The following is a 144,179-nucleotide window of genomic DNA, read 5'->3' on the forward strand; positions in this document are numbered from 1 at the left end:
TTCAGTGATTAGTTTATACTGTGTTGTGGTTTTCTTTTTTATTTTCTAAAGTGTAGAAGAATTTCTCATGAAAGGTCTAACCCAAACCACACAATAAAAATTTCATGTAAAATGATTAAGGATAAAATGTTTACCCTATTAAAACCAAGGGCATTTGAATCAAAAGGACCTGGATTCTTTTCCAGGTGCCTAGAATTTGCAAAGCAGAGTGTCAGACAGGGAAAACTGTGCTCCCATGTTGGGTGCTTCACACTTCAAAGGATGAACTGTCTGTGCACCCCCGTTTTTCTCCTCACTGGGAAAAGGCATTGAGCATCCTATCTTCCTGTCTCCTATAAAAAAGTGATTACCAGTAACAAGTTGCATTGCATCTAACTTGCTGTCACTGCTTCTGCATTAATCAGTTGCAAAAATAAAATTTTAACTGACCATCTTTGAGAAGATATTCCTATCCCAGCTTCAACTTGAAAGAAAATGATCTGAGACTAAATGACCTTTAATGTCCATCCCAAGCCATTCTATGATGCCATGAATCTCATCCTACTGCACAGCCTCTCCTGCACCAGTGTACAAATACCCTGCTCAAGTCCCCCCCAGCTCCCAGGAAATTTCAGCCAATGTTTATTAGAGCTACAGCCATTGCATCATTAGTAGTAATTACCAGGTGAAAGTACCTTTCTTTTGCCACCGTTAGGTGGTAACATTACCTAATAGGAAGACAGTATTTATATTCAGAGGAAGGTATGGGGCATTAGAGGCTTGGTATCGCTGAAAAATGAAGCCACTGTCCTTTGGCTAAGAAGGGTATTAGAGATCTGCAGTGCAGGATGTGCAACCAGAAGATATGTTAAAGAACGAAGATGTTTTCTAAGAAATTATTATTGCAGTTTCATGGAAGAGGCAGTTTTCATTAGATGGGGAAAAAAGGAAGTGGAAGGGAACACAAAGGTTTATGGTAGCAGATCTTAAGAAAGAAGGAAGTAAAATATTTTGGTGTTGGATTTGGTAGCTGTAAAGCTATTAAATTGCTCACCCCACCCTGAAGAACTGCAGCTCCAGAACTCTCTTTTCTGAAGCAGATTAGCTTTCTGGTTAAACTGTATTTGATCTGGCCCAAAGTTGAATGATCAAGCCCCAAATGGGTTTGTTTTCTCTTTTGGTCAAGAAGGACCAACACACTGGTGATGGATGGCAGCTCCTCTGTGCCACAGCCATCCCCAAGGGCAATAGTTCCACCACATAAGAGCAATTATGCCCATGCTTAGAGGAGCTAGCAGAGACTTTGGAGGCTTGTCTACATGAACAAACATGGGCAGGTTCTTCTGCCTGTGTAAATGAGAGCCAGCTTTAGTCCGGAAGGTGTGCAGCCCTATTAGCACACATTCATGTACCCGGTGCAACCTCAGGAGAGCAAAGAGCCGGAGATGAAATGCGTGCCTTCACATGGCAGCTACACTTCTGTACAACAGCATTTTGCAAGACCCAGGCATAGCAGCAGCTGACTGGAATTTAATCTTTCTGAGGTGAATGGGATGCCACACTGCTCTTATGATTCAAATTGAGTATCTGCGTGGCTATTTGCAGGACAAGCACTTAAATGATCACAACAGGCAAAAATGCCCCCTCAAATGCTCATAGTCGGTGGCGGTGCAGCATTGCGCTGCCAGCTTGGTAAAGATTGCCTTTGAAGCGGCTGGCATCCAAGCGTGGCTTGCTGCAGAGGGATTTCATGCTGGAAGATTAAAGATGCCATGATCTCTTACTCAGCAGCAGCACGCAAGAACTACAAAAGGTGCACTCTCCTGGAAAAAAACTGAACTGTAAATCAGAAATGTAATCCAGCATCAAACGGGCAGAGGCACAGCCTCCATCACAGGAAGGGCTTAGGCAGGGTTCTGGTGAAACTGGAAAGCACAGACACAAAGCAGAGGTGGTGAAAGTGGCTGCACAGCAAATCAAGGGGGGCATAAGGTCACACTTGATAACGTCAGAAAGATGAGAGCAGCTTCTGCTCTGATAACCTTGGAGTCATACTCAGAGCCGAGATGCTCCAGCTGCTGTTAAGGCTCCCAAAGCCTCGTGCTCAAACCCAGGGGACAGAAACCGCCTGTTTTCAGCAGCAGGTGACTTTGCCTTATTTCTGCTGTTTAGGCAGATATTTTCCATGCCAGGCACCTGCCTCAGGCAGGCCTCTCCACACTGTCTGGCTGCTGGGCTGCTGCTGTCTGACTATGATGGAGGCCTGACCCTTGACTGTTCCTCAGGGTGGGGTGGACATCATACACTTCCCCAGCAAAATGGAGAAGTTCGGTTTGACCAGTTTCACCCCATTCCCAGTTCTGGACATACTCTCCCTCAGCCTTCTTGCTCAGCCCCAGCTCTGGCTCACTGCCTAGCCGACCCATCACAGCTTGCTAGGCCTGAAGACGGGCCTAGCAAAAGTAAACCTGAACACAGCTCTGCTGGTTTAGAGAATGCCAAATTGGATCCAAAAAGCAGCAGAGTCAGTGCTAGTAAGAGAGGGGAGAGCCAAATAACATGGGAGGAGAAAGGGGGAAAAATATCTTGGTGGTAGCAAGCCACCACATGGACTTCAGCTCTTAAGGATAGGACAGCTGCCTGGAGAAGAACAACCCAGCCTCCATCCGTCCTCCAGTTTGTGTCAGCTTCATCATAACATGCTTAACTGTGTGCTGGAAAGGCTGACTCTCATGGTTATAGTCTTTGGAGAGGGAAGGACACACATGTGCTGCTCTGCAAAGGGTTGTAGGGGGGCCAGTGGCAAGTGGAGGGAGGTGCCTTCAGCCTGAGAAACCTGCCCCAGGGCCTGAAGGTGTCTGAAGCACATTCTGCTGCTTCCCCTGGTCTAGCTGTTGCTGGTGTGATGGTGCTGTGCCCCCAGACCAGCTTTCTGGTGAAGCATGAGGAGGAAATCATGATCTTGTGACGAGAATTTGGCTGGGGGCCTGGGACGACAGGGAGACCATGGCAGGTGGGACAGAGCAGCTATGTGGGGAAGGGTTTGGTCACCATGAACAGTCAACTGGCAGCACAGCACAACGTCAAATATCTGTTTTATTTTATATATATATATTATTATTATATGAGCACCACCCACCCCATGAGTAAGTCCAGTTTTGGGGAAAGAGCAGAAGGGTGTACAAACCATTAAGACAGCAATATTGTGTAGGAAGGGGATGCTAAAGGCAAACTGCTAAAATTAAGACATCTAATACTTTGCATTTACTAATCTCTGAGGATTTGCAGTGTCTCTTTTTTTAACAGTGTACGTGCATTCTGGATGGGTATAATAAAAGAAGGGAACGAATATAAGTCAAAAATAGCTCAGAAATATGAGTTCAGAAAAAAACATTCTAAAGCATTAAAAGAAGAGCCCTTAGAGACAGCAGCAAAAGAAAGAATGATTTGAAAGAGATCAGTCTGTGGTAAAAAGACACGTTTAAATGTGCTACAGTCCCTCTCCTTTCCTGATAGACCCAACTTGCAGACTTGCTATATGCTTGCAAAAATGTACTGGAGGCAGTGGAAGAGAAAAAGGAGAAGGACTTCTTAGGGAGAGCATTTTTTGTATCCCTCTATTGTATGTCACCTAACAAAAGGAGGCAGTTGTGGCCAGATAACATTGCTGGACTAACCTGCTTCTCACTGTGCTCATCATGAGAGCAATAAGGTTAATTTTATAGTGAGGGCAGGAAATTACTGTCAGTAATGGGAGAAAGACAAACAGACTGACAGCCCCAACCTCATATCTGACAGTGTCAGCCAGAAGCTGCAGAAAATACCAGTAGTAGCCAAGACTATGGGGGGAAAAATGAAATACTGTATTTTAAGCTATTTTCTATGGAAAATATAAAGGTTAATGTTTATTAGTAGCATTGATCAAAGTACTGCTGCTACCAAGCAAGTTGCAATGGATGAAATGCTCTTGTTCCTATCAGTCACAGACCGCGCATCAAGGCCAGCAAAACTTGTAGTCAGTGACAAATAAAATTTCCCTAAAGCAAAAGGGTTTGTCCTGAGACTTGGGGCTGGTTCTGTCACTATTGGGAAGACCCTGGAGCAGGAGCAAGTGTAGTGTGAAACTCAACATGTTTTGGGAGTAACTGGATGATGACTTAAATGTTCTTCCTTCTGTTTGGCAGAAAAACACGACTCCTGTGGTTTTCTTGGAACAGGCTGCAGAAACAATTCGGAGTGCCAAGTGCCTCCATCCTAAGGCTAGCTACCAGGGCAAGATGGTTGGGATGTTTTGTAAAAACTCATTAACAGGAAACAACAATTTTCTCAGTGTTGGAAAACCAGCTCTGCCCTGTTCTCAATACAACAGGTCTTGTCAGTGGACCATCAAAATCTTCGTGGTGCTTCTCTGCTTGAGAAGGAGTGTTGCCTCCTGCAGTCCTTGGCCAGTGTCCACCCTGTCTATTTACCTACTTAGTTATGCTGAAGCCAGGTCTCACCATTTTATCATGTCTCATTATATTTGTTGGTTTTCTTCCTTGAAAATCCAGCCTTAGGAGTCCTTTGATTATAAAAGAATACACTATATTTAAAAACATAACTGTGTTGAAAATCTGGAAAGCATGAAGCCTAATAAAGGAAAAAGGAAAGAAACCAAGATCAACCTTTTCACATGTTTTTTGTGCGTTGAATTTCTGGATATCCTTGAATGGCAATACTGATGACCTCTCTTACATTTTAATGAACATAAGAAGTTCTCTCAACAGCTGCTGTGATGAGATACAAAAGCTAGGGCGACTCTCTGCTATTCACGAATCTGTCTGAATTTTAGTCCAAATGTACAATAATTATAATAATAAAGGAATGTAGATGCTTTAAAACCCAGTGATGTTTCACAACAGAGATATGTCCATGTCACTTTAGGTAGAAGCCACTGGGTTTAAAAACTGTAAGCGTAAATGCAGAGGTCACAGAGATGAAACAAGGCCACTCAGACTGTTGGCAGACTTGTAGTGAGTTGCAGAACCATTAAAAAATAAAAACAAAAAATCAGATGGGATCTTATTTGCTTACCTCCCAAAAAGGTACACGGTGTGCCACAGGCTCTGAAGAGAAAGCAAGCTAGCAGGAGGCAATTGGCAGGAGTTCCTTAGACTCCAAACCATAAGCTGGGCTGAAGAAAAGGGTAATTTAAAGAGAGCAGTGCTATTGTTAATGAAGAGAACCCTAAAAAACACTGCACTGTCAAGGTAGCATGCACGGTGATTGTGTTTTTATATGGCAAATACCAGAAAGGGGCACCACAGGTGTATCAATAAACATGAGTACTCATCTGAAGGTACACACTTCCAGTAATGATGCAGTAGTCACAAGCTCAGCAGAAAAGTGTGTCTTACTGCAACACCAGGGCAACAATGTGCTAGTCCTTAAAACAACCTGGGATAGAAATAAAGATTGCTACTGGAAAAAATAGTGGTCACCTTTCAGCACTGGCTTTGAAAAGAAATTGTGTTATATTTTTAACAACTTTTTTTTTTTTTTTTATGTTCAAAACTTGTGTCCCCTGAACTGAGAAAGTGACTCTTTCTGGAAAGATGCAGCATTCAGTTTAACCTTGAGCATTATATTCTCCTGTCAATCATTTCTTCCACCTGTGGAGCAATGAGTTTCTACAATAACCTTGTACTCAAGTCAATACATTCTCTGAGTTTCACAAGACAGCATTTCATCTGGGCAGTTTCTTGAGCCACGGTGATATATCCAGTGCACTGATGAGATTCACTGCGTTGTATTCCCTTGCTCCAGATGCACCAAGTACCTGAAATTCTGCAGAGAATCAGCTTACACGCAAGACTTGTTGTGAACTGACCAGCTGGACAAAATAGTGGTTTGCCATTATCAAAAATAGCAGCGGGATGTAAATGTTTGTGAGTTATTGCCCAGTTTTTATAAATTATCTACTTCATGTGTATTTCATGCAACCTTGCATATGTACTCTGCTTGTTGTGCTCCTAGTTAAGAAAAGCCAAATGGTTTTAGTAAAGAGACCATCAAAGTTAAGCTAATGAAAGAGCACATTGATGCTGAAGAACAGGCGCTTGCTGCAACACGGCCTTACACACTGAGAGCACTGAAGCTCAAAACATGCAGCAACAGGGAAGAAACACTCAAAGGCAGTGATAAAATGGACAATAATTTTGGTTCTCAGCTGCATGGGAGGTGGCCCAGGGGACCTGGCTCCTGTGTCAGCCCCTCGGTCACTGGGATCGCTGCTCGGAGGAAATGGGATGAGCAGGGGGCCTGAGCTTTAGCCCTGCTCTTCTCACTCACCCTCTCCTCTAAAACCTCCCCCATTCTTCCCCGTACCCTGGCACTGCTTCAGCTGGCAGCGAGAAAACCGTGACCGTCTCCTAAGAGCTGTGGGTCTCTGCTGCAAGTCAAGAGAGAGGTTTCTGTCCAGGGCAGACAAGGATTTCTCCACGGTTAATCTGGGGTGTTTTGGATGTTTGCAGAGGAAGGCGCTGAGAGAAGCTGAATTCACTGAGGGGAACTTAAGCCTGAAATGGGAAAATGCACAGTAAGCTTAGGAGGCATTACAGATCTGGTCCTGCTGAGCAGGGACTTCTGGTTAGTGAGTTTGGATTTTGGACCTCCAGTTCTTATTACATGCTAAACCTGTCTATCTGAAGAAAAATAAATCCTAATGGTTTTTAAAGCAGCTCAGTTTAAATGCACTGCAGTCTTCCATGGACCTGGGAGGAAGGAGGGAGGGAGGGAGGGAGGACAGGAGAGGAGAGGAGGGGAGGCAGAAAAAACCTTAACCTTTGGTTAATTCTGATTCATTCTCCCACCAAGACAAGCTCTCAGTTTCATCCATATTACAGGCAACTGACAAACTGACTTAATACGTAGAGAAATGTTAAATGACATGTTACGGCCATATTTTTTTTTTCATTTCCGCTGTAACAAAAAACCTGTATGAATAGCTGAGAAGTCTTTGTCTGCTAATACTGGATTACATGTAACCACAAAAATTAATGCGGCTGGAAACTGGCAAGCTGTGCAAAGCTAAACAGAAGAGTGCATGCCTTGTGCTACCGAAACACAGTTAATGACATGTTCAAGCACAAAGGACACAAAAAAATCACGTAAGCCCTCAATTACGGCTAGCAGCTGCTCGCACAGGCTGGAACAGAGCCTGCTGCACACAGAGCAGGCAGCTCGGTATGGTCTGAGGGGGAACTTGGAGTACGGCGGGGGGAGGATGTGCTAAATGTTGCAGCGAGAGTACCTTTGGTTAACAATTCTTTTTTTTTTTTTTTAATTAACCTTCCCTTCCTTTCCCTTCCTCTCCCCTTCCCCTTTCCCTTTCCCCTTCTCTTTTCTTTTTACTTTTTTCTTTTTTTCTTTTCTTTCTTTCTTTCTTTCTTTCTCTTTTTCTTCTCTTTTTCCTTTTTCCTTTTTTTCTTTTCTTTTTCTTTCTTTTTCTTTTTCTTTTTCTTTTTCTTTTTCTTTTTCTTTTTCTTTTTCTTTTTCTTTTTTCTTTTTCTTTTTTTCTTTTTCTTTCCTTTTCCTTTTTTTCTTTTTTTTTGCTTTTTGCTTTTTTCTCTCTTCTCTTTTTTCTTTTTTCTTAATTTTTTCTTGTTTCTTTTTTTTCATTTTTTTCTTTTTCTTTTTCTTTTTCTTTTTCTTTTTCTTTTTCTTTTTCTTTTTCTTTCTTTACTTTTTTCTCTTTTTCCTTTTTCCTTTCTTTTCCTTTTTCTTTTTCTTTTTCTTTTTCTTTTCCTTTTTCTTTTTCTTTTTCTTTTCCTTTTTCTTTTTCTTTCTTTACTTTTTTCTCTTTTTCCTTTTTCCTTTCTTTTTCTTTTTCTTTTTTTTTCTTTTTCTTTTCTTTCTTTACTTTTTTCTCTTTTTCCTTTTTCCTTTCTTTTTCTTTTTCTTTTTCTTTTTCCTTTTCTTTTTCTTTTCTTTCTTTACTTTTTTCTCTTTTTCCTTTTTCCTTTTTCCTTTTTTCTTTTTCCTTTTTTTCTTTTTTTTTTTTCCTTTCCTTCTTCTTTTCCTTCTCAGCCAGCGGCGGGGCCCCGTGCTGGGGCGTGGGCGTAGGCGCGGCGTGGGCCGGGCGCTGCTTCCCCTCGCTGCCTCTCCCCCTCTCCCCCCGCTCCCCTCCGCTCCGCTCCGTCTCGGCCCGGCCCGGCGGGGACGCCGCTCTCCGCTATGCCTCCTCCGTGCCCCCGCGGGGCCCTGCCCGGGGCCTTCCTCCTCTTCCTCCTCCTCCTCCTCCTCCCGCTGCTCTGCGCGGCCCCCGGTGAGTGAGCGCTCGGGGGGCATCCCCCTGCCGCAGCCCCCCCAGCTTTGTGCGGGACGAGCATCTCCCACCAGCGCCTTGTTTTTGGGGCGCATTAAGGGTTTGGGGGCTGGCCATGAGGACACCCGCTCGGTGACAGTTCCCCAGGCTGACCGTCCCAGCCCGGGTGCTCTGTCGCCGCACGGAGACCTTCTGCTGGAAAAGGCAAACTTCGCGGCAGGTGAACGAGGTAGTGGGGCTCCCTCCCCAAAACTGCTGGGCAAAAGGTGTCGGAGGGTTGGAGGCTTCCCTGTAGCTCGTGTTGCACCAAGGCGGGTAAACGGGAGCACTGGTGGAAACTTTCTCCAGCCTTTCCCTCGGTAGAGGGGAGCTACGGCATCTCTCTGTGTGCTCTTTGAGATACGGCTGTTTTGTTGTTGTTATTTCTTGCTAAATAGAGTGGGTAGCTGAAGTATGTTTTATTTTTGCTTCTCTAGACGTTTCGAGAGGAAATAAGCTTAAACTGATGCTTCAAAAACGAGAAGGTAAAGAGACAGCAAATTGCTTTCCCTCTTTTTTTTTTTTTTTTTTTTCCCCTGTGTGATTCAGCTGCCATCAATCACAGCTCTAAAAGTGTCCTCATGGCTCTAAGAGAGCGGCCAGAGGAGCGCTGTATGAGCACCTAGACCAAAGCTGGCCATGCACAAGTATGTGTGACGTGACTCCTGCGAGCACAGCGCCAGCTCCGTGGTGCCCGTGCCCACATGTCAGTGTGGGTCCTGCTGCTGTCCCCATGGGATCCCTTCCCTTTGCTCTGCGTGCCTGGCCGTGGTGCAGCAGGACGCAGCACCTGGCTTTCCCAGCGTGTGCTTTTCCCAGCCCTGCACGCCGGGGATGCTTTCCTTGCATGCAGGCTCCCTGCATCGTGTAGGTCCTTGTGCAATACCTGCGAATAGGTGTGCAGCAGCCGTTCCTGCACCCCAGCAACTTTTGGCTTTTGTTCTGGCTCTCAGTGAGGGGGACAGACCAGGGGGAAGATCCTTGTGCGGGAGATGTTCTTCCTACCCCTATGCATGCTCTTGGTTTCTCAGGAAGCCCAAACAGCCATCACGGGGCACTGCGCTGCTTTGATGGGAAGATCACCACTGTGCTTAGCAGGGGCTGGCTGGCTCTCACTGCTGTACATTTCAGACGTACCCATGTTCCTCCAGCAGCAACAAACCCCTTATTTGCAGGCCTGGCATGTTGAGAACATTCGCCCATGTCCCCTGAGCTATGCGTTTCTCCAGCTGCTTCAGGCTTTGTAACTTCACCTCCTGTCTTCCTTCCTTCTCCTGTGGCTGCAGCACACAGACTCCATTCTCCTTTTCTCTGTTTGGGTTATTGAGTTAAATTCCACCCTTTGCATGTCTTCAAGCTCAGAATAGCTGTTACAAAATCCAAGAGAATAGGAATAGCTGCGAAACTGTACTGTATTGCCAGTCCCTGTTTTTATTACTGCTACATACACTGCACTGCCAAGGACAGAGGTAATGAACACAACGAAAGAAATGTTTACAGTGGGGTACATTTCAGGCTGATTAAAAAATTTCCTGGCGTGTCTTTTGGGGGGGGAATTAATTCCAGCCCCTGCCGCCGTGAAGCCTGAGGTGTCGGTGAAAGAGAAGGCGGCCAAGGAGTTCCTGAGCAGCCTGAGACGCCACAAGCGGCAGCTGTGGGACCGCAGCCAGCCCGACGTGCAGCAGTGGTACCAGCAGTTCCTGTACCTGGGCTTCGACGAGGCGGTGAGTGAGGCACCCCAGAACTGTCAGGGCTCAGGGTGAGCCGTTGGGAGTGGTGCTGCCCTGTTCCTGGTCACAGGTCGGATGCTGCGATTTTGTTCGTCTGGTTTAAATAGCAAATGTTCCACAGAAATATAAGCTTGGTATTTGTTCCACGTACTTTTATTAATAGACAAAACAGCGTTAAAATCCTGGCAGGAATTCTTGCCTTCTACTGAATTTAAGCTTAACAGGTTACAGGCTTACAGACAAAGTTTGCCTTGAGAAATAGACGGCCAGACGGGGTAATCAATTGTGTTTCAGGAAATGAATTTGGCAGGCTCGACTCAATCAATTTGCTTCTAAACACGCTGAGAAAGGCACACCAGGCTGGTCCTGGGTGGCGTTCTTCAATGGAATTGCACCACTGTCACCTGCCTCTTGCACGGCTCCCGGCCCCCGCCAGCAGTGGCAGCTGTGCCTTGACTCTAAATGTGAAAGAAAACCTGCCTGGCAATGTGCTCCCTTCAAATGATAAGGATATATTTCCCTACAACAGTTAATTCGTATAAACGCTGGAGTGGAAGCAAGAGTTCCCTGATATGCACGCTGCACAAAGCCCTGCTCAACAGACACTGAAAGAGAGCGGAAAACGTGCATTTACTTGCAGTCCCACGTGTGGAATAATTTGTACATAAATAAGATGTAAAAATAGATACAGACATTGAATTCCTGGCTTCTGTCAGCTGCATTAATGTGTTTAATGAGACTGCACGGGCACAGGCAAACTGGAGTACATTTTAGACCTTCATGTTACATGGATTGCTTAGAAGATGAATGCACTCATTTTCAAAGCTGGAACAATTAAAAACAATCCTTTGCTTGGACTGCAGTAATGAAGGCTACGTTTCTTTGTTGCTCCTGGACGTTATGTAGATACAAGTTACTTTTTAACAGCATGGCTATACCCCCCTACACAGTAGGAAAAATAACAAACGCAGCATTGTGGCTCCCAAACTGGAGACTGGGTGCAAATCCCAAGAGGTTAAGTAGCAAGGACAAGCCATGCAGATAAGATGTATTCCTCACTGCACGTTGCTGTGTGCATTGATGAAAATGAAACAAGGCCTGTTGTGGGACACAATGAATCCACTTAGGAGGTTTTCTGGAGTATTAAGACACAGTTTTAACAATGAAATAACTGTTTGTTCCAGCCATGCTTTAGCAAGGACTTAGGCCATACTTACCCATTGTGTATTTTGCAAAACTTTTTTTTCAAATCTCGGCCAAAAATATTTCCAAAGAGTCATTCATATGGAAAGGCTTTGGCTTGGCAAGTATTTGATATCCGTGCATACTGTTTTTCCACTGCTGCCGTGTACAGAATTGAATTGCCTACTGCCTATAGCTGCATATTCGATTAAACACGAAAAAATAAAATAAGTGAGACATCAGAGCCAAAAAGTGAAGGGTTCTTTCACCCATTTTGCACTTGGGGACCTTTTGACTGAAGACGTAGGGCAACAGAACAAATTTTCAATTTTTAATGCAAAACACTGAGATGTTTCTATAGGCTGCTGTTGAAAAGGTAGCAGAAATATTAATGGTGTTCAGCATGTGTTCCAGTGGAAGATGCTCTCAGTTTAAGCACTGCATAGAGAGCAGGGCTGTGGGATGGTGGGTCCCAGGTGGGGCTGGTCAGGACATCAGGACCAGATCAGGGTCCGGATATGTCCCATAGAGAAAGTTGGTACAGTCACAAAACCTCTTGGATGTAGGGATTTAGTTTTGTCAATTATGTGAAGGATCTGAATTTCTGGAGGAAAAAAGAAAAATTGCATTTTTTTTTTCTTTCATTCTCTTCATTGTAAAGTTTCATTCTTGGACAGCAAGGATTTATTTACTTTTTTTTTTTTTTTTTTTTTTTTTTTTTGTCTGGCAGAAATTTGAAGATGACATGTCCTACTGGACGAGTTTAGGGCGCGGTGGCAATGAGTACTACGGTGGATACTACCAGCACCACTATGATGAGGATTCACCAATTGGCCCACGGAACCCCCACACCTTCAGGCATGGGGCAGGCGTCAACTACGATGATTACTAATGCCATTTCTCCTCCTTCAGCTGGTACCTATAGGGCAGTGATGGGCAAGGTTGAGTCACAGTGGCCCTGCTTCCCTGCTGTTCGTGTAGAAAAGCAAGTGTAAAGGAGCTGCCAGATTTTGAAACGAGAAATATGACTTTTTTAAACTATTGTTACTTAGTAGTACACTATATAGAAAGTGTTATAGAAATAAAGCTTTTTTTTTTTTTTGATAAAATAAACAATTTTCCATTATTTAGTAGAGCTGAGTAGAGTGAGTTTCATTGAGCTGTATTACTAGAGATTACTTTTTAAAAGGCTTTTTCATTTGCTTTCCTACATCCAATTGTAAAATTACATTATGTCATCTAGCTTGGCATATAGAGCATATAATATATGCCAATACATATCAGATGTGCTTGCTGATTCACATTTGTGTGAACAAATAAATCCAGTTATTCCTAGGGGAAAAGAAAAAAGAAATCCTCTCAAATGAAAGCTGCCATGTTGCCTCCTCTGATATTTCCATACCTACTGCCCACAGCCTTACAAACTTGTGTGATATGGCACCCTTACAGTTCCTGTTGGGGCAAGGAGAAAGACGTTCACGAAAGCTAAATACAGCGCAGAGAAGCTTGCTTGCCTCCAAAGCTTGTGAAAGGATTCTTCAGGACCAGGGCTCCAAGGAAGAACCCAACTTCAGCAATAATAGTTGAGATGCAGAGGCCCTATACCATCTCAGGCAAAAGATATCTTTGATGAATGCTCCCCATTGTGTCTTTTCCCTTTAGCTGCAAGCTTTCAGTCCAGCTTGAAATGGGAACAAAATAGCTAGATAAGCTATTCCAAATGATGGTAGCCTCAGATAGCATCCAACACGGTCCCCAGAACTAATTGCCTGCCATGTTGCTGCCAGCCTCCATTCAGACTGGACTCCATGCAAAGTAGGCTGAGCATCAAAGTCCATCAGAGAGAGCATTTCAGAAATAAGACCTTTTTTTTTTTTTTTTTTTTTTTCTGCCACCGCATCCCCAGCTATGTTGCTTTTTCTCTCTTCTAACAGTAGAGAACGACCTTATGCAGACCTGGCTGAGCCTAAGAAGGAGACTTCAGCTGTCACGGTCTTCCAGAGGAGTTCGGTGGGTAATGCTGTCTGTGATGCCTTGCAAGAAGTTTCCAAAGCCCCTTGTGGGGGATGGCCCAGCAACCAGGAGGAGCACTGCTAGGCAGACAGCTTTTTGCCGAGGGATCCCCATTGAACAAACACGTTGGTCAACTTTCCACTGCACACACACACGCACACGCCCTAGCCTAACGTGCTCCAGAAATTGCATTCCCCTAGCTCTTGGAAGACTTAGCAGACTCCTTGCCAGTTTAATTGGTTTAAACTGGTTCATTTCCTAGGGCAGAAGACCCTTTACTCCCAATAGGGAACAATCCTGTTCTGAACCAAGCACTCCTTCGCCCAGCTGGAAAACACCTATTCCTGGAAGAACGCTTCCAGTTTGTGTCCTATCAAAAAAGTGCAAAGGACTTGGCAAAGTTTGAACCCTGCTGATGATTTCCATCATTTCCCAGAATTTAAAACAACTGGGAATTCAGACCTGCCGAGTAAGAAGAATTAAAAAAAAAAAAAAAAAGTGCTATAAATAAATACCATCCCTCCCTAGGCCTTTGCAAGCCGTGTCCATTCCTGCAGGCTGACTCAGTCCAGCAGCTATCCATGTCTTGCATGCTCCCAATACGGTCAGCAAGACCTGCATTCTCTAAGACAAAACAAAAAATAAAATAATCTTTTCCATTACATTGTGCCCATACTGGGCGGGCTGGGTCAGGCTAAACCATGTCCCTAAGCGCCACGTCCAACCTTTCCTTGAACACCCCCAGGGACGGTGACTCCACCACCTCCCTGGAAGAGGCAGGAGTGTTTTTTTTTTTTTTGTCTTCCAGGGTAGCCAGGCATCAGTTGGCTTCTTAGAAATGCTGCATGCTCTTTGCATCACATTTTACTTTTATTTTTCCCAAGCAACAGGTCTGAGGGGAGGACGCTGTCCTTCTTGCAGAGGAGTCCACCTGATGTGAAGTCCCAATGATGCAAAACAGCATGCAATAAGCTGCAAAGCAAGCAAGCAGGCATAAACCATCAGGTTTAGGCAAAAGGAGGAAAAATAATAACAATTTGTCAACAATGCACGGAGTGCTTCAAAGTACATTAATAAAGTTGTTTCCTTTGAATATTTCTGTCCCTAAACCCAGACAAAAGTCTCCACCCTCTCCCAGCTTTTCTATTCTGCTGCTCAGACAGCGCAGGGCGCTTCACAGCATTATCCCCAGCCATCCCAGCACTGACATCGCGTCACTTCACCGGGACAGAAGAGAGGGCATTGTTCATTGTGGCTTCCTACAGAACAGCCCCAGGCTGGCCGTGGTCCAGCTCTCCATGTTTCAAGACCCCGTGGTGCCACATCCCCCCGTTTGCGGGTGTCCGCTGGGGAAGTCAGTCACTCAGAACTGGGCACTGCTGTCCCAGGACTGTTCCCTGGATGGAAGACAACACTTATGGCCACCCCAAAAGTTTCCCCGTGGCTTCATGTTTGGACCTTCCAACATGCATGGCATGGACCAAGACAATCAGAAGATTCCCTCCTTGCCAAGAGCATGCCAAAACCTTGGGAGCGCACAGCAAGAATGAACCAGCTGCTGCTTGTTCCAAGCTGTAAAACGGCATCATCAACAACAAAAAAGTGGGAAAAAAAAATGCTATTGTGGGTAGGTAAGTAAGAGAAGGAAAGGGACTGGGAAAAGGAGCAGGGAACCAGAGTTTGATTTTTGCAAGACATATGAATTATTATTTCAGAAAAACCTCCCTGTTGATACAGCATCACATTCGGGAGCCCCCTGCCATACAGAAGGAGTTCTGCTTGGGTCCAGAGCTTTTGCTGCCGTTCGTTGTAAGGAGTCAGAGCAGCAAATAAGAACTTTAACACGTGAGATTTTTTCACAAACATGGCATAAAAACAGGGTCTCAATGCCACTAAAGGGATTCAGGTGGAGACAGGGAAATCTTGGTCACCCCAGCACACGTGAATAGTGTCTGCGTGCCAACAGTCCTATCGCAGTCCCGACCTTTTCCATGCCATACTCTTCTCCCACCACTCGTGATCCCAGCACTGGGAAATGTTTAGAACAAAGCCACTATGGATTTGTGCTGGCTACATTTCCACTGATTTCAGGGGCAGGATGTATGGATGTTAGGAACTAGCAGTGCGGAGTACACGCTTCCCTTACTAGTAACAAAGCATCCTTTTTCTGTGGACAAGTCTTCTCTGATCAGCCTCTAACAACCTACAGGGACTTCTTGGCCTCAAGTAGCATTAAACTCAATACTAATAAAGGCCTGGGGAGCAGCTCGATCCATCAGACTAATCAAAGCCCTGTTTTGCCCTCTTTAGCCCGTTCTCTAAGGCTAACAAATTTATGCAATTGCATTTGTGTCTTCCCTCCTCCCCTGCTTAAACTCTGAAAGATAATTCCAAACATATTCAACAAAAGTGAACTTTTAAAAATATATGTATATTTCTAAAAAATTCTGGGAAAAAATAGATGGCAGAGACATACATAAATGCCCAGAGGGAGGTAAGCTCAATGGTTGCTAAACCAGAATCTTAGAGAAGCTGCAAGCGTCCCAGACACAAGAAGAGACGGTTAGATGACTCTCCCCAGAGCAGAAAATCTAACCCAAAGACACGAAGCTTCTCTGGACTGTATGTTCACAGGACTACTCACTTAAAACAACCATCTGCAAGGCTCTCTGTAGCTGGTTGTGGACCAATAATGTGGTTTACAGAGCTTCTGAGCAGCCTTGTGTGTAGAAATAGGAGTAGTCGGTGCGAAAAAAAAAAAGTCCAACCGTGGACCTCACACTGTGACAACTTCCAGGCAGCAAGGGTGGTCCTCCTTGTGAGATTCAAGGAACCCAGGACCCTTACACACCTCTCCTTCTGTAAAACTGACCTCACTTGCCAGCACCGAGCTATCCAGTTCACCACACACCTCTGCTAGCGCTGCATGTTCCCTGCTGAGCCAGGAGAACTTGCACCTAACATGGGCCAAACTGCCCTCTTCTGCAGCTCACTACGACTAAATAGGGACCACATAGCATAGGTCACGTTAGTTTAACTCTGCCTGCTTGCCTAGGTGAGAGCAGGAAATCCCAAGTTTCCTGAAAAAAAAAATGCAACACGTTGTGTTTGGGCATTGAGATGAGAACATGGCTTGGCTTACCACTGTACTCTGTCAAAAGTGGCTCTGCTCAAGTGGCAGCAGCTGTTTCTTACCTGTGGTCCCCTGCAAAACTGATGCATTCCTCCTCCTTGGATGTGTAGCACCAGGTAGGAACAGAGAGCACCAACATGCAAACCTACACGGCTTTCTTGAAGGCTCAGACCAAACGAAACGTGAAATTATCTTAGATTTTCAGTGTTCAGAACCAGCAGACTCTGTTTTAACACCCACAGTTCATGCTTTTCAAATTGTCTAGAAAGCCAGCCACTGGCTTTGTTTGAAGGGCAACAGCCCTCAGCTGCTGTTTCTAGAAGACAGCATATAGAAAGGATATGGGAACTGAACAAGGAACCACTGAAACAAAAGCTAGAAATAGCACAAGAAAAGTGACAGATCAATACGGTCTGTCACTCAGTCCCAGCGGGAGGCATGCCACATACTGACAAATGGGTTGTATCAGTACCAGGCATTTGCCCTCTGACCAATTTGCCCCTTCTGTGAAGGAGGTCAGGCTGTGAAGTAAAGTAAAAAGCTTTTAAATTCAGATCTGTAAGATCTGTACCATCCAAACATTCAGACTTCCTGACGGATTTTTTTTTTTTTTTTGAAAATGCGCATTTTATGCCAGTCTCCAGAAGCATGTTTGTTCCAGTGCAGTTTACGTATTTCACACTAAAGTAATTGAATAAAATGAAAAGCAGTCCTGGAAATAGCAGCTGGTACCCAACAACTCCTGTTACTTGTTCAGTGGCTGCTCTAAATGCTGGATGCAGGGTTGCAACTCTTGTGCACCACCTCTTCATAGATTCTTTGGCGTCCAACAGCACAATTTGAATGAGAAGTAAATATGAAGAGAAAGAATACCTTTGCCCCAAATTGTTTCTGGAGCTTTTTCAGACAGCCTGGGTGAGCCTCCAAGCCTTGCAAACACCAGGAGGTTCGGCCAGCTTTGATGGATGGCATGCTCAGACACGGGGGCCTCAATACCACACTGCCCCCAGAGCCCTCCCTGAGTCCGCGTGCCAGGTCAGCTCAGCAGGTAGCTCCCACTTCGATCATCAGTCTGCAGACATCAAAAACATAAAGGAGCTGTTCCTCAAAAGCTAACGAAACATCAAGTTTTAACGAGATAAAGTCAAGCCACTTTGCTTGATGAGATTTAGGATTTTCGATTTTAAGTTTAAGTGGCGCTAAGCCAAAATACCTTTTAAAAGCCCTCTGCCAATTCTTCCTTCTAGGTATTCAGTCTTTGGTATGTTGCGCTGCGGAACTGCACAATTTAATTATAGTTTATTTCTTTAGGATGACAGGCATAGTTATTGAAGTTGTAAGCATTTACTGGCAATTCAATAAATGCTTAAAATAGAAACATTTCCTCAATTAGGGAGGGTGAAGTTAGCATCCACGGCTTAAAGAAAATCTTATACTACTGCATCACTATCAACTGCCTGAACTGAAATAAATCAGGATGTTTCTTTTCCTGTCTATTCCAACATCCTGCATCCCCTCCTATGTAGCTATTAAGAGATGAGCAATGCAAGACAAAATGCTATTAACCTTGAGCCAATTATTTACAGTGTTACTTCCTAATTAATTACACATCTGTGTATATATTGTGTATGCCAGAGATGTGCCCGCAGTGAAACACAAACTAGTAAATAGAAGTTTCAATATTTTATTAAAATAGCATATTCAACCACTGTAACCAATAATACATTAACTTTATTCCCAGAGTACGCACAACACAGTAGTGATTCAAAATATCCTTATCCATGGTAATCAATGAAAATATCTCAAATTCAAGTGTACAACTAAAACTAAACCTTTGAAAAAATCTCTTTTAAAGAATACATAAAGCTCTCATACAGAATTCTCTTAAACTCCTCTATACTAGGTGTCAGTGTCTTTCATCTGACAATACCACTAGCTTTTTTCTTATGCATAGTAACATCTCATATTTTATAGTACCCATTTTATAAATAAATTGGCATTTTCCATCCCGTTTGTGTTTATCTTCAGCTTCACAAAGAAACCAGTAAATAAAACTGTCAAGGACAGTCACAACAAAATGATCTCACAGCAAGATATAAAACTTGAAGATACTAAAAGATGTTTCTACTCTATTTTACATAAAAAGACAGATTTAAAAAGTGCAAGGCAAGATTTGCAGGGGAAGGGGAATATTTGTTTGTTATTTTTAGGCACATCCACTTCTTTAAAGCAAGCTTCAGAATGAAATTCCAGTTTGTTCTTCATGATACCTGTTTCAAAGTCTCTTTCAAAAAAAAACAGAAAAGAAAATTACATCCGTCAAATGTCAAGCAGGGCATTTCCTGTCCAACCAACAGTCTTCAATTATGTCTTGTTCTTCCTTTTTTCATCCTTGCAGGTTTTGGTTTGGGAATATACTGATTGTTCGCCTGATATTCAAGTTCTTTACGGAAATAATGAATTGCTTTATTCAACCCTTCTTCCAATGGGACCTGTTCCCAAAAATGAGAGAATCATTATTACTCTGAGTTCACAACAGCACCTTCTTTAATACAGCTATTCAAGACTGCTAGAAAGTCCTTTAATTCTTTGCCAATGTAAGTATTAACAGCACCACATACTGGTTACATCTCTGCACTGCTAATGCATCTGTCAGCTTTCAACCATTGGATGTATTTTCTGATGTTATAAGTGAAAAAAACTAACAAACTTAAACCATATCAGACAGTTATGTTTGTCCTGTTTAGTGTTAAAACAGATTTACAGAATTGGACCATTATACATTAAAAGAGAGAAGTACACAGAAATTTAAGCCCCTTCTGTTTTTAATAATTAAGGATCACCTTTTGCAGAATCTCACAGACTGGTATATACCCTAGAAAGGTATAAAGGTGGTAGGATTTGTTGTTTGCATCAATACAAAGAAAGAAGGGATACAGATTATCATCCAGTATCCCATTTGATATCCTTAAATCCTATTAAAGTAATTATGATTTTTCATATTCTATACCTATATTTAAGCACTATGATTTGTAGAGCAGAACAACAGAAATATTATCCACTTTTCTCAGGTGTCATATGCTCTGACATGCTTGCTGACACCATCTTCAATACAGGAGGATAAAAACAGCACAAAAACTACGTGCCTGAAACTTGATGTACCAATACTGTGCTGCTACTTCAGAGTCAATGTTGGTACTGACTGCACCGAAAACAGGTCAGAGGTATAAAAGTCAACTGCTTTAAGCCTTTTATGATCTTAACACCTTCCACCCTCCTTGTGCTTTGAGGCACAGTCTGTTAATATCTGGTGTCTCTGCATAATTTCAGAAGTGTCCAGAGCTTTTTCTATTAATAGCCTTGTATTTACTAGATGGGTTCACAGGTTTCCCGTAAAAACTTTTGTCTGCAAAAAAATCCAAAAAAGCCTACAAACCATTATGCTAGCTAGAGTGGGGACCTGGCTAAGAAAGTCGTGCTCTTTCTAGGGATTGAATAGACCTTACCTCACCACCAAAACAGTTGTTATCAACTCTACCTGGTTATAGATTTGCACAGTTAACTTCACCAGAAAGTGTGAGAAAAAGTAACAGTGATCATGGGCATTTTTCAATTCTTTCTGATCAGCTGTGAAGAATAACCACCATCTTGACCATCTCAGATGGCTAATTACCAAATTTCAGGTGGACAGACAAGCTTTATTGTGGATGGTAAGACAAGTTCGACTAACCCTGAGCATGTTCCAAGCTTGTCTACACAGAGGACAAGCCTTGAACATCTCTACATATACCTGTAGCCCAAAATAAGAGCTGCTTATTCTGGTTTAAGTTCTGTCCGCCAGAACTTAAAACAATAAGAAAGAAAAAAGAGCGTCATCTCTCTCTGATTAGGTTCATATTTTGTTTTGCCCAAGTTTCACATAGTTCCCTTTAAATGAACTCTAACAGAACAGAACATCCGATTCTCATATTTCTCCCCACTAACCCAAACAAATGTTTTGGTTGCAATGTTGTTATCAACCATCTTAAAAAGAGTTTTACTCCACAGATTTTCTAAAAATATTCTAATGAAGTTAAAAGCAATCTTTTCCTTCCATAATACACGTTACTACAGGAAAACAGGAACGAGGGCAGCAAAAGCAAACTCATTAGGCTCTCATAACTATGTACAACGCATTTCAAAGAATATGTCAGGCTTACAGGAGGCAGCCACTTTAGAATATGCATGTGAAAAAGTTAAAATGCCTATGATATTTTTTTTCCTAGTTAAGTTTGTTTAAAAATGCCAGTACTAATATGCTCTTCTGCATGGCACAGGGCATGCAATCTTACCCAGCAGTTCATTAATCACGAGCAAGGGCAGCTTATGATAGACTGTAGGCACTGTACAGCCTTTTAAGAACTGTCCTGGAGATTGTATTAAGCAAATATTCTGAAAACTTAAAGATATCCTTATCACACGGTACGCCTCCTTGTGATTTCGCGCACACAAACAGTAATACAGCTGTACATACCACAGGTTCCCAGCCAAGCAGTAACTTTGCTTTTCTGATGTCAGGTTTTCGTTTCTGAGGGTCATCCTGTGCTTCTGAGAGAAACTGGATTTCACTCCCACTGCCTATCAAACAAGAGACTGTGCATTATCATGTGCAATTCACTATGCTTTGCATTTGTGTCTTTTCTACCTACTGAAGCATTAGGTCTTTCTGCTGTTTTCTGCTTTGTAATTGTACCACTGAAACGCCTTCCACAGACACAGCTGCATTGTATGCAACAGCTGGGTGAACCAGCCGCCCTACAACAGCACGGATTCACAAAAACATTTCACAAAGATTTCAGCATGGATTCACAAAAGGGAAGTCATGCTCGATCACTTGAATAACCTTCTTTGATGAAATAACTGCCTCTGTAGATAAGGGGAGAGCATCCACTTTGACCTCGGTGAGGCTTTTGCCATTGTATCCTATAAGATCCTTCTAGACAGGCTGCTGACATACAGATAAGAGGCCAGATCCAGAGGGTGCTGGTGAGTGACACAAAGTCTAGTTGGAGGCCCGTAACCACTGGTGTACCCCAGGGGTCAATACCAAGTGGCTGGTACACCAATACCAGGACTGTGCTGTTGTCCAGCATTCTTGACACATTAGAAACAAGCTGACAGAAACCTCACAAAGCTCATCAAAGGGACTTGTAGAGTCCTGTATGGGGGAGGATCTGATCAATGTGGTTAAGTATCTGAATGGAGGCTGTCAAGAGGATGGGGCCAGACCCTTCTCAGCAGTGCTCCAAGACAGGATGAGAGGCAACAGGCACCAACTGAAACAGGTGGTTCCTTCTGAGGATAAAGAAAGATGTTTTTACTGTGAGGGTAACTGATGAATGGAACAGGTTTCCCCAAGAGGTTGTGGAGTCTTACTCCTTGGAGGACTTCAAAACCACCTGGACATGGTCCTGAGCAGCCTGCTCTAGGTGGCTCTGCTTGAGCTGGGGGGTTGGACCAGACGGCCTCCAGAGGTCCCCTCCCACACCTCAACTGTTCTGTGATGCTGTGAGCGCTTTTGCCTTGGGAAAAGACTTCACTTGTTCTTTGCCCATACTTCTCAGTCTGATTGTTAAATACCCACAGTACTTGTCTTTCCTCATGACAAGACGCATATAGGACAATTTATATAACGAAATCTAGCAAACAGTTTACGTGTCATTTTACTGTGAGATTTTATGGATGTAGAACTAAATTGCCTCTCCAGGCAGATTGAAACAAGTCAAGCTGTTTGTGAACAGACAAGGTAAAGATTATTTCATCTGCCAGGTGGGTTTGGTGCTGTGATTTTCAATTTCCCTCCCTGATCTGTAGACTCAAACGTTTTCCCGTGGGGATAGTCCTCTATTAGAAACATCACATACATCAGTTTCTGTACTGCGTGTGTGAACCTGTCTTTTTCAGGCACCTTTTATAGATCCCTCAGAAGCACTGGTGGGGTCTACAGATTAAAAACCCTTGGCTAACGGCACCAGCATGCTTCATCTCACGAGGAAGCCACATTAGAGGACTGCGCACAGCCATTTGCTTCCATTCTTGAGAGTTCTGATTTGCTACAGATATCAGAGCAAGTATGAAGGGAAAGCCACAGTATTTTCTTCCAAGCCACAAACAAGGGAGGAGCTGGCATTGCTTGCACAAGTCACTGGTAGATCAAAGAAAAGTAGAGGAAGACTGTCACCACAGCATGAAGCTTTTTAATGGTAATTGAAGGAGAACAGCCTGCATGATTGTGAAGAACCACCTTGCTGAAGTATCCATAATTCAGCTAGGATGTAAGATGTTTTCACAGCACGCAGTGAGGAAGACTCTTCACTTTCAGGTAATTATCTAGTAACTTGCATAAACATTATGTAAAATTACTGGTATAGATCACACAGACACAGAAAGAATGTATTCATTCAACTATTCATGCAGTCTTTTACATACAGTCGAGAGGATTTGGATTATCTAGTTAGTATTTAATTATATGGTCAGGATACAATTGACTTTGATAAGGTTATTAAGAAATCCAAAGACCAGTTAAATTATCCATATATTACATATACTAATCAAGAAATAATAATCTTAAAGAGTGCTTCATGAGCTTCTTTGAAGAATTACTCATACTCACCAACAAGTTTTTTAATTAACTGGGCAAACTCTAGGATAGTGTGCTCTTCTGGGTTTCCCTAGAAATGGAAGGAATATTCATTACAACAGCAAGTGAACACCTTAAGACATCTTAGCTTTCTGATATTAGATAGTTCTAAAAGGGTCATGTTAAACTGAAAAAGCTCAACATTATACCTCATTTCTATTCTAACTGACAAGCTGAACATTCATTAGAAAAGCTGCCCTTCATCACATTTGCCTTGGTAATTCAATGTGTGAATGGAGGTACCCAAAAATCAATATGTAATGAATGGGCAAACGCACCTCAATCACAGTAAAGCTACGTGCTCCAATTCAGGAGCCCACACAACCACATCATCGGTTCAAAGTATGGACTCAAGAACTTTCCTGAGTTGAGGACAGACAATATAACGAAGACTTCATTTAAAGAAGAATGCCAAGTTCTCAGTTCACCCAGATCGGAAAAAGCAACCAATTTCACTGCAAACAATTGCTTCTGAATTTACTGCATCTTGCATAAAAATAAGTATATGGGCTACCTGCTTTCCTATACAATATTGCTCTTAATGCTCACATAATTTTTCAGCCAACCTGCACATAAGAAACATCTCAACATTTCAGAATAAAACGCTGAAAGCTTCCTGTTAGCATTAGTTCATCTTCATCAGACTCAACTCCTTCCATCTTTAGAATTCCTTGTTTTAACACACTTCTTAATACATCTTGTTTGATCTACAGCTGAACATTTAGCTATATACAGATCTAAAAGCTGAGTTTTCTGGAGGCAAAACGTGATGGGGCTAAAAAATATCAACATTTGGACAAAAACACAGAAATGAACTTACAGCCACACTTAAAAAAATAAGAAAAAAAAATCAAGTGAACAACTGCCCTGCAGAGTTGAGTACTTGATTTGGCAAAAGTTGACATACATAGAAGTGATCTGGCATATGCATCCTTTTTCTACTGTTATATCCACTGCTGAGGATAAGTGATAACAAATGGGACAAAGTAAACATCCTATTTAAAAAAAATCATTTCTATGCGACCTTAATCAATATTAGAAAATTACACAATCAAATACTATCCCATTTTCCTCCAATCAAAGCTAGTATGAAGTGATTTCCATTTGTTCAGAGATAAGAGCTTCAGTGCTTTTAGAGTTCAATTATTTTCTTGGTTGTATTTGGCATCCTGCTCTATTTTTTTCTTCCATATTCTAATTACGTGAATTTTCTCGCTAAACCAGAAAACAATATAGCAAATTTCTCATCTTCTTGAAACTATCACATCTCAACACCTAGGTGCTCATTCTTCATATTTATAAAGAGAACACAGGGTTTATTCATAATGGAAAGAGATTTTTTGCTTTATTTCTTCTAGAAATCAGCATCAGTAACAAGGAGGAAAACAGAGGATGTTGGCTCCCGTACAGTAAACACAGTAGAGTGGAGCTCTCATACTCACCAAGTTGACAGGACTGCTGACATTGCTGTTCATCAAGGCCACCAACCCATTCACAAGATCACTATAAAAAGGGAAGAACAGATTGAGGCAATTTCCACTTCCTTATAAATAATATTCTTGTCTAAAAAGAGAGCTGCCTCCACAGAGCTCCAGTAAAGCAGATCAGTCAGCTGAGAAATGCTGAAAAATCAGATTTACAACATATATTTCAAGGGGTGCATGTTTCCTTAGTTATTTATTCCACAGTCCCTGTTGTAAGATACACTGAATTACAGGTTATTTTTAAAGGGTGATTATGTCTGGGATATAATGGCTACAATTCCTCTGAGTACATGAAAGAAAATCAAGAAAAACTACATTATTCAGAAACAATTAATACCTTCTCTTTGCTCCAGTACCCAAACTTAATAGAAGCCCATTTCAAACAGAGTAAGTTGTTAGACAGGGGCACATGACACCACCACTACCTGCTTTGCAGTTTGTTTTTTGAAGTGTCTTCTCACTTTCAGAAAATTTTAAGACAATTTTATTATAAGGAGTATTTTGGTGTTACCTTCCCCCAGAAAAATAACCCAAAGTTATTTTGGATTATCAGCAAATTTATCAGCTTGTTCCTGGACACACAAATCCAGGTATCTTTCATTACAGCTTAAAATCACGAAAGGAGTGGATGCTTTGTACTGATATGGGTTTCCATAGCTTCTATCAACACTGTTATTACTTTCAGCAGAGGGGAAGACCAACATTTCCACCAAGTGCAGCATGATGAAAGCAACCCAGAAGCCTGGCCCTGAAATTTAGCAAGTGAGATAGAAGACTCTAACGCCTAGATTCACTTTTCATTAGTTCAAGTACATTCTGGCCTTGCTTATGCTACAAATGTTATCTACAGCAATACCTCCTCAGCATGTTCCTTCCCGCAGAAGGGAATAATACAAGCAATACAATAATGAAATATGGAATACACATATAGCACCCCGAAAAACACAAGGTGGCAGTATTGCATTAAAACTCAAGGACTTGCAAACTGCTCAGACAAAGTAGCATCAAAAACCTACCTACCAAGTATTTGCTGTCCCTCTAAGGGAAGAGCACATTAATATTTTAGTTCAAAGCTCTGAACCAACTAATGTGTTATTTCCTGATATTTTAGAAAACTTCAGTGTCTCCATTCTAAAAGTAAAGCTTGCCTAAAAATGAAAATAATTTCTTTTATTGATTAAAATGAAGTACAAACTATGTAGCCAAGCTCAAAGAATCATCAAGTGAAGCAAATAAATATCAGACAGCATGAACAAGGCTTACCTGACGTACTGGAAAGCCCTTGTCTGAGTTCCAGGTCCATAGACCTAAAACCAGATGAAAATTAGAGAAGTTACAGAAGTATAAAAGTCCTCTCTAGCACAATTATCTTTTCCTAGTAAGAAGTCCGAAGGAAAAGCACCTGAGACACAAGCTTTGTGTTACAGAAATGGAAAAAGATGTGTTTGCAAAGTCTTTTGGCAAAGGATCAATTCTTTGAAGGTCTTTTTGTTCTTGGAAGTGTCTCCGGTAAATACAACCTTCTGCACCTCATTAATGCAGACTTCTGCATGTAGGCAACATTCTTAGCAGTTTAGGACAGAGTGATGCTTTGTCCTCTCCTGGAACGCTGAAAAAGGCTGTAGCATGCACTCAACCAGAAAAGAGCACCAAATATTTAGAGCAAACCTCAGAATACTAAGATGTGGTTATGACAAGCAATTTTTATTTGCTCTTTAACAACAACGAACTTCAAAGAGACCACCAAACATTCATGGTCTTTAAAAAAAATAGTAAAGAAAAAAATAGCAATAAGTGTTTCAAGGAATCAGTACACCACCAAAAAAATCATGCAACTCTCTAAATATTACTACCTGAGGAAATGGGAGGTAGAATAATTTCTAGTTGAATATGACTCCCAGAATCATCTGTACGGATTTTTTTTTTCTCCAAAATCATGGTGTGTGTATGTGTTCTCTGGTTATGTGTTAACACTTTGGAGCAAGAAAGTTGTTTAAGTCCAAAACAGACATTAAAGCATACTTAAAAAGCACATAACAGTATCAGACTTTTTTTTGTTTACAGTTTAATTGTGTGCAGTACTAAACATAAATAACTAACAAATACTTAAATTCTGAAAATTATGGGCAGGCTTATTTAAATGGGGAAAACACTTAAATTTGAGTGAGGACACATACATCTTACCACTAAACTGCTACAGCAGAAAAGCTTTTTGGAATGACAAAATTGAAAGCATGTTTGCTCTCTTAGGCGACAGGAAAGACAGCAGAATTGGCATACAAGCCATCATTTGTTGCTTGTTAAGCCTGCTGTCTGAGGCAGATTTAAAGTCCAAAGAATTCACATTTCAGTAGGCACTGGGTAAGATCCTGAGGATTTGGGGGTTTAAGCATTTACCTAATAATCCACTGAGAGAAATAGAGTAAGAGAACACATCAACAGCTTGGTGGCCTCTCAAAGCAAACAGGAATTGCATTTTATGTACATATAAAGCTTCCTGTTTGCCTTGTTTTGGCTCATGGAATAAGTTTTATACAACTAAGTAATTTGTGAATGATTTGTGCAAAGTCACCCAACATGGCTACCTCTCCTACATGCAGGTAGTGGCTGGAAAATACAATGCAGTTTTCCCCTTTTAGTTTCTCTTAATAAATCCTTCCTTTACAACAATAAAATGCAATGATGGTCATGTCTGCATAGGCTGTAATTTCTTAAAGGCAGGTAGTTAAAAAGACTGTTTGCACTTTGTGAGATCAATTTACTCCACTTGAACAACTACTTTGAACCAAGAGATTGAGTACATGTGGTTTCTAAAAAGGTCAATACTAGATATTCCTGTCAGCCAAATTCTGTGATAATACAAGAGTACAAATTTTTTTGGTCTCAACTACTGCTCCTTGATAATTCATTTTATTTGACCTGGTTAGCTAAACAACTCTCCCCTTAGCTCTCTTCTCATGTACAGCCATTTTTAATGGCAGAGTGTTACTCCCTATGGAACAGTGGTGCTAGGCAAAATCCTTTATTTTATCCTCTATTACCTTCTTGATAAAGTCTAGACAGCTTTGCAGTTACAACAGAAAAAAAAATGCCTCCCAAAGAACAGCACTGACTCTAGACTTATTGCTGGTCTGAGATATCCCAAGGATTGCATGTTTTAAAACATGATAACTACTCTATATTTAGTAATGGAGTAAATTTCCAGAAAACTTCCAGGTAGTGTTTTCACTCAGTTCTAGTTATAAAAGATTACAGGACTACTTTCAATAAAACTTGAGCAGCTCGGATAAAAAAGTGTTTTAGAGGCCAAATACAGTAAAATCTCACTACATCCATGCACTAGGGGAGCAAACATAACAGACGGAAGAACCTTCTGATCTTTTATAGGCTAGATAAGCTTTATAAATATCATTTATTAGCTCAAACTTTATGCCCCAGGACACTATCCTGGAAGCATACAGTACTGACAAATAAGTATATGGTTACACATACGTATTTTGATACAGCCAAGTCCTTCAAGAATCAGAAGTCTCAAAGCATAAAGCTCCATCTTCTTGTCTGCTTCCATTTGCTTACTGTCTTGCAACAAACAGAACCAGCCTCAACCTGGAGCTTTTGGGAGATGCCTGAGTGGGTAAGAAAAGGAAACTCTCTACAGGAAGTTTTTCGATGTTTTGAGAGGAAAAATAATCCCATGTGGATTTTTGTACTGTGCAGTTGCTTTGTTTTAAGTTACTATGATAGATGTGGGCAGTCTGACGGACTGCCTGCTGCACTGTAACCTCAGAAGGATCACATCAAGAAAGGACTGGTTCAGGGACTTGCCTTTTACATACATTTCTTCTATCCCACAAAGCATTACAGATCAGTCCCAAATCTAGGGCACCATCAAACAGATGGAAAGAACAAAGCAGTTTTCAGGCAACTAATTACCCTGGCTGTATGGTGGCGGGCACAACATTCACGTTTGAAAAGTGCGTATTTCTGTCAAAGCTTTACATTTTTCATCAATAACTAGTTGTTTCTGAGACACAAGGAATGAAATTTTGAATGCTGCAAGCAAAAACAAAAAGGAAGCATCCTTACAATTTCTTCCAGACAGACAGCCTTGCTAACGGATCCTCCGATCCTGAAGCTTACTAATTAATACACACCCTCAGTCTAGGCAAATTTACTGCCTGGAAAAACGTTTATTCCCAAATAAATTACAGTAGCTGTGCTAATATACAGACAGGAAATGGAGTCTCACTATATCATAATTCACTTCATTCTTGCCATGGTCTGAGGTGTGTGTGTGGGAATCAGAATTTACTGTTGATGTACAACACTCAAACATTTCAGATCATATTTTAGTGCAGTTTTGCCACAAAAAGAACCCATGGGGTTGCTCTCTTGAGATGAGCTTTCAGTAGTACAAAATGTAAAATTCCAGCCAAACAAAAAAATAAATAAGAGTTGACTACTTATTTTTAATGACTATTAGCAAATAACGTCTCCTTCTCCTCTGATTGCTTAAGATCCCTGTCCCAGCACATAAACAGCAGAAATTATGTTGGCAAATGCTTATTTCTAAGTAGGTAGGGCATAAATTTATGTGGCAGACTCATTTCCCCAACACCCATGCTAAACACGTTGTTGTGCAATTAGCCTATTCAGTGCTGAAAAGACTCCTGTCCGTACAGACTAGGCACGCTGGCTCACAGGTTTGTCACCTACCCCAGACTGAGCCCTGGCATCCACAGTCTCAGTGCTGGCTCAAATGATGGTTTCTGGTTTTGCTCTACAAGAATCAAAGTAGCAGGAGTTGCCACAGAATTTTCATCTTTTCCCTCCTTGATCGTCTTCAACTTCCTAGAGGAAGTCCTGGTTGAACTGTGGATTTTATAGACTCCAACAGAAAGAATGCTATCTCTGCCTCAAGACAGTTGTCCTGTGGAGGGGCAACCTTTTAGAATCAGCTATTTAACAGTTAGCAGGTATTTTTTAGTGATTAATCAGAACAAGAGTCCAGAAGCCTTTGAGTGGTGTCCTGGCACTTCACTCTTCTAATCTAGGCAGCATTAAGAAATGAGTATGAAATTCTGTTGTGTGTCTCACACACTGCAAATGTTTCCCTGAGTTCACAGCCCATCTCAGATTCCAAATTATTTCTCCCTATTTCAGGTTGTCCTCACATTTATTTTACACATGCTTATTACTTTATAATAATAAACTAAACAGGATTAGGACATAGAATCATTTAGGTGGGAAAAGTCCTCTAAAATCATCAAGTCCAACTGTTAACCTAGCACTGATAAGTCTACCACTGAACCATGTCCTGACATAGGTCAGGCACTGTCCGTATTGCTAAACTACCAGCAGCACCTTTGGCAGAATTCTGGCCCATGCCAGCTCTTGCTCTCCCAAACAATGCTGTGACATCGTTTAAGTATTATCAAGAGCCAAGAATCATTCCCAGCAAACAGTCTGGATGTAGCAACTTGTTTTGAAGGCAGGAAAATTATCTCTATAGATGCGGGCCATCTATACCACACCAGTTGTCAATGGTAACAAAACCCAGTTCTGGCCTGCTTTCTTGATGATGCAGCTTGAAGGCCTTTAATGTTATGTTACTCCTAGAAAATTTAGGCTGATAGCCAGGCTTCCAAAAAGACATTTTGATGCCTAACTTCCAGAAACGGTTCGGATACAGTTCTTCAACAGGAAGAAATACAGAACTGTGACTCTTTAAACCTGACCACATGGAAGAGTTGTGACAGACGAGATTCAAGTTCAGGATGACTAAAATACTTTCTCAGATCGCAGCTTGTTTCTTTCTGGGAAAGCAATATCAATACAGAGCACACCCTTAGATGTATAACTCTATATGCTTGAGCTTGATATGTTGAAAAATTGTATCTTTGGGGGTGGGGTAACCTCCATGTTTTCTAAAATGCAGACTCCCTCACAGCACACAAGCTTACGATACACAGACATACGACTCTTGACATCACTGACAGGTCATTACTTACTGTTAGTGGTTCTCCCTGGAGAGCCTGTAGAATAAAATTACTGACAACTCTACCATCATTCATATGCATTCGAGGACCAAAGGTATTGAATATTCTGGCAACCCTCACTTCAACTCCTTCCTGTGGGCAAAGAAAAAAGAAATGTTATTACCTTAGTAAGAGTCTCTTTCTTCCTAAAAGTGCAAATTTACTTTCCCCTATCCAAAAGCTTTCTTAGAATCCTTCCTACAGTTTTAAAACGCATTTTTTTCTCACAGTGAAACACTTCTAACATCTCATCAACACTACTGGAAACTGCAGTGCATACAGCAAGACAATTTATGCTAGTCCTCAGTATTTGTAATGCAAATTCTAAATCAGTGTTAGAACAGCTGATGATTTCAGCACAGGCATTTTCTTCTAACAAGAACTTTACGATTTTCATTAGTACCCATCCAACAACAATTTATTCCACCTGGGGCTTATGTAGATTTTTTTTTTTTTCAGGAAATCTCACAATCATCAGATTATAATACCAGGGTAACATTTCCAAAGATTAGAAAAATTGTGTGTTTCAGGTTAAGTGTCCTTACCAATGCTGTAAAGTGGCTTTGTAACCACAACCATAATGTTGCTTAACTCCCTGCTACTTATTAAGCTGTGTAAATACATGCATTATAATCCAGGTCTCCTCGATACCTTAGTGTTTTTTTTCCTCTGTCATTCCCAGAACACCCTTCTGGAGGATATTTTGCAAAACTTCAAAGCAAAATGCAATAAACGTGAAATTGGAAACCCTCTGGACAAAGCGTTTTAACAATGGGAGACTGCAGGTGAGAAGTAATCTCTCTCCAAGTATTTTCTGTTTATTGACACTTACTCACTTGGACAAGACACAGTTCATGATAAAGCCCACAAGAAGGATGCTTGGCCTTTGTGAGCTAAAGCATGCATTTTGGCTATGGATGAGTTCACAGCAGCACGGTATGCTGTAAGGAGATGCTACCATGATAGATACAAGGCAGGGAGGAAGCTTTTAACTTCAGCCCAGTTTTATGCATCCTCTTCATACTCCCTGGTCCTTCCTCCTTCCAGAAAAATCCATCCTTGCATCAATCACCAGAAACACTTTTTGACTGAAGCAAACTTTCTGCTGCTGATTCAGCTGAACCAGTTGCACTCAAAGGCACAAGCTTCTGGAGCTACAGACACTCAGTTATTCCTTCAGATGATACACGCAACATTTCGTATTATCTTCTGGAGCTCCAAGTGATTCATAAACAAATTAATACTTAAAACAATTTTGTGAAAGCAGTAGCATTAACATTTTACAAATGGGAGAGTCAGAGAGGCAAAGACACGTTTAATGTTTTAGATATTACTTGGTGTTGACAAATGGGAAACACCAAGTAGTAAAGGTAAAGCCCAGCATCCCTGGTATGGAGAACGCCAAGCAACATCAAGCTCTGCTTACCTGCAAGTAAGCTTTCATGAGCAAATGCTACTTATATTTGCAGGCATATTGTAATCTAACACTAACCAAGCAGATAACTTGCGCCATATGAAAAGCTACAGTCTTGCGTCTTGTTACACATCAAGCTTGCATCCACAACAGAGCCAAAAAGTAGCCTCGAGACACCCACTTTACCCTGCTGAGATACCCTGGGAAGAGCAGAGTCCCTTTCCATGCAAAATGCATCCACTGGGAACATGTTCTTCACTTCCAATTAAAAAAAAATACGTCAAAAAATATACCTCCAGCAGCATGTTACAGAGCCATTGCCTTCACTGTATCTGAAAATATACTCTGATGGAGTTTCTTGTTCTTCTGCTTTCCCCAGCACTCAGACTTAAAAGGAGACTGACTCCTCCAGGGAGGGATTGTATTTCACATAGGCTTTCCAGATATTGCCATTACTAACAAGTACTGAAAATGAGACACTTGGAAGCTAGTACTCAAGATAAAAATAACTCATTAAACAATGCTGACCAAAAAGCCTCTCTTGTACAGCACAAGCTACAGAAGCGGCCTTGTTTTCCAGTATTGGCTAGTGAGGGATCTAGAAAACGAAAACAACACATGCTGTATAGGCACTTACTCATAGTCACAGTGAATCCAGTATTTCCTCTCCCTTCTATTTATTTTTTTCCACAAAAATCTGTAATGTTGTCTTTTAAAATGAGTAACTTTTTATTTATAGTGCTGTCTCGCAAAGCTTTTCTCAGCAGCATACGGCTCTGAAAATCTCTTCTATGCAGCAGAATATTAATTTGTGCCTGTAAAACTGATCTGGCTTCTCAAAAAGAAACTCTTCCACAAATAGATTTTGGCATCGATACCTTAATAATTGTCCTAAATTTTCTTTTACCGTTTCATGAGAATCTCCTTTCAGATGATCCTTTATGCACGTTCAGTACTTTTTTACGCCTTTTTGTATTAACTGCCTACAAATACTCGTGGTACTCTTACCTATGTGCTGTTACTTCGAATAGCAACAACATATTAATTACAACTGACTACCTCCCACAGTATTCCCACCACCGAAGTCAATCACTTCCCTGGAGTTCTGGCAGTAAGTCAGGTATAATTTTTTATTACTGCCTAGAGAAAGGAGAAAACTACTTTGTCCTATGTTTACTGCTCAACAAAAGAGAGCTTGAGACTAACCCCTGACACCAAGATCAAATGTGGCCAACTGGCTTCTGTCCTCACTGCTGAAGACTATGTCTTCCTCCAGCAGATTATTCAGAGAGCAAGTTCCTTGAGCAACCTAAAAAGAGCCTGGGAGCAAACTAACCAAACACAGCACTGGGGGCTATCAAGACACTTCAGTTCACTCTATCACCATCACGGACACAATCACAGAGGCCATGCCTCCAAAGAAGGAAAGAGAAGACAGAAAAAACGCAGGAAAGACTGTTTTGGCTCACAGAGATTCCTCCGCTGAATAAATGTAAAAGTGGTGGAATACATAAAACCAGGTGGGTACAAGCCGATCATACTGAAGGAACCACCCCAAAGCAAACCTCAGACTATTTTACAGCCGTCAGTCAAAAAGCAGCATTAGTTATGCAGTTCCCCCCAAACACGAACAAACTTTTCCATAGTCTTCAGCATGAGTCTTTCCCAGTTAGTTCTGGAGAACATTGCCCCAGAAAGTTTCAAGTTATCAAGAACGGTATGATAACAATTTAAAGAGACCTATTTTAGTTTTACAAGCCTTTTAAAAAAAGTTATCTCCCTGTGTTGACTGTCTCAGAAAACAGATCAATACAGAATATAACCGAAATGCCAAGAGGTTTTGTTACTGAAACATATGCTGTGGCCAAGTTCATAACAGTCTCAGGCAAACTTCTTTCACTAAAAATGTCAAACACTTTCTTCTTTGTGAAGTCTGTGGATGTATCTAAACAGAAAGCAAGAATTAGAACTCCCTGCATATAAAACTAGGGGAAGAAAAGCTGAAATTGTTTTTGTCAGTGAATCTCATTGTCTGATGGAGAGAAGACAATCTGCCAGGGAAGCCTGGTAAGTTGCACAAATAACACTGTGACCTGACAGAAGTCTATACCAATATTTCAGCTAAAATTACTAAAATTGCTGCCTACATCCCTTGTTTTATTAGCCACTTTCGTAGCGATTCATATTCTCTCTCATGTGTTTCAGAGATCATTAAATAACCCTGACTTTTTTTTTCCCCAAGACCTGAACTGTAATCACAGCACGGTAACTACCAGAGAGTTCACAACGGTTCATCCAGGATGTGTTTTTTAACTTCTAAGCTACCTTATGTATATATACATATTTATATGTATTGCCTACTGCATAAACAAAATAATTGTTCCTGGGTAACAGCAAGATTTTTGAACTGTTTTGCAAACGCATCCTGATGCTGACATCTGAATTTAATAAATGGTAAGCTCCTAGACGAGCTAGGAAGGGCAATCACAATTGTCTGACTCAAACACAACCAAGGCACACCTTCAGTATGGTTGAATATTGCCATGCTTATAAATCACTTCCCAGACTAGAGAAGCTACTGCATCACTTCAAGGTCTCTTCATATCATTATTTTTTATTTCCCTGATACATTTTAGCATTTGCCTCAGTTTGCATGCCTTTTGTATGTAGTGTATATGGTCAACGTAGACACAGGTCTGTTCTAACAACATTTGGATGGGAGATATTGCCACTGGGAAGAGATGTGTACCCATTTAAGTGCATTTATTTATTTAGCATATTCCCTTCAGACAAGGATTTTAACTTTAGTATTTTACTGAACAGCATGGCTTTGGAATGTAAAGAAACAGTTAACATAAACAGTGAAATAAAATCCAGTGAATGAGAGCTTTAACACAGCTTCCAGTAAGGGTCAGAAATACCTGCAAACAAGTAACAGTACATATTCCAAACAACTTAATTTTAGTTTTCTGCTTCATGGAGAGTTCTGCAAAGCTATGTTCATGAATTAGTATGACAAGGACAGTTACAGGTAAAAGGCAATGCCTTGTCCATGGTTTCAGAGCAATAGTGACTGAATGTGGAAGATGCATCTTATAGAAAAAAAAAGAGGTGTACCAAATTGAAGAAAAACATCAGAAACAACACAGTTCGCACCAAAAGATGAATGCTTCTACTGATCTATTCTTATTCAAACGCTCACTAAACCTATTGATGTGAATAGATCTATGAAAATTAATAATAATAAAAAGCTTAAAGTTTTCCTGACTTCAAAGTTCAGTTTGCACAACAGTGCAACAATAGCAGGAACAAAGGACTAAGTTCTCCAATTACTTGAAGGAAATCAGAAAATGGGACTTCTTATAGCACAGCAGGGAAGGGAAAGGAAAGGAAAAAAACCACAAACTTTGAGCACAGAGACCACAAAAAGCATTCCGACTTTTCTTAGGAAACTGCTTTGTATTTGTTTAGTCCATGGCTTTGACCTTGTCTATGGCACAAAGTTATTTTGTAATTGTTAACAGCAAAGAGCACATACAAACAATAAGGATACTACAGCACTATTGAAGCCATTTTGTGTGAACAGGAGCAAGAAGACCAGACAATTTTTTCCTGCTTTATTTTTGTGTAATCTGGAAAAATGGTGTTGTTGCACTGACAGAAAAAAACTCCTATTGTATATATGCTGTTTGTGTAACAAAGTTCTGACAACTCAGATGGACTAATATGATTTAGAAACATATTCTAACAATGAAACTCTCTGCTTACAGAGGGGTTCCCTACTACTAATGATCCCATGAGAGGCCAGGCTGCATCTTTATGATACTGCTTCAGCCATGACATGGTTCTTCTCCCCTTTTTCACCTCACTTCTCCTCAGTGGATGTTAACAATGGATGACCAGAAGGAATGTAAGATGGTGACATAAACAAACAACAAAATCTTAGCATTATTTAATCTCTAAAGTATTGGTTTGCACTACTTGACTTCACTGGAGCATAGGAAAATTACGATTATCTGTGGTTTCTCTTTTCCAAAGTATAAAAGCATATTTGTGAATCACTCAGTTACAATGGTTGAAAGCAGCACTGTTTCTTCTTTCAAAATGCAGTCAGTTAATAAAGAAGATAAAAGCAACCAACTAACAGTACTTGAAATTTTCAAAGGAACTGCTGTGCTTATTGAGAATATTAATACAACTGTGAGTGTGTGACCTCTCAAACTTTGCAAAGGAAAGGAATTGTGGATTTTTTTTCTTCATGAATTTCATTGACTTGGTATAGAATATCAGGACACTAGCTGTAGTGATGACACCTGCACTTCAGGGGTCTGTCAGCAGTGAGAATAGCTGTAGCATTTCATGTCTTCTTTCCTACATTTCCTTCTTTCCTAGAGGCAGTGCCTGAGGTGGCTGATTGCCTGCATCACCTTATAGACTACTGCTCCAACCTCTGCCTCACTAGTATTCCTGCATGTGAAACTTCTCTGCACGGCTTCTAAAAAGGTAAAGAGATCCATGATATTATTTATCACTACAGTTTAGTTTTGGCCTAGCATACAATCACCAGTAACCATCATCTGTGGTACTAAAGGACTATTCTCTGAGCTTTTAACTGTTGACCTGATGATATGCAATGATTTCTCTTTCTGTGGCTGAGGGGCAGCCTTTCTCTCTGGCAAGCCAAATGGCCCAGGGGAGCCAGCCCCAGAAAAGGGGCCCTCAGCCCCCACAACCCTCCTCCTTCTGCCACATGAGGGCATCTTCCAGGCCACTCCCAACACAGCCACCTGTGGCCACGCGTGCACCACTCCATCACAGAGGCTTGTTGAAGTCACAGTGGCCACCACTGCCCTGCCTTTGCTCTGGGCCCTATAAAACAGGACTCGTGCAGATGGCCCACCATTCGCTGAGCTTCTAGGCACTCTGACAGCCAACTTGTGTGGCAGGAAGAAGAGCTGAAGCAGCAAGGCGAGCGGCAGGCCTCCTCGGTGTGAGAGGACAGCTATGCAGTCCAACGAAGCACTGAGAAGGAGCGCACCTAGCGAGAAGAAGTGTCGTGGGCAGAGGGAAAGCGCCTGCAGCACAACAGACAGCAGTGCTCGAGGGACCTCTCGAGGGACCTCTGGCACCCAGCCCACAGACACTTACAGGCGGTACCAGTGGCACCGCAGCGACGCGGGGAACAGACCGCCCCCTCAGCCACACAGCGACAGGGGGCCTGCGCCTTCCCAATGGCACCACGGTGGCGTGGGGCAAAGACAGGAGTGGCAGGCAGAGAGCTGCGTGGAGCAGTGGTGTGCCTATCGTCCAGAGCACAGTGTGGGACCCAGCCACGGCCGTAAAAGAGACTGCAACGTCGAACCCATGGATGGAAATCAACCACACAGTGGCATGGGACCTCAGTGTGGAACTGGACGACCCCCTGGTTCGGCACCCTGGCCTGAAAACATTCCAAATGGAAGGCATCCCGTGTGGGCAGTCCCGGGCAAGGACTGGCTTGTCCTTCTGCCAAACGCCGTGGAGCCCATGGAGATGGATCCACCAGGAGATGTGGAGGAGGCAATGGAAGTGGATCCACCTCGGCCAGAGCAGACCTGGAACTACCCCGGCACGTCTTTGCTACCTGCCATCCGAGCGCACAAACAGCATCGCAGCAGTGCCTGGCGAGCTCCCTACTTGTCGCCCAGGCTCCACCCCAAGCATTAGCTTGGAGCCGCCAAACACCACGGACATCCTGCAGGCTTACCTGCAAGGTGTCCCGGCAATAAAGAACTCTTGCCAATTTTCAGCGGTTGTGTGAGTGCTTCTTTCCCTTCCCCTCAGCCCTTGGGTGAGAGGTGGCATCCCTTCTGTGTTCACGGAAAGGTTGGACGTGGTGCTTAGGGACACTGTTTAGTGGGTGACATTGGTAGTGGGGTGATGGTTGGACCAGATGATCTTGAAGGTCTTTTCCAACCTTAATGATTCTATGGTTCTATGGTTCTCTTCTCCCCTCATGCTGACAGAACCACAAGTTCCTGTAAATCCAACTCCATTCTTCCACAAAATCATCAATTCTGCATTGTTTTCTTAAGCAAACTGCTAGCAAACTTCATATAGCAACATAAAAAAAGAATGCTGAATGCTTAAAAAAATCTATAATGAGCATCAAGGAAAGAAAATAGCTAGCAATAATTAGAGAATGTAGGATAAACTCCCAGAAGACATTTAGAAGAGAACTGCTTTATTCCAACACAGCTACGTGTTTTCTATCTAATTACTCAATAACTACATGGTTATTCACTATTGATTGCCTTTTCAGTTGCAATTCAATCAACAGTTTTCATTACCCCTGCATTTCACATCAAGGCTTTTTATGATTACTAAAACCAACTCATTTTGTGAATTAAAGATTAGAGAAAAAAGTGCAACTCAATATACTACAGGAAATCACCCTAGGGTTGCAATTGCAATGCACTTCCATAATTAACTGATGTCAACATCAGTTTGTGTGCGTTATCCTCTCACATTACTAAAACAAACTTTACCTCTAGTTTGCCTTTTTCTTCTTGAACCTTCACAGTCCTGATTAGAGTATTCTATAAAGTAGACCATAACCCTTGTCCACTTAAATAAGGTAATACTTAATATTTGGTTATCATGACTCAGTTCACTCTATACTCTGAGGAGGGCATTTGATGGAATTCTTAATTGGAATTCTAAGTTATTCTAAGGCAATTTGGAAACTATCATCATATCTTGTAAGCTAAGTCCACTTGTTGCCACTGAAGCTTGTAAAGTTGCAGTCAATATGCAAAAAAAAAGATGAAACAAGTGGAAGATTATTAAAATTTTTCCTGCACAACTCCACAGTGAGCTGAAGTATAGCTTCAGATCTGGAGAATTTCCTACCATATGAATAATATAAGAAGAGATATTAAATCTAGTTCACAAAACACCCTTAATATGCTAAGCGTTTTAAATGGTACGAGTTTGTATTTACATGTTTAAGCAAATGTACCAGATTACTGCCATGCAGATAGTGTCAGATTCTGACTAGTATTTAAGTCACAGAGTTGGAGCATTCATGAATTTTGGACTTCCAGGCAGATCCATAATTCTAATCGTATTTTTTTAAAAAGTTAAATGCACACTGAATGACAACTCCTGAACGAAGCACAAAATTTACACCGCAATATTATGTGCTTAAACTTCCCCCGGCCTCTCCCCCATCCATATTTTATCCTGAAATCCTGTATATATGATTGTTTTGTGCTAGGACACACCTACCTGACACCCCTCCCCCAAAAAAGCAGAATACTCATTTTCATAGTAGAAGTCAGACCTTTCCACTAGCAAAGGATAATATTTCCACTACTGGTAACAGTGTATTATCTAAAAAAAAGAAAAAACTCAAAAATATTTCAGAATATTCAGCAGGTGTGACAAGTTTGGGCAGACTCCTAATCTATAATAAAGCACATGGTACCTCTCTCAGAGCTACCCACAGGATAGAGAACTTATGTCATGAGTTTTCAATTCATGTGTGTGCGCACCGCAGTTCCACTTTACAAACCTTTATAACTCTTTGTAAATCCTGAATAGAACTTTTGGGATAGTATCATTGCTAATCCTGTGGCTTTAAGATGCAAGGCCCATGGTTTTATAAATGGCCTACAGTCTTGCCCTTCTACAAGAACATGCGTACCACAAACTTGCAGAAAATTCAGTACCCTACTGAACAAGAATTTCTCGTTAAAAACTGTTATATCCATCATTTCCAAGCCCATGAGGAACATTTTTCTACAGTGAAATATAGAAGACATCATTCTGAACACAAGCAGTACAACCACATTGTACTTTGATTTTATATTTTAAAATGTTTAATGATTTAAAACAGAACAAAGTAGACATGAACCTTCAGAATTTCCTTTTGTCTGGCTGAAGAGTTAAGTGAAAATTGCTACATCCTCTGTACTAAAATACCACTCTTAAAGTCTTCGCTTTTAAGTTTAATTCTGTCTTCAAGGTGCGTTTTTGTTTTTTAACAGCACTTAGAATTTTCTTAATTAAAGGTTTAGAATTCTAAAGAATATACTATGTTTGATTGATTTTTACCTTTGTATATTAAAGCTGCAAACACCATGAAACAGGGGTACGGTTTTCTTTAACGTGCCACATTTTCTAATTGAATAGTCTCCCAGAGAGCAGTAGAATAGCAATTAAATAAGATTCACACGCATGGAAAGAATCAATGCTGGGTTAGTTAGTTAGGAGTTTCTACTTGTTGATTATGAAATCTAGGGAAATTGCCATGTGTCATTTCAAAAATATATTTTAAACTTCATTTTAATCCTCGTGTTACTGCATTTGGCTGAAAAAATGTCTTACATAACTGAGTATTCGTATCTTTCATTAGGGGCTATATTAATACCTACCTATTTTTAAGGCATTTCTAAAGCAATTTAGAATATATTGCTCTTATATGTGTACCCAAAGAACTTCCTAATTTTTACCCATATATTCTGATTTCAATTATGCTCACTAAACGTCCCACGTTTATCAGTAACTGCCCTATTCAGCAAAGCATTTCAGCACAAGACCAACTTAGAGCAACTCTTATCTGGCTCTCAAATTAGTAAGGTCATCTTAGTTTAATCTGTCTAAAAACTATTATACTGAGAGACATAAGTCTATCAAGAAGACTAAAGCACATTTTCTTGAAGAACACTGCTCATCTGAAATAACAGAATATGGGAACAATAAAACTTCTGCATTAAAGAAAAAACAGATTTTGTAGCCACAGGATGAACATTCCTACTCAAGACATTTTCTTTTGCTCTCCTACCCCTAAATATATATACTGCAGTTTTGCCATACATGTGGTCTTCATTATTATAGAAAATCCACAAAATGTGATACAAATTTAATACCTGCTTCATGTATGCATAGCACATGGTCTCTGCAACACGCTTTCCTTCATCGTAGCAGGCTCTTGGACCTATTGGATTCACGTGGCCCCAGTAATCCTCATTTTGAGGGTGAACTTCAGGATCTATGGAGGAAAAAACACCTTAAATGATCTTCTATCAAACAGGTGATTATATATAATGAATCTTCTGGTGGATCACTGATGTTAGACAGTAACAGATTCTCTCTGAACTATACATTACAAAAATATTAAGTTTCAACATAACTCATCAAAAGTGTATTCACTAGAACCATGAAAAATGACAATTATAGAACATGCAAGACTCTAGTAAGATAACCAAGCATAAGCAAACAACAGCCCTGTGCTTTCCGATAGAAGAATGAGAACAGAGGGTTAAATTTAACTCTTCTATGCAAAGATTACCCACCTCAAAGGCACAAATAAGACCCTAGAGAATTCCATGAAAACATTATAGGTTGTACAGAGAGAATTTTTTACTGAATTTGCAAATAAATAAAGCAAAGCGACTTCAAGTTTTATAAAATAAGAGAAAACACAAGAAACAAAAAATTGGCAAGACTGAGAAATATTGCATTTCCTAAAGAAAGAGTAGGGTGATATATCACAGTGTACATGCTATGTTTCTTCTGATTTATCCTAAGCACTTTTTTACTAGCCATCACTGGCCACAATCAGGCTAGACAATCCTCTAATTAGATCCAGTGTAGGAGTCAATTACAAAAAAACAAACAACCAAACAAGAGTGCCCTGGGAGGCTCCCAGTGTGTGTCTGCCTGTAGGCTCTACATATTTGAAACAATACACTCACTTTGTTCCATTTCCCCACTTTGCTATCTACACTGACTTACCCTTTTTACTGGGTTTGAAGTTTGCATGCATTACTACTGAACTTTCAAGTGCTGGAGGCCATTTTGTCAAAAAGAAAACTCAAACAATGATGGTCAGTTCTGATTCTCTTCAGTTCTGATCTCTTGCTTGGGTGTATGCTTCGATTCTTCTTGACTGAAGTTATTCCACCATAAGTGTACACCTTGAGGTATGTTCTTTGTCCTTCTGCTCTTTTTCCCCCCAAAATCTGCACTGCATCTTTGCATCTTGTTACAGAGATGAGTACTTTTTGTTTGCTTGGTTATTTTTTAAAGCCACAACTACTAACGTTGAGCAGGTGCCTGTGCTTGTGTATCTCCACTACCCTTGCAACACTGCTATTAGCCATTAAGCAGGAGTTCACAACAGCAGGAAGTTTCTCTGTTAGGCATAGAGTCCGTTGTATGGTGCAAGAAATTATCAAAGATTTTTGTTGAATCCAACTAGCTGTTCTATCAGTAATTCTCTCGCTACTTTACTTCTTAGTGATAGGAAAAGGAAGAAGAAGAGATATGATACCATTGCTGAATATTAAATTTTAAGAAACACTGCAAGAGCATGCATGCACAATCATTGTTTTCTCAGATTGAAGTTTATGCCCTTGTCTTTTGCACTAGGACTACTGCTGAATCATAAGAATACAATTTGTAAGTACACTGGGAAAAGAAATGCAGGTTTGCTACTCAAATGATCTTTCTTCACAAGTTTTTATTATGGCATCTGGATCTTAATTAGGGTTCAACACTAAAAAATTCCCCTACAAGCCCCTTTGAAAAAGAGCCATAAACAAAGACATATGAAAATTGCAAACAGCAGTCCAAGCCTTCCTCCACTGCTCTTACTAGAGATATTTAAAGCAAGTACTCATGCCTACATTTTAAACTGATAACTTAATCTGATAAAGAATTCAAACTAAGACAGTGATAAATATCTATCATTCATCAAAAGATCTGTAAGTACCCTTCAGTATTTGCATCTCAAGAGCTCTAATTTTTTTTTTTTTTAATCTTTCTTACCTCCATACACCTCTGATGTAGAGGCCAGTAGCAGCCGTGCTCCAACACGTTTGGCTAATCCTAGATTTTGGGAAACAAAGAAAGAAGAACATAATTTGAGCAAGTACGGGAATCTTTCAATCATGTTAACTGCTTTATTGTGATCCCAATTTGCATTGTTTTTAAAGAGAATTCAATTTCTCTCACTAGATAAATCTAGCTGTAAATCACATCTGCAGCTTCCAATCTCAAGCTAGGAGACTTGAGAAACAGTAAAACATCCACATGTGATGCGTTCAGTTCTGGTTAACTAAATGTTACACCAAGCTAAGATCCAAGAACTTAGTATATCACACCTAAATAAAGGCCAAGGAAGCATAAACCATTCCAAATATGAAATCAGAATCTAGCAATAACATACTGTACCATGATTAATGAAATTGAAAGTTAGGCTGCATAAAGAATCTTATACAGAATAACATGTTATAGAACAAAAACTATCAGTTTCCCTCTATTTTTATTTTTAATAATTACTGTTCCATTAAAGAGCCTGGGTGATCTTACCCAGCTATTCAGATTACTCTGCCTTCCATTTCAATGCCCTTATGGCCTTCAAGTTGGCATGGCCAAAGATACTTTCATCTATGCTGTACAACTGTCCAATACCACATAGCATCTAAATCATTTAATTATCTTAATTGTACCCACTAGCATATCAAATGTGAGATGGGCTAGGGCCCAGCAGTCTTTTTTGTCTCGCTCTCAGGATCACCGACAGCCAGTTCAAGTTGCAATACATGCCAAATAGACTAAAGATGGGAGGAAAAAGTAGCAAAGGCTTGATGCCTTCTTTTTACAGGCCCATTCCCAGCATCAAAACCAACAGAGAAAGCTGAAAATTTTGCCTTGCAATTATCTAGTATGAAGCTAGATATTAAATGTCCTTTCAGTATTTGCTAGCCAAGGAGTGAGTGCACAAGAGGGAGAAGTGCTCTTAAGTTTGGGGTTTACAGACCAATTGCATTTCCACCTACTTCAACCTTTGCTGTGGTGGAAAGGCCCAGTCACTCATGGCCAATGTGGGATTGTTCTGCAGCCACCAAGGTGAGGAGTGCAGTTACTGGCATAACTTCACTATAAAAATCCCACGCTCTTAACTGCACTTTCTATAATTACGGCACAGGTATTACTCCATAGCCAAGTTACAGGCATGAAGTTCTGTCGCTTTGTTAGCTGAGCTTGCTTGTTGTCAGGGTTTATAGAATCGCAGAATATCCCAAGTTGGAAGGGACCTATAAGGATCATTGAGTCCAACTCCTGGCACCACACAGGTCTACCCAAAAATTCAGACCATGAATTCATTTGTAGATACATTTAAAGGAAAAGCACAAGTCTTCAAAGAGGGAAAAAATATGTTTTCTTAAAGAAGCAAATTTTTACCATGTTTGACTCATGTTTCATCCTCCCCTTAATACCAATGTACAGGTTATATTAATGTAACAATGTTAAGTAAGAAGAAAAAAAGATTTCCACTTACCCAGCATGTTTAATGTCCCAATAGTGTTGGTCTTTAATGTCTTTATAGGATTGTACATGTAATTGGGAGGAGAAGCAGGAGATGCTAGATGATAGATCTGGTCCACTACAGAAAGCCAGAGAGGGGAGAAAAGAAAACATTATTATTTTTCCGTGTGATATATTAAATGAGAAAACATTACAGTTGAGATACAAGTACTTCTTTCTGCCTTTCCTTACATTGGAACTCAGCATTTCATATGTTGCTACCTACATACAATGTGTTTGCAAACCTGTTGTACCACATCAAGACTTAATTTTTAGTAAAACAATAACTAACATATAATGCATATCAACACCGTTGACACAAAAAACAGAAGTCTGTTGAGATTTTTCACTTGTACAAATTTTAGCAATGAGTACTTCAGTAACATTTAAAAGCTGCAAAAGTGAATGCATTATTTTTTTATTCTTAAGTTTTTGAGTGACTACCAACTTCAGAATAATTTTTTTTTTTTCACATGGAATCCCAAACAAAGACAGCAGAAACATTTTTTAATACTATGAGGAAATTCTGGGGAAAAATAAATTTTTTTTTGTAAGCCACTTGTCAGTGAAATATCATTGGAATTAGTATCACATTTGTATTTTAATAGTAACAGTGAGGGACATGCCAAGATATGGGCATTTAATTTTTTCCATTTTCCATTATCCACTGCATTTGTTCCACAAGTGTTCTATGCTGTACTACGGATAACACAGGATTTTAGATTACATTACATTTAGATTACGTTAGTATGTGATTAACATAGATAATGATGGAAGTCTTAGGCAAATCTCCTAAACCTGAGACCAGCTTCACTACACCAGGCTGCAAATTTCACTGCTGAAAATAAGAACACAAGGTTGGAGATATTACAGGGGTGAGAGGTCTATTATAATAAAAACGAAGAAATAAAAACTGGACTTGTTCATACGAACAGTACCCAATATTCAACAAACCTCAGTCAGCAAGCTTTTCATAACACAGTTAATGTAAATATAAAAGCATCTGTGTCTTCTATGTAACATGAATCACAGTTAGTTAGTGCTACTTAAAAGAGAGAGAACATGGATAAGCAAATGCCAACACTATGATCAAGCGAGAGATAGTGATGCTTAAGAAAGAAAAATAAGTCCTCTACCAAGGTCATCCAAGAAAAGTAGTCAAGAAGTGAAGTAAGAATTAGAACGGAGGATGGAAAAAAGGTAAATAATTCCTTTTGTGTTACAAAAGGAAAGGTTTGTTTTTTTTGTTTAAAGAGGAGCCAGCAGTAAAGCACTCATTTTTTTCAAGCTGGTACCACAAAATATAATCAGTTCTCACAGAATTGTAGAATGGTTCGGGTTGGAAGGGACCTTAAAGATCATCTAACTCCAACCCCCAAATATGTTTATGTTGCCATGTTTTTTTGGTCTACAGACTTTAATATCTACAGGTGATCAGCTGCCTACAAGACTGCAAAACAGACCAGAGAACTAGAAGGATGGTATTTTGGCAAATGTAGTCACAATGGTGAGGACTTATTCTCACATTAAGAAGCGGAGAAAAATACAACTTCATGTAGTAGAGCTATTTGTTCTCCTGTCAATAAAAAATATTTCCATTCACTAGCAAATCCAGTGCAGTACCAAAAGAGAACTTTCCACAGCATGCAGCTTCCAGCAGCAACAAGAATAATAACCAAAGGTGGCCTGACACAGCAAGTGCTGGGGGGCAGCGAGCTCCCACTTCAGGCTTGATTCAAAGTCCTACCCGCACTGCTAATGCTACTGATGTTTTTAGGATGCTGTCTGCCACATGCAGTGCTCCCTGAATACAAACAAAATCCATGAATGTCTCGAGTCATGTCTCAGAATGTAAGCATCCCTTCCTTGCAGCACAGTACCATCACAATACCAAAGAAGTGTAGACTGAAAGCTTATGAAAGAAACACCCAGAGAAGCTGTTCACTGCTGCTCTCTCAGCAGCACGCACATTGCTTCCAACGAGGTGGCTCAGAGAAACAAAACCAAGTGACAACTAAAGCCACCACAAGACTTGACCTCTCACCTGAGTTTGATGCTATTTCTCTCCACCTTATTCCTTCACAACCCTTTCTAAATCTTTTCAGCAGGTTTTGGTGAAATTGTTGTGGAGGGAAAACGTCACTTCAAAAGCATGGAAGTCCCATAACTTACTGCCCAGCCCTATTCTGTCAAAGGAGAATCAAATACTTTCCTGCCTCCATACCTGTAAATGCTTTACAACATCCAACTGTGTGGCTACAAAGCCTTGAGATGGCTTTGCAATTAAACCGCAGTGCGATTAATCGAAAATGACTGGGTAAAAGAATATGCAAAGCTTTAAGTAAATGGGTATGGACCAAAAAAGAATAAAAACAAACAAACAAAAAACCACAACCAAACAACAACAAAAAAACAGTTAAGTTCTGCAAGATTTTTGTAACTCACATCTGGTGCTAGAACTCTGTCAGCAACTGTGAACGCAGCAGCAAGAAGTATTTTGGCAAGCACTTTACCAGACCAGTGATAAAATAAAGAAACATTGACCAGGAAAGGCTTAAACTGGAGAAGGTGTGTTTACAAGGTCTGAGTTAGCTTGAGTTACTTTGTGACACCTGAAGTTTAAAGGGCAAGTTTCGAATTTCTAAAGACCAGATTCTTTTCAAGCAAAGCAAGACATTGCAAAATAGAAATGCCTTAGTTACAAGTGTGTCAACTGAATAAAAGCTTTACAAAACAGAAATCTATTGTGAACAGGAACTGCACTTACTCCAATTAAAGCCTTTAGAAACTTAATCTGTTTCGGTTCAACTATATGCTTGAATTTGTGACAATTTTTAATTTTCATTGATTTTAATATTTATATAACATACATTTGGGAAGACAGTGTTGGATTTAGCCTCAAAGTGTCATTTTTTTGCCTTGCCTCTTCAGGGTGAGGCAGAATATGTTGGCGGTCACTAAACAGACGACAGCGCCGGAGACAGTGCAGGAATGACAACCCCAGCCAGTACAAAATATTCTGTAGCAAAAGTATGTTGGTGGCACTGGTTTAATAATGTGGTCTAAGATCAGAGCCCCACAGAATCATTTTGCATCTGATGCTTGTACAGTAAATACATGGCTCTAACCAGACGCGTCTGATTCATTGTTAACATTAAGAAAACAAGTTTGTATTTCCAGCCATTTATAGTTAGCTGTAGGAAGTTGTTTGTATGCTTGTTTTAAGGCTTCCAAAGGCTGTCGAGGAAGCAGGAAGAAGAAAAGCCAGTGGGAGAAGGATATGGGCTATGCATTTCTGTCTGATGTTTTCTTGTTCAACTCCTATAGCTACTGTGTACGCACCTAAAGGCAGCTGATAATCAGACCTCAATCATGAGGATGGAAATACCAATTGCTTTTAGATGCCCAGTTTGTGGTAGGACTTAGTATCGTTTAACTTCACATTGAAATCAGCTGCCTCTGCCCCATTTATGCAAGTAAAATGATATTTTCACAGCAGAAATATATACTTCAGAGGATGAGTGAAATCATTTAAAAATTTAAATCTTTTTTTTTTCTGCAGACATACAGTCAACCCTAGTGCAAAGATGAGTATAAACAAGACAGCACTAATGCTCAAATCCCTGTGTAAACTAATTAAGTACATTATTTCTGTCCTATATACATTTAATCTAAAATTTCATTGGGTAGTTTTTAATGCAATTCTGTTACCAAGAAGTGTATAGATCACAGTAATACCAGCTCATACATTCATTCTCTTCTGTTCTCCAACTAACAGCTATGTCTCTTTACACTAAAGTTTACAGGAACATGATCCACAGTGCTTTCAAGTAAACATCTTGTAAAATCTGTAATATTAAGGAATATAAAGAATAAGAGGTAAAAGATTAAACAAAGGTGGATTTCTATACTTTTTTTTTTCAATATAACAGAAAAGACTCCTTTCTTTATATGTAACCCTTTAGAAAAGACAGTTGTCATCTTGGACTAAAAAAAAACACAACACATTTATTAGTGGATTAAACCTTTTAAACCTTGATGTAACAGGCTGAAAAGAAAATCTCTCTAAAAATCCCAGGTACTTCATGAACGCACAACTCAAGTACAATAAAAGTGTTCACATAACTACTATGCAAAGCTTTACAAATTTTCTTTCCACATTTTGTTTTTGATTATTTCCTGCCTTTCAAGATTCTTAAACTACTTTCATTACAGAATTCAGCACCTTTGCTTTTCTTCTTGAAAAGGTCAAGTGAAAACTACATGGTCCTTGTGAGTTCTCTGCTGACACCTTCCCCAAGCACTACAGCAACAAAAATTCTACTGGAGGAAGACAAAGTCATTCAGCACTACAGTTAACAATAGTTATCACAGGGCTAAGAAATGAAGCATGTATCTTGGTGGTTTACCACTCTGTCTGGCCAGCCCAGATCAAGATCCAAGAATGCCGAGTGCTGCCTCATGTGTCATGGATCAAAGATAATTACTTACAGATACTACGTAAGCATCACTATGCAGCTAAATAATTCATCAAGATATTTAATGAAAGCTACACATTTTGAAACTAAATTCACTTTCCATATCAACAGCACAGACATTATTCTTTCTAGATGAGAAATGAGGTCACCTTCCAAAATAAAGTACCGATTACTTTCTCTGGAATTCAAGTGCTAAACATCCGTATATGAACTTGTTCATACAGGACAGTGTATAAATAGGAATTCTTCAGCTGAAAACCTTCAAGACTTCCCACTCATTCCAATTTCTATTTCCAAGTGAAAAAGACTACCAGGGACTAAAATAAGAGGTATTTATCCATATGTCAGAATAAAAAGAGATGACTTTTTAATCTGTTACAATAACTATTCCTCACTGCCTCAACTTGTTTTTTTTCCCCTCCTTTCCTATGCTTGACACCAAACCCTGCACTGTTTTTAAACTTGAACAACAATTTATCAAGTTGCTATACTGATATATTGAAGTTAATTTTATCTTATTTTTTAGCCAATTCTATTTTAATATTTAGCCACATTAGGTTTAATTTATGTTGTTGGAGGATGAGAAGAAATTCAATAAACTGCCTACTGAATAATGTTATAACATGTTATCACTGTAACATGAAGAATTAATGCGTCTTTATTACACAAAGAATGGGACATGTAGCAAAAGGATCTCAGAATTCACATTCATTAGTGCCCAGTAACTGAGCATCTGATAACTGATAACTATCTGAAAAGTTCTTGAGTGTAATCAGTTAGAAAGAAGGTAACATAGGTGAATTAGGAAAGCCCATCTGGCTGAGGTTTGAACTACAGCGCCTGGAGCCAATAATATCCTAGTTCTATTATCCCACCAGTGGAAACAAAAGTTTGAAATAAAGTAACAGACAGTAACTGAAGCAATGCATTGTCAGAACAGAGAAGGAACACCTTTGCAGAATTGTTTCAGTAGTGTTGTCAGGAATTCATCTCTAGCAACAGTACAAGAGATGCAATTACTAGAGGTTTCTCCTGTGAAATCTGACCCATTAGACTACAGCATAAGTAATAAATGGGGAAAAAAACAGCCCCAGATCCATTGTTTTAACAAATGGAACAATTACATTGCTACAGAAGTCTAAAGGAAGGGAGAAAAAAATCACCAGAACTCCAGCAGAGTTACAATAACTTTTTCCATTGACTCACTATACACTGATATATTCCCAAAGAAAAGACTACAAATGCATATATTTTAAATACAGCTGTGTTAAAGTCATCTTACAGTTTGGCATAATAGTTTGAGGCTTGTAGTAAGTTTAGATGTTGAGTTACTTCTACATCTTTGTTTCTTCATTTTTTGTTGAAAACTGCAGGAATTAATGCTGTCATTTTCCTATTCCACAAGCTGTGGAATGCTCATACCTAAACTAGGAGCACTATTTTCCATAGAAGAAACGTAAGGCAACTAATAAAAGCAAGTCGACTTGCTCTGTGAAAGAGCTTATGTTCCTCTCAACTGACCATTCACAGTTGCAGATGTATGCAGTCTGCAGTAACTACACACTCCTGAATTAAGTTTCTCAGCTCAGGAGACACAGAACCCAGATTCTGCGTAAGCATGTGCATGCACACAGGGACATGGGGCAATGGATGGGACGGACAGACAGACTAACCTTTTGGCATCCTGTCTTCTCACAAAATCAGTCACATGAAGGAAATATTGAAAACTTCCTCCTCCCATCTAATCAGAAAGGAAGAACTGATTTCACAGGCAAGTGTTCTTAACCTCTCACCCCACACTAGTCACAGAAATCAGGCTAATAATAAAGTATACAGGTAACAGATCAATTCAGAAGTCAGTGCCCAAAGTTAATTTCTTTACAGACACGCTTACCAGCGTAAAGCACATCCAAGAGCAAATACCAAGGTAGAAACTACTCACCTTCAATGTACAGGGGCTCAACGACATCATGATTTATCAGTTCGAAGTTCTCATGACCAATCCAGTGCTCCACATTTCTTTTCCTGCCCGTAAAGAAGTTGTCCACAACTGTAACCTCATGGCCATCCATCATTAGTTTGTCAGTAAGATGAGAACCCACAAACCCTGCTCCTCCAGTTATCTGCGTTAGGACAGTTGGTATAAATTTCTTTTTCTTTTTACAGAAACACCAGACAAAGTCTACAGCATGAAAACAAAAGAACAGTAGCTTTCAGATCCTTACTTACTCCAGGGGAAACATCTCCATTTCCATGTTCAATTTTTTTTTACCCAATATTTAGGGCATCTAGAATTTCAAGAGATGCTTGACATGCTTCATCACTGTCAGCCAACAAGTTCAGCTAATTATTCATATCAACAACATCACTTTTTTTTCAGATTAGAATCTTTCCTTTTTCTTCCCTCAAAATGGATTGTGCCCTTTTTATGTGAGAGAGAGATCTAAAAAGACCCAAAAAGGTAAGAGAATTCTTTACTATTCCCATTTCTGAGAAAAAAAAAAAGTCCATGCTATTTTTGTGAAAGATTTATAACATTAGAAACATAAAATCCAGCTTCTGTCTGCTTTAAATGGAAGGCATGTTGGGTGTTCTAAGTACTACAAATTCTTTCACCTCTCAGAGGCGGAAAAAAAAACCAACAAACTATTCCTTTTCTGTTTTAATGCATCCACAACCCTATTATGACAGGACGTGTATGCACATCCTATCATTCTGTTTGCAGCCTCTTGTACCATTTACTCGGACATACAGCACTTGCCTGTCTTGGAACTTTATGATGCTTTACTGTAAAGAAATAAGCAGAAATAAAATATTTTAAATATAGTGCTCTTGTTCCATATTAGAGTTCAAGTTCTTTATTTTTCCCCCTTTCTGTATGTCATTAAGGGTAAACAACAACAAAAATCACTAACAGAGTATTCAAGCAGTAAACACTGCAAGTAGTAGGACTCCACGTTGCGTGACACATCCATACAGACACATCTATGGAAGCAATCACCTTCTCTGCACTTCATAAACTATTTTAAGAATACACAAAGATGACAGACAAACACTTTTAAAGAATGAAGGTAAAAGCCCAATGTAGCATCAGCTCTATTATGTGACTACATGATCAAATTTACATTTTGAAAAGGTGATTCAGCTGTTCATTTCCATTCTTCAGTTGCAGCGACAACTAGCCAAACAAAAGGGCATAGTGATACTGTCAAAGAGGAATCTAATGCATGGATAGAGTGTTATAACGACCAAGCACTGTGCACAGAATGATATAAATGCCTGAAGTTCTTAAGCTTTGACTAGCACAAAGTGAAGATATTTATCTCGCCCTCTCCCCCCATCCACTGCTGCAAACACCAGATGAGCAGATTTTTTTTTTAATTTCATAATCAGGAAAGAAACAAAGGCAGATAGAAAGCTAACAAAAACTGAAAAGGAAAAAAAAAAAAAAAAAGACCGACATCTGTTTTCTTCTCTGAACCCCAGCCTTCTACTTCTTGTTTTCCCACACTTGTTTTTTCATATTAAAAACTCAGGGCTATTGGTGTTAAAGACATTGTACCAGTTAATAAAAGAACCACTTAGTTGGCCTGTTTGGCATTCTTTTGGATTAGTCAGTGCTTCCAGACTCAGTATGTAATTCAGTTCCTTGACAAACCTGAAGGAGAAAGAAGATTCAGGAGAAACCCTCTAAAACAAAGCAATGATGTCAGAGCTCCCACAATCCCATAACAGACGGGAGGGAGGAACAGGTTTCTGGCATAATGCTATGAGCACAGAGAGGGCAGTAACTGAGCAAGAACAGTCCTTTGCCAGGTAATACCTTACTAAGGGAAAAAAAAATGCACAGAAACCTACTGTCATAAGCTTATCCTGACTTGGGAGTGAACAGCAGCCTTATTGAACATTCCAAAGGGTTTGTCTTTTTGTGGTGACCAGGACCAAAGTTTCCTGTAGAGCTTATGAACCTATTCCTTCAATCGAGATCCAACAAAATTCCCTGCTGCTATTTCTATTTCCAGCATTGCAGAGAAGACAAATTCAATGTTTGCTATATGCCTTCAGTGTAGCAAAACACGAAGAAGGTGTCTTCTTCCCCATCTCCTAACCCAACCAGACACTGCATGTAGCAGCACTCTTCTGTTATATGCAAGAAAAAAAAAAAAAAAAGGAAAAAAGCACAAACCAATTTTGTTCGGAAAGAAGTTTACAATTATTTTAAATCTGTAAGTCGTTTTTATGATAATCCTGTATTAGCTTTATTAACATGCCAATTCCATAGGTATTGATAACGAACTACCTGGAAAAGGAGCTGAATTTCCCCTGGAAAAGTAAACAGCTACATAAATTAATTTTTATCGTTACTTGAGGCTACATTAAAAAGATCATTTTTCACTGAAGTTCTCAACATAACCTTCCTGTAATTGCTTATAAAAGCAAGGTTAATGTACTTCATTTCTAAATATGACTTCCTGCAAATTACAATGACATTCATCTCCAAAATCATATACTGTACATGAATCATTTCCATAACAGAATTGAAATAGCAGCGCCTGGGGCTTAAATAAACATTCTTTAACAAAACTTTATATAAAAATATAATTTAATAGTGCCAATATGCTTTTTAACTTCAGCATCTATGGAAAGGCACAAACATTACTAATAATTTCCTGCAGTGGATGTGTTTAAATACTAGTCTGTTTCCTAGACAGGTTTATTTTTGCTCTCTGCAATCAGATTTAAAACATCTAGTGTCCCACATGGAAATTGCATTAATTTTGTTGTTGTTTTGTGTTTCTACTGGTCTACCATATTCAATTCAGGAAAAAAAACAACACAACACACTGAGCCTACGCCAACGCTTTCATCCATAAAATCACCAGAAATCCTTCTCTTGCATAGAAAAGCCCTTTGCCTAGTCACTTCAGAGAAGTGAACAAGCAGACAAATCATACACCCCAGGACGAAGTTCGATGAACTTAAGCTCTTTTGAAAGAAAGTACTGGAGTATCCAGTCTTAGCTGAGATACCGCTGCTACTAGCAATCATCTGCAAATAGATACAGAATAAGCAAAGAACTGCTAGAACTGCTGTCTGCTCACATCAGTGTTGTGGATATCTGCAGGTTTGCAGCTGGAGACTGCATTCAGGGAAAATAAGAACTTAGAATGGTTTAGGGAAAAAAAAACACATAGAATCAACAAAATATGAAACAAATCACCTACCAAACTTCACTTGGCTCACCAGTTCTTTCTATTTACTCCTGACAAATTTTGAAGTGCCATGCAAGGTCTACACAAGTCTTCTATGTGCTGAAGTCAACTATTCAAAATTTTTCCTACACGATGACACGAACATTATAAATGAGTGAAACTGCCCAGTTGAGCAGCAGGTTTGTGAATGCCAATGAGTGCGCATTGAACTAGTTCCCAACTGCAATACAGAAGAAATGACTATGCAACTCACTCATCCTTTTGGGCAGCTCTCTCTTTAATAATTTAATCTCTACGGAATGCAGACATTAAAAAGCTATTCACCTCCAGGTCTGCAGAAAACACTCCCATTCCAACTATTTGTCATCTCCGTTGAAGCAATGAACTTCAGCAAGATATCCAATATCTTCAAGTGGCAAAGTTAAAATAGTAAAGAGCTTCATAATCCATTAACAGCTTGCACTGATAATTTTCTTGTAAACACTTTATCATACCAAAAAAAGGACGTTGAGGTAACATTGTTACAGTTGCATGCATAAGCACACTATTTAGGACTTTCCAGAATTAAGGCTGTTACTTTCCTCATTACACCTTCCAATTTCAACAAGGAATCAGGGAGCCTACAAACCTGTCCCCTTCAGGCAGCCATAAACAAATGAACTTAAACTAAACTAGTAAAATGTAGTAACACATTCTTTATGAAGTTTTGCAATAGCAATAAAGTCATTTGTTTTTACTTATATCTTTTCAGTGTTTTGTCAAAATTTTGAAGTGTCAAGGCAAAACCACGAAAGTTCAGCACTTTTTGGGGATTTGTCGTAGATTCTGCTCTCTACTACAGAGGCAGAAGCTCTTAATACATATCTTAAGTAGCTATACTTCCACTACCTCTCAGAAACAAGGACATTCTTTTTTTGCCCAGGACAGACAAAAACAAGAAAAATTTTAAGACACTGCTAACTTCAAAAGTGTTTGTAGACAAAACTGTAAAACTGACATCACAGCAGTTTGCTGAATTTAAAGACGCCTTGGACTATTACTTGTCCTGACTAAACCTGTCCTCCTCTCCCATCCTAAAATGTCTGTGATGCTTCAAAATACCAGAAACAGAGAAGATAAGAGATACACACTGTCTCAGTCTAACTGCTCCTTCTTAACAGTACTGCAGAGCAGCTACCCTTTTAGCCTTACGACTTGTTCAGTTCAACCATACAAACTTTCTGCCAAGACGTGCCTAAAGTTTCCCAGTCTGCAAGTTTAAGCCACCTGGGAACGCGGGTCTAGCGATGCAGGTCTAAGCTGTTACAAGCAGAGAACAGCAGCTTAATCAGCAAGTCAAACCTCTAAACCAGAGCCCAAGTCTAAAATCCATATGCTGTGTTTGAGAACATCAACACAGGGTAGGCGAAGCACTAGCCTATACCCTGTGCAGCACATACAACATCCAAAGTATTTTACTTTAACCCTGCTCGTGGTTTTTAATTAATCCTGTAAAACAGATTACATTCCACCAAGCTCTTATTTCCCAAGCACAACCCTTGAGTAAGTTCAAACTTACCAGGATTCTTTTACGATCTTTTTCTGATAAAAATTTCACTGGTGGGTATTTCTGGGTGAAACTAAAAAACAAATCAAAACAAAGAAGAAAAATCATATAAGTTTCAGCTTTGCTTCTTTGAATTATGAAACATTATTCTGACAACGCCCAATACTCAAAGTAAGGCCATGCTTACTCCTCTTATCTAAAGAAGAATCTAGACCAACATGAGAAATTACCTGTTTTGTTGAAGCACCATGAAAAATATAAAAACTGAACAGCAAGAAATGCTTTTAACCTTCTGCTTAAGTGATTTTCGAGTATGAATCACTTGGCTTCTTCTATCTGTTGAGAACAGGCCTAGAGCCAGGCATGACATCACAAGAGAATACAATCATAAAACGTGAGCAACTAGTTTTTATTTTTTGAAGTTTTAAAAAGCAAGCAACCTTCTATAAAAATCTGGAAAGGAAATTCTATTAACTTACCACATTGACTTCAAACAACTCTCCTTAAAGTTTCAGTGTAATCAATGTAATGTTTACAAGCAGAATGCTGAGGACACCCTCTAAGATGCCTCAACCTTTTTTTTTTTTTCCTCCAAACAAGAGACCTTACTCAGTCTGAAAGCTAATCTTAATTTTCTTCTCAAAAACGAATAGACTGATGTTGTCTTAATGGTCTACAATCTACTTTCACTTTATTTATTTTTTTCACATTCTTTAGAATAATTCAATCAAAACTAAAATATTCTAAAATAAAATTATGTGACCTATGAACCTCTGGTGCTCTCTTAAATTCAAAATGGATACTCAGAGCCTTAAATGCTTTTATGGACACAGTAACAGAATTATGTTACTTTTTTCTCCCCCTCACTGGCATGCACTCTGCATATGACAACAAACACCTCCAAATGAAGGTGTGAAAAAGGTGTGATTTTTTTTTTTTTAAAGTTAAGTAGCGTTTTATTCCCAGCAATATTTCAATAGCTCATGTTATTCTTACTAAATACCAGTGTGACACCTGACAGAAATCAAACTGCAGTTACTCTTCTCCAGGAAGCCCACATGCTAGAGATACAATCGGATGTAGCAAGCAGGAGACATTTACATCAGAAGTTCACACTGAGATTATGTTTAGGTGTACTCACAGGCTCTGATTGAACTGACTCGACACTTTCTGATTCTGAAGCATCTCCTCTGGTTCTAGCTTGCAGTATTGGCCCAATGGAAATTAAGAGAAATCACAGTGCTTCTGTATTTGTGACAACTTGTCATCCCAGAGTTAAAGCCATTTTCAGTTTTGTGGATAGGTGAAATATGCAGCAGAATCTTTCAACATTACCCATACAGGAAAACTGAAAGAAGGAACTACCTACACTTGCCTTGCATCACATCACTACAGGGATCACTAACGGCAACCTTATTTCCTTGATTTAAGGTGAAACAATGAGAAACAGCAGTGCGTAAGCATAATACATACATGTAAAACAGCCTTCCAGTGAGAGAAGGGCAAATCCACCAATAACGAGAGTTGAAAACACGTTGAATGTTTATCAAGTTTTTAAAAAAGGTAAGTGTCAAGTAACTGGATGTGAGGTAAAAGTCAGTCCCCTCCATTTTTAAGGCCAAGGTTACATTAGCCCATAACGAAGTCACACTGCTGCCAAAGGAATGTCCCAACCATTCTTGCACCTTCCGTTACACCAGGAATGGCTCAGGGGCAGCATGCAGGAGTCTGGAACTGATCCAGCAGAATGCTCATCTTTTGGCAACAGCTTAAGTGTAAGTTTTGCTTTGATGAATACACTAGGCCTAGCAATGCTTTTTGCTGTGCAAATCATTAATAAAGGCTTTCCAACTTTAGCTTGTTAAACAACCTTTTGTCATGAGACTAGCATTAAGGAATTCTTGACTTTCCTGCTTCCCAAATGCATGAAGATGGCTTGCTTTCAGATTCTAATCAGCTTATGAGGTAAAAAAACATTGACACTAGAGAATAAGTTTTGCAAGCAGGATCAGCCTTTGGGCATCTATTAGTGAATAGTTGCATACCACCTCTTTATGTAGATACAAAATTCAAAAATTAGTACCAGCAACATCTTACATGCAGTTGAACCAGCAGATAATATAATTATATATAAATAATAATTATTTATTATTATAAATATGATTCCCAGATCAGTTTCTGCAGAGGTAAAATACATTTTCATTCTTTCTGCTCATTGCTAGTGACTTGCTAGACATTTGAAACAAGAACCATTAATGCACTGCACACACTACTCAAAGTGAAATGAGCATTTAGACAGCTCCTGACAAAAGCTTTAACTTAATGGTTTTACCCATAGCTCATTTGGAAAAATGCAACAATTACAAAAGCAAAAAAAAGCCAACCAGGATACCCCTATCACAACAGCAGAAGGAAATACCTGAATTACTAACAACTGAAATTGAAGATATACTGGGCTGTCAGTAAAGATGAACCAAGTCAATTGAACAGAGACAGTGCATCAAAAATTTAATCTGAACATAAAATCATTTCTCTATAATTTCACCACTGCATCACTTGTTTAGTTCGACCCATGAAATCCATACTTATATTAAGAGATCAATGATCAGATCAGCGTTCTTACTGAAATGAAACAGCAGATAACCACCAGTATGCCATATGTAACCATCCCGGCTTACTGGCACTGGCTTAAATAAGGCCAGACCTGGCCCTTTGTAATGCAGCATTCTCAGCCTGCTGGTTGTTTGGGACATGGACTCTGTCACCCGTGAAACAGTATCACTGTCAAAAACAGCAGTGTCCTGCTGCCAACAACTGCCAGTCTCCCCAGACTGGAGAATGCATCTGGCTGAAAGGCAAACAGGTTGGAGTGTGAGGGACCTACTTGTGAAGAGACGCTGAAATGTCTAGTTTCCCCATCCAGTTTACTAACAGCATTTGAATGGCTCTGGTGCCACATGAGGGAGGAAATGATATTGCAGAGTGGACTCAAACAGCACAAGAAGTGGTGGAACTAGAGCAAGCGTAGAAATCTACCACATTTACCACCTGTGGTTCACCAAAAAGCTTGTCTGCATTTCTCAACTGTATTATCTAATTTAATTCAAGATATCACATTCCTTTACAAATCCTAAGAGGAGTCAGTCTGTTGGGCTCATCCAAAACACGTGCACAGAACAAGATTCAAAAGCAAATTGTTGTACATTAGCTGACCCATGGTAAGCGATCACAAGCATGGGAAATGTAAGGTAAAACACCTCCAGTTTCTTGTCGTTGAAACCAATGTATTTCAGTACATACCTGTACTAGACTTACTAAACCATGGTAAACTGTTCACCGGCAGCACTAAAATCTGCAAATTCCTTCACAGGATTTGACCTTGACAAGTATTTAGTACTCACAGTTACTTTGATGGGATTATTCAGCCCTGACTACCCTAAGCATTAATGTCCTTTGGCATTCAAGGGCCCATCCTAACGTAGATATGACAAAAATTCAAAAGTATTGAAGGCATATGCAAAATATGTATCTCTAGCCTACAAGGTACAGAATTTAATGCTACAAAGCAGAAATTGCGCTTTTAAACTGATTCCCAAACCAAGCAAAGACCACATACCTTTTTTCTAGATCTCGGATTTTCTCCCTTAGAGGTGCAACAGCCTAAAAATAAAGGAATAGTATTTAAACTTTGAAGAACAGGTAAGATTCATATCACAAAACATTCATATAGGAAGTTACTTTAGAGCAAAAACCATGGCAGTCTTTTACAAAGAGCTTCACAGAAGATAATCCAAGAAACTTCTATCTTAAAGCATTCTTTATGTCAAAAAATCCCTGGGCAGTTTTCCCCCAAAATCAAATCACCTAATACCCTTAAGCTTACCACTAAAAGTAAAGCATCTTCAAAGCTAATGTAGCTGCTCAAAAGAGCATCCAAAGCTATGAGTACCATAGCTTTGTGATATGAACATCCACCGTTATGATTCCTATTTAAGTGGACGTAAATACAGAAGCAGAGACATTAGCACCAGTGCAAAGGTTACAATTCTCTCAGAACATGTGAATTTAAAGAAATATCATGTTTTACATTACAACTCGAGGAAATGTTTTTAGTTTATTAGTCTTTTAAAAATGTTAATAAATGGAAATTCATTAGAAAAAATAAAATTCACCTACCAATACTTCTGTTTTATATTTTCATTGCTTTGAAAGAGGGAATCATTTCAGTCAGCATCAGTTTCAGGTTCTTTATTACAGGACCTGAATTTCTAACATTCCTGCCAAATATCAGCAAGTCCCTGTACTCTCGTTATTAAGCTTACTAAAAGTTTGTCACAAAATTTACCATGTAGGGACATATGTAAATTGATAGCTATCAGAGGGTTATCATTCAAAAAGGTATTAGATAGAAACGTATCATCCAATGACCATTAGTTTTCCCACAAATACTGATGGTTAGAGCTAGACAACTCAGGAAATTCATGAATTAACTGAAATAATCTGCATATTCATGTTAAGAGGAAATACTGCATTGTCATTTAAGCTCCTCAAGCATCTGGCTCTGTGGAGCAGCAAATAGCTCCTGAAACAGACATACTTATTTTGACAGTTTAAAGTACTGTGTACAACTACAGCTTTAAAAACAAGATCCAGACAAGCCTGACTTCTCAGAGAAGTAACTCTGATCCCCAAAAATTTCACCCACTAAATTTCAAGCATTTCACCATTCTCAAACAACTGAGATTTCCAGAATGTTTGTTGTAATATTTACCAGAATCAAAAACAAAACAAAAAAAAGAATGCAACAGACATGACCTAAGAACACAGCCCTTCCCCAAATTTTAAGCAATTTCATTAGGCTTCTTTCTGTATCCAGAGGAACGATCGCTGTATAAAGCTGTAGGAATACAAGACACTACACAGACCAGACTAAATAAGCATGGTCACACCCACATGCACAAAAGGGGTGGCAAGTACTCACCTCAAGGTGAGTATAACTAAGATATATAACAGATATAACTAAGGACAGTTATATCTGTTCAATTCTTTGTTTTGTTATAATATTGGAAGCCTAAACTCACCTGGAAAAAGATCTGTTTGTGAACTTTCATAGTATTTCACAGCAAACTGAGGTTGAAATAAATTTAGAGATGCTGATGAAGAAGTTCAGAACCACCAGCATGCTCAATACCCATGCCTACTGTAGTACTTGTGTTGCCAGCACTTGTCCTTGAAGCGTTGTCAGTGCAAACTAGTCCCAAACACAAATACAGCTATATTTGTTCATGAGTTGACAACAAAGCAAAGCATGTTTGTAAGGTTTCAAATTTTGACTTAAACTTACGTATACTTAATATTTTGGAAGGGTGATAGAGGAAACAATCTGTGCATGTCCTATACTCAAGAAAGTCAGTTGTCAGGAGGTGTCTATAAAGTCTCTGCAGCAAACAAGACTACTTCTAGAGCTATAACTTCCAGTAAGATTTAGAGGGACCCTTTTTATTTCCAGAAAGTCATATCTACGTGAATCTGTAAGAGTTCAAAAGCTGTTATGCATAAATCTAATGCTTTGATTTTAATGGAATGGAGAGTAATGACAGAGCTAGTCCCTTTCAATATGAAATGAGAAATTGAGTCTTCAAAAGAGAACAAAAAATATTAAAAAACTGACCTCCTCTATTTTACTTTCCACTTTCTGATCCCCGTTTTCTTGGAGAGACCTGTTAGCAAGAAAACAAAAAAAACATAAGTCATACCAAAGCAATGTTAGCTCCACTGCACCAACATCAAGCTTTTCCTGTTAAAACAGTATCTTCACAGCATCCTAAGTTAGCATTATTTCATAGGCATACTCAGAGTAAATGAAAGTGCTTGGTCCAATTCCCACTGAAAACAGCTACAGTCTTGTCACAAAGTTTGGCAGAAACAGAACCAAGCCCACAGGAAAAAGTAATAAAACTGAAGATGGCATTCATTTTACAGAGAAAATTAAATTAACCAGAAAAGTGTCTAATCATTGCACCAAGGTAGGGTCAGCAGAAGTGTTTTTGTGTAGTTTTACTATCTGAATGCCTAAGATGTCTTCTTGAGGGTGCAAGTTCACTGTATGCTAACAGAACATTTTCTCTCAATGCCACAACTGCAATTTCAACCTAAAAGAGAGAAGAGGACACGTGCCTAGCTTTGACTTTGAATTTTCACAAAACAAGGAAAAAACCTACACTGAAACTTACCTTAAGTGACCATTTGATGGGCAATACTAACTTTTTGCACGTCACTCATCTGAAATGAATCCAAGCTTATAACTTGACGTCCTTCAGTGTAAGTTGTGAAAACAGAGGATTGCCTAAGATGTTAGTGTCTTGCTTAAAGTTATGTGGTCTTATTTAGCATGTAATTGTGTAAAATATTTTAATTAGTGTATCCATTCTTTAGGTAAACTTCAACAACTGTAGAACATTTTACTTCTTGCATCTAGTCTATATAATTTTCCTTAAGTTTGCATAATTCTTTTTTTTTTTTCCTTCCCCAAACTAAACTTTCTGAAAGGGGAATTATTTATCAAGCCTTACAGTAGTAATTTTTTGCATACTAGAGGATTCATGGGTATCCAACATAAAATGGAGTTCTTTCAAATAAAACAGAGCTCCTTTAGTTGGAACCTGCAGTCATAACACCTAAGGAAACAGAAGGCCCTTTGTTAAGCAGATATATATATGCCACACCATTAGAAGTTGGAGCAATGATTCCCTTCATACCCTTCATTAAAACTCTGTTACTAAAGTCAGTTCAGTCTATTACTAAGGCAAAAACCTCACTGAATGGATTTGTCGTATCAGTAGAGTGCATTAATAGGCTGAGACACAGTCCCTGAACCATATTTTCATGGTGAATTTTATTTTTTTATTTTTTAATAGCAGCAAATAAAAAAGTCATACCACGTTATCTGGAGTGTTTTTATAAATTCATGTGACTGCTTCATACGTTTTCCCAAGAAAAAAAAAAGGTACCCAGTATTGTTTATTCAGAAATCCTGTAGCTTAAGTATTGGCACTCTAGTTTAGTTTTTAATGAGCTTTTCCCCCCTAATAAAGACAATGTTATTGACTGAGTCCCAACATTAGATCTTCAGAAATTTTTCTGTAAGGGACTACTCAAATAAGAAGGTAGATGCAGATAACTGCAGGATTACTAAGGACAGCTTGTCAGGGAACCAACACTCTGGATCCCATGACAGCCTGTCCTCCTCAACCCACTGAGGTTTTGTCCTTCCTTCAGAAATGCTCAGCTGCTCACCTAACAGCTGCTAAGCTGCCATAGTTGGGTGATCATGAGATAACATGGTAATCTAAATGATATCTCCATCTGCAAGCCACAGTAGCTCAAGCAGCTGTTCGGCTAACAGCTGAACACTTCTCATAGCAAGGGTGGGAAACTGCAAGAAAAGTAAAGTTGACAGCCTGGGACAAGAACAGATCCCACAGCAAGCTTTCCTGGGTAAAGCCGAGTCCACAGGAAACTGAATAATTTTCTTAATTTGCCTCAAAATTCCTTTATTCTGTGCCGCTAAGCACAGTAACAGAATAACTAAGCCTTTTAATAGCGGAACAACACGTTGAAATATTTTGTCCCCTATGCACAAAACTTTGTTGTGGGGAACACAGTGTCCTCATATCCTCTTCACCTTCTTTTCCAGAGGACACTTGCATTCAAACAGCAGTACTGTGAAATCTGCATGATTTGCATTTGTATGTTATGCCTTCCTATTTTTAAGGGCATAAATTCTGGGGGACACAGCACAGGATTTTTTGCTTTTCAGCAGTTAAACCACCAGCTTCTCTCCCAATTAATTATGGAGGGGAGAAACTCCTCAAAACTTTATTTCCAATTCTAGGCACAGAATTATGGTAAACAGTGGGTGATCTGCTACTTTTCCATGCTTAAGTCTGTATTGTCACCAATATATCGGTCAGGTCTATGACGAAAGCAAGCAGAATCCCAGCCTACGTGCCCAGCTACGCTCTTCAACTTGCCTGAAAACATCTCCCAGTTCAGAAGATGATCTCATGCAAAGGAAGATGTTGAAATGTGAGAAGACCCTCGATGAGGTTTTCAGCAGACATGCACTGCACCCCTTTCTGAGACTGAACACCCTGTATTTAAGAAATGGCATCAGCTGCTTAGCAACCATCCAACAACAGCGTGAGCCGCTCTTCTGTTTTCTCCCTGCTTGACAAAGTGATGCATGTTGATGGGAATGGTACCCGTTTTATTTCAGGTAAGTATATTAAATACAAAAATAATAGATTTTACCTCATGTTGACAAAGTTTCCCCACACAGCTGGAAAATAAAAAGAGGGAGAACATTAGTGTCATGTAACAGTATAAGGTAATTTTTTCCATCATCGTCAGAAGGAATTTAAAACAATATTAAGTGTGTTCACCACATCATCTAAGTAAGTTACGTACATGGCATAGCAAACCAAGTGACCAGAACACAGTTTAGGAGTATAGGAGGAATTCTGATGATTACATGAGACTACAAAGAAGGACAATAGAACAATTTAATTAAAGAGGACTTGTCTATTCCAGTGCACACCTGGAACTGTCTGGCCAACAAATCAGCAGATACACTAACCTGACTGTTATCCCCACACTATATTAAGTAAACAAAATACACAAGAATTCTCTAATTTGTCACTGCACACATTAAAAATGAGTTCTAGACATGTTTATTACATATATTGAAAGACTGGCAACAGCAAGAAAGAAGTCCCATAGCCCTGAACAACAAGAATTGGAAACTGCAGAATGACAAGGATAAAAGGACTGGCTGCTACAGGCAATAGCTGAACCAGTTCAAAGGGCTGGCATAACAGTCCTGCACTAAAAGTAGTTGCAAGTGCTAATTTGTATGCTCTCTCTCATTTTCAATAAATATATAGTAATGACGCAAACTCAAACAGAACCTAAGCAACATAACCAAATGCCTCACTGAGCAGCAATGCTCATTTATTACATATTTTGTATGGAAATGTTTTAAGACAGACAAATCACTATATGAAATGATACAGCAAACAAGTATCAGCTGTTTCTCCGTGTTCATGAAAAGATTCATTTGCTGAATCTATTCCCTACTAGAAAACATCTTCTGAAACTATTCAGGGTTTAAGCGATTAAACGAAGACTATCAGAACACAGATTTTCCTTTTCACTTTCAACTAGGACACAGATGTAGCTTAAAGTGGGGAAAAAAAAAAGAAAAAAAAAGGAAGAGAGAGAGAAGCTATAAAGCAGGCTACAGAGCTGCCAACTTCAGAATGTCAACGCAAATAAGGTTAACGTGGGACAGTTACATAAGGGACTCTGCAACAATAAACAACACAGAAAATATACCCCGAATATCTTCAGAAAATCATTTCACAATTGTTGCAGCCCACATGCAGTTATGGTATCAACATACATATGGAAAGCTTCTGAAGTGACCTCAGTTTTCGCAAGCTGTGCTTCAGGCCTCAAGTAGCAGCTCAGTGAAGTACTTTGCCTAGATTGTGGCCTTGCAGATACACTTTCATGGTTATTATTTAGTGATCTCAAGCAAAGAGGCGTTACACAGACGAGAACAAAAATACAGCTACAGTCACAGGCATTTTCTGGGCAACAGAAGGAACAAAATATGCTTGGGAAAGAGGAATAGGGGAGGACAAGTGAGAATTCAATAATGCAGTTACTGTTCCACCCTTCATGGGATGGCAAAGCTACTGGACTGCGTTAAACTGCCAAGTGCTGCCGAGTCATTCAAAGAGAAATTCAAACGAATTCTTGACCACCAAACTATAGGAGGGCACTATGATATCAGTGGTGGTATCATAAACCCCCTATCTTCTTTGGGGAAGAGAGAAGGAAGCTTTATATTGGAATAGATGATCAATCCAATTCAGCTGAAATAAAAAGCACCGTGGATTTTACATTAATTAGAGTAAATTCTCAGTGGGAAAAGAGACAGTTTTGAGCACTAATGGTAAATTCAGGTTATTTACTGTGTGGCTAGGATTTTAGAATTATTCGTGATAATATTAAAGGCAAAGCTTTTTTTTTTATAGTGAATGATGATCATGTAGTAACTACAGGTACAGAATTCTCAAGCTATACATCACTCAGATATACTTACAGTCGGTTATTTTTCTGGGCTACCGAAACCCATACAAGTAATGTAAGGTATTGTTTATGCAATGTCAGGAAACATCTGGGCTTAGTTGGTGAGGCAGGAATTGACAAAAAAAGTCACCAGCTGCACCACAAATACCATCCTGCTGGTTTTCTTGCAGCAAAAAAGACTGTGCAGCTACACTACATACAAGAAATTGGATTCCTAAAGAAAACGCGTTAGCTGTGCATGCTCAGTTTCCACAGCAGGGAATGGGAACTCAGAAAAGCATCCATCGATTTCCAAAAATACTATGCTTGATATCACAACTCTGTAGGACTAAGTGACCTCCTTACAAAAATAGTCAAACTTCCTGGAAGTTTTAACACTGAAAAAAAAGGAAAAAATACAAAATGAACCACATAGAGGAAATCCCGCACAGAAGGATCCGAAGGACACTAAAGCATCTCTCACGCACAGAGCTGCCACAGAAGTTTGCGTGGACCTGCTGTCCTCACAAAGTGTTCTGAACGTACGGCTCTACAGAGATTTTCTTTCGCTGCTGGGTGTTCACACCTAGCTTATGTCAAGTTTGAAGAGATCACAGGTATGGTTTTGCAGCACGGGTTTATTTATTTTTTTAAATGCACATCACAGCTGTTTATATATCGGTCTTCTACAGCTGCAGAACCTGCAGTATGATTATGGCTTACAGAGGATTTCCTGGACTTGTCACTTCCTTGCCCTAAAGGTTACTCCAAGGCAGGTCTGACATTCAGCAAGGAACATATTCCGAACGATGAAAACATATTAAGGCTACGGGGCCCAAATCCACAAGCAGAATGATGCGGAATTACAAGCCGGAATCTGAGACAAAAATCATCAAAGGCACCATAACACCCACACCAACCAAGTTCAGGCACCAAAAGCCGCAGATGTGGATGGTTAAAAATGCTTCCATACCAGGTCATGAATCAGACAATACGCACAAACCCAGCTTTCAGAAGCATCAGACTCCTAATGGACCCAATCTGCGCAAATTCTAATGTAACTGAGCACTCCAGTGTAAAAGCCAGTCTAAAACAAAACAAAAATGAACCAACACCACCACAACACAAGAAAAATCTAAAGCTAAATCTTTTAATTCAGGACGTACTTATCCAGGATAACAGATGCCAACTCTCAAGCCGTAGAGATCCTCTCCCTCAACAGCCATGCGCTCTGTGAAGAACTTCCCATTCATCCAGCCAGAGAGCATTCACAGCCTTCCTGCCACCCTCTGAAACTCTGACAGTGACGAATTCACGATTCACTGGACTAGACAGACAGGTGCATGACTTGTAATCAGTGCCTTAATTGCTTACTTACAAGAGAGAAGAAAAAAGCCTTATTCTCTCAAAAGTCCGTTTTTAAACCTCGCCCAACAACTGATTAAGGCAATAATAAGCAGCCATTAGGCAAGAGATCCAAGTATTTGTATTGCTCAGAGACGCAGGAAAGCCTCATTTAATGGCCTGTAGGAGGAAGGTGCAGTCCTATTTTGATTCCATCTGATCTGAAACATTTTTTCCCCTCTGCTTCCCTTCCGTAAAATAACAACAATCACTTTTATTGTAGGGGTTTTGCAAGGATTAATTACACGTACCATGAAAATTAAAAATACGTTGGAGGCATTAATCACCCCCATAGATAATACACTTTTAAGTGACAGTTTCCAGAGGAGAATGCCATGACTTGGATGTGATAAAGAGCTATAGTTTTAGGAAAACAGGATTTGTGTTTTAAAGCCCTAATCACAGTATTGTTACTAAAGAGGTCAACCAGATTTAAATATTAAACATTAATCACTCGTGGTCCCCCCCAGCCTCCTTTATTCTCCTCCTGCCCCTGAGAGATAAAGCTGCAGCTATTTGGCAAGCATAGCCTTACGGCAAAACTGTTGCATAGCTCCAAGACTTCTTGAAACTACCTTAAACAAAAGGCAGCCAGTTACAGATGAATAAAGAATGGCTTTCTTCTTACTGTGTACAAGTATATTCCTGGAAACTTAACAATTTGTTTAGTTTTCCTACAGAAGACCATTTCTGAACCTACATTGGATGCAGAGCAGTGCAAAGATTGGGCTGCTTTCACCAAAGGAACATTTCAAGAGCCATTCTTCAGATACATTACGCAGTCAGGGTTGGCTTGAATTAAAAAAAAAAAAAACACACCTAGTAATTCAGGCACAAAAAAGTACAACAGAAAAGCCAAGCAATTTGTGTACAGCATCCAATACTAAATGGACACTTCCCTGCCTATCATAGCCTTTTGGCTCTAACCAGTTGTTTTTTACAGCTGGCAGAAGTCATTCTTTTTGATCCCGAGAATACGGGAACAGGATGCATGTTATAATTCGATTGTCCTTTGAGGCTGTCAATTGCAGCAATACTTACTGTATACATTTTAATAAAACACAGATTACTACCCTGAGAACTCTGCATGCCTTAACTCATCCACAACAGGCTGAAGAGCCAGAAGAGTAACACTAACACAATCTGAAGGTAGGAAAAAATCTCAAAGGAAATTTGTGCCTTTACCCCAGGATGATCCTTCTTCTCTGGGTCTCTTTAAATGACATTAAAATCAAGTCATAGTCTATCACAAGGCACCAACAGTAATTAACACTCATAATCTTAAATTATTAGTGACAGTTTTATTTCAGGATCATGTGCATTTTAAAATATATGTATTTAAAAGCAAGAGCCATAATGCCTACGAAGATCCACTTGCACTAAGAGCAACAACACATGCAACCCTTTTAAAACCGTTTTCTTCACAACGGTTACGTTGTTTGCATTTTCAAGACACTTAGCTAAAGAAACTTTTATATGAGCTTTTGCCCAAGTAGATTTAGCTGAAAACACGAGAATTTTCCCTGTATTACCCTCCTTACATCCTCTGTTCCTCAGAATAGGAGAGTACAAGAGGATTTTGGTTACAAACGGATTCTGCAATCAACAGAATCAACATGTGGGAACACTATGAATTGATACACAGTTGTTACCTGAATTTCTAGAGCAAAATCCTAACCTTCGAATGTCCAGAGTGAATTGCTTCAGCCAAATTTATTTCAGAGAGATGCAATGACGTTAAAAACAGGATTTTTTCTTAAATCACTCTCCATAGTTGCTGAGCAGCTTTGGTCTCCTGGTAGAAACAAGCTTTTTCTTTATAGAGGAATACTAGACAGAATGGAGAAGTATGCACAGGGAGCTCATGAAACGTTGATTGTTGCAGATGCTTTGAAAAAAAAAAACTCAATTATTTGCAGATCTCAGTTACGTATGGAACGATATAAAGGATATAATTATTTGGCTAATGTATTTTGAACTGCATTTTATAGCCTAGATCCTGTAACAGTAAAAAAAATAAATAAATTGCAGTCATATCCTAACTGTTAATTCCAGTCGTTTCTTAGTTTGCTGTAGGAAAGTATCATATGTTGATGAGAATATGTTGCAATGTTAGTAGATATAACACCACACAATTACTAATCACAGCTTTGTATTAGGAAATGTCACCTGGGTGAAATTTAGGATTATGCTTTTGGGGAATGTATAATAGTTGGAATCTAAAAAAAACACTAGAGTTGCAGATTTTTTTTTAAATCTCTTATGTTGATACAGATTTCTGTATGGCAAGTAGTTCTTTGCGTTAGATTTCCTGAACCAAGGTCTTGTCCAACATCAAAGTTCCTGCCCCAGATCAAAGACAGCAGATAAGAACTTCAGCTTTCCCCATACGGGAAGTTCCCAAGACATCAGGATAGAGTGTGCTGCTCTTCAGGGGCTTTACCTTCAGCTTGGATAACATCATTCTATGCCACTCCTCAGCTACTCAGCCCCTTGTGAAAGACAAGCAACACAGGACAATGTTTTTGAACCTCTTCTTAAGGAGGAATACTTCAGCTTTGGCGAGCTGATACACTCCTACAGCTTTCAGATTCAACATTATGCAAGTTTTCTTTCTTCACAAGACTTAATTGAGCTTCACACTGGATGGAAAGCTAACTATTAATGCATATTTTATTGATGGCAACATTTCAGTTCATACCATCATTTAAAGGCTGAACAGAGGTCTTCATTTTTCCATTGGCAAATTCTTTCCAGATCTTCTGCTTCCCCCCTCCCCTTTTTTTCCAGTTCTCTGTTCAATGTTTCTACTCTTTTCTATCTTTTATCTCTATCACATCGTTCTTTACCACTACTCATCCATTTTTGTCTGTCCTCTGTGCTCTGCCACAAACAAGGTAATCCTATTCAGAAATTAGTTACTACCAACGGAAACACCCCGTATCTACAGCAACTACAGAACCAACAGAATGTACGCATGTTTTTCATCCCAAAGAGCTCATCACAGTTATTAAGTTTCAATCAGGATCTTCCATTTCAATCACTACATACATTTGAGTGTACCTGGACACCACAAAACTTTCCCAGATCTGAAGTTACTGAAAAAAAAAAGTGTTTTACAAATACGTTGGTTACCTACAGAAGGTAGGAATTCCCAAGGGAGCCAACAGAAGGACTTTCACCTGAGAAAGAAGGACTTTTCACCCTGACTGGGTGCCATAATTACATTCTGAATAAGGTCAGGATTGTTTTGACAATATGAAATTTCAGTGATCTAAGCTGCTAGTGCTCCTGTGCCCCCTTTTCATGTAAAACTAGAGAAAAAACTGAAAACCTGTCTTTCCTCAAGCAGAAGCTGCTGCTCAAAAAAAAAAAAAATCCCTATGAAATGACATTTGCCTCCAGATAAATCTGATATACACAATTCAAATGCACAAAATTTCTTTTGAGAAAAACAGTTTTTCCGTTTCCTTTAAAGCAACGCTTTTTAACTGCAGGTTAAAAGTAAAACAAAAAGCAAAATCAGCAGAAAGGATAAAGGTTAGCTTTCAGTTCCCACAACAGGCAGGCACTAAACATTCTACCTGATACACTTTTGAATTTGAAGAAATGCTTCTTAAAGTTGTGGCAATATTTTTTTTTGAAATGCACCTGAGTAGGAACGCTGACTTCCTTGGTAAAGCTTGGCAGATCTAGGAGTAAGTGTTTTATACACCTGAAATATGCTTAAATAAAAGAAATTACAGCACATCTAATATAAATACATGCGTATGTATTTAGTGCATTTTAGCAACTTGGAAGGCAGTTTCAAATAATTGGAACATCTGCTTTCCCTCCAAGAATTTCTGCAAAGGGGAAATGCTTGCCCTTCTCTTCTACATTGCTCATTTTCTTTCTTAAAGGCTGATTGACCAAAGTGGAGTTTAGCTTAAATTGGTGGTTTTCAACTTCTGTTCTCCCCTATGGAAGGAGAGGTGGGGGTCACTGTGTCAGCTTACCTCAACTTACGAACCAAATTCTGCTTTGGTCAACCAACCTACCAGAAAAGAGATAAGCAATACAGATGACAGGGAAACACTTTCCTTTTGAAAAACGCAGAAAGGAAAGAAGATGAAAGCCCTAAGAGTGTTTGTCCTGGTGTAGAACAACGACAGCATCACTCCTGCATGTGCCAATAAAGACAAATACTAAATGGAGATATGCGGGGAACTGTATGGGTAAGTTTCTCTGACATAGCAAAAACAAAAAAAAACAAAAAACAAACACACCCTACACTAAAACCATCATGGCTAGCAAAGCAGAATAGAAATCCGTCTATTCCTGACTTAAACTCAAAATTGCTACTGGACCACAAATATATTTTCGTAAGGTACACGGCTACAGCTAGCTGGAAGCCTGACGAGCAGGGAACTGGAAGCTGCTGAAGACAGTAAACTGATTTGCATAAACCCACAGTTGAAAGGTTGCTCTGCAGGACATAAAGTCAGAAAGCAAATGTTTATGGTTTGTTTTCTTTTGGTGGAGAATCCGTGGCATGCTGACACAAAAAGCAGGCGAGCCTGATGTCACATCAGACCACTCCTGAATCATCCCTGGCCTGTCAATCCTGCTGCCTTGCTGTAAAACAGTCGCGGGAGGAAGAATGGCTCCTGCTATTCTCAAAAGCAGCGCTAAATAACTTTCAGACAGCTAGCCAGAAGCGGTAAAACAGGACCAAATTCATAGCTATTCTCCTATCACGGGAAGTGAAAGTAAAAGCTTATCAGAATACAACATTAAGTGGTATTTAAACTTCATTTTGAACAAATGCTATACATCCAGCACGCAAGAGCCCAGTAAGATTTAAACCGATAAGCTTCCCCATCCCTTGATATTCCAAGAAGGGGATGTTACACTCTTTCTAGCTGATGGAAATCTGACAAAAACAAATGGCTAACCTTATAAAACAAAGCGTAACAATCGTGAAAACCCGCAATGCTGGGAGAAGTCAAGCTACTACACCGCAAGATGCACGTTACTCACAATATTTTGACATTTTGTTTTTAAGTTGTTTTAGTAGCTGCTCTTTGATTTATTTTATAAAAGTAGCGAGGTCTTAATCTCAGATCTCTTGACAACACCCTACTATTCATTTTTTTTCTCTTGAAAAATGAACAAGGCTACTGACATACTTCCAGAGAACTATTTGATCTACAAACGAGCAAAGAAAACCTGCTCTACTTCAACAGAAATAGAGCTCCTCCTTTATTTTCAGCAAGAACATACAACTCCCTTGTTATACCAAGACATCAGTGGACTATTTAGAGTAGCGTCAAGAAAAAAGCAAACCACTTAGATTGACAAGCTCTGGTCTTTAAATCCTGGCTATATGATTTCAGAGTCTACATCCAACAATTAAATAAGGGTCTAATTCTATAAAGACAGCCTCACTGAAGCACCTCGGCATGCCTGTATAAAGCTGAATGAACATTCAAAACTTCCAAGGAAATGAATTTAAGGTACCTATGTACTGACTTACCAACCCACAAAAAGGTGGCCCTTTTTATTTTATTTTTAAATTCAGTTCAGTTTTATTTTTAAATTCAGTTAAGTTCAATTATTTTTTTAAATTCAGTCTGCATGTAAATAAATTGCTCAGTGGTTACACTGGATATTTTTCCAGTACCTTGTTAATTGCTTGCTGTTTTATGATGTGTACATTTCTCTTGCTATGGCCTCTGGTGAGGCCGCACCTTGAGTACTGTGTTCAGTTTTGGGCCCCTCGCTACAGGAAGGACATGGACGTGCTCGAGCGAGTCCAGGGAAGGGCGACCAAGCTGGTGAGGGGTCTGGAGAACAAGTCTTACGAGGAGCGGCTCAGGGAGCTGGGCTTGTTCAGCCTGGAGAAGAGGAGGCTCAGGGGCGACCTTATCGCTCTCTATAGGTACCTTAAAGGAGGCTGTAGCGAGGTGGGGGTTGGTCTGTTCTCCCACGTGCCTGGTGACAGGACGAGGGGGAATGGGCGAAAGTTGCGACAGGGGAGTTTTAGGTTGGATGTTAGGAAGTACTTCTTTACCGAAAGGGTTATTAAGCATTGGAACGGGCTGCCCAGGGAGGTGGTGGAGTCACCATCCCTGGAGGTCTTTAAAAGACGTTTAGATGTAGAGCTTAGTGATATGGTTTAGTGGAGTACTTAGTGTTAGGTCGGAGGTTGGACTCGATGATCTTGAGGTCTCTTCCAACCTAGAAATCTGTGTCTGTGTGTCTGTGTCTGACAATAAAAATCAGTTAAATCCATTTCACTTGCATTTATAATTACCTCATGTTCTTAAGCTGTGGTTTCACAATGGCTTCAAGGTGATGCAAGTGCAGTCTGTGACTGAAAGGATTCATTCTGGGGCCACCACCCACATCCCCCCTCAGTTGGCACTAGCACTCCTGCAGTACCTTGCAGGGGATCAAATAGGAGCAAAGATGTAGCAATAAAACTTTGTTCCTTTAAAAGGGTAAAGACAATTCAACCTTTGGGCAAGGCCCACTATTACATCTAACACAGTATAGCAACACAATGTTCACAGGAGGAGACAGCAGTGCAAGTGATTCAAATAAGTTAATTCTGAAATAAATAAATAAAAAGAGCAGCATTCTACCAGATTACAGAGCGATTCAGACAGCTCAGTAGCTGCAGGATCTCCAGATTTATCACTTGTGTGACGGGGAACAAAAATCACCTCTTTCACTAAGGGCCTACAGATGTGGTAAAGTAACGGCAGTGTTAGTTGAACTCTGTTCACTTCAGTTTTGCCAGAGAACATTTGCTTAAGCTACAACTTTTTACTGCCTGCTGCATAGAAATGCTCCATTTGGGTTCTGTTTTTATTTATAGGCAAAAACTGTGTAGCGCAGGCTGTTTCAAATGAACAATGATTTTTTAAATTAACAGAAATTAGACTTACAAAAATGAGACATCAAACATGACTAATTCAAACCCAGATGGAAAGCAAAGACCCTTCTTGCTGTAAGTGGCATTAGGGAAATCACTGCGGTCCGTAAGAGTCCAAGGTAACATCGGCCTGACTGTGCACCTCACATCAAGGTAGTACTTTAACCAAATTTAACTAAACTCCTTATATTACACACTAGTTGTAGAACCTGCAAGGTGCGTGATGGCAACGCTGTCTACCCCTGCTCCCAGCTCCCCGTTTCCCCACTGCACCACCTCTCAGCTGGGCCAAAACATCTGTCTGAATGCCCACTGGGAGCTGGTTATAACCTAAAAGGGAAAACGACACTGCCAGGTGACATTACCCAGACCGGTTCCTTTACTTGATGCACAGGACAGGAGTTTTAAGCCCTTATACGTGGAGGAGACTGGTGGGAAGTGAGAGATGTGGAGCAGGGATACCTAAGCCAGCCCAGGCATCCAACACCATGAGCTGTGAAACTACCAAGAACAATGACTCTTGACAGCGGGAGAGCTGAGAGCCTTTCAACTGCCTGTAATAAGCTCTTCCCATCATTTGCTAACTCCCATGAAGAAGTTCTTCAAGCACATTTCTAACAAATTTGCATTCAAAGGCAGAAGCTTTATGTGAAATAAGGCACTCTTCCAAAATACACTCTCCAAACACTCTCCCAGGTTTTCATACACAAACTAACAAGACGACAGTATCAGAAAACTCCAACCTCCTAGTTCATAAAAAATTAAGGTACTTCCAAGTATTTCATTCCCTGAAACATAATGTGCTCCAAATCTGAGTCCCCATGCACTAACACTGAATGGAAATTCATTGGAAGGATGTGCACAGCCTGAAAACACTTAGTCATTTGGAGAGCACTTGAGAAAGAAGGAATGTACTAAGTGCCAGCACATACACCTACACCACAAGCTCAGTTTTCTCAAATTCTATGCTATTTTAGCCTCGCGTTATCTGACAGCATGCAGAGAACAGTGATGATTCAGTAACATTGCAAGAAGTACACTGTAAGGATAGGGGGCTGGGATCCCAGTCGTTCCCACAGAAAAGATAACAGAAAATAGTCTCTCTACAATCTATTAGATCAGTGGCATCTCTGCCAGCATAACATACTATGCTGAAGGCACCAGAGCCGTAACTAATGATTTTACTACACTGCTAGTGAAAAGATGGAAAAGCACAGCAACTACATGGTAGATTTGCAAAAGCAGATTCCAGTCAGCCACCAATCTACTCCCTTTTTAGGCTACCCTTTGCCACACCGATCTGCAGTCCCTCTCCTGATTTTTAACCCCAAAGAATCACCAGAAATGTGCACTGGGAAGACTTCTGTGACTTACAGCAAAAATCAAATGGCAGTGTTTCCCTTCCTTAAGGCTAGCTTTTACCCAGAAAGCAAACACTGTTACCGTTCACAAATCTCATCGCTGGCCAGGTCCCAGGGGCCATGCCAATTGCCACTGATCCCCGGTATTTTCAGAGCAGCCTAGTAACTTTGTTTTCATATTAAGTTTCATTTCTGGCAAGATATCAAACCCTTTCAAAATAAGAACAGGCACTGAGCCGTTCCGGCTTTAGTATGCAGGGAACCCGAAGTCGCTTGGACAAACTGTCCTAACAGTCGGGTCTGGCATATAATTGCAACAATTATAGCAGTAAGTAAATAATGAGGTCTGGCAAACACGGCAACATATGGCAGCAAAGGGAATTCCTGTCTCGCGTCTTTGGGGTAGAAACAGCAGCTTTCTTCCACAATGCTTAAGTTATATCTCTCCATGCTCCCAAATGTGCAGAGGGGGCTCTATACACACGCCTCGCAGGCACCCACCTCCAAAGCTCGCTCACCTACACGTGTTTCGGAGCATCAGGCGAGCTCTTTGGCTCCAGCCACGCTGACAAGGCTTCAGAGCTCCCTTCCCACAACGCGCTGCCTACACAAAACCTGCAGAAACGTCTGAAAACACAACAGGCCAGCCCCAAATACGCTGCACGCGAAGAACGCAACGCAATGAATCCGGACGAAGGGCGACAGAGCCGAAAGCCTGACTCACGCCTCACAACCCCAGCCACCAACAGCCCTGTCAACGCTTCCTCCAGCCCTTTCCCGAGCACTTTCTGCGCCTCTCCTCGGCCTCTGCAGCCAGCCAGCCACCGACCAAGCCCCCACTCACCCCGGGGGCACAGGACGCGACGCCCGTCCGCGGAACAACCCCGCCGCCTCCCCTCAGCTCCGCGGCGGACAAAGGGCGACCCCCGCCCGCCCGCTCACTCACAAGCGACGTATGCGACGAAGGCGAGCCCCGTGAGCAGCTTCATCTTCCTGCGGTTGATGGCGGTCAGCAGGCGCAGCAGCGGCCCCTTACTCACCATGCCCGGCGGCACGCAGCCTGCTCGGCCGGGCTCGGCTCCGCTCGGCTCGGCTCGGCCCGGCTGCCCGGGAACCGCCCGCGCAGGCGCAGCGGCGCCCCCCGCGCCCGCCTTCCCCTTCCCCCGCTGTGGCGGCCAGCGGCCGTCATGGCGCGTGCGCCGTGGTGCCGTGGGGAAGGGGAGGGGAGCGCACGGGTCCGTTATGGTGTTCCCGTGTGAGTGGCTTTGCAGCTTTGTGGGTGACCTGGTGGTCGCCGACAGACCTGGACGTACACAAGCATGCCCCAGCTGTGTGTCACTTTGTTTCCTTCAGTGCATTTTGAAAGCTTCATGTCTCCTCATATTCTTCTCCTGTCTCCACACATCTCTCATCTATGGTGCACATAGAGCAGTGTGCATTTGCTTTCCCCGAAGAAATAGTTAATATTAAGTTGCCTCTGGTTAGGATAATGAGATTTAAACTACCCTAAAACAGTCCACATTTCTCCTTCAACTTACACCTGAAGGCCTTGCACCTTTCTCATGTGTCAAAATACATTCTTCTCTCAATAAAATACACTTAATCTGAAAAGAAATCTGACAAAAGCCAGTCTCCCCACTCAGTGCTATGACCTTCAAACAGTTACTAAGGGATATTCTTTCTCAGGTTCATCTCCTGCAGGAGAAGACTGCAAGAACAAGTGTTCTTGAATTAATTTCAATTATTTATTTTCGATGTAGAAATGCAGCTGTTTGCACCAAAGGAACTATGACCTCTGTGAAGCAAAAACCCACCCATTTAATGAGAGTTTAACCCCTCCTTATTATGAGGGGTAAAAAGTGTGAAAAGTTGAGCAGATGTGTAAGTCTTTGAAGGATAAGTGCAGTAAGATGCTGTTCACGATGATGAAGAATATCACCCTGTAGTGCAGAGAGGCAGTGACTTTACTCAGGAAGCCTTGAGAATCAAAATTTCCTAACTCCTAACCCTGGTGCTGTTAGTATAAAGCCACTCCTTTCCTCTTGGCTTTTGTTTTCTCTGATTTGTATTTGAAATACTTTACTTGCATGTTTATTCCACTGCTTATATCTATGTGGAGAAAAGGGTATAAAAATAAAAATCATCTAAACCACAATCTAGGGCTGAATTTATCTGCAGAGCAATCACTCTCATAGTAATGCAGTTTTATACCAGGAGTAAATTTGGCCATCAAAAAGCTGTAGCTGAACAGTGCTGCATGAAAGCTAGAGAATATTACTGGACTATGACTGCATCCATTTTATGAGGTGAGCCCGGCAGCTCAGACTCACTTTGTTTTCAGACAGAATTTTGAATAATGGTATCCACATGCACAGCTCCTGTTCCACGTACGTTTAGGGATAGGCGAGACGTTTTTAATTGCCTTGCCCGAAGCTCAGCTGCACAATCCACGACTCTATCAGGCTGCCTGCGTAAGGCACCTTGTTTGGCACCACACTCAGCATTCAGGCTAATTTTGCTGCAGAAGCATGTTGAGACTGGCTGCAGTCCGTGAAGATGGGAAAAGGAGAGTAAGGGAGCAGAATGTGCTCCGTGGAAGTTCGTGACGGAGGAGACTTGAACCCCATGGGAGGCAACTTGACTGTGCTGTCTAAAGGACAAGCTTTTTGTCATGCATGGCACCAGGGCCAGCTGTGTCCTTGTCATTCCCCGAGTGAACCAGAGCATGTCTAACTTAACATAGGCTGCAGGAGAGTGTGCTTAAATCCCTCTTACGTCAACTATAACTATAGGCATGTGTATTATAAAAGCTATAAAGTTCTCCATCCACACAATAGACAGCAGCAGAGATGCTTATTTCAAGATACAGCTGGTCACAGTCACAACCTTGCGGCAAGAACTGGCACCGGTAGCAGAGGTCTTGGTATGCAGCGGCTGCTAACTGTGCCAAGAGAAAGACTGAGGGATGATACTCTCTTAGGTGCTGACTCTTATGAGTGTGCTGTGCAACATGAAGCAGGCATCCTTCTGCCTTAAGTCATTATCTTTGCCAGGCTGACAGCATGACCTTAGCTAATGGCAATCCTCTCTGGGCTAGTGTGCAAGCAATAAACCCTGTCTCCTAGATTGCAGTTTTCATCTTTAGTTCTTAAAATGCTTTATGAGAGCATTTTGATTTTGCACTAAACCACAGTCTATAAGAAGATGGTCTTTTTTAAAAAAAAAATGTCTTTCTTAATAATTAAAAATATGAAGGAACAGTTGTATCTATGTGAACAACCGGTGAAAACTTAAAATTAACAGCACCCCTGCAACATACTTTCATGCCTGACACAACCAGAACTGTTCGATTTCCCAGCTGTTGTTTCATAATCAGGGAAAAATGGACTGCCATCATATGTACAATTTCAACATGACGCTACATGAGGGAGACTGTTCTGCCATGTGTAACATAAGGAAGATCATGTGTTTCTGTCCCAGTCATGTTTCTGCAAGAGATGTCATTTGACAATATGGCAAACAGAAATGAACCCTGGGTAGTGAGATCCAAGCAGAGAGACCTGCTGGGTGTGAGAGTAGGAAATGAGTTGCAAAGCACTGAAACAATACAAAAATAAAAATAAATATTAAAAAATAATAATAATTTTTTTAAAAAAAGCCATTCCCACCACACTGCTATCATCTCTGGTAAATTTGTACTCTAATTAAGGCTGAATGTAGCCAAGAAAGTAAGACTGAGTTGCACATTATGACCTCTCTCCCAGCCTGGCTGCATCCCACAGCTAGTGTTACATACCTGGGAGGAATTATTCTGGAACTTTTATCCTCTAGGAAATCTACAGATTATTCTATGGAGTGACACTATTGTACTGCACAGGCACAACAGTACAGTTATACAAAGACCTAGATAAATCTGGGGGAAAAAATAATAAAAATTTTTTTAAAAAAATGCATTCATCCAAGTACAGAGAGTAAAAATACAGAAATATTTTTTTACAAAAGAAAAAAAAAAGTTTGAAATATAAAGTTTGTTTGTTTGTTTTAAAATTAACTCTACTTTTAACAACAGATCATAGTGAGGAAGAAAACTGAAAATGGAAAAAGGTATTAGATGTAACTAGTAGTAGTGTTTCTTTGGTGGCAAGGTTTGAAGTTTGAGACTTTATGGGGTTATTTTTTTTATAATTAATTAATTTATTTTTTTCCCCTAAGACTAATGAAAAGAGAACATGGTTCTGGGAATGGTGGCAATTCTTTTAACATTAGCATCTCAAGAGAGAAAAAAAAAAACCCTGCTAACTGCTTCAGTGAGTTATTATTTAATATTTGGATAGTGATGGCAATAAATAAATTCAAATATGACTGGATCACAACTCCTTTAGTATTTAGTATGAATACAGAATTGAGTCAGTCCCAGGCCTTGAAAACATACAAAGTAGGAGGCTGATCATACAGCAAATATGAACAAACAAACAAGCAGGTGTCAAAGCAGAGTATGGAAATGACTACTTAAATACAGATTTGCTGAAATTAGGTGAATGATTTCATGATTTAATCAGTTATTTATACAGAATAAATTATAACATAAAAGCAAATAATCATATGTCAAAAATCTTTGCGGTCCATCTATTTTGTTAATCAGTTTCCTTATGTATCATATTAGTCTCAAGATTTCATTCTGTAAAAGCTGAGAGTCCTTTTTGCATCTAGAACATAGAAATAAAACTCTCAAAGACACTCAGAAATGTTGCTTCCAGCTCCAGTTTTGAAATTGGTTTGGGGACTAGACAGAAAAATAAAAGTCAAGTAGCCATGACTGGTTGTATTACCTACATAACGGACTTGTTCTCCATGATGCAATTTTCCTCCAAGGTAACCAAAGACAGCCCTGAACCTTTTCAAAGCTGGAAACAGATTTTGAGGTACTACTGCCTATTCTGAAAGTGCAGAAGGTCGTGTGCAAAATTCTCTGGTAATTGGGTAAGAATGAAATAGCAGAGAGTGGCTAAATTGTAGAAACTTGTGAGCAGTTGAAGCTGCTGCTCCTGAAAGGTCTTTTATCACCCATCAAAGAGGCTATTTCATTAGGCTAGGTCAGCAAGTACTTTAATCATTCACTGCTCTTTCACATTTCATAATTTACCCAAGTCCTTTGGAGATTTTAAATTGGCATAGTTCTACCCTACAGCATTTGGGAAGTAGTGGCTTTGAATGGCTTTATTTTGGACTGGATTCAGTCCAGATCATGCTGGAATTAGTACCTGGCCTATGGCGTCTTTGCATGATGATACAGAGCAGTCACAACTCTGTGCCTCTATTCCCCAGTATATCACTGGCCCAGAAAGTGAACAAAACCAAACCTGTTTTGGAGTGGGACAAGGATGTATGTGCATGTAAAATGCACTTGATGTAGTTGCTGAGGACTGCTTTTTCTTAAGGTAACCCTCTTGCGATTTATACTGGGAGGCTGTGCTGGCCACTGCAATGCTAGGGAGAGAAAAGCTGGTTTTCTTCTGCTACTTTACTTGCAATGATGCTAGTTGGATGTGACTTTAACCATTTTAGCTGCATGCTATATAAAAAGCCTGCTTCTCCTTTCCTCACACAAGCCCCAGGCAAAAGATTTACAGGTCACCTCAGTAATAGTGATTCTGTGTTACATGAATGTGAGAATTATCAGCTGAAGTGCCAGTAAGGGGCTGACATTGAGTAACTGGAAAAGCAGGACTGCAAGAGGCTGGAGAGCACATCTGCTCTGCAGGCTAGATTTATCTACTGGTATCTTTTTTTTCCCTCTGAGGAAGAAAATCTTAGTGGTGTTCAACTACTCTAAAGCTGTCAATAAAGCAGAAAGTAAACAAGGTCATTAAAGGTGTTAGAGAACTTGTAAGGTTGATGGAAAGGCACTAGTCAGAAGAGTCTGTGCCACAATCCAGCTGAAATGTATTTGGAGTGCACAAATTCACACTCCTCTTTGATGTTATTCCTCTTCCACAAATTTCCCCAGCCCTAGTGTCAGACAGGTAGGATGACTGACAGAGAGAGCACACACACTCACCCATTCTGGAAATGTAATGTAAAAGCATTATTAAGTTTATGTAGCCCATAGCTACGAAGGCCCATGGTCTTAGGAAGGAGGATCTCAGACAGCTGCAAACAACGGAGCCTCCTGTTGCAGGCTCATCAAGGCCCGATCAGCAGAGGGCCATGTGAGCTGGGGAAGCCCAGGCCCTGTGCACAGATGTGCCTGTGTGCTTCAGTTTTGGGATTTCATCAGGACCAAATGATTCATCAGGACCAGCCTGATAGATTGCCACGGGAAGAGAACCAAGCTAGCTCTGAACAAGCTGATTTAAGCATGGGAAACAGAGCAAGCATGCTATTGTGGTGCACCGTCTAGGTTAATCAGTTATGTTCAAACACATAAGGCATTGCTGCACATTGCTGACATTAAATTTGCCGTGACTATGTATATATACATCTGTATGTGTGTGTTTTTATATGTGTGTATAAGATTTAACCAGAGTGCCAGATGTCTGTCTGTCTCTCATTGTGCAAGCTTCACTGCTTTGTTCCCTGTAATGACATAATTGTAACATCATTCGTGAAGACTGCCTTTCTGGGAAAATTAAAAAAAAAAAAGAGTTAAGAAGACCTTAACTTCTAATATCAAATTAATTAGAGGCATTTGTGTATTACCCGTGGTGGAAGAGAATCAGAATAGGGAATATCTAAGCAAACTGGACATACATAAGTCCATGGGCCTTCATGGGATGCACCCACGAGTGCTGAGGAACCTGGCAGATGTCATTGTGAGGCCATTTTCAATTATCTTTGAATGATCATGAAGACTGAGAGAGAGATGTCTGAAAACTGGAGGATGGCAAATGCCACTCTTGTCTTCAAAAAGGGCTAGACAGAAGACCAAGGGAACTTCAGGCCAGTACTCCTCATAGAATAGAGTCACAGAATACCCCAAGTGGGAAGGGACCCACAAGGATCATCGAGTCACTCCTGGCTCTGACCAAGATTGCCCCAAAATCAAACCACATGTCTGAGAACAATGTCCAAAAGCTTCTTGAACTCCATCAGCCTTGGTGCCATGCCTCACCTCGATCTGTGGGAAAGAAATGGAACAACTAATCCTGTGAACCATTTCCAAGCACATGAAGAACAAGAAGGTCATCAGAAGTTGTCAGAACAGATTCACAAACAGGAAGCCGTGCTTAACCAATCTGATAACCTTCTGCAATTAAATGCCTGGTTTGGTAGAAGAGGCAAGAACAATGGATGTTTTCTTGACTTCAGTAAGGCCTTTGACACTGTCCCCCGTAACATCCTCATAGATAAGCTGTTGAAGTGTGGGCTATATGAGCAAACAGAAGGATTGAAAACTGTCTGAAAGGCCAGGTCCAGAGGGTGATGGTCAGTGGCACAAAGCCTAGTTGGAAGCCAGTAACGAGCAGATTATCCAAAGGGTCAATTCTGGGTCCAGTCCTGTTCAACAGCTTCATTACTGGTCTGGGTGATGGGGCAGAGTGTACCCTCAGCAAGTTTGCAGATGACAAAAAACTGGGAGGAATGGTGGATACACCAGAGGGCTGCACTGCCAGTCAGAGGGAGCTGGACACACTGGAGAAGTGGACTGACAGGAAACCCGTGAAGGGAAGTACAGAGTCCTGCACATGGGGAGGAACAACCCCAGGCACCAGGACATGCTAGGGTCACCCATCTGGAAAGCTTGGCAGGAAAGGATTTTGGTGTCTTGGTGGACATCAGGTTGAACATGAGTCAGCAATGTGCCCTTGCCCCAAAGAAGGTCAATGGTATTCTGGGCTGCATTAGGCGAAGTATTACCAGCAGGCCAAGGGAAGTGATCCTTCCCCTCACTCAGCACTGGTGAAGCTACACCTGGTGTACTGTGTCCAGTTCTGGGCTCCCCGGTACAAGAGAGAACTGGACATACTAAAGAAAGTCCAACAAGGGACCAGAAAGATGGTGAAGGGACTGGAGTGTCTCTCCTATGAGAAAAGGCTGAGAGAGCTGGGACTGCTCAGCCTGGAGAAGAAAAAGCTCAGGGGAAGGTGCCTGAAGGGAGGGTGCAGAGGAGACACAGCCAATGGTGCCCAGTGCCAGGACAAGGGACAATGGGCACAAACGGGAACAGAGAAGTGTCCCTGCTAGAGTGGGGGTTGGACCAAATGACCTCCAGAAGTCCCCTCCAACCTTAACCATTGTTTGATTCTGTGTTTACAAAGCAAGCAAAAGCACTGTTCCAAATATGTTCCTTTGTTTTGTGTCATTGTGTTACTCGATTTCTGCTCCTGGATACCGCTGAATAGATACAAAACCAAGTGAATGAAAGTACCTTTGTATGAACTGGCATTAGTCATCTCAATAGAAATATTCATGTGAGTAAAGACACTAATGAACAGTCTTCTATGTAACCTTATTCTCTTTTGCAATTTCCACGTGTAGAAATATAGCCTATGGTCAAGGTAATTTTAGTATCAAATTTCTTTTTTGAAGTAAGGAGGATTAGTAATTTCCAGATAAGTTTTCCAGTAGCTAATGAGATTTAGCCAAATAAACTTTCATTGCTGCCTTCCAAAGTTAAATTATGGTCTTACATAAGCAATACATTCCTTCTGTGAATACCTGTTAAATGAATTTGCAAACTGTGTTTCATCCCAACAAACATACAAACAAACAAACCTAACAAATGAACCCTTGGATTGTCTTGTTATACAGAGTATAAATTCATTCCTGGTAAAAGCAATATGTCCATAGATTTCCAAGTCATGTAAAAGCAGTGTGAACTTTTGAGCGTGAAACTGTTTCATAGAAAAAAATGTGGTAATTCTCATGTGCATATTTTTACCTCGTGCCTGTCATTGGAGCTGAAGATTTATTGCTACAGTGCTTATTAAAAGCAACCAACAAAAGACAAAAGGTCTTAGGCATACAGTGTTTGCCTCATTAGATCAAAAATAATTACCAGAAATTTATCTTTTCCTGTTATGCCAGTACTTCCATGGGAAGGTTTTATAAATGAGTGAGTTTACATTTATCATGGGCTTCCAACTTGGCAGTCAAGCTAAGTTGATTAGGCCGGTCCTGGACAATACCGTATGACCTTACTGGCTCATGCAACCATCTCTTTTTCCTGTGAAAACAATACGGTGAGGTGAATGGTGAGTTGAGGAAGGAATGTGATGAAGACAAAGCCAAAACATACACCTGAACTACTTCTTGGAAGTACTCCTAGATCCTGAGGTTTCAGCATCCTGAGGGCTGTTTTGAAGGATTCTGCAAAAGGTTCTGAGAAAAGTAAGCCTTTCATCAGGAGACTTGTATCTGAGGTCTGGGGATCTGTAGATCAAAGACATTGGAAACCTTTCTTCTACACAAAAGTGATAGGCTGACCAGGTAGGAACAGAATCTCAAACTCCAGCACCTGTTAAAATGAAAATCATTATGCTGATTCAAATTACCTGTAATTTCAGCAAATGCATGGCCCAGGAGCTTGCCTACTGTACATACAGAAGGTTTTCTCAGCCAGGCTGTACTGGATTCACTTCCAGACAGCACAAAAGTGCCCACAGAGATTATATTGGAAAAAGACATCTCTTGCCAGGATAGCTGGCATAGCTCAGTATGATGAGCTGTTAATAGACATTTTGCCTTAATCTCTGTGCTGGTGATGGCTGTGATTTTTTTTACGCTGTGTGCATGCATATCCATGTCTTTTGATGTCTCTCTCCCTTCTCCCTTGTCTCTCTGGTCCCTCAGTAATTTTTTAATCACCAGTTTGTTTCATCTGAGATAGCATAGGTCTCAAAGATGTTAAGTTTACCATACATTTATTGGTGGTAGCTGGATAGAAAAGATATAGGTTATTCTCAAGTCTTATTAAAGAATCCATGCCAGACCTATAAACGCTGTGTCTGAGAACTTTAATCATAGCTCGTCATTTATTAGGTATGAAACAATCCAATCACAAGACACAGATTCTTTGGCAACTAGACTTCACTAGCTCTTCTGTTCCTGGAGCTATTAATTGTTGCAAAACTTAAGAATAAACCCCACAGTATCAGCTTCCTGGGAAAAAAAAAATGAATGTGGCCCCAGAAGCAGAGCAATCTACAGGAGAAGGAGGAGAGTAACGTGGGAAGGGGAAAGGAAAAGAAAGCACTCTTGAAATTAAGAATCTATCTATCCAGATATCTTGAACTACCTATGTTTCTCCCCAAAAGACTGAGGACAATGCCAGGCAATAGATCTACAGTACAGTTCTGAACCCTTTTTATCCCAACACCTGGTACTCCATGGCATTTACAAAAGGAAGAGGTTGTTTGTTTGAGGAGAGAAGGAAGGAAGGGTGTCATCCACACAAATGGCACTTTGGTAGTGTACACTGGCTAGATCCACCCACTCTCACCCAAAATGAACTTGGCTGTAGGCTCCAATTACTCATGCATGTCACGAAGCCTTCATTCGCTAAATCCAGCCAACTGGAGAGCAAGTACAAGTAAAACCAGTTTTATACTCCATCTGTCAGGCCATTCTTTGTCTTCTGTGTGGTTTTGTCACAGGTCATTGGACATTTCAAAAGAAAATGCATTTGAAATACATAGTTTCCCTTTATATATATATATATTTTTTTTTTTGGAAGAAAATGACCAAACTGAAAGGCAATATCAGCAAGCTCTGTATAGAGATTAAATATTAGGGTGTTGTTCTACAGAGATTCCAACAAGAAATTCCTGACTGCCTGTATTATTTATTTCAATCTTTAGAGCCAAGTAGACTTAGTGTTCATAGCATCAAAATTAATCCTGTGTGACTCTAAAACCTGTAATACTCTTACAGGTGGCACCCTTCACATTCATCTAGCTTCAATAAAGGCTATACTTGTACAGTTACGGGCCACTGAAATCTTTGTGGTCTCTGAATGGAAATAACTATGGATGAACAAAAACCATATTAAAAACCTATCTATTAAGGACTTTTAAATGATGCCCTTCAACATGGTCATGCACTTTGGGAAGTAATTACAGTTTACTACCAGGGACAAAGAAATCTCTCTTTTTTAGCAGTAGCTGGAGTCTATCTTGCATCCTGCAATTAGGTAAGATGCTGTCTATGGGACCATTGTCCTTGACTGGGAGCTGAAGGACTCCCTAATACCAAATTACTGACCCTTCTCACTGTTTTGGTCTCAGACCACACATAAAATCACTGATAGAGTGCAATAACTAATACAACAACTTAAAAATCTTTGTATTTCCCAGCTTTTACTAGCCATTAGTACATCCCCCTGACAGTCTTGATGACTGGCAAGGGGTTCAAGCACTCACAGCTCCAGCTCAGGGTTGATAAGTGCAAGTCCTGGGGATGCCATAGTCAAACAGCAGGGAATGCAAATAATCCAGGGATTTGTGTTTGACACCTAGCAGAAATTTTCTTCTTCCCCACATATAGATAGGCTAAGGTGTTGGGCAAATATGAGGAGAAAAGCAGGACTCTTTAAGTAAAAGTGAGATATGGAGCTGGCGTGTGCGCACAAATGAGGGCAGGAGGGTGCTGGAAAGGTGTGGGATATGGTTTGGGTTTGTAGCATAGGCATCATGGCCCAGCATGTTCCGTACTCTGTGTGGGTATGATAAGAACACCCAGAGGAAGGAGCTGTAGAAGCATGCTCTATGGCCTTTCAGCTGGTATTTACGTGCAACAGGGACATGGATGCAATGCCTGGCTAGAGCTGGGGGTCTGGTCAGCCTTTCTGCACACCTGTGTGAAGTGGCTCATTGCTCTTATAAGTGCTTCTTTCCCATCTATTTGTCTGCTTGGCTTGAAAGCTCACAAGGCCATGGATATTCATTAGTTAAATAGGAAAGAAAGCAGGTAGAGCGGAGAGGTAGAGGGTGTTAGGAGCTGTGTTTGGTGTAAAAGCCCTTTTTACTGTCTAACTTGTGTTTTCAATAGCTTTGTTTGCAAATTTCTACTGTCAGCACCGAGCCTGGCTGTGAGTGCTGCTTCTGCTTGAGATGATTTTTATTTTTTATCGGCTTTTACTTTGGTCTTCAGTTTTTCAGGAGTTACTTTTCTCCCAAAGGCACAGATGCTTTCTTTCTCAAACACCTTTCCTTTTTATAATCCTAGACAGCATGGAAAGGTAGAGCTCTGAATATAGTGAAGCAACCAGGGCAGAATTTATGCATTCCTGCAGCAAAGCCAGAGCAAACACTCAATCTACAGCTCTGATCTCTGATTTAGCCGTTGAAATACTTTGCCTTGAACCGTCTCAGGTTTATTATTTGAAATCATTCACTAGAGGAGAGGCAGTTAGGGAATCTTTTTCATCCTTTTAATGTGTATGGTGCTCCCATTACCACCACATGAAAGATCTTCCCAGTGTACAGATCAGACAATTTCAAGAAGGTGAGTAAAACCTTCGGAACAATTAATACAAGTCACTGAAAAAGTGTTCATGCCTGAGTTCTTTTTAGACTTCAGTAGTTTAATTGCCTCTTGAGCTTGATGAGGTGTTGATCTCTACTAGATTGCAATAGCTGAGCCTCCTCTCGCAATAACTTAGAGATGGAAATAGGGTAATTATCTTCTGGCCATCCAGTTTTCCAAGTAAGAGTGGGAGAAATGTTATTTAAAAATTCTTCCATCAGCACAAGGGATCATATAGTTTATATAATGCTGTTTCAATCTGACAGAATTAAGAAAGGTCTATTTAAAATCTGCTAATTCACTGCCTGCTCTGGATACAGAAATCATTTTTTATTTATGATAGTACCGTCTCCCTCCAATCCTGCAAAAGCAGGGTAACTCAGGGAGAGGGAAGACAGTAGCTAAGGGGCTGCTATTCAGTCAGACACATCAATATTTAATATTTCCCCTCCTCCAGAATACACTTCTTAACAGTCTTTCTACTCCCTGTGAATTTAATGGGAGCTGCGCATACAAAACATGCCTTTTATGAGTATGGATGAGTGCCAAGTTAGTGAAGAGCCTCATACAAGAAATGGAGTGAATTCCTTGAGGTACAAGTTAAAAGCAAGGAAAGCATGGAAAGTAAATTTCAAAAGATCCACCCACTAATAGTGATTGTTAAAAAGGCAGCATTAAGCCACATCTTTAATGATAAGATGAGCTGGTGTAGGTCCCAAACTCTACTCTGGATTGGAAGTCCATGGATGTTGAAGCAGAGTATTTTCTGGCTGTCCTGAGGGAAACTGCACCACTTGTGTTCAGACTTTTTCCTGTTGTTTAAAATACACATTAGAAAACCCAAACACTAGTTCCAGAAACTTCTAGTCCCCTGTACTTTCCACAGAAAAATGCAGTTGCTGAATGCAAGTTGTATCCCATTTGCTAACAGCTATACCTGCAATTCATACCTAAGCAAGTCTTGAAACTGTTTTATATTTTGTGACACAACTTCAGCTATAACCGTTTGTGTTGCAGCATTGATTGGAACCTAGTAAATTGAAAAATGTGAGCAGAATCTTCATCCACTCTACAGCATTACATCAAATGAGTGTGGTATAGGGGGACCTCTAGAAAGTCCTGAATATAGTGGGAAAATGACTTACCCAATGCCAAGACCACAGAAGACAACTTATAGTTTATTGTACAAATGGATTTTACTCAGAGCTAGCTGATTATCTCATATATTATATAAAGAACTCAAGGCACAGGACTGTAGGTTCAATGCTGGGGTCAGACATCTAAGTGTTAGACTCTCTTGGGTTCAGCTTTTAAGTGATTAAGTCTGTTATCAGCTCTGGCTCAAAATACCTGCCAGGTTCCCAGAGGAACTGGTTCTTTCCTGGACATCCTTCATTCTACCTATCCCTTCCCTCTCTGGTACCAATTATTGTTATACGACGAGATCAAAACTATCTTCCCCCTTGTTTCATGAAAAAGAAGAAAACAGTGGGGCAACCTAAAGTACTCTGGTGTTGTAGGTTGAAGTGGTTGCACAATGGCTAGCAAAATCAGTGTTACATGATCGAAATACCAAAGGTGACTTCTGTGAGTCAGGAGGAATGACTACTTTATATGTTCATGGAGATTTTATAATGAACTTCATAACAAGGCTATTATCTTGGTCTTTCACTAATTTTGCATTTGAATTAATTTGGTGGTTTAACTGTTATTCTCTGTTTCCACAAAGTAAAGCTAGCGAACTAGCTAGCTAGACCTCACATCCCAATCCACAGTTTTTAATTGACAAGGGATCAGTTTGGTTTCAACACCAAAAATAGAGACTTGTCTGTTTTAGATGGTGTGAATGAATATTGTTTCCACCTGCCGCTGACAAATAGGATGGGTATCAACTAAACAGTAACGATCTCTATCCACTTTTAAATACAACCATATGTCAGTTTGTTTTCCTGTTTTTCATAGATGGAATATCCTGTGTGGTTTACAAGACTCCTTAGAGCTTTTTTTTTTTTGACTATAGAGCAAAGGAAACACTCAGAATCAACATTGCTCTTAATGTACATTATAGCCTTCCCAAAGAGGTATGATTCCACTTGTGAGTACAACTCTGTTCTCATTTCTTCCAAGAGTTCATCAGCCTGTAGAAGGAGAATCCATGTTGAATGCTGATGTTGGAAGTCCAGACAGTGTCAACACATCCTCCCTCTCTTGCTAGGATTTTGCTGGCCTGGGCTTAGGGCCGAGAGCATTCAAGGTGGGCTCACTGAGCAGAACTCTTCTGAGGAAAGAGCTGGATGATGCCTTGGCTAGGGGTTCCCACTCCTTCTGTTCAGAGCTACTTTTAAGCTGAGGCTCTTGCCTTTGTCCCACCCTCAAGCTACCTTGCAGTTTTGCCACCGTTGTGCCCATCCCTGGCCATGGCCACTGCTGACCCAAACCTTGATTGTGACTCGCTGGCTTGACTCCAAGGTTTGGTCTCAGTCCTGCTTTATCTCTATGGTCTTGTCTGGTAATATGGACTCTCAACCTAAGCTGATACCATCACTGGACTTCCTCTTGTTGCCTCACTCAGGTACTGTGGGACTCAGTCCTTGCTGTCCTGTATCTGCCATAATGAATCAGGGAGATTCATTAGCAGTAGCCTTGGTATTGCACCGTTCAATGACAGCTTGAAGACAGAAAAACAGTTTGAGAGGTGAATAGGGTCGTCTTGCAGGATGAAGTACAGTCACATTATATACCTGACAACTTTTCTTCTTGTAATTATTATCTTCCCTGATGATGCATACTATTGGGCTTATTTTGAAAAGCTGAGGGATGTGTTCTGGGCTGTATGAAATGCATGACACCTATAACTAACATAGCAATAAATAAATAAATAAATAAAAATCATCCAATCTCTCACCACCATAGTTAAAAGTGAAAAAACATACAATTTTTTCCAGGCTTCAATTTGTAAATTTGATGTAGTTTTGCTGCGATTTTAGTTACCAGAACTATATTATTGTGCTCCTTTCCAGTAAATTTGTATCCTGATAAGTGCGAAAGTTTGCCGATAAAGTACGTAAAGATGTTTGCAGCTATATGCAGGATCTCTTCTTTTTGTCTATGTCTCTAAACAGTTTTCAGCCATGCTTGTCTTTATGCTGCATGAATACCTGACATGCAGGTGGTACAATGACACTGGAGACAATGTGCCAGAGGGGCCCAAATGTAGGTTACACAGATGGGGATAATTCAGGACTTGTGGCTTTACTGCAGCCAGCACAGCTCTTTTCTACCCTTTTGCACAATTCTGTATGACCTTGACCAGCCTGTTGGGACTGACATTTTCTCTTTTTAGAGGTTTGTAGGTTTCACACAGAGCTTTTTTCCCTTTTAAATTCTCATTACCGCTACATGGTTCTTCCACTTTTTTATAACTTGTACCTCAGTAATACCTTGTTACAGCTGAGAAGGACTTTAATATCTCCTGTGTAGTGTTCATGCTTAAAGGACAAGATTGCCATTTTCAAAACCAATTTAGCTGCCTAGTGCTAAATATGTTTCTGACCTTATCTGGAAAAGGCACATTAGTGATCCGTCAACAGTTACTGGATTATGCTTCCACAGAAGATCATTCACATAGAGAGAGTTTTGATGATATCAGCTTTCCAGCAATAGCCAGAACTCACACAGACCAAATCATCATGGTAACAAACTGCAAGCAAATCAGCGCCATGGTAGAAATTTCCCTGTCTGACACTCTCTCTGAATTATGTATTCTTTATAAGTTCTGCGTACAGAGCTGGTATGGAGCAGGAGGAAATAAAAGCAGCAATACATTTGAGACACAAGCAGAAAGATAGAAACTACAGCATGTGGAAAAAAAAAAGTCATTTTCCTTTGTTTTATTTGTTCTGGTAGCTGTAATTTTTGCAAGATTTTACAAGGCTACCCAGAAACCTCACCTATGTGTTGCAAGCCTTCCTCTGTCTTCCAAGAGGCTTGTACTTCTGGGACCATATTACATGAGGATATTGGCTAGCTCAATGAGTTGTGCCCACATTTGCCTGGAGGGTTCTCCCCTGACTATCTCAGCTCACTGCTCTCATAACTACTGCTAATAGCCTGTCTTCAGAGCTAGCTCAATTGAAGACAAAGTGAAAGTATGATATCAGACAATTCAGATAAAGAGTGCATGAGGCCTAGAGATGCTGCAGGTCAGCCTGATGGGATTGTGCCCGTAGAAATGTTGTCCCAGCCTAAGTGTTTTAAGAAAGATTGTTCAATGAACACATTCACAAGGTGTTCTCTCATCTGCCCAGGGATGCTGTCTATGGCAGCGATGAGAAAACAATGCTTGATGTTAGTAGCTTCCATACAGTTTCTCATTATTAATGCAGACAGTTCTGACAGCAAAAGCAAACAATATTTGGCAGCAAGAACTTAATAAGGATGCCATTAAGGAACAGAGTCTGCCATCCAGCAAGTGCTTTGTAGTACAGTGAGCTGATTTCTCTGACTCTTTTTTGGCTGCTAAACATAAAAATGTCATTGTAAGTATATTTGCCCTCTTGATATGCTTTACTGGTACCATACCACAGCTTACCAGAAGATTGATGTCAGCTCCTGGAAATGTGTTTTCTGTTGGAGTCACAGAGATGGGACAGAAATACATGAAAAATCCATAACACAGAAGAAATTCAACAAAGAATTACAAGCCTGGTAATAAATGTGTTTGAACTGGAGGACTAGCAGTACCAAAATTTAGTTTCCCCACATTTATTGAATGTAAACTGATTGCTAACATCAGCAAGAAGGCCCACGTTTTCAAAACCTGTTCTCTCCAACATGTCTTATAACACTGATCTGAATGGGTTAAGAAGCTTTTCTGCACGGGCTGAACTGGCACAGTTCTGACTTAGTCCTTTTATCTCCCATCTCCTGTCTTGCTGAAGCTGCTGCATAAAACCAAAAAGTGGAGGCATTGGAAGATGCCTCTCTGTACATTTTGACTCAATTTGCTACGCATCTTTAACATGGAGAACCTAAGTAAACTCTCTTTTTCTTTCAGAACAATGTAGAAAAGAGAGATCTTGCTTCCTTGCCCAGAAACCTCTGACACAGAAATGTGCTTGATTTTCATTGAGAGATTATTATGATTCCCCTATTAGAGATTCTCTTAAAATTAGCTGTTCTCCTGAACTACTCTGAAGTGAGTAGAAGTGACTTATAGCCATGTCATGCACTGTACAACAGCAAAAATAATAGTTTCTTCCTGTTTGCAAACAATAAGGCCATCCGTGGCGCAGGTACTTTGCATATATTAACATGTGGGGAAAAAATAACCTATAAGCATGATCCCTGATGGAAACTCCTGTTATTTCCTTTCTTCACACTTATTCCCTGTCACAGAAATGAAATATGTTTAAGATTAAGGGAATTAAGTAATTTTTAAAACCCTGGACACAGTAAAACATTTCCATCAAATGGATGGAAGAAATTGGTGTAACAATTACTTTGGAAAGGTTAATCAACAAAATAGCATTGTCTTGTGGTACTCAGTCTTGGCATGCAGAATACCATCCCATGTGGCTACATATATAGAGAGAAAACAATGTAGTGCTCTGCTCTTGATCTTGATTCAGCTGGTTTTGGGTCAGCAAGTCAGCATGTACCTGCTATTCCACTAAAGGTGTTCTACAAAGGAGAATAATGTTTATCAGTTCTCATTAAAAGAAAACAAACAAACAAACAAGCAAACAAACAAAACCACAACCAACTAACCTACCAAAAAAAAAAAATCACAATAGAACAAAGTGCAGAACCATAAAAGGCCTCTTGTCTGGAGAATCAGGGACACTTCGCATATTTTCTTCCTGCTTCACTTTCTAATGCTTGAAATATCAGCAACTGAAATCTTGTCTCTCATAGCTTTGCTTAAAGATTGATTCAGCATTTAGTTGAGAGAGCAGATGCGTTGAATGATTCACATGGATTGTATTTCTGATGGATAATTTAATTAAATAAATGTAAACTAACTCTAATTAAACAACAACAAATTGCACAACTGAAGTGTTTCAAGCAGTACAAGGAACTATCTATCTCATTTGCTTTACTTGATCAACCTATTTCTTGGTTTGTGTCATATCATAGCCCTGCCATTTCTCCAGTTCACCATTGAGCTCTCCATTGTAAGAAAAAACAAGACCTGGAAGTGTTTCTTTTTAAAAACACAAATATTTCAAACTTTATTTATTTATTTATGAAGGAGAAGGAGAAGGAGAAGGAGAAGGAGAAGGAGAAGGAGAAGGAGAAGGAGAAGGAGAAGGAGAAGGAGAAGGAGAAGGAGAAGGAGAAGGAGAAGGAGAAAGAAGGAGAAGGAGGAGAAAAGGAGAAGGAGAAAGAAGGAGAAGGAGGAGAAAAGAAGAAGGAGAAGAAGAAGAAGGAGAAGAAGGAGAAGAAGAAGACGAAGAAGGAGAAGAAGAAGAAAGAAGAAGAAGAAGAGGAGGAGGAGGAAGAAAGCCTCTCAGACCAGCGACCACACCATAATTTAACCCTCCCCTCTGGAAATTATGCCAGCTGGTATTCATAAGATTAGCATCAGCTACCTCTATCTGAAGTACAGAAAGGATGCACAAGAGCAGGGATTGGTATCTTTCTTCACAACCACCCTTTCTGGTCAATACACAAACACTCATATGCATCAGGGTAAAGGAGCTGGGATGACACACAGAACAACAAGGGAACAGCTATATCCAGAGCTCAAGTGTCTCTGGGAGTATTTTTGAATGCTGAATATATAATTGCTGCTGCTATATTTTGTGTTCTCATGAGAGTGGGGGTTCTCCATTGTTACAGAAAGAAAAATCAGTAAACTTTGCCCCTGGGAGAATTTACGATTTGGTGGTGTTTGTGTGCGTGCATCTGTGTTTTACTAGTTGAGGAGTCTACTCTCGGTGGCCATCCTTATACTGCAAGATATATATGTCAGAATATGACATGTCCTGCCTAAAGATGCTTTTAAACAAGCACAAAATCTGCTTTTTTTTTTTTTTTTTTTCCAAGCAGTTGCTATCTATAAAGGTCACAGAGTTGTAGAACCACAGGATGGCTGAGGCTGGAAGGGACATCTGGAGGTCACCTTGCCCAATGCCCTGCTCAGGCAGGGCTACCCAGAGCCCTGTCCATCTAGAGATCTGACCATGTCCAGATCTCTACATAGATCAAGAATGCACAGGAATATTAGTAGTGGACGCTTATGAATTAATTGCAGTGTAAAAGAGTTTCTCTCAAAACAATATCCAAACCTCTGTTCAGGTTTGTCTTCTGTACTTCCCTTCATCAGGCCAATAGGCCTGACAGCCTCACAAACACTGCTAATCTACAGTAACCCCCGCAGAGTATGAAGCTGCTCTCATTCCAATTTTACAACTAGGGGACTGAAGCAGGAAGGAGAAAAAAGGCTATATCTTTGGAGAGCTGAGCTGTTTTACTTTTGTTGTATGCTCTTGGGTAGCATTTGCTGAAAGAAACAATCCTGCCTTTCATGCAGCTGCAGTGAACCAGACTGGGAAATGACTTGGTTGAAAAAGCACTTTTAAAAAGTATGTTATAATATCTGAGAATTAGCAGACAGCTTTCATTTATTTATTATTTATTATTTTTATTTTTTTCCTTCACTGAATTTCTCATCTTTGAAGTTAAGAGTAGTTTGAAGAATTGTTGTTTACTAACCCAGTTCCAATCCCACCAAAGTACAGGGTGACTCTGTAGGAAAGCAGTGTTGTCTGTCTTCATAAGCACTGAGTGATGCTCAGGGAGCTGGGTCTTCTGAGTAGCCTCTGCATATTGCCAGTTATCTCTACCATTCATGAAAGGGTTGATGACCTTGCTGCAGCTCACAACTGTTGCAGGAAAGGCTGCAAGGCTATTAAGTTAGGAACACAAATGCAGGACTTTAATACTAACTGAGCAATCTGATTCCTCTCGTAACTGTGATGTTGCTGGTTTGATAAAGACACCTCTGAAGACAGATGAAAATTTTGGGCTAGCAGCAATTTTTGAAGTAATGTTAATGGTGGTACTGACAGTTCTATTCAACCAGAGAACAGTCTGCTGAAAGTGACCAAAACCTTCAAGCCTGCTCCCCAGTATAGAAAGTTGAATTGCCATTTTATTAACACAGTAAACTGGGTTGGAAGGAGCCTCAAGGATTTGCCTACCTGGTCCTCCTACCTGGCATTCCTGGGGATTATTTACTTAATATCTGATGGATGCTCTTTGAGCTATTAGGCAACTTACTGAAGTGCTTCACTAGTCCTCTTGTGAGACATTCTTTCCTGCTGTCTCAATGAAATCTTCCTCTGGTTACAGCTTAATCCCATTACTTATTACCTCATTCACTAGAGATGTGGAGAGCAGATTTTCCCCCCCCGCCCCCAACAGTCTTTCATGTTATGTGTGGACAATTATGCCTTCAATCTTCTCTGCTGTAGATAACAAATTTTTAGTTATTTCAGACTTTTTTCATAGGTCTTATATTCTAAACCTATGGTTCTTATTGTCTTTCCTTCCTGTTCCTTAGTCCATAAAGTTCTCATGACTTCATATAAAGTCATACATCATACATCACAGGCATATCTAAACATCTTCCATATGCACAGACTCTATTTCAAACCTGGAAGATGTTTAGAGTCTATGAATCTTCTGTCTTTTTGGGAAGGATTTTTTTTTTATTATTGTACTTGGTTTGGCTAGGATGGAATTAATCTTCTTCATAGCAGCCTGTATGGTGCTGTGTTTTGGATTTGTGAATAAAGCCATGTTGATAACACACCAATGTTTTAGCTACTGATGAACAGAGCTTTCACACTACCAAGGCCCTGTCTGTCTCTCACTCTGCCCCTAGGGTGTAGGCTTCGGGTGGTCAAGAGGTTGGGAGGGGAAGCAGACAGGACAGCTGACCTGAAAAGACCAAAGAGAAGTTCCCTACCATATAGCATCATGCTCAACTATAAAACTCAAGATGGGGGTTGTTTCTCTAAGGTGGCGGTTTTTTGGAGACTGGCTGGGCATTGATCTGTTGGTGGGAAGTGGTGAGTGAGTTCCTTTGCAACTTTTTATTGTTTCTGCTGTTCTCTTTGCTTATTAAACTTTCTTTGTCTTGACCAACAAGTTTTTCTCACTGTTGCACTTCTGAGTCTCTCTTTCATTTTTTAGGGTGGGGACTGAGCAAGTGACTGGGTAGCAGGCAAACTGCTGGTTGGGGTCAGTACACCACAAATATTTAGGTTTATTAATTTTTTTTAGGCTATGTGTCTCTGTACATAAAGCATATTTACAGTGTAAATTTCTTTTCTGACAGAAATTCCTAAAGATCTTTTCCTAAAGATAGACATATTTAACTGGTTGGAGACTCTGCTAGCCCTATGTGGGAAGACAGCATTATTTCCAAATTTTATTCCTAATCCAGATTACCTCACGATGACTGTTGTTTCCCTTGAACCAGCTGCTTTTCATCCAGGATTGCTTTCTGTGGAGGGAGCATTCAGAAACTCCAGTAGTGAGAGCAATTCGATCAGCACAGAAGGACCCACACTGCAGCAGCATGGCTAAATTCACAGATTCTTATTATTTATACTGTGGGAAAGAAGTGAAAACAACAAACCCTATAAATCCCTAGTGGCAAGAATTTCAGAGAGGAGGCAATGTTCTCTTGCAAACCTATTTGAGTTCTGTTGCAGAGAAAGAATTGAAAGCTGTTGCCAGGTCCTCTCTTCTTACTCTGTTTTATGGGCAAATTAGAAATACCCAACTGGTGAGAAATACCCAGTTGCTGAGAAGCTCAGCAAGGTGGACACACAGATCTCCAGGACCAACAAAAAAATGTTTTAGTGCACTAAGACTCCTTTCTCCTCTGTACCTTCACCTGAGCTCTCTCTTCAAGACACTCAAAGCACAGGCAGCTGTTACATATAATTGCAGCTTGACAATTATTTCTTATTTATTTATTTTGTCCAGACGTTGGATTCTGGAAAAGTTCTTGTGGCTGAGTAGCACTTGACTAAGTCTTGTCTTTTTCAGAATGAGGTGATGTACAGGTTTTTTTAAAGAGCTTGATATTGGAATTGCAAGGGGCACTTGCCTTTTCTTTAAAAATAAATATTAATAAAAGAGGTTACCACTGAGGTACCCACAGAAACCATTGTTTGTTTCCTCATGGCATGTTTTCCTCTACAGTTAAGGCTCCTTGATTCAAATAAAGCCCCAACTGTGTTTTATGGTCTCTTGTCTTGATCAATCATCTGAGTATATGCTGGGTGTACCCACATGAAGTACATATTGGAAAATAGAGTCATGCTTGGGATTCTGACACAAGAAAAATAAGAACACAGTGAATTTCCATGAGGCTTTACATTCTGTTTTCTTGATTGCTGAAATATTTCATTTCTTGAAAGATAAAACAAACAAATAAAACATCTCTTTTGCTTTTCAGGACTTCTTCCTCCCCCTTCTTCATACAGTTCTTTTCACTCAGCAGGAAGTATCTTTGAAGATTAGTAGCACTGACTTTTTGATGTTTCCTAGAATATTTTCTTCCCAGCCTCTGTGCGAATTAGCTTGTATTTCTTCATAGAAGGGTGCCTCTATGTAGTCTGTTAGTTAAACTGAAAGGCTATCTTATGTTCATAGATAGTTGGAGAATGTGTTGACCAAGTATAAGCTTGAAAAAATGATAACACCTAGTTTTTCATATGGTAAGTGATAAGAAGAAAATAATATAGAAGAAAAGACTTGCTGCTTAGTCATTATTTTCCACTTTCCATCTTGGCCTTGTTTGATTTGGCATCGGTTTCTCAGCACATTTGGCCATGCTGAATCAGAAAGGAAACAGAAAGCAACGAAGTCCACTTGCTGATGCATCTTTCCTATTTTGCCCAGTTTCCCAGTTTCTTCTGCTTACAAAGCAATTTTATTCTGGGGCTTTGCAGATAGTGGTGAAGCAAGTTTGAATATGTATTTCAAACTTTAGTTATGTGGGACTGATTATCCAAATTAAAGCAGAGATTATGAAACTAGATATGTGTGTGTTTGAATATCAATTTTAGACCAGCACTATAGACTGGTTATGACCAAAATTAATGTATTTTTTATATAACCTAAAAAAAAAAAAGTCATATATTGAATATGAAAGGCAACATGACTCTACAAATCTAGTAATACAATCTGATCCTGAACTCATACAAAAGAAGAGGGAGCTTGCAAATTTGGGTTTTGAGATGCTGTCTCGAAGAAAGAAATTGAAATTCTGCAAGCTCTACTTAGAATTGGAGAATTTTTATTTTATTCGTTCATGCAGCTTTCCAGGTGTATCCCAGGAGAAGAGAAATAGAAATCTGTTTTGTGGAATCAGTAAAAGGAAGAGTGGACCACAGTTTGGATTTTGTTTCCAAACTGAAGAAATTTTGTGAAGACAGAAAGTTCAACCTAGAAAAGCTCTCTTGTGGATGAGAAGGGATTTATTTACTTTTTAATGTGACAGATAGAACTACCATGCACAGGGAATAACAGCTAAATCTTTTCAACAGGAGAACACTGACTAAAGAATTATGCAGTTCCTCAGAGATTCTGTTCATTCTGATTTTAAGGAAACTTCCTGACAAGCTGAGTCTCCTCCTCTCCTCAAATTTTTTTCATTCTCATATGAATATTTTACATTCCTGTCAAATATGAAAAATGCATTCACAACAAAAAGTTATGTTTTGATCTCCAATTTTTCAATGGTTCTGTACTAATTCTCCTCATTTAAAGACAAGCAGATCATACAAGACATTACTTGATATTTGCTAAAGTGATCCACGGCTGCATCTACACTGGACTTTGCCTTCATACATATTGAGGCTTTGTAAGGAATTTCTCCAACTGTACTCAGCTGTGCATTTACCAGTTTGGCCTGTGGAGCTGTTGGCTGTGTGCAAAATAGGTTCCTTTTGAAGAATATTAAATCAGAAGCTGTGCTCCTGTTGTGAATCAAGTGCACCTCAGCCCCTAGCAGACTTCAGGGTCTGAACCAATGATGGTCCTTTTGGCAACTTTGGTCCACAGCCAGGGGAGCAGCTAAAATCTGATCTGAAGTAAGAATCCTGCACCACCTCATATAGCTATATAAGACAAGCATTGATTGCTTTCATGCCAAGCTGCTTCTCTTACACCAAGTACTTGCTAAAGTCGGCATTGCTTCTGATTTTCCACTTCTGATGACATATTTTAATCTCCTTTCATTTTCATCTCTTACACACCACTTTATTACCGTTTTCTTATTATTATATAAACCAGTCCCTTGCCATAATAGCACATATTTTTAAAATTTATTTTCTTGGAAACAAACCAGTGGCCTGAACAAGTTCTACAGTTTCAATTTTATTTGTGCTGTCTAAACATAATTTATCAATTTCCATTTTCTATATTTATCCTTCCTGGAAGGTTTTCCTTAATACATTTGTGCCTTTGAAATGCCCATCCTCCTGTTAAGTGCGGTGGCATGAAGATGGGGAAGCTGCTTGCTTATAAATTAACTTTTTCCCTTGACTTATATTTCTAACACATTTTTCAATAGCTAGTGTTCAGAAATTCTTTGGGAACATTATTACAAGGACTCTCAGTGGATTACTCATGGAGCTTAACACATTGCATATTCCAGTAAAGCAAAAGCATAACAAAGACATAATTCAGTAAATGTTATTCAATGTTAATATGCTTGAAGTGAAACTGCAGCTAGCCTTCATCTGTGTCACCGGCTGGTTTTTGTTTATATGTCACTCAGGCATGGTTATGGTCTGGGTTAGAAGTTTGTTCTCAGGCCTATTGTACTTCTTCTGCTCCAGTTTCTTTCCCACAGTATTCCCTTAAGATTATCAGTGTCATTAGATGTTAGAGTTTTACATGGGTTCAGGGGAGGGCTGGACTTATTACCAGATGACAAATGCAAAATGTAGGATGGGGTGTGATAACTGGGAGAGATATTAACACCTGCTCAGCCTGCTCTTATGTACTCTCTGGCATCTGTTTCTCATCAGCCAGGACCATTTCAGCCACCTTCACTGTCTTGTGGATGTCTGAGGCCCCATGGCAGTGCTGGGCTCTGCCAGTGGCTCTCAGCTGAAGCTCCATCTCTAAGTTTGCACTTCCTCACAAATGACTTTTTCACTTCCTTTCCATTTTTCAGAGTGTCTCTACAGATGGCCTTCTACCCTTTCCCCTTCATCTTTAGAAGCAGATAAATAAAATGCTTGTAGGGAAGAGACGTTCCTTGGACAGGATGAGGCTGACTTGTTGACTTCATTTAGTAGTGAATGCCATTAAATATATGTATATATATATATATATATATGTGCTGTTGTGTAATTATATGTATATATATGCGCTGTGTGTAATTTTTAAGTTCTTGTGACCGTTTTCCCCACAGATGCTCTGGAGCTTTCATATATTGTAAATATGCAAAAGTTCCAGTTTTGTATGTAGTGTTTGTATAATGATAACAGTCACAGCACATTCAGGCACCGTAACAGCCCCACGTCTGACAGGTTGCCCCGACAGTTAAACTTGCTCTGCAAGTCTTAGATTGATCTTTCAGAAATATCTAGTATTTGTATTTTCAGGTATGCTGGGACCTCCCTGTTCTAGGATTTTAGAAATGTGCTGAAAAGAGGAAAAACTCTTTCTTCCTCGCTGCTGTGTTGGAATGCACAATAAACAAACAATCAAACAAAACTAGCCAAACAAACAAACAAAAAACCAGAAACAATATAAAAGCCCCGCCTCACTATTTTTAGCACAGGGCCAAGCTAAACATGCTGGCTAAAAGTCCATAAAGCACATGTGCAGAATTTTTGATGGACAGCTTACGTCCTTTCCATTGTTTGGTCCTTGGGGTTTTTCTTATGGGAAAATAGGAACCCTCAACTCCCAAGTGCAGATGCTGAGACAGCAGCAGCAGTAAACAGTTGTTTTACTAAGTGCCTGCTGTCTCACTGAGCATCAAGAAACAACAGGAACTCCCTGAGAGCACTGCACTGCCTCTGCCGAGTACACTGACCTGACAGCAGTCTTCCCATAATATGAGTTAGAAGAATGACATTATGATGACGATGTGGAGGAACGGGGCACTGTTCAGATCGCCTAGTACAGGTGCCAACTTTGGACATTAATTTGGTACAGCCTCTATTCACATGAGTGGTGATGGTCAATCCAGATGGTCTGTTGCTCAGGGCCGATGCTCTGCATGAAGAGAAATCACTGCACAGCCTAAGTTATACCCACAATTTGGTACTTTTCTCAGCTAACTTCAGCTATCCACATGTGAAATGTCTTTTTTATTTTTTATTTTTTAAGTTCCCCCTGTAGTCCAAGGAATGAGACAGTGACCTTCACTTTTATTCCACCCTCCCACAGACCTCTGCAAGTGCCTCCTTCCCTCTGTTTGCAGTGAGGGGAACCAGAAGGACTCCCTTTGATGCTTAAGGAATTCTCACTAATGCCCACTAATGGAAAAACGTTCACCCTCGTAAAGATGGGGGGACAATAATATGTGAACTTTGGTACACAAGTCTCTAGCAGAATCCTTTTGTTATTGAGATGGCAGCTGTGTACCTGCTGTTACACCCCCTCATTTAGGGTGCTCAATTTAGACACAACAGCTAGTATGGTGACAGCTCAAGAGGCAGAGACCCAGTCAGATCCCTGCACTAGCAGGTCCTGCCTTTGTGGGAAGAGAACCAGCTACTAATGTGAGTATTGGGAAACAACATTTTCTGTGATCTCAGCAACAGCATGGATAATTCCAGGATTTCTTTGAACAAATAGTTGAGATTAGTAATGCAACATTCACATCCAAATTAAATACTGCCAAAAGTCTTGAGGCTCAACGCTGCCACAGATTGAGTAACTCGTCTCCATGTGGTGTGAGCAAAATGCTTCAGAAAGAACTTAAACCCCATAAGATTTCCTAACCTAGTAAGCTCTTTGCTGAATCAGCGCACCACCTGTATTGACACCTTGTTGAGAAATTTCATGTTCCAGTTACCTTGAATAAGATTGCCATAATCTCTGTGACAGAAGCAGATAATTTCATTATAGGTAGTGTTTTAAGAACCTGCTTTCAATAACCAGGCTGATATAGAGTGAGTGCAACAGTTTATGGTTTACTCAGTGAGTTATTGTTGAGCCAAGTACAATGTGGCATATGTGTTCCCTTTAATCATGTCAGTGATATGTTGACAGTTAACCTTTGATAATTCAAAAGCCTTTTCAAATAGCTAGTGTGCACTATTAGTCTATATTTAGATCAAATTAAAACTTTTGTTCTGAACATGATTTTCCCGTTAATGCCAACTGCATTACTGTATATGTTACTCATACAATCATATAATTGAATTGAAATAGTAGCTTAAACGGAACAAATGGACAATCTGAGTGGGAAAACAATTCAGGAAAAAAATTAGATGGTAATTAGTTGGCTAGCACAGCATTTTTGTATCATTTTATGAAAAGCAGAATGTTGCCACATTTGGCATTTAATTTTAATGATGTCACCTCTGGATTTTCCTATTTGCTTCTTGGATTTGCACCTTTGCTCTTTGGATTAATCTAAATCGTAACCTTTTTTTTTTTTTTAAAGGATTTTTTTTTTTAACACATCTGCATGCTAATCACCTTGGAGTGTAAGTGACTGGTGGGTTGAAGCCATTCTGATTGAAAGCAACGAAATACTCATTTTGGCATCAGTGTTTTCAAGATATGCAGAAGGCTTAGCTATTATTTTAAACTGTTACAATTGTTAATTGTTTCTTGTGCTCTAATCTTATCAACCCTCTTTTTATTTTGTAAGAAAGATAAATTCAACTCAATGACTAAATTAAACAATATGATTTATTTGCATATTTTATTTGCTTATATGCATGTGAAAACATTCACATGCTCATACATACACCTCCCCCTTTTTCTACATCATGAACAAATAAATGTTATAGTTATCTGCTAACTATAATTTAACAGTGGCTGTGGGACTTGCTAAATCCTGCTGAGGGTAATTTTTGAATGTGCATTCAATTGCAAATATTAGCATCCACATTTCATTTAACAGAGCTAGGATAACAAGGAATTAATGGCGCACTCACTTAAAATTAATTGCTTCTGTCTCTCAGACTGGCAGAATCGGTCAATAAGAAAGCTGTGCATTCATCATACCGCAGTGAGTTTTACTGGGCGAGTAGTCCCCTGTGACGTCGGTTGGTGCCAGTGGTTGGGAGCCCCAGCAGCTTTGTCCCAGCCAAGGGTGGTGAGCCTGGGCTGGGTGGAGGCAGTAGCAAGAAGTGCATTTGTGACACCCCAGGAAAATAATGTCGGAGAGCTGCCAGGCTGAAGCATTGGGGTTTGGCACCAGGAAAAATGAGGGAAGGCAGCATGGTGCTGAGCAGGCTGCTGCTGCCTTTTGCAGCATCTCCTGATGGACAGGGGACAATTCCCCCAGGAGAGGGCTTGTGGAAGCTTTCCTTCCCCTGCCTCACAAGAGGACAAATTTTTGCTTAGAGAGGTTCGCAAAGAGCAGGAAGTGGACTTTTTTCATCCTGGTGCTGCTCACATTGAAACAACTAACCTCAGGGAGGATCAGAGAATCAGTGTAAGCCCAGCCAGTGCTTTGGAGGTGGAAATAGCTTGAATTGGTTGCCTTCTGGGACTCTGGGCCTATACTAAAACCAATGGCACCCAAAAGAAAAAGGCAGAAAATGGGCCTAAAGTGGGAATGTGTCGAAAGGATGTTTCCTTTCATTGCAATGGAAAAGGAACTACATTAAAGTTGCCATAAAGATGAGAGTGTTATTTGTCGCTCCTTTATAGATGGTATGACTTTTCCCATATTGATACTGTCCCATTTGTCTTTCTGTGCCTTCTGTACTTGGTACTTTCAGACATGGAGTTACTGAATAGGGATGGCACTCTGAAGAGGGACTGGGTATTTTCCATGTTTAAGAGCGGGGGTTCTTTGGGGCTTGCAAATATTAAGAAAAACTGTGATGCACCTGGAAGCTGGCAAGTTTTTCTGGCATTGACAGGAAGACAGCTGCATTTCTAAGTGTGATACAAAGAATTTTTTCATCAGTAACACTGCTTTTTTGTTGTTGTTGTTGTTTGTTTTTGGTAGAGGCAGAGTGCCTGTAAAGCAGAGGAATGAGAATGACTTTTGAGTCATCTTAAAATATCTTTGTCCTTCACTTTAGGATACTAGTTACATAGACCCTCATGGTCTACAAATGTCTATTTGGAGGTCTGCAGACTTCTCCAACAGGAGACACTGCTGAGTCTGTCAGGAGGCAGGGAGCATGGCTGGTAAATGGTGGCATGTGAGGGGACAGATTAAAGCTGCCACTGCCCAACTGTATTGAATAAACAAGCTGCGCAAAAAGATGAGTACACAAATGCAACACGATGTTTGAATAATTCCCTTACAGGAAGTCCAAGCTTTTATAGGACATAAACCATTCCAGGCAGATTGTGGGGACAGACAGCCACTTGACTCCAAATTGCACATTACAAATGTTTTTCCTCAGGTGTCAGAGATCAGCTTTCAAAGATTAGTCTTGCTTTGACTTTCACTGTAGTGACTCCTATACCTCAGCTTATAGAAAATAGCTACTTCAGGGTATTTGGAGGTGTAGAAAGCTTCAGGACGACAAGCATGTGGATGTGGTCCAAAGGCAGCCTTAGTCATTCAGTTCCCAAAGGGGAATTGGACTTGCTGAACATCACTAAGTTCACGTGGACCCACTTCTCAAGCTTGTCCAGGTCCCTTTAAATGGCATCCCTTCCTTCTGTTGTATCAACTGCACTGCTCAGCTTGGTGTCATCTACAAACTTGCTGAGAGTGCACTTCATCCCATTATCCATGTCACTGATAAAGGTATTGAACAGTACCAGTCCCAGAACAGACCCCTGAGGGACACCACTCATCACCAGCCTCCACCTAGACATAGAGCCATTGACCACAAGTCTCTGTCTGGCCTTCAAGCCAATTCCTTATCCACTGAATGGTCCACCCTTCAAATCCATCACTCACCAATTTAGAGATCAGTTTGGATAGATGTCCAGGTAGATGGCATCACTTGGTCTTCCTTTGTCAACTGATGCAGTCACACTATCACAAAAGGACACCAGGTCGGTCAGGCACAATTTGCCCTTGATGAAGCTGGATCAACTCTCGGATCACCTCCTGGTCTTGCATGTGCCTTAGCATTGCTTCCAGGAGGCTCTGTTCCATGATTGTTCCAGGCATAGAGGTGAGTCTCACCAGTCTGCAGCTCCTTGGGTCCTCCTTTCTACCCTTTTTAAAAATTGGAGCAATGTTTCTCTTTTTCTAGTCACTGCAGACTTCACCTGACTACCAGGACTTTTCAAATAGGATGGAGGGTGGCTTGGCAACTACATCAGCCAGTTCCATTGGGACCCTGGGATGCATGGCATAAGGCCCTCTTTGATTAACTTCACTTAGTTTAGTAATTTTTAAATTATTGTGCTTCACTGTAACTAATTTTAGCCTCGTCTTTGTACAGTATCATGTATCGCAAGTTTTGTATTATATCTAATTCTAGGTAAGGGTCCAGAGAGAGAAAAAATGGGAAGAGATCATTTTCTAGAAGACCAGAGACAGAATGTGGTTATGCTTTATGAGATTTTTTCTTTCGCCTCACTTACCATCAGGAGTGTTAATGCTCTGGTATTTTGCTGCAATTCACAAAATTATTAATTATATGACACTTTTGTACTCTTTACTTCTTGCAAGTTCACTGCTTATGCTATTATCCTAATATTATTTTGAGAACTGTGGGAGGAAATCTGTATTATTTTATTCCAAAACTTAAGCCCAGAATTTATCTTTCAGGGAAGCCTGAGGATTATCATGGTACAGTCCATTTCCTATCCAGTCCTTTTTGCCCACTGAGAGAATACAGATCAGACTGGCTGGAGAGGAGGTAGAAATTTTATGTCAGACTTGGACCAGAATCTGCATTATGTGTATAAAAGTAAAGTGCAGAGTGGATGAAAAGCAACATATGCTCTTAAGGGAGCATGTGCCAATGTGAATGGGGAATGGAAGCCCTGTTCTAGCTTCTCCCATGATATTGTTCAGCCTTCAGCATCAACCACCAAAATGTCTGATACATAAAGTAATTAACACTGCACTGAAGGTATTTAAATCAATCTTATGAAATTCTGTTGCATTAACAATGCCAGACTAAACACTGGCTAATTATTTTGGTTTTCTCCTAATGATATTTTAAAATTTATTTTCTTTTTCAAATTAATCTGCTTCATATCTGAAGGGTAAAACTTAAATATCTCTTGAGTTTTCATGGTTGATTTGAACATGTATTATTTTAAGGTACTTGCACAGCATCCTGAAAGCTGTGAACAGTACTTATAATTCAGCAATGTGTCATCAAAATCTATTTCTGCCTGAGATCTTGAGCTCATTTTCAAAATCCCCATCTTAGTCAATCAGTTGCAATCACCCCGAGTACACATGAATGATTGATTTAGACATCTGGAATGGTAAAGTTATTATAATACAGAATAAAGCACCTGTGCCATTAGTGCCTTGAATGGCTGTTAGGGTAATAACTAAGAAATGAGCTAACACAATTGGTTAATGTGAACAGTTAAGCTTTCACAGTCAAAGCAAAATGCTCTGAGAGGAGCAAGATTTATGAAAAGCCTGTCTCACAATGCATAACATCATCATCCTATATAAAGACCTACATAATCATGACTCTCACTTTCAGCTTATAATACCCAGCACTGTATTTTGCATAATTAAGCTAGCATAGACTGGTATTTAATGTAGCTCAGCTGGCATACATACTAGTTACAGAAAGACTTGCTGTATTATGAGTTCTAATACTTGAAAAATTTGAAAATAACAAAAAGAAAGTGGTTCGTATCTTGAAGTGTGAGTAGTTCTGGTCACATCAGTGGAGCTGTACCCCATTGGTGTCAAGTCAGCATACGGACCATGCTATTAGTACTCCTAATAAACATCAATAAAGCAGTAATTAATTTTTTTTTCAGAAAAGCATGCCAATCATTTCAGCAACTGAATCCAGTATTTTGAGAGTCTTATTTATTTATTTATTTATTTATTTATTTCCATTGGCTAACTAGGAAACAATGCATTTCTTACTGTCTATATAAGTCTATGTCTTATAGTTGGGGAAAATCAGTTCCAGCCTTCATAATGGCTGTACCTGTTCTTTTACAGTTCTCTCAACTCCATGAGTTAATCTGGAAATATAAAAGCACTTGTTCTATATCAGACGAATTTCATTTGTTCCCACTGTTGTCTTCACCCTTAGTGCTAGAGTACCATCTTGCTGGAGTCATATTTACAATCAGCCACAACTTAATTCATTTTTCACATCCCTGCATGTTCCTTCCATAGATGCCAGGAGGAAATGCTTTTCCCAATGAGTCTTTTCTATATCAAAATGTCAGTAAAAATGATAATGTTCTATAAAGTCCAGCCAAAAAGGTATTTTAAAATCAATGGCAGAGGAGAAAATCCCAACACTGCAGTAGAAAATCACTGGGATACTGCAGGCCTGAAGAGTTTGGTGGGGTTTGAATCAGATTGTGCTTTGTTGTTGAAGTTGTTGTTGTTGTTTCAGACAGTTTTGCCTGCTGCAATTATGTTCTTTTCCAGAATGGGTAAAATACTGTATATTTTCAGTTATTCCATTTTGTTAGCTGTGCCATAATCTTCAGGCTGTATGTACCCAAGCATTTCAAAAGAAATGTTCAAACTTTTATTAAGACTACTCAAGCAAATAACATTACAAAGAAACACTTACCTAAGCAAGAATTGCTTCAAGATGTAGATTAGCATCTCTACAGAACCTACTGGAAAGCTTGCAGTGTAATTGCACTAACAAAACACTTCCAACCAAATCTGTTTAATGCATCAGAACTCCCTAAAAAGGCAACACCTTAATTACCATTTATTCAGAGACTGAATGGAAACATTTATCGATGTGTTGATGTAAACTGCAATGGTACAACTGTGGGCAGCCATATATATATACATATATATATATATATATAAATTTTCTACCTTCACTTTCAGTTCCATCAGTAGGTGTACTTTGGACACACAAAAAAGAGAGTATTGTTTTAGGAGCTCTAGGCATCGAGACTTTTGCGACTTAAAAACTGGTTACAGCCTGGATAAAATCTTGAAGTATATATGTTGCTAGGACCATCTGTGCTTAAAACTGATTATATGCTCACTGAAGGGTCACTGTCCGAAGGTATTTCCAGACAGTGAGGGAGACCTGTGTATGGCTAATTACTTTATTTACCTTAAACAAGTCTTATTCAGAAGAAGAACAAGATTCAAATAGACTGGAAGTGACATAATTCAGTATTTGCTGGATTGTGCCCAGGTGGGAGCAGGTGGGGGTGCTATAGGTGGATTCTGACCCTCATCAGCTAGGTTGTCTGGATATCAAGTTTTCTGTATAACTGGATATAATCTGTTGTCACTGAACGTGGTGTTCACAGAGTCTAGCCTACCGTGCCAGGGTTTGTCTCTCTGCTGAAAGTAAAACCAAAGCAAACAAAGGTCACACTTTTAACTAGCTCATTTTGTGGGCTGACTGGCTGACTGGTACTTCACATTCTCTGTGCAGCATTTCCTAAATATCCCTCTCCTCTCTAAGGCTGTCTTTCTCTTCTCCATGCTAGGCCCATCTGACCTGTTGACAGGCAGCCTGACCAAAATTTGCTTTGCATATTCACCTACAACCCTTCTTGCAGTTTGTTGAAACACCACCATAAAACACCCCTTGTCACGATGTTTTCATTTTAACACGTTATTATCTTGTCAGAGTGATTTTTTTTTCAAACGACTGCAAATTGTGAGAAAGCTGTCTGTCATTTCCTTTCCTTAGACTGCAAGGCCTGCACCAAACTGTTACCTCGCTAAACAAGCAGGCAGCTCCAAGCTTCACACAGAGGCTGTCTGGCAATGCATGGTGTGACCACAAAGCTCCCTTCCCAGTTTCAGCACATGAAAAAAGGCGGGATTCCTCTCAACTGGACTTAGACAGCTAATCTTTGTTCATCATCACAGCAGTTCTAATCATCTTATGCCAAGTATCTAAAATAGCTAGCAGCTGTCCTTTGGAGGTGCTGGTTTCTCTCTCTGGACTAGAGAAAGTGTTTCGACTGCTAGTTGAGACTGGACATCTATTTTTTAGACAAGGAGGTTAGTTGATAATCCATTAATAGCTTCTTATGTCATCCCATATTTGGTTATTTCAGCTGCTTCACCTTGTTTCAGTTCTCCACTGCCTTCTTCTAGCAGTGAACTCATCTTCCAAGATCCCCCTGCACCTATCCACATCTGCAAATGCCTAGTGTCAGCGGAATCCTCACACTTGTTCTTGAAAATCACAAGCAATGAGCAGCAAAGGTTTGCAAGATCCCTATGTGTAAACCACATTAGCCATTATGCTATTCACTCTGTCACAAAAAGGTCAGTTTTTGAAGATTTATGCTGCATAACAGCCTTCTCTCCGATGCGGTGCCACTCTTCATCTCCTGATGAAGATTGCTGTATCATCTCCTGTTGAAGATTGCTGACTTCATCCCCAGCTTCAGAAAAGAAAAGAAAAGTTTCTCACATTGGACAGAAAACATGGCGTCTCAGAAACCATTACACACAATGAAAAATAATTCATGGTTATGTGACAGGAAGGTGGTGGGAAAATCTATGATCCTAGGCTGGCTTAAATTATGAAAACAGTATCCTACCAACGAAAACTGCTGGCTACGCATGACTATTGTCACTCACAGAGCTCAACACAAGAAGGTTAAGCCTATCTGTAAGTAAATTGTTTATTTCTGGAGACTAGTTCTCCAAGTAAATGTTATTTTTTCAAGCTTCTTTTCACCTGGAACATACAACTCTGCCATGGCTGTAAAATATAAAAATATTATATAAGCCAGCATTGATTAACTTCAGTGATGGCTGAACATAAATATAGGAACAACTAGCAATAGATCAATCAAATAATAACAATTTTAAAAAAAATCAAAACCAAAAAAATTCAAATTACAAACACTTTTTTTTTTTTAATCTTGCTATTTAAAAGTCTTTCAATGTTTCAGCTTCCTATTGTTTGGAACAATTTTCCTTTGAAATTACTTTTGTTTTGTTTTGTTTTGTTTTGTTTTGTTTCTTCTTTATTCCTAGCATCTCTGAACAGTGTGCTGTGCAGTCATGGAAGGATCATTGGGAGTTGCATCACTTTTATGACAGATACCCCAAACTCTGCCTCTGGGTCAGTTTTCCATGAAAGATGCGGAACTTCTGAAAACTAGGCTGAGATTTTCAAGAGTTCCTAGGAGATTTACATGCTGAATACTCTGAAATATTGTGGAAGTTGGTCAGCAAGCTTCTGTAACAATTGCAGGACACTCTCCACATGACATAGAAAGCAGTAAAACACAGCTCTTCCCAAAAGCACATCTGAGCCTCTTTCCTTATTAGATATCATACTTTTAAATGTTACCTGTATAAATCACATATTTATCCTTTTTCAGAGGTGTGCAGGAGAATTATGACCTGTTTCATTGTAGGGTACAAAAAGATGTAAAACAAAATTATTTCATCATTAATCTGAAAGGAAACAGTATGTTTTAATTCAATATATTTTAAAACAATATGACAGAATAGATTTTGCCAACAACAAAGTAATAAAGGGCTGTCAAATCTGTGCTGCTACCACTTCATAAGTACTGGTATGTCAAACTTTTTATTTACTAAAATGTCATCTTTTTAAGGAAGTGACACTTAGATGTTATTAAACTCATTTTTTACAGCTTTTGCTTTTCCAAAACTATTTTGCTTGATGACAGTTGCAGAACTCAGCTGTACAGTTGGACAAAACTGTGTGATGTCATTAAATCCAGGGCCTTTGTAAATACTTATATATATATATATATATATATATATGTTAAAAAGAGTTGTATTTCAAAAGTGGCACATCTTCAACCAATTTATAGAAGTTTTTGTTTTGTTTTGTTTTGTTTTGTTTTTAAGTATGATTTGAAACCTTTTTTTTAATTATTATTCTTATCTTAGGCTTCTATTTCCCTTTTCAATCACTTAGAATATTGTTTTTGTTCCTCTTCGTACATTAACATTTTTATTCATAGTTTCATATTCGTAGAACACACAATTCGTAATTTTCTATGGTTGTATATTATTTTAAAAAACATGCAAAAGATTGGTTTGTGCAGTACTAGAACAGAAGCTGAAGAAAATCTTGACCAATATTGTATATTTTCTTAGCTTAAAATCAAATTCTTATCCTCATTTATTTGTATTCAGATTAGATCTGAAATATTACTACAAGTCTTGTATTTCTCTTCTATGTAGAATGCAGTATGTTTGTATTCTCTCTCCAACCCTTTTCAAGAGTGACTTGAATTGTCTTGAACACCTCCAAGGATGGAGCAACCACAGCCCCTGTTCCAGTATTTGACTACCTTCATGGAATTTTTTCCCCTAATATCTAATTAGAATTTCCCATGTTCCAAATTGTGTCTGTTGCCTTTCATCCTATAGCTGTGAACTTCTGGATGAGCTTGACACCATCTTCTCTCTGTCTTCTGATCAGGCGGTTGCAGACATCAATAAGGTCTCCCCTGAGCCATTTTTCTGTGGTCTGACAAGACTCAGCTGTCTCAGCCTCCCCTCATATGTCTAGTGCTCCATCCCCTGACCAGCTGGTTGCCTCCACTGGACTTGCTTCAGGACTTCCATGTTCTTCTAATACTTGGCAGTCCAAAACTGGACACATGCATCTGAAAACATGCACATTTTCCCTTGGAAACATTTCTTTTGATCTCTTTCTCCATCAGTTACATAGGAACACTCAATAACAAGCCTCATCATTAGCTAGTGTTGCACTAACCTCAGGTCTTACATGTATAGGTTGTGCTGGACTTTTAGTGGAGGCAGGAGAAGAAAACCTTATTTTGTAGGGCATTCCTCCTGCTATGTCTATTTTCATTTCTGCTGACTTGCTTTGACTTACATTTTCTGAATAATGACATCCTGCTGAAATCTTTCCTTCTACTGCTTACTTTCTCTGGAGGCAACATATCCAATAATATAATGTCCTGACAGCCTACTAGTGAGTGCAATGGAAAAGACTATAAAACATGACACGAAGAGCTGTGTGATAAGCAAATCCTGAAGAAACAAGGCCCAGGTGTAGGAAATATGGCAGGTTCATTCCAGCCTCATGTACTGAGTTGTACATTTATAGGTGGAGAAACAAGAACGTCCCTTATGGTTTCACATTTTGCCATACTGTGGTTTACCATGTAATAGAAAATGTACTGTCTGGGAAAAACAAAACAAAACAAAACAAAACAAAACAAAAAAACACTTTAAAGGGGCATGATAATTTGTCAGTTGGGTTTGCCCAGAGAGTGCAAGGCATTTGCTTGAGGTTTCAAGCAAAAAAGACATCAATGTCATCATGCTCTGGGTAGCAGCCATTTGCGTTGCACATTTTTCATGTCCCTTCCAAAATGACCCTGTTTGCACCAAGACACAGACTCTCACAAGTTTTAAAATGTATCCAGCAGTCAACATCAGAGTGAGGTGAAGCAAGAAGAAAATCCCACCTCCAATGGGTCCAATGGCTCCACTCTAATGGGTGACAAACCACCTCCCTGCTTTTTTTGTTTTGGGTCAGCAGGGAGTTTCCAAAGCAAATTTCCTGATTATCTCCCAGATGGCTCGTTTTTGTTGGACTGACAGGCCTGGTTTTGGCAGGCAGCGGGTTGGTGGTGTTGGTTGTGGAGCCAGAACCAGCAGTGACCACATTCCCTGAAGCCCTGCAAGCCCACTATTGTGTCCCTGGTTATGCCTCACACAGACAGACAAAATTCCTGCCATGTGCTCATCAGTTCTTATTGTGCTGCATTACTTAGTGGTATAGGTGTTAACCCAGTGGATGCATACAAAAATTAATAGAAATTTGCTTTAAGCCTTGTAAATAAGAATTGTCTCTGGTCATTGTCTCCATATATGTGTGCCTGCATATGTACTTTCTGTTTCCACCCAGATTGCTCTTTCCTTGATAAAACTGTGTACTAGTTTATCAGTGAATAAATAATACATTGAATATGACTGAGGCCTGAATTTTCCTACCAACACCCTGTCACCGAGGTGAAGCAATGTAAAGAGAGTTTCCAATTTCCTGCCATCAGATTTCATTACATCCATCTCCACCACCATTCCCAAGAAAATGCCCAAGCCCTACATCTTTGCTATCATAAGACATTGGACATTTACAGAATTACTTAATGGCTTAGGAAGTGTAGACAAACAACTTTTCTCTCCTGTTTGTAATCACACTTCTGTGCATAGGATACTCCTGTCAGCACACCTTAGTCAGCTGTTTGGCTTCACTTTCCCTGCTTGCATCAAGGAAGGAAAGACTATTGATTCTGCCTTTCTGGAAACAGACCTGACTCCTTCTGCATAATGCAGTCTTGTGCTTATTGGTGCCATGGCAGAATCTGGTCTTTTTTTTTTTTTTTTCCCTGTGCTCTCATCTTGTCTCTACCTTATCAATATTGTCTCTAATGTGCAAAGTGATGCTTGACTTCCTGAATGCTGTAAGAAGTCATTCAGGATTTCAGTCAGTGAACCAAAGAGAACCATTGTGCCTCTTCGTTGTCTTAGAAGACAATATTTTACTGAAATACCTGACCCTATTGACCTTGCACACTGAGTATGCTATTCCTGTAACGGTAAGGATCTGTTTCCAAAGCTCCTGAGAAAAATCTGGACTCCTGAGGACAGAAAACAACAAAACCCAACCTTATTAGTATTATGTATTTCTTCCTTTCTTGTCATTTCGTTTTGCAGCAGTAAAGAAATATAACACTGAAAGGAGAGGGCCCTGTGGAAGGTGGCTGCTCCTGCATAGGGAGGAGGCTCTGGTGAACAGATGATGTATGATGCAAAAAATGAGTGTGGTGAAGGCAGGAGATACAGGTATTGAAAGAAGAGAGAAATATGTCACCTTTGGTCTGAATGTGCATAGTTTGCTGTGGAAAGGAGAGGAGAGAGAAGTGCCAAGGGAAGAGAGAGAGAAAATAGAGAGGAAAAGGAAATGCAAAGAAATTAAGGACAGGAAAGCAATAGGAAATTCCTCTGACAAAATGTACCAGATAGATTTCTACTCTGAGCTTGCTTCCTAGCACCCCATTAAAATAAAATAATTGATTAAATAAATAAAAAGTTTGAACTTTTGGAACAAATTTAATTTATTCTCAAGTAATTGCTTAAAACAGCTCATACCCCCATAGCCCTTTTTTCCTGCCATCGCAAGAAAAAAAGCCTGCTCACGTATGGATGCTATCCTGTACACATCTGAAGGCAGATACAAAGAATACACATCACACCCTCATCAGAAGACTGATATTTTTTCTTGCGTAGTTTTGAAGGTTGATGGCTTGAAATAACTGTCAGGACTGGGGGCAGTTGCTTCTGAGAGCCTGTTTTCAGGTTGCCTTTTGAAGGTAGTCAGCCTACCAAAACATTAAGGTGGGCTGAGACATTGGGAAAACACTGTAGAAAATAAAACAAGCAAACAAAAACAAATCAAGGCAAGCACAGGAGGACTGCAGAGCTTCCTGATGCCCACTGACCAGTCTTGCCACTGTTTCTAAATATGCTGTAAGCCACTGATCTGCTCATTAAGACTTTTAGAAGGGTAACTGTAAATCATGGAAACCAACATTTATTATGGAATTAATCTAGAGCACACTGAAAATGTAGTGCCACACACTGAACACATTCACAAACCACCAGCAGTGTCCTGGTTCCAGACAGGAGGAACCATCCTGTCTGTTCCTGGGGACAAACAGTGATAGAGGGGACCTGAGATCTGGAGCAATGATGGTGTCATGCATGGTTAGAAATACATTTTCTCCATGTGCTCAAACCTCAGCTAGTGCTGTTTTGGGACAGCATAGTGGCACTTGGCAGGCTGAGGTGAATTAAGCCGAGCTTCTGAAATCACGACTGTGTCTGTGGTGGGAATGGAGGAGCAGCACATAGCCCTGCTGGACAAGGTGACTGATGGGTGCCTTCCTCAGAGATGGTGGTATCTTAGAACTTATGTTTGATGTATACAAGGTTGGGCAGTTAAGTTCTATTTTACAGAAAATTATATGTAGGCAAACTCTACATGCCTGGATTTCTACCAACCAGAATATGGGATTTCCTGTTTGATTCCAATGACTATTTGTATTTAATAGCTGGTGCAACAGTAACCAGGATAAACTTTATGTTTTCATTTGCAATCATAAGAAATCTTAATTATTTTGCTTTGTGCTGCTGACCATTTTTGTTTTGTTTTGTTTTGTTTTGTTTTTTCCTAATCTGTTTAAACTGTGCCAGAGACAATGCTCAGAGAATATATAGCACATTCAATTAGGTTCAGTTCTGAAAAACATAATTCCAAGCTATTTTAGAATAGAGTTTATAGAACTTTTAAAGCTCTCTTATTTATAAAACCATACTAGAATATAGTTTTATAAATCTCTGGCTTGGATTCAGAAAACAAAATTGGACTGCAAACTTCTTTTAAAATGTTAAGAAAAAAAAATGTTGTTCAATTCGTCATAACTGTAGAGAAAAGTAAATCCCTTGACAGCTAATGGATTTGTAGACAAAGTTGTTGGTTTTCTTTGGTATTTGCTCTGAACTCCTGATTGCGGCTATACTCAGGTAACCTATTGCAAGTTAAAAGTCACACAAAGTTTGCTAAATTGTTCTTTCACAGAAGAATTACTGATCCTGTCTATATGACTTGTAACAATAGCACAGATCTCATTTGGATTGGTGAGAGCGTGGTGCCCGTATCAAGAGAAGAGCAGACCTTACAACATTTTTTTTTTAATCCTGTTTATCAGATTCTTTGAGCACTGTGATGAAAATTCATTCTGATAAACTTAATTACATTTTTCAGAGAGATTTTTTTTTATGTTGCTTATAATAGATGGATTGGTATATCAGAGCTGACATATTAACTGGTCTACTGCCACAATGACATAGTTCAATATATGCATTTTGCTTCTTTTTAAAAATATCTGGAACAATGATGGTCCTGCTTTTTGAAGCAGATTGAGAACTGGTAAATCAGCCTGTTTGGTTTCATCTTATTCACAGTGACTTGGTGTCCTACATTCTTGTTTCTAATCCTGTTCTCTTTTTGCTGATGAATACTATCCATGACCAGCTTCCCTAGGGAGCAATAGTGCCAGGTACGGTGAGAAGCAGAAGAGCTGAATGCCACAAAAACCACAGTTGTTGAGTTGTTTCTCAGCTGGGTTGGTAACCCCTTGATTTCATTGAGAGGTTTCCTTTTGTAAGCCCAGAGGGACTGATTTATCAGAGGATATACTCCTGTGCCCACAGCTGCATTCAGCTTGACCCATGCGTGTTTACTGCCCTCACTTCATCCAGATTTTTGAAAATATTTGGGCATATTAGCCACTGACATGCTTTTGAGTATCTGTGCATCGGAGGCATTAAATATGAAAGAAAAGAGGTATCCTGCCATAAATCCCCTTTTATCCCTGTGCCAGAAGAGCTGAGCTGAAGAGGAGCATGATGCAGTCCTGAAAATAGTAACTGTCTACCACAGGGTTCCCAAAGCTGCCAACAGAAATGGAGTTTGAAGAGCCACAACAACAAAGGGCAACTTTTGGCTCTTGTTTCTCCCCAGGGTGAGCAAGGTCACTGTGAGATCTAATCAAAACCAAACCAAAACTGTGCCTGGGTGTTTCTGTCTGAGACTTCAGTGCCAGGAAGGTCTGGTGGGCTGGGGGCTGCTGCAGCCCAGGGAGCATAATTAAAATGTAAAATGACAGCAGAGCACATTATTGTCAGTGCAAGGCTCGCTTGAGTGCTGCCTGCATGTTGCTCTGAATCACTTCAGAAATGATAATATCAGTGTGGATACTCCCAGCAGCAAGAGCCACTGTGGAAAATGTTTATGTCTTTGTTTAATTTCTGGCAGTTAATGAGACCTACAGGGAATATTCACAGAGCAGAAAGCACTTTGTTTTGTCTTGTTTGCTTTCTAATGCAGAATATTTATTGGTCTCCCATCACTGCCTGACAACACTTCCCTCTTTCAGTCTTTGGCCTCTGTCTTTCCAGATATAAATAAATAAGAGCAGAGAGGCTTTTCAAACAGCTTTCAAAAACCGCACATCACCCATGGGACCCGTTGGCTCCTGTTTGTTAAGTACTTGGAGGTGTTCACCTTCTTGATCTCTGGCACAGAACACCCAGGGCCTTGGGTCCTAAGCCAGCTCCTCCTGCTTCTGTGCAGGAAATGCTTCAGGGCAGTGCCCCAGTGTAGCTCATTGCACCCCGGCAGTGCAGTGCCCAAGGCAGGGTGACAGGGTGATGGCTCTGCCTCAAAAACCTATTTGAAATGGAGATTGTGTTCGATGAAGGGTGATATGGAGAGCCCTCCCTGCCAAACCCCTTGTGCAAACTTTGATTAAGGAGAAAGATTTTGTTCTGTAAATAAGTTTTCCAAATTTTGCTGTCTTCATGGGACAAAAATTCTGTATCAGGCTGCCTTGGCTACAGCATTTACACACAGACTCTGCCTATGGCATAGACACTGATGTATACACATGGCTACCAAACAAACTGAGGGTCTAACAAGGCAGATCAGTATGCTCAGAAATAAAGATGATGGCTCTAGGGAGTCCTGGAAGCCTTAATCTCTTCTTGCTCAGCAGGGATGTCAGCAAAAAGTGAATTTGTTAGAAGCCACTTTACTTAGGCATCACATGATTTCCCTCATTCCAATGCCATTCAGGAATATGACAATGACCTGACAGTAAGTAAATGTCCGTTGTCTTAAGCTGTCTGTCCATGCATAAACGTGCCAAAAGGCTAAGTGTATTTTTATGAATTTACTCTGTCTGTCTACAGCAGCTGGTGTTCAATGTCACTGCCACAGGTTCAAGCTAAGAGGACAGAAACCACTCAGTTGTAATGAAGACCATAAATGCTAATGTAGGTTATCGTCTTGAATAGAGGAAATATGTACAGAGTTCAATGAGGCTTTACCTGCCTTCAACGAACTTCAATTTTCACAGCTGGTTGTAAAGGCTTGAACATACAGAAATGCATGAATATAACATTAATTGGCTTTTATAGTAGGTGTAGTTAAACTGTTGAAAAAGGATTGTGTGTGCGCATTCTTACTTTGATGAGAAGGCAGCTCCTTAAATTGGCAAAGATAGTGGGTGAATAATTTGAAGTGCAGTAAATAGGAGTCACAAGATTTGGGTTCTTGTCTGGAGAGGGAAAGGATCCAAGACAAGAAAGAAGAGTTGTGGAGCTGGAGGTTATGGCAGATGGTCAGAGCCATGGATGTGTGAAGGCACAGCAAAGAGGGAAAAAAAGTCCTCCGACTTTCCCCATTTGTTTGGAATTTTTGTAGTTAGCAAAATGAAAGTTTCACACTGTCTTTTGAATTTGTTCTACTACCTCTAAAGTTACTCCTTATACTTTATTTTCTAATTCATTATTTTGTTTCTTCAGACCAGATAGGAAATCTTAAAGAAAAGAGTATGATGCACTAGAGATACTAGATAAGTATGCTTTTACAGGCAAATCTGCATGGAGTTCAGCAGTTTCAGTTGACTAGAATCTCTTGATCTTTCTTCTCTTTATATAAATGACTTACATTAGAAAACAACTTATTTCCTAATGGAAATTTTGTAGGGAAGTTCTTTGAAGATTTCATTATTGACAGTTTTAATGAAAAAGCTGATTAAAACACTGATGATGCTTTGAGGCCAAACCTAACTCTTTTACTTTTCATTCCAAGGTTACTCAGTGCTGAGTTTATTTTTCTGTTTGTAAAGCTCAAAAAAAGCCAACCAACCAACCAAACAAACAAACAAAAACAAACAAGCAAAAACAAACAAACAAAAAAAGACTCTTGGGAGGGAAGACTGTAATGAAGTTTAAAGTGAAGTGGATGTTGCTTGGATTTGGATTGCATTGTAAAAGCTTTTCTTATCCTGTAACAACTTCTTCTCTGAAGAGAATAGTTCCTATTCCTTCTAATTGCTAAAAGCTTTTCAGTTGTGTTTGCTTCATAAAATCTTTAGTATAATGTGAAATTCTGCATTCCATCTTTGTGGAATTATTATCCCCAAAAGCAAATAGATAAAAGAAAGCACATACATTTTAAGCTATCAAGGTACCTCTTTTTCTGGAGCTATTCCGTACCTTTCTTAATTTGGTGTTTCTGGGGAAGACAAACCTAACTCTTTGAGTTAGGCACCAGAAAACTCAGGAGGAATGGGACCAGTGCTGTGAAACACAGAGGACATTCAGGTCCTGTAGGATAAAACTCCATTTTCTCCCATTTTGGCAGGTTGCAAAAACAGAAAATCTCCTCAGATTGTCATACTAGATTTTATCTTTTTCTCGCACACATGAGGAAAAAAAATCATCTGCAATATAAATAACTACAATGAATTTTCTGAGTGCATTTCCACTTTCAAATAAGATATTTTTTTTTTTCTTGCTTCTTTGGATGCAGCACAAAGCTGCAAAAAGAGCTTATTTTCAACAGGGGAATGCGAAGCCTTTCAGGTTTCCAACATTATATATATTGCAAAAGAAGAAATCTAATCATCTGAAGCATTGAATCATAGAATTATTCAGGTTTTAGGGTCATTTGTCCAACCACCTACTCAAAGTAGAGTCAGCTATCTATGATACTAGAGTTGTTAGGACTCAGTTCAGTCAAGTCTTGAAAACCTCTAAGGACAGGGATTTTCATGACTCTGTCACTCTTTAGTGTACTTCTCCATTGCATATTGCAGTAGCAAAACCCAAGAAAGCATAGAGAAAGCATTGCCATAGGTCACAGGGAATAATCATTCCGCTTTTCTTAACGTATATTGTTGCATCTGGTTTGGGTGCCCAGCAAAAGAAAAATGTTTCTAATAATATTTACAGTTCTATTATTTCATTCAAGCAAATTGGAAGTATTTGGCTTATCTAGATCAAGCAGCTCCAGAAATACACTGGCTTTGCCTCTTGATGACTGATTTATTATAATTGCATAGTCATAGGTACTATGAATAGCTTAGATTATCTGATTTGATTTTTTTCTGAGATGCTGTTGTCAAAAGATATCTGGGGCTTGTGTGTTTTCCCTGTTGCTGTAAAACAAAGTACATTTTTATTGAGGAGATTGGATTTTTCTTTATGCTGTTCATTCTTGAGCAGAGATTTATTTATTTATTTATAATTTAGATTCTGTAATATAACTGTTATGTACATAAACAATTGATTTTTCTGTATAAAATGTCAACAGCATGTGAAGATGCTGACTTTTTGAAAAGCTTTTGTAGGAGGTTGATACCGCAAATAGATTAGATTAAATATCAGAAAGAATTTCTTCATGGAAATAGTGGTTAGGCACTCTTAGAGTGGTGGAGTCCACATCCGTGGAGGTATTTAAGAATCTTGTGGATGTGATGCTTAGGGACATGGTTTGGACTACAAGTCCATCAAGTGGTGCACTTGCTAGTGTTAGGTGACAGTTGGCCTTGATGATCTTATGGGTCTTTTCTAATCTAAATAATTCTATGATTCTATATCAGAAAGTTATATAACAGTTCCAGCATCCCAAGGTGCATAGGGAAGGGTGTAGCCAACAGGTCAAAGGATGTGATCCTTCTTCTCTACTCAGGCCTGGCAAGACACATTTGGAGTGCTGGGTCCAGTGCTGGGCTCCCCAGTGCAGGAAAGATATGGACTTACTGGAATGATTCCAGGGAAGGGCCACCAAGATGGTTGAAGGGTTGGAGCATCTCTCCTATGAGGAGAAGTTGAGAGAGCTGTCACTGTTCAGTCTGGAGAAGAAAAGGCTCAGAGGGGTCTTATTCATGTGTATAGATAACTGATGGGGAGAGTAAAGACGACAGATTCTCCTTAGATGATGTCCAGTGACAGGACAAGAATCTCTGGGAATAAATTAAAATACAGGAGATTCCATTTTAACATGTGAAAAAGTTGTGGGTTTTGTTGTGTTTTTGTTTGTTTGTTTGTTTGTCTGTTTTTCTGTGAGGATGATCAAACACTGGCACAGGTTGCCCAGAAATGTCATGGAATCTCCTTCCCTGGAGATACTCAAACCCTTCCTGGGCAGGATTCTAGGGAAGCTGCTTTAGTTGGCCCTGTTTTGAGCATGGTGTTGGACTACATGATCTCCAGAAGTGACTTCCAGCCTCAGCAACTCTGAGATTCTCTATTTGAATTCTTTGGCCTTTAATATAATTTGCTGCATCTCATGTTTGTTATAAAAAGAGGCATTTCCTACCGTCAGACTGTACATTTAACCATTGCTCCATGGCTGTGTTAAACAAGATAAAGCAGTGTGTGCATGTCCAGAGGCTAAAGCCATGAAAATACCTCTGTAGAGCACTTCAGAACAAGCCTATCTTCAAGTGTTGACTAACATGTGTGTTGAACTCACATTTGGAGTCAGGATGTGAGAGTGGAATTTCTGCTGATATTGAGTTAAAGATCAAACCCTTAATCCTCAGATTGCTTCATTTCAGGTTATAACATTCTGTCTTGGTTTCAGTCCAAGAACAGATTTCTGTAGAAAACCATAAGTAACTCTCAATTTATCTATTTATTTCTTAATTAGAAGGGGAATTTTCCCCTCTAGCATAACAATATTGTTTTCACTGTGTTTTGGCAGCTATAAATGAAATAGCCAAATTTGAAGATGAAACTTGCCCTGTTGACCTGAGTAAAACTCTTTAGATTGTGGGAAACAGGATTATGAAATAACATTAGGAACACCCACATATGTGTCAGTGAACTTGTCCAAGTTCAATTTCTCTCTCCTTTTATACAATCAAAGAATCTCTATCTTATTTCTGTAGCTTTTCTAACTGGATAAATTTAATGAATTCTACAAAACAAGACAAGTTTGAATTTCTTTCTTTAATAGCCATAGAAATAGTCATGGCCAGAGCAGTAATCGTGAGAACTAGCACAGCTGTAGAAACATAAATCTCTCATTTTAAAGTTTGCATGAGTTCTTGGTTTTCTCCTGACTGATATTTTCTTGCTATAACATTTCTGTTCAATTTGAATACAGAAGCTTTTGATATTTATGGGTGGAAACATCTGACTGGGAGTTATCTGGACCATTGCATAGATGTATCTGAATGATTCCTTTATAGCCTTTCACTTTCCAACAATGAGCTACAAAGAAGTTTAAATATATACTGGTGGCTGCTTGCACTGGAAGGAGTGTAAGCTCCATACACAGTGATGTATGTGCGTTTTTGTGTGTGTAAGGAATTTCTTAGGGAACATAGTTCTCCTTTTCTTTATACTGAGATTTTCAGTCTAGCTTTGACTAGACCTTGAGACTGCGTGGATGCTGTCAAGCTGCTGAGAGCAAGTAACTCAGGCCATCAAGATGTTCATCCAAGTAATCAGTTAACCTCTTAAATCTTCAACCTTAAGATACCTGTCTGTCTCCCTATTTTTAATATGTATGTACATTCATATGAGTTTATAGACCTACGTACATAATATGTATGTAATACATACAAAATATGTGTATCTATAATTTCTGTCAATATTCTAACAAAATTATGTATGACTAAATAGTGTGTGCTACTGTTATGAGTGGAAATCTCCAACCCCAAGTTCTCAGCATTTTATTCTTTTATTAACAACCCCATATTCTACTGTTCTAGAACGTAGAGTATAAACATTATTAACATATGAATGTTATTAGTCTTTTATGTCCTGATTCATGCAAATGTTTAAATAAGCCCATAAGTCCTCTACCTTAAATGAGACATACAACAGTGGCCTGAATGAAAAGGTTTACCTTAATTGGTACCATGCCAATTTAATTTATCACATTTCTATATTAAAACCTCCTCCACTGATTCTTTTTTTTTATGGGCTATGGAGACACAAGTCAAAAATTATACTTATACTTTGCAAGTCCATACTTATCTCAAAGTGTTAGCAAAGATGAAAATATTTTTCACATTTGGATCTATCTATAAATTTTAAAGGTAAGTCCTCTTTTAAGAAAGGAGGGCCAGGTTGTGTGAGCTTCAGAGCAGGGACTGAGATCTGCCCTGTACCCTTACAGCTGGAACTGAATCTCCAGGGGGAGTGAGAAGAGCTTGGACACCCCTGTCCAAGACCTGGCATGGACACAGTACGGACAGCTAAAGTATCAGCACCTAAGAGTGAAATAAGGATCAGTCCAAACTGATGGTGTACATGCACCCTCTGATGGTTGTTTCAATACACCTTTTAATTTTTACTTTCTCTCTAAAAAGGTTAATAAGATAGCTGCCATAGTAAGTACTTACTCTCTATTAAATTATTGCAAGCAGAACTAAGATATTTTCCAAGCAGAGCTATGTTTGAAAGTTAATTTAAATTTAATTTAAATTGTTTCAACTGTGAATTCAATGTGCTGCAGCTATTGCTGATTAGCTGTATGTGGGGACATACTTTCCCACAGTAATATGTCCGTCTGTATTTATCTTAATTCATTCTGAAATGAAAAGGTCAGAAAAGGAGAGGATCTAGCGTAGAGGGGTGGAATTGATTTGGAATGGCAACATGAAATGTTGTGAGAGAAAAAGCGCTAAAAATGTCAAAAACAGCTAAAAGGGTAGAGGCATTTATGAAGGCATAATGTGAAAAGTGTGAAAACAGACAAAAGAAACCATGGCTGGCTGGTTTCTTTCACCATGTTTTTTATGGTCACCTCTGTCCATGTGTGCTGGTTGTGACCTCTCCACATTGTCATGCAGGAGAACTCACAAAGTTCCTTCTGGTGGGGGCTAGAGTTTTGTCTTGATGTCCTCAGCTGTTAGCTTTCTTCTACCCACCAACGCTCATGTTATTTTACATATATTTATTATTTATTTATTCCTATATATTTATTCTATATTTATTATATATATTTATTATATATATTAATTCTTTTGGGATATTCTAGATTGAGAAAAGTATTCATTTTAGTAGAAATCTGTTAAAATAAATTAATATTTTCTTTACAAGCTCACTCTGTAAAATGAACCAACTCTCATCTGATATGGGTGGCCAAACCACAGCTGTTCTGTGAATGCTGAGTTCAACTATCTTATTAGCTTTGATCAAAAATAAACAGTTTATGTTTGCTTGGTTTTGTCAACTAAAACATTTTGGAACTTCAGTGCTGAACATTACACCGAAGATAGTCATTAACTATCATGACCTGCAAGTACACAAATCTGCAAAATACTTACCTCTGTGTTTAAGTCAAAGAAATGTTCATTCTATGAATAGTGTATCAGAATAGTATTCAACAGTTGGTTCAACACGCCACAAAATACAAATGTTTCCAAAGCCCTTAGCTTGCCACTGGAGGCCAGCAATTTCATGGCATAACTTTATACCCATTAAAAACGTCATTCTCCACAGCTATCTTTCTGAAGAGTCTTCTGTTTGCGTATTAAAAACACATAGTCAGTGCAGATAGATGTAAACTTCAGATGCAGAAGCAGAGAAGCACATGAGAAATAAATCAGAACAATCTCTCCACCTCTCTGAGTGAGGGGCTACCTCTATTTTGAATGCAGTTTGGTGCATCTAAATTGCTACTCCAGCTGTTGGGATTTTGTGATGGCTTTGATGATATCCTTCACTAGGAAAGTTAAAGAAAAAGTAACATTGTTAGGCCAAAAACTCACCTGAGAACACCCCTTCGATAATGAATTAAAGAGACTTGTTTGTGTCCCCACTGGAAGCCAGAGGACAGTTGAGTTTCCTTCTCTCACGGAAAACCAGCAGCTTCTTTTGTCCTCTTCTCTGTGGCCTTGCTTGGTAATGCCCAGGAAGCTTTACCATGTAGAGGACATCTTTTTCTAGATGTCCAAATAGAAAACATCTTCTTTAGGAAATAAATTCTACATACATCTTCCATGTCTCCATTGCAGCTCGGAAAAGCTATGTTCCGGGGAACGCTTCTTGTGAATTAGGATTAAAAGATGTAAAAAAAAAAAAAAAAAGATGTATAAAATTGTTGGTATGTGAAGTTGTTATATAAAATGGAGCTTTGGAAAGGGCAAGTCATTTTGATGAATCAAGCAGATAACCTGGATAACTTGACACATGATATGTAAATAGCCAGGCTCCCTTTGTTTGAACTGGGGAGAACTGTGTATATACTTTTAGACAGGGAAATAAATAGCAACTTGAAATAGCTATATGAGCAGTACAGGAATTGGAAGAATTTACTACACACTGGGAATTTCCACGTTCAGGGAATCACCACAGATCAGTGAAATCATGGAAATTTGTTAAACCAAAGTAAACTGATTGCAGATCAAGACCCCCAGTGTCTATCTTGGTGTATCTTATGGCAGATGTAACCTAGATGCACTAATCCTTTTATGTGCATTATTTTCTATTTCGGCTTTTTTTTTCTTTTTTTTTTTCTTTTTTTTTTTTTCTTTTCCCTAAGTGAGTGAATGAATTAATTTCATTACCCTGTGGAGGTTTCAGAAAGCTCAGAGTAGAAAATGCTCTGTGAAACGCAGGAGACATCTCATCTGAGTGCTCCATGGGAAAGGCCATGAACCATGGGGTTCTGCATTGGTGGATGTGCCCAGAAAACAGGGGAAGATCCAAGCACCAGAAAAGAGCACTGGCTTGATGGGCCATGAGTCAATCCCAGCCTTAATAATTCAACTTCTCAGTAAAATGCATGATAACTTCTCAACAAGCACCTAATCTAAAAGTGTTGGAAATCCATTGCATTGTGAAAGGTGAATAATTAATATGTTTATTCTACACTAACATGAATGATTAACATCATCATACATCATTTGTTGGATCTTCCTCTGTTCCATGTCCCCTAAGGTTTATTAGCTTCAAGGAAAGGTACAGCTGGAAATACACCATAGTGGGCTATTGACTACAGCGTCATTCATCAGGACTGTTTTTATTGTGGCTAATGGTAGCGTCAAAACACACAAGAAACTCCAGAAACCTTGTAGAAGACTGGCACTTAGAGCTGACCTTCATGTGTTGTTTCAGAAATTCCCATGAAGTGGCTTGGATGCTGACCTGTACAACCACTGCAGGTGGAAGAGGAGCTCTGGGCGCACTGGGCTCAGCTGCAGGAGGAGGCAGATTGGCAGCACCGCATGTCATGGAGGGCTCTGCTCCTGGCGATGTGCTGCGTGAGGCACACACCACATCAGGACAAACCTCGAGCTGAGGTGGGCTGGCAGCGTCTTTCTGCCCTTCTTGAAGAAGTGAAGTTGGTAATTAACATTTTTAATGAACACTTTTTACTCATTTGTATATTATCGTCCACAGTGACAGGGCCCTTTATTTATTCATTTGATTGCTACTGCTTTTATTTGATTTATGCAGTTTTCTGATTCAGTCACGCTGTGTCATTCACTGCAAGCAAAAGTCTCTTCTCCTCGCGTTCTTTATGAATAATTATTTCCTGCCAGCAGGGGTCATACGACGACCGCAGCTCTCTGAAGCCTGCTGCCCTAGTCACTGATGCCAGTGCATCACTTGGAACTGGCTCTCAGAGACTTCGAGAAAAGAGCTGGGAATGACCATTTTATTATAGAAATATTTTATAGGAAACATTCTGTAGTATTTATACTATGTTTTTTTTTTTTTTTTTTTTTTAAGCTCAGACATTTTCTTTTATGCTCATATTATTAATATTAGTTACTGTAATAGTTCAAGTAAATATTCCTAGTCTGCACTTCAGTGTGTTTTCAGGCTGTTATTGCTCTCCCAGTGTTAATCTTGACTCACCAATTGCCACTACAAATGATTATAAAATTTTCTGTAGGAGAATAAAAAAGAAGAAGCTCACTGTTGGAACCCTGCTAGGAAAAGCAAGTTGTCATTAAAGAATTAAATTAAAAACATTAAAATTTTAAGCTTTCATCTTTGATATGCCTGTTGCAATTGTCTACTTAGTGAATTTTGCTTCCAGGAAAAAAGTTGGCAATGGAGACAGAGCAGCTAAATAATGAAAGCCTGTTATGGTATTAAAACAAAACAAAACAAAACAAACAAACAAAAAACACCACAGTAGGATGAAGGGTGAAACCTTTAGCTCACTTGTGCATGGTACTGTTATTTCAACTGCAAAAGAAGTAAGGATTTCAATGAGAGGTCAGGGCTCCCTTGCACTAGGCACTATGCACACAAATACCAGATTTGTACCAAAATACCCCAAACCAGACAGTTTCTATCCAAGACAGCCAGAATCTAAGATCTAGATAAATTGTGTGACTATGGAAGTGTGAACAACTTTTCATGAATCAACTGTAGGCGTGGCCATAGTAAACAAACCCCCCCAGTGATCATCAATTCCAGCACCCTAGCACTTGTGATTTTGTCAGGACAAAAAATCAGGACAAAATTTTTTGTCTCAAAAACCTCCAAGGATGGAGGTGTCACAGCCTTGCTGGGCAATGCCTTCCAGGGCTGCACTACCCTCACAGTGAAGCTTTTCCTAATATCCAATTTAAATCCCCTAGGCAGTTAAGAGGCCATCCTGTGCCTCTGCCAAGAAGAGTTTGGTTCCAGCTACACCAAAATGTATCATCTCTTTGAGTGTAAAAACATCTGTTAGTACAGACCTGAGCACAAATGACCTGCAGAGATATTGTTCCATTCCTTCCAAATGAAGGATGACTTTTACAAGGCTCCATACAGGTCCGTAGCATTGTCATCCTAATGAGGTCAGATGGATAGATAGAAAAATTGACTTAAATCTTTTCCCTGTCATTGATAGCCATTTAAGAGATTCGAAGCTGCATCTCTTACCAAAATGCCTGCATGTAGATACCCCTGGATGTTACCTGCAGGCTCACCGACAGTGCATAGGCTTCAGAGGACACAAGGTGCTTCTGTCACCTTCCCCTATATCTTGCCTCATGAAAACTATGTGAATGGCACCTTTGCCTACTGTGCTGAAGTTTGGGCTTAAATTTGCAGGGAGAAATGTCTCAAGACATGGCAACACTGCAGAAAAGGGCAGGACTTGCAGGGGTACGTTGTCCTGCACCGCCAGGAGAGCTGCATGGCTGCACTCTGCATCTTCCGTCAGGGAATGTGGACTCACATGCAGGTCTGAGCCACAGACAGCTTGGAGGTACTGGGGATGGCCCATGCCCCTGTCAGCACATCCCTGTAGGCTTCAGGATGTGTCTGAAGTCAATTTCCAGCCCTTAGCTGGATTAGACTAGGTTTAGTTTCAAACAAGTGACATAGAAATATCTTACAAATGAAAGGGGAGCAGAGACAAAGGATTCTAGTCTATGACTATAAATTGCAATTTCAGCTACTTGATTGCCCACTAACACTTGTTCTTCTTTTGTAGTGAACCAACTGATTAAGATCAATAAAAAAATAAAAATGAGAATTTTCAAAGGGTGAGAGCTTTTTAACCAACTTTGAAAATAAACAAGAAATGAGAAGATGAGTCTGCAGACCTGAAAAGACAGGAGACGGGTCAGTAGCATGCTGAGATATACATGCTCAGTAATTACCATAATGACTTTGCTAAGCAGAGATGTATCAACCAGTCTGTAGCAGAGGGAATGGGCTCACTAAATGTAGGTAAGACTAAAGCCTGATTTGCTTTATCTGCATGTAGCCCTACTTCTTCAAAAGAGTTACAAATGACTAAATCATTTTCACATTAGACCAAGAATTTTAAATTGGATATTAAAATTCACATTGTGGTCATCATTTGTTCATTTATGTGAAGTTTTCATAACCTTCAATTATTCCCATGCAGATGGTCTGAGAGCTATTAAAACAGATGTAGAGATGCAGTCAGCATCTCTCTTTTATTTAAAACTCTGAAGTTTTTTGTATTACCTTTTACAACCACTGAGACATTGAAGTAAGACCAACTGGTGAGCTTTAAATATTAGACTAAAAATTGTAAAATGTATATAGCTAAAGAGTTGATACCTAGACAGCTCAAAATCTAACTTCTTGGAATCTTATTAGTATTATTCACTTTCTTCTATCAAACAGGCAATAAATAATGTCAGACATTGAATGACCAGGTCATTCCAATAATAAATTTCCAGCTGAAATATTTCCAGCTGAAAATGTTTCTTTGTATGACAAGTGATGGTCTTTTCCTGGTATAAAATTACAATAGATATTGTAATATTAATATGTGAGATCCCTTCTAACTCTGTCCTAAACCGCAGAATGCCCATGTTGGAAAAATAATGCATTCACCCAGAAAGATTATGCAGTGTTTAACCTAAAAAAAAAAGTCACACTCCTAAGGGAGGTTTTTGTGCAATAATCCATAACACTGCATTAGTGTCATGAATCTGTTTCTACCTGATGAGAAGTCTCAGACAGGAGGTCTGTCAAAATGAGATTGTGAGAAAATAAATCATACACTCTCCAAGTGTAGTACCACATAAGAAATTACAAAGGAATGAAATAGACACTGGGTGGCAAGTCTCAGGTAAATGTTTTCTACCACTCATGCCCTCACTCTGATTCAGATGGACATAAAACTGCTCCTCAGTGTGGCAACACCTCAGAGATGCTGAGCAACACGAAGTGAACAAGAAGGGCAAATAATGTCATCTCTTCTCCAGTGTTAATAGAGCAGGACCCTTGAAACTAAAAAGATGTTTTACAACAAAGTGTGAATAGGAACCAAAGTGTCATGGCTCTTTAAGTGCTCTGAAAGAAGCTAAATCACCATTTCTGAAAATGAGCTCCAGCTGATAACATGGCACTGTTCAGCACTCTGCAGCATCATAATTTATAATCTAACACCATCCAGTATCACACTCCAGTTTATAAAACAGCTTTTAAGATACTGTTTCTGAGGCTGTCTCTAGAGCCCTCTGTATCTGCTGCATTACACCATGAACATCTATCTGCCCTCACACTCCTGTGCTTTTCTGACCTTCAAATAAGACCTATAGAAGCTGATATGAAGTTAGTTGTGTCTTGTGTCTCACGGTCTCTGAGTGTCTCATGGTCTCTGAGATCACTCAGCCCCCTAAACAGTTTCGTCTCTGTTTTGTCCAGACGAAATTTCCAAATTCCTTCTTACTGTAGAGATGTGGAAGCAGAGCCTGAAAAACACTCTGTACTTCAGAAGTTTTGAGTGAGTTTTCGTCACTACAACCTCTTTGCAACATTTTTTTCTTGACACAACAGATCTTGAATGCTATTCAGATGTCTTTCAGAGGATAAGTGTGTGATGATAATGACATGCAAAGGTTTTGTCAGTGCATCTTCTTAACAGACTGTTAGTGTTTAACCACTGCTTGAGGAAACGCTTCATGAGTTTGTAAATCTCACTCTATCCAGAAGAAGCTGAGAAGACAGTACTTCCAGACAAATTCCTTGAGAAAGTTTGGTGAAGTTGCCTGGGGAATTGTGTTTTGGCACAATGAAATTATCGTAATAGGCACAATACTGTCTTTTCCTCTTATGTATCATTCTGCAAAAGGAGGTCTTCAGATACCTGCCTTTTTGTTGTTGTCGTTGTTGTTCTCTCCACTTTTCTTTCTTATTCTGAAAAGCAAAATAATCTCAACTCCTTATGCTGAGTTGAACTTAACTGTCATAAAAGCTGACCCAGACTGAAAATTTTTATTTCAAAGTTTAAAATTTGATTAGTGTTTCTTTTGCTGTTGCAAATGCATTAATGTTTACAATCCAGTCTTTTAAATGTCTAACAGGCAAATGCTTTACAAGCTTTCCACAACAGCAACATCTTTTGGGAAGACGTATGACTGTCAATGAGACTGAGCCTGTGTAGGCTGCTGAAATGCACCATATCTGCAAGGTTATAACCTAAAAAAGGTAATGGAAATATATGTCACTCAGCTCTTCAAAATGCAGTTCCCCAGCTGAGCATCTTGACCTATTTACAGTGTACAGCACTTTTAAATCCTTGACAGTAATTTAGGGAAATGGAATATATTTTTTGTGCATATCAAATATACATTTTTATAATTGAAACTTTTTACAGGAAAACAGAATTGTGGAAACGGTGCAGAAATATAAGATTTCAGAATACATTGTCCACTTTCTGCTCATTGTACTGTGTGTTTTGCAAGCCACAAGGAAAAAAAATGAGAACAATACAATGTGTACAGCTTGGCCTGCTGTGCTTGTTTATAAGTATTAACAGCATATTTTTAAGAAACCTAATAGCATCGCTTCTCTTTTGTTGAGAGAAATAAACAATTTATAATTACCAAGAAGGATCTCTCTTTGTTTCTGAAAAGTTTGTTATATTTCAGAAAAATCTCCAATCTATCTAATATTCAATCACACTCTCCTCCTCAGGTCTGAAGTATTAGCTTTCATGGTAATACACATTGGGGGGGGGGGGGTGAACAAAACAAAACAAAAAAAAAACATTAATTGCAGCTGATGAAAAAACAGCAGGTGGGAACATATGACACTACAGATAAATTAGATGAGTTCACAGACTAGTAGGACAGGAAGAAAACAAACTCTTTATGATTGAAAAAATCCCTGCAAGTATCTAAAATGACATCTGTGCAAAGTTTTATCTGCATAAACAGAGTTAACGCTACTATTTTAGGAAAACAAATATATTTATATGTACCTAACAAACACCTAAACACCTGACATTACTGGGACCAGGCCAGACCCACTTTATGGAGGGAAAAAAAAAAAAAAAGAAGAGACAACTGGCATTCTGCAGTAGAGCCTTAAATTTATATATAAGAAGTATTCCACCCTGCAGCGTGTAGTGTCATGAAGTCTCTGGCACTGAGAATTAACAGGGGTGGAAAAAGATATTACATTGTGCTAGACAGCTTTGTTGGGGAGGTCCCCTTTCTTAAACAGTTTCTTTTGCCTCTTGATCTAAAAAGCAGATTTTAATCCATATAACCTCTTTTAAGGTCAGTTCCATGAGCTGTAGATTCTGTCCATCTCCTCCCTCTTGGTGTTTATGTTGAGTTTCATAGAAGTACAAAATAGTACCAAAAATAATAATGAATAATAATATATGAGTAAGGATGGTGCAGGAATGCCATGGCTTTGCCTAGAAATAATAACTGCATCATCAACAGGAAACTTAAACATCCTATTTGTATCTTGAAATATTTGAATATAAAGTTATGTGCAAAAGTTCAGCAGGAGTTCTGAGAACTTGGCAAACACATTACATTGAAACTTTTCCTCTCCCCAATATCTTATGTTGAGAATAAACATGGTGTTACACTGGTGGGAGTCTTTATCCAGCCTTCCCACCAAAGATTAGTGCTGTATTGAAACACAGTTTTTCAGGTTTTTTATTTGCATGTCATAAATCAATGGAGCTTGCTGGGAAAATATTTTCCATTCCTAAGTATGTCCATTTGAAAATCTTTCTCTCTTCCTGAACAGCAAAACCATTCCTTAATGTTCTGTGTGAGACAAACTTATTTTTAGGTCATTTAAACAAATCTTGTTCTTTCAACTCTTTTGAGCTTTTTAAAGCTTCAGTCAGTGTTGAAATTTAGAGAATTTCCGGAGGGTAATTGAACATATAAAGTTTAGACACCTATCTTAGTGTGAGGTGAACAGTTCTTGGAAGTTTTCATTTGTTCCTATTGACTCGAGATAAACTGCAAAGTCCACTGTCTAGTGTGTTTTAGATCAGAAGCACAAAAGATAAAAAGCCATATTCAAGTGTGCATATTCTAAACTGGTGTTTGTAGTTAAAGCGAGGAAATGATTGTTGAGGTGAATAAGAAAAACGAAGATATCAAAATATGAAGAAAAAAAATGTGTTAAATCAATTTTCATCCAGTTTCCTTGTGATGTGGTTTTCCTGTCTTCTCAACTTATTATGAATTTCAGAAAGGGAGAGCTGTAATGAATACAGTTTCAAAAAAGCTTGAGATAGCAAGAGTCTGCCAAAGGTCAAAGGAAAGTCAAATGGATAACATTGAGACTACATTGAGAGAAGATCACTGACTTCCTGAGATTTCTGTGAATGAAAAAATTCACGAATGACCTCTTTTTAAAACTACTGAGTTATCTGGAAGTTGTTTGCTCAACAAAAGTAAAAAGAGAGAGAAAAAAGGAAGACCCTGAAATGTTATGAAAAACTCCACAGTAGTAGGTCAGGGTAGACCTGTTTTCAGTGACAGGAAGAAAAGTCATAAATTCTTCAGAGTAAATCCATATAAAAAGTTCATGCTCCAGCTTCTGTGTGAAGGCAAGATTATTTTTTCCCTTTAAAAATCAGACTCTTCTGATGAAAGAGCTAGGGGAGCACAGAAGTAGAAGGGCATAGAAGGGCAGAAATTACAGTTCAGCAGTAGCAACTTCTTGAAAGTATGATTAATATGAAGAGAGAGTGTAGTCTAAGAAAGAAATGTTAATTTTTGTCCTCTTTTCCTAGCCAGCATTTTTTTAGCTCTTTTTGCTTGCCACAAAACAGAAAAATAATAAAAATAAAGGTTAATTACAAGCAAAATAAAAAATAGTGCCTATATTTACACAAAAACAGCATTGAATGACAGTTACTATGATTCATTATTGCCTGACCTTTTGAATATTGGGGTACCTGAGCTTATCATGAGCTTGACAGCTTGGTGGCAGAAGTGGACTTGTCAGTCTTTGGTGGGAGGCAAATGGCCTGCTTTCCCCCAACATCTGGCCAGCCGTCAGCTTACCTATGGCCAGGAAATTTCCTTTATGTTCTTCATGGTTACAGGTTATCTTAAATCTATTTGGAGAATAAGTCTGCCTATTAGTAGTCATATATCTGTCTTCCATTCTACCATAGGATTTTTGAAGAGACAAGCTTTGTTTCAGACCTTTCTTAGACAAAAGTTAGCTAAGTTTTGACATGTAAGTCTTGCTCTAGAACCAAAACAGAAGCAGCAAAGCTCAAGCTGAGTGCCAGCTACAGACACCTGCTCTGAGTTTAAAATAATTGGATTATTTGAGAAAGAAAATGCAGTTTAGGAAAAGATGTTAGTGAAAGAAGAATGACACATTATTAGCTTCTGAGGGCTACATACAAATACAGATAGGTAGAACTTGTGGAGCAAAACAGTATAAGTAAAAGGCAAAATGCAATGGGAAAAAATGCTCTAGATTATAGAACCAAATTTTATATTTAATCCCTGATTTTTAATATTCAGTGTCATTATGGTTTTTAGTTCCCCATCTTGTATTTTTGTTTACATTTTTACCTAGCAATCTGAATTCTTTCTTGAAGAATGCTGCACTATACAGACAGCTTTCTGAATGGAAAGGAAATGTCAAAATCTTAAAAATCTGTATCTTTGAAAGTTAAATTGAAATAATCTGCAGCAGTTCAGTGCTTTTATATCCTATTAACACATTGTTGTGGTTTAGCCCGGCTGGCAGCCAAACACCACACAGCCGTTCGCTCACCCTCCCCCCTCCCTCTCCGGGATGGGGGAGAGAAACGGGAAAGTGAAGCCTGTGAGTTGAGATAAAGACAGTTTATTAAGACAGGAAAAAAAAAAAAAAATAATAATAATAGTATTAATAGTAATAATGTGTACGAAATAAGTGATGCACAATGCAATTGCTCATCACCTGTTGACCGATGCCCAGCCTATCCCCGAGCAGCCGGCCCCCCCTCCACCCCGGCTAGCCACCCCTATATATTGTTCAGCATGACGTCAGATGGTATGGAATACCCCTTTGGCCAGTTTGGGTCAGCTGTCCTGGGTCTGTCCCCTCCCAGCTCCTGCTGCACCCCCAGCCTGCTCGCTAGCAGGACAGAGCGAGAAGCTGAAAAGTCCTTGGCTTGGTGTAAGCACTGCTCTACAACAATTAAAACATCAGCATGTTATCAGCGCTCTTCTCATTCTAATCCAAAACATAGCACCCTGCCAGCTACTAGGAGGAAAATTAACTCTGTCCTACCTGAAACCAGGACACACATAATTTCTTCTTCTATTATTGTTGGATAAATTCAGTCTCAGTCTAACTTATTTTGACTTAAAGAGATCTTTCCCAAGAATGCACTTAACCCTACATACCTCCTACTATGGTTGAGGCTTTCTGTAGGAAGCCTGAGGTAGATTCAGAGATGTTATCTCTGAGTATGTTATACTTATATCAGAAGGAAACAAATAATTCTCAGAAGGAAGCCATTTGGGAGAAGGAAAGATAGATGGTAAGAGAAGAAGGGAAAGTCTGGAGCAAATGAGAGTAATAAAAGAATTTGGGAAGGTTGTGGAGGAAGGATGATGCCTCTTTCCCTCCTACATATTTTCTTGATGTTAAATTATTGCAGTGCCCTTAAAGCAAGTGAGATAACCTGCAGTGCCACCTGCTTTGGAATACAGCTACCTGACAGTAGAGTAAGAAGCGTCTCAGCAGGAACATATGAAACTCACATTTTCTACCAGCTAGGACCTGAAATTCATAATGTCACCTTTTCAAAATCTTCTGTGTTTTGGACAGTGTTCCTGTCATTTTGTAAACCTACTGCTAGAATAAACATTTATTGGAAGTACCCAACCTATGCACAAGCAGAAGGGGCAGGTAGATGGATGCCTTCAGGCAGGGGTCTGCACTGTGGATCAGGATCTTCAAGTTCCATTTACTATCCTGCACTGGGTTTTGAAGCATGAAAATGCCATAATCTATGGATTTAATTATCATGTCTCTATTTATTGTATACCCAACCATATTTATCCCCATTAGACAGATATCTGTAAGAAGCCCTCCATCTATGTAGTTTGTGTTCATTATACATTACTACGTAAAATTATTTCTTACTGTGGGCAATTCACAACTCATTTTATAATCTTCCCTTGAGGTAACACATTCTCACTCCTTTCCATTCATCTAGCAGGAAAACGAACACAGGTGTTGGAAGACTAAGCCACAGTGATAAATCCTGATTAAAGTGACTTTGTGAAGCTCTGAGTGAGAGAAGACTGAATTTTCTTCTTGCCCCTTTGGTTATATTTTTCCCCACATTCCTTATAATATCTAGAGTTGCATTCAGTTGAATTACAATTTCTTTCAGAAAACTATTATGATAGGATGACAACTGCATGGAAATTCATCAAAATTCTCTTGGAAAGAGAAAAGATTTTCTGCCTTGAAAAAGCTATAAACTCTTCATGCAGCTCCTGGTATTCACAAAGAGCAAACCTGTCCTCCGGATTTCTCCACTGATGTTGGATCTCCCATATCAACATCAACACCAACATCTCCTTTCTGCTCTCTGGCTCCTTCGGCCAAGCAGAGAGGATGTTTCCCACAGTGCACCCAGCATGATGATAGGCAGTAAGCCTGATATAGACATACCGTTACGACTTCTCTAAATGTTATCCTTGATGCTGTGAGGTAGAAAAATGGAGCTTTCCTCCAGAAATACCATCCCTTTCCTCAACTCCTGCCCCTAATCTAGTTTTTGAGAGATCTGTGGTTCAGCTACTGTTGGTGCTTTCAAACTGACCATTGGATCAGCTGTGATGGGAAATAGCCAGGGGAGAGATGGGGAGCTGTGCGCCGAGTGTGGTGACATAGTAGGGAGGGCAGGGGCTCACCACTAAGGACGATGCAATCACTTCTGGTGTCACTGTGCATCTTTTACAGGTGTGAGCTAGTTGTGCCCAACAGCTGGACCTGGACATTACCAGGTGGTGGTAGTAGGGGGTCAGGGTCTCATCATAACTGGGTGGGAAAGGGGAGCATTTTTATCACCCATTCTGGGAAAGGAAAAGTGCCATGGAGAAGTGCCAATGTTGGCTCCTGTTGGTTATTTTGCAATCATCTGTGTTTGTCCAAGTTTCTTCTGTTTAAATCTCTTTAGCACCAAGGGTCCTTGCAGTCCTGGGTCCCATGGGCTGCTCTACGCTGCAGCTGGAGGTGTGAGTACTGCCCAGAAATGTGTACTCAGGCTGTTTCTAGTCCAGTGAGCCCTGGTTGGCAGTGGTGCTCTGGGCCTGATGCTCTGCTGACTCATTTAGCTGAAGCTGAAACCTATTCACATTTGATCTGATTCCTCACAGGGTTTAAGCTAGCTTGTTTAAAACAAGGTCATATTTGTTTTCAGTTCTTCCTGTGGAGTCATGCCTCTTTCTCCTTTGTAGGAAAGATGCTAAGGAGCCTTTTTTGATCTTCTTCAGAGAAGAAAAGGGTTTCAGGTCAGCCTGAATGCTAAATATAATGAAGGCCATGCTCAAAACAAAGCAGCTGAATGGATAGCTTTAGCATAAGTATAATGAGGGTCTAAGGTAAGGAACGGCTGGGAGAGGCATCCTATTGGGAACAGCAGGATCAAGAAACCTTGCTAGTTTTAATGAGATCTTGTTCAGTGAATGACTCAGCTTGCAAAAGCAGGGTGTGGATGAGATCCTTTATGGAGCTAAGCGTGAGGAGACTGATCCACCTCCTTGGCTGTAATGCAAGGAGGTACAGGTAAAGCAAGGGCGAGTCTAAAGCAAAGGCAGAGGAGCAGCTTGGGGTAATTCTCCTTTATTAGACAGAAACTAAAGCCAAATGTTTCTGTAGCTAAGGAGTCAGAACAACTTTTATTTTGATAGGTTGCTTTCACATCCTCATAAGGATTTTAGTTTAAATTCATTGTTTTTATATAGCTCCTATATGAAATTATTACCATTTTTAAAGCTTAGAAGAAGGTTTGCTGAGCCATATCTGAGTGTAAGGAAATTTTCTCCATCACAGTAGGCTAAATTTGCAGAACCAACTGTATTATTGTGGTGGTGTGAGCAATGGTCACAGTTGGCTCACTCATTTCCCCAATTTTACTTTCATTAATTAGGCTTCTAATCTTATGGACTGGTAATTTCTTGTTTACTCCTGAGAGAAGAGAGTAGCTAGCATGCATGTTTAGCTATTACATGCTCAAATATCATATAGCATTGATAAACAATGTGGCCAATGATTAAACAACTGTGTGGCACATGCAGCCTTTGTACAGCTGTTCCTGAGTGGAATTCATTGTTCTTATGCTCTTTTGTGAGCAGAAAAACAAACCTCAGAAATCTCTAGCTCTCTAAATCTTTTCAATAGCAATTGTAAGTATGATTGTAAAATCCACTTAGAAACTTATATTGATAAATGAAGTGTTATTTTGGAATTAATTTACCTTCATGTTTATGTTACTGTGCACACGAACTACCATACTATAATAAAATCACTGAAAAAAAAATATGTGGTCCTAATTATGAATAATATAGCAGCATCTGGGAAGCTTGGGTATGTGCCAACATGAGAGCTGATGTCGTTTTGGTTTAAAAGGCGGAACAGCGGTTTCTGAATACAGAACATCTTTCCTGCATATTTTACTGCTCGGGGAACTAGCTTTGTCAAACCCATTCAAAGCTTATGACTTACATAAATGTTCATGACATGAATTGGAAGGTAAGATTTTTAAGAGCATGTTTAAAGTTAATTGCTTTAGGTTAGATACCTTTTTACAGGACATTTAGCAATAAATGGATAGAAGAATTTTAGTGGCAGAATGTGCATAATCCCAAGAGACAGACTGTCATCAGAGAGGCGGATCAATTATGCAAGGCAATTCTAAACAATCACATAAACTAACTCAGTCTTTGCCAGGCAAAAATGCAAATTTTGACCATAGCAAAAACAAACAAACAGAATAAACTAACTCTATTCTAATTGAGCAGCTATTCAAAGGCTACAGCTATTCATGAAAAATCTTTGAATGCTTTTTTTTTTTCAACCTACTCTGAAAGAAATCATAAAAAAGAAGAGTACTCAAAGAAGTAAATACAGCTTAATACTGTTTTTGATTAAATACCAGCCCACTAGCTTCATCACACAATTAAGCATTTCATAAAACTTGCATAATTTTCCTGCTTGTATGGATTTCTAGGCATAAGCACAGAAATCATGTCATTAACAGTGACTCCATCAAAAAAGTGCCCACACTTAGAGATTAGAATTGTCAGTAATCTGTATGTCTATGCAGGTTTTTTAAATAATAAAGGAAAGCAAAACAGTGAAGAATCTAACTTGGTTACAGATCTTGAAAGGGAACAATGCCAAGTCAAACTAGTTTTCATGCTTCATTTAAATAAGTGACGTGGCTTCCCTTCTGTGCACTTGATGGAAAACAGTGATCTGTAAATGATGATCATTTACGGAAAAGTCTCACTCCTCCATGAATTTTCTTAGTCTTTGTCTCTCAGATCTACTAAGTAAAATCTGTTCATTAAAAGTACTCAGATAACTTGTGTCCTTCTCCTCTGGCACTTGCTCAGAAGAGAAGAGTTTTCCTTTCTAGCCAGAGTGTGATGGAAGTGGCAATGGCAGAGGAAGGAAAGCAGCTCCTGCTCATGCTGGTGCCCATGGTCATGCAGTCCTGGTGGGGTTTGTGCTAACTGAGGGGCATGTGCGGATTGGCAGGGGGCAGCATGAGAAGGCAGAGGCAAGGCACCATCAAGGTTACTCCTCTCCATCCTACCAAGTTGCAACCCATGCAGTGAAAACAGAAGATTTGGATGGGTGTTATACTAGTCTGTGCCTCAACAGGGCTGACTGCAGATATTTTCACCATAGTGGAGATCTACTTATATCAACAATGCTAAAGGGCTTATTGTACCTGTTAAAATTTCTCATGAGAAAGGATAGATAGGAATTCTTAGTACTTTACATGCAAATTAAAATGCAACAGCAATCAGTTCTTTTAGCAATTTAGTTATTTGAGTATTATCAAGCCAGTGCCAACACAGAGCCAAAAAAAATACAATAGCATTTTGTTTATTTTACTTATCTAATTTTATTTGTTTATTTCTGGCTGATATGTACAAGAATGTAAAATATCAATTTGAGTCATTTTAGTCCTGAGAGTATACAGGCCAAAAAGTTCACAGCTTGACTTCCTACTCCCATGTTGACTTAGTTGGGTTTGCAGTTAAAAGGCAGACTTTTGCTTGAAAACCATGCTGAGTTGGTTAGAAATCACTGAAAAAAAAATCAGACAACAAGAGGAATATTTTAGCTTGCACTTGTTTGCTAGAATCATACTTTTATACAACTCTTTATTATGATCTGGCTGTATAATTAAGCTAACACCTCTCTATGTCTGTATACTAGCAGACATTGCTGTTGGATTTACCAAAACTGTTTTGGCTTCTTTAATCACATTTCATCTTCACACAGAATAAATACAGTAGCTTATAAACTTGGACTGTTTTATCAGCCGAGAAATATAAGATATTGTGGGAAAAGAGGGGAAGGGAAGGCAAGGCAAGGCAAGGCAAGGCAAGGAAAAGAAAGGCAAGGCAAGGCAAGGCAAGGCAAGGCAGGGAAAAGCAGGGCAAGGCAAGGCGAGGCAAGGCGAGGCAAGGCAAGGCAAGGCAAGGCAAGGAAAGGAAAGGAAAGGAAAGGAAAGGAAAGGAAAGGAAAGGAAAATAACTGATAGCTATCATAATTAATTAAATCAAGTACAAGGAGTGCTTAGCTCTGACTTTTGGTAACAGACAGCAGAGCAAAAAACACATTCCTGCAGAGAATCTCATTCTAATAAAATTACCTCTGAGTTCTCTTCCTTCCAATTTGATTATAACAAGTCCTTTTGAATTCTGGCCATGTTCTTCCTGAAGAGGAGCACAGGGCTTCTGCTCATGGTAAAGGGGATTTCAGAGACGGAGCTAACGTAGACTTAGTTTTGCAAAAGATTTGAAAATTATATATTGTTGACTGAAAATTTTATTCATTTTTGCCTGTTGGCAAATATAACACAGTGAAATGAGATGTAGATTTATTTGGTTAGGTACAGTTAGGTACAGACAAAGTATATAACACAATTGGCCCAGCTGATAGGTGAGATATATTTATTAACAAAAATATGAAATTCACTCCATCCCTTACCATGTTCCCTTTTCCATTCTGTACTGCCAAGAAGGATAGATGCAAAGTGTGAATACATGGTAAAACTTCCCATCTTATCATAAGGTACAGTCATACATATAGGATTAGATGCCATATACAAGTCTGCACAGAACAGGGAATAAAGAATCTTTCATAGAAGCATAGAACTGCTTGTGTTGGAAGGGACCATTAAGACCATATAATTCCACCCATCCCTTCTTTACTGAAGAGAATTAGTAAGATTTCTAAATATAATAAATTCTAAATATAATAATATATAATAATAATAATAATAATATAAATTTCTAAATATAATAAATTTTATACCCACAACCATCCAATTTTTTTCTAAATTATTTTTACCTAAGAAAAATTTAGCAAATATTCCAAATAACTATGGAGCTTCTTCAATACTTTATTGCACCTCTTACCATAAGATTTACCCATGCAGTAGAAAGTTTCACTATTTGTTATTATTTGATTACAGAGACATCTATTCTATATTTCATTACAAAATAACAAAAAAGGCAGCCAGTCTTGAAAAACAAATTTAGTTTTGCTGTGATTTTCTGAAGCTGGAGAGGGAGTTCTGCCTTTCTCTTCTTTGATTAAATTTTTGTATTACTTTCAGATCTTTATGTGTGTGTGTGTGTGCATGTAATAGCAATATTATTCTTCCTTACTCTTTGCATAGAATTTCCTCTTGCTTCAGGAACAACAGCTGCTGAATTACAGCCATTCTTACTGTGTTTATGTCTGAAAGATTAAAAGTCTCTGTGGATCACGGGTAGTACAGATCTACAGGCAAGCATGAGAACTGAAATCAGTGCACAGCATCTGAAATTATTTTAGTTCCTAGAGGCTTTTCAAATCTTTTCAAATATAAAATAATTTCTCTGCCGAACCATGACATTTTGTGATTAATTAAAATGCATTCTGCAGGTCCCTAGAGAGTTTATCTGCCAGTTTACTTACCTATCTTCAAATTAAAAAAGGCTTTAAAAATATGACATCCTAACAGATTTTAAAAGCCAAGGATATTCAATATTTATATTTTGCAAATGGGTAATATTTGATCACCCCAAAAAGACTCTGACATCTCTTATAAAATTGCTGACTGCATACTATACAGTCAGGGATATCTTATAACACTCATAGCTTTTGGAAAGCTCTTAATGTACAGATCTGTGACACAGGGGGAAGATTAAAGACCTAATTATTTGTAGTTTTGCTTGCAAAGGAAGAAAAACTGTTTGCATTATACTTTGTTAAATAATATATACATATATATTTCATACAGTGGCTTTATATGTTATACGTATTATGTATGTATTTATGTGACTTAAAAGCACTATTGGATAAATTAGGCTACTGGTTGAACTGAGGAGAGACAGGAAGTATGGGCAGAAAGTAGAAATAGGAGATGAACAAAAGAGAAAGGAAAACACCACTCTGGGTACTTTTCTGTATTGAGAGAATGGGAGATATGTCAGAAAAGTCCTGCCAGTCTGCCACTGCCACCAGGGTGAAGGGAGCTGCTGTCTTGGTTGGGATTCATGCTCTGGTTTGGGAGTAAGTGCCCAGGTAGGAGGCAGTAGAATTGTTTCTGCATGACCACCATCAGGTTATCAGGCCTGAGAGAGGACCCTTGAGCCAAAAGAGGTATATCCTAAGCATGAACATTGTCATAAAGTGGGAGGGAAAAAGTAGCAAGTGCAGGTGTTAGCTGAAGGGCAGCTTGTGCATCACTCTGGTCCCTGGCAAGTGTCAGGGTTGCTGATTTCTCTTGCATCCTTAGACATCTTCTGTCCTCCAAGATCTCAGAAAGCAGGATGCACAGCCACACTGCTGACTGTGAGAGAGGTGGAGGTTCCGCCATGTGAATGCAGTCCCCAGCCAAGTTGGCTGACTGACATTTTGATCCTTTGTGGTCAGAATCAGAGAATCACAGAATTGTAGGGGTTGGAAGGAACCTCAAGAGATCATCCTGCCCAACCCCCCTGCCAAAGCAGGTTCCCTAGAGTGTATATAATTTTACTCTAGAGCTAGCTACACAAAGCATTTTTTTTTCCACATACTTGGGTGGAGGAGCAGCCCTCATTGATATACACAGAAGGTATTGGCTATGATAGACTTAGATGTTGACATTTGAGATAAGATTCATCCCATTCACCTGAAAAACACGTTAGTCATCCTAGTCACACAC

General features: G+C 39.7%; 2 protein-coding genes across 2 annotated transcripts; one reads left to right on the forward strand and one right to left on the reverse strand.

Moving 5' to 3' along the window:
- The first annotated feature begins 8,053 nt into the window (after positions 1-8,053).
- Positions 8,054-12,729, forward strand: ECRG4 (ECRG4 augurin precursor). The gene is made up of 4 exons (XM_035557951.2): positions 8,054-8,284; positions 8,761-8,808; positions 9,890-10,047; positions 11,966-12,729. Exons 1-4 carry the CDS (start codon positions 8,194-8,196, stop codon positions 12,125-12,127), a joined length of 459 nt encoding a protein of 152 aa, XP_035413844.1. The 5' UTR covers positions 8,054-8,193; the 3' UTR covers positions 12,128-12,729.
- A 5,320-nt stretch (positions 12,730-18,049) lies between these two features.
- On the reverse strand, positions 18,050-76,569 carry UXS1 (UDP-glucuronate decarboxylase 1). Its single transcript, XM_035558094.2, has 15 exons — positions 76,361-76,569; positions 63,904-63,931; positions 61,262-61,310; positions 59,207-59,250; positions 55,603-55,663; positions 50,774-50,954; positions 44,328-44,432; positions 42,812-42,871; positions 40,909-41,030; positions 30,556-30,675; positions 25,808-25,851; positions 24,503-24,563; positions 23,034-23,091; positions 20,895-20,998; positions 18,050-18,873 (listed from the first exon to the last, which is right to left on the reverse strand). Exons 1-15 carry the CDS (start codon positions 76,455-76,457, stop codon positions 18,742-18,744), a joined length of 1,266 nt encoding a protein of 421 aa, XP_035413987.1. The 5' UTR covers positions 76,458-76,569; the 3' UTR covers positions 18,050-18,741.
- Between the last annotated feature and the right edge of the window lie 67,610 nt (positions 76,570-144,179).

This window comes from Cygnus atratus, chromosome 1 (genome assembly GCF_013377495.2).
Source record: "Cygnus atratus isolate AKBS03 ecotype Queensland, Australia chromosome 1, CAtr_DNAZoo_HiC_assembly, whole genome shotgun sequence".
In the NCBI taxonomy this organism is placed as follows: Eukaryota; Metazoa; Chordata; class Aves; order Anseriformes; family Anatidae; genus Cygnus; species Cygnus atratus.

Coding starts and splice junctions, on each gene's coding strand:
- ECRG4 (XM_035557951.2), top strand. CDS start 8,194: ATGCCTCCTCCGTGCCCCCGCGGGGCCCTGCCCGGGGCCTTCCTCCTC. Junction 8,285..8,760: donor GCTGCTCTGCGCGGCCCCCG/GTGAGTGAGCGC, acceptor TTGCTTCTCTAG/ACGTTTCGAGAGGAAATAAG. Junction 8,809..9,889: donor GATGCTTCAAAAACGAGAAG/GTAAAGAGACAG, acceptor AATTAATTCCAG/CCCCTGCCGCCGTGAAGCCT.
- UXS1 (XM_035558094.2), bottom strand. CDS start 76,457: ATGGTGAGTAAGGGGCCGCTGCTGCGCCTGCTGACCGCCATCAACCGC. Junction 44,433..50,773: donor TGAGCCCCTGTACATTGAAG/GTGAGTAGTTTC, acceptor GGCTTTCTGTAG/TGGACCAGATCTATCATCTA. Junction 30,676..40,908: donor GCTATGCATACATGAAGCAG/GTATTAAATTTG, acceptor CTTTGCCCACAG/GAAGGAGTTGAAGTGAGGGT.